The sequence below is a fragment of the Labeo rohita genome, chromosome 5 (assembly GCF_022985175.1).
Source record: "Labeo rohita strain BAU-BD-2019 chromosome 5, IGBB_LRoh.1.0, whole genome shotgun sequence".
Taxonomy (NCBI): Eukaryota; Metazoa; Chordata; class Actinopteri; order Cypriniformes; family Cyprinidae; genus Labeo; species Labeo rohita.
The window spans coordinates 39,891,203-40,031,650 of NC_066873.1; the positions used below are offsets into that span (position 1 = coordinate 39,891,203).

General features: G+C 34.1%; 4 protein-coding genes across 4 annotated transcripts; all 4 read left to right on the plus strand.

Annotated features, from left to right (window-relative positions):
• The first annotated feature begins 231 nt into the window (after positions 1-231).
• nos1 (nitric oxide synthase 1 (neuronal)) lies at positions 232-68,924 on the plus strand. Its single transcript, XM_051110562.1, has 29 exons — positions 232-444; positions 3,086-3,814; positions 11,561-11,687; positions 21,098-21,235; positions 27,506-27,654; positions 28,274-28,436; positions 28,605-28,696; positions 31,050-31,191; positions 31,563-31,702; positions 33,470-33,644; positions 34,382-34,483; positions 35,697-35,891; positions 37,359-37,444; positions 39,425-39,569; positions 43,138-43,242; positions 43,512-43,570; positions 43,815-43,931; positions 45,791-45,965; positions 46,887-47,025; positions 47,521-47,599; positions 48,534-48,727; positions 53,549-53,718; positions 56,650-56,860; positions 58,563-58,650; positions 58,741-58,862; positions 59,891-60,039; positions 60,330-60,524; positions 62,013-62,131; positions 64,264-68,924. The coding sequence occupies exons 2-29, from the start codon at positions 3,108-3,110 to the stop codon at positions 64,277-64,279; spliced, it is 4,299 nt and encodes a 1,432-aa protein (XP_050966519.1). The 5' UTR covers positions 232-444; positions 3,086-3,107; the 3' UTR covers positions 64,280-68,924.
• A 1,207-nt stretch (positions 68,925-70,131) lies between these two features.
• Positions 70,132-92,963, plus strand: lrrc74b (leucine rich repeat containing 74B). The gene is given in 11 exon segments (XM_051111311.1): positions 70,132-70,476; positions 71,885-72,022; positions 72,025-72,076; positions 72,854-72,996; positions 73,904-74,036; positions 79,700-79,906; positions 84,160-84,269; positions 85,716-85,831; positions 89,194-89,272; positions 89,402-89,497; positions 89,579-92,963. Coding segments are annotated over 11 exon segments (1,347 nt in total). The 5' UTR covers positions 70,132-70,317; the 3' UTR covers positions 89,693-92,963.
• Positions 92,964-95,939: 2,976 nt separating this feature from the next.
• nipsnap1 (nipsnap homolog 1 (C. elegans)) lies at positions 95,940-101,838 on the plus strand. Its single transcript, XM_051108758.1, has 10 exons — positions 95,940-96,162; positions 97,248-97,375; positions 97,812-97,857; positions 98,166-98,260; positions 98,749-98,819; positions 98,914-99,054; positions 99,818-99,849; positions 99,942-100,036; positions 100,126-100,209; positions 101,583-101,838. The coding sequence occupies exons 1-10, from the start codon at positions 96,083-96,085 to the stop codon at positions 101,645-101,647; spliced, it is 837 nt and encodes a 278-aa protein (XP_050964715.1). The 5' UTR covers positions 95,940-96,082; the 3' UTR covers positions 101,648-101,838.
• A 1,025-nt stretch (positions 101,839-102,863) lies between these two features.
• castor1 (cytosolic arginine sensor for mTORC1 subunit 1) lies at positions 102,864-130,771 on the plus strand. The gene is made up of 9 exons (XM_051110344.1): positions 102,864-103,194; positions 111,643-111,713; positions 115,930-116,123; positions 117,566-117,701; positions 119,362-119,485; positions 120,025-120,135; positions 120,232-120,314; positions 125,709-125,803; positions 127,361-130,771. Exons 1-9 carry the CDS (start codon positions 103,082-103,084, stop codon positions 127,427-127,429), a joined length of 996 nt encoding a protein of 331 aa, XP_050966301.1. The 5' UTR covers positions 102,864-103,081; the 3' UTR covers positions 127,430-130,771.
• Positions 130,772-140,448: the final 9,677 nt, after the last annotated feature.

The window sequence follows — 140,448 nt, forward strand, 5'->3', positions numbered from 1 at the left end:
AAAGTGATTTTTAGGTGAAACTGAAACTGATGGTTTTAAAATCCTCCCCGCTTCGAATATAGAAATGTTCATTTCTGCTTTTAATTTTAGATGTTTCTACGTCTAATCTTGTTTAATATGAAGATGTACAAATATTAGTGTGCAAATATCATTCATTCCCATAGATGCCAGAGCTCTGGGGTTGTAAAACCCTCCCATTGAGGGAGGCAGAGCGTCGGGAGGGATGGATGACAGAATGACAGCAGTGCGAGCAGAATAAATGCTCGCGTACCGGAGCGGCAGGAGAGCAGAGCTTCTCATGCGCTGCGTGTTTATACAGCTCAGACATGCCACGCGTCTTCTGAGTGGGACATCAGGAGAAAAGTCTGCACCTTCCATCGGAATATTGCCAAGGGGATAACCACAGTATTTGAGGCGATACTTACAGCCTTTCAAAGTGGAGACGTAAGTTGCGTTGCTTTTTTTTTTTTACTGTCAAAAGTATATTTTAGCATTGCTTTGGGAAATGCATACTGTATATATACGATGGGGGTTTTATGAAATGGGCATGTGGAGTTGCATAGCAGTCTCATGCTCAGGAGCAACTGGTGTGTCCTGTTGAACATGCGTGCATGGCTGCAGGTCAGTGCTTCTGATAACTCCTGCACAGTGTTGGGGAGTAGCTAGTTACATGTAACGGAATTACGTTATTTAATTACAAAATAAATGTAATTGTAATTAGTCACAGTTACTGAGAAAAAATATGTAATTAAATTACAGTTACTTTTGAAAAATGCCAGTGATTACAAAGGGGATAACATCTGAATTTTTTCACACCCCCACCCCCACTTACAGATTTAATTGACTTCTTTTAAATTGCATTGGCTGCTCTAAAATGAGACGCCAATGTTTCAGGAGTTTAGGACACATGCTTATTCGATAACTGTTTTATTTCCTATTTGGGTTTATGCATAAACTTTATTTTTTAAGATTGTTTTTTCCAAGGCATTGTTAGATGCTAGTGTTTTCTGTCATAACTATGCAAACATTTGATTTCAAACCCAGTATCATAGCTATTTCTTGTTATGATGTTATTTATATTATGATCTTGTTATGACATATAGCACAACTGTGCTCACGGTGACCCGAGTTCGATTCCCGTCTCAAGATCCTTTGCCGATCCCGCTCCCCTCTCTCCTCCCAGCTCTTTCCTGTCATCTCTCTACTGTCCTATCACAATAAAAGGCATAAAAAGCCCTAAAATGTCTAGTTTGAACTTGTCGTTTGCTAGCAACTGATTTCTTTATGGAAGCTTTGTGTAATTAAAAGTAATGTTACATTACTTTAATAAAGTAATTGAAAAGTTACACTACTTATTACATTTTAAATCAAGTAACTTGTAATCTGTAACCTATTACATTTCCAAAGTAACCTTTCCAACACTGCTCCTGCATACAGTAGTTAATGCACATGTTGGTTAGTTTGTTTTAAAAGCGGAATTTGCGTATGTGAAGTTTTTTGAGAACTGTCAACATGTGCTTTAATCTTTCTTCATTAAGAAAAGGCAACTTGCACTGGTTTGGAGCATGCACTCTGTGTAATATTTATTCACCCTTTTATTTTTTATTAGCATTATTATAATATAATATAAAATTACCACACAGTGTGTGTGCAAAGCATCTATATTTGATAAAGTGGAAGAAATGATTACATTAAATGTGGGAATATTATATTGGATGTTGACAGTATCACAAGATTCACAATACATGTCGTTTGGCAAAGCAAGATCTATTTCTACCTGATCTGACAGATAAATTGCTTTTATTGATGAAACATAATGAGGTCAGGTTGTTTTAGTCATGTGAAATAATATTTAAAAAGCACATTTTCACTGTCAGTATATCTATACTGAATGAGGAATGTTATGTGTTCCATAAGAGCTTTGACATGCATAGTGCATAATTTTATCTGTAACATGCAATTTTATTGTATCGTTCACAAGTAGTTGCTCAGTTATTGATTGCAAGCGTATTATAAACAAGAAGTTAATAGATCATGCTGGGAATACCATGCAGTGCAATTTAAAGTTATTAGCTTTGCCTTTGCTTATTCTTTAAAACAAAACAGTCTCTGCAGTTGCAGTGATTCTCTCTAAATCTGAATTAGTAATGCTGCATTTTGACAGAATTGGATAATAGTTGTTCACACGAGGCCATATGCGTTTCATGCTGCCAAGAAAGGCGAGATGCAGGAAATCTAGGAGGACTAGATTGTAAGTGTTTCTTACATGAACGTTCAGTTGAGACTGAGCGTGATGCACATGGAGGAAACGCTACTGGCTTGTCAACAGAAAGGAACGAGTGAATTGAAGTCTACGTTCACAGCTTGTACACTGTGATATGAGTCACCGCTCAATCACTGAAATTATAAAAAAAATATTGTGAAGATTTCAACTGAATCACTCTTTCTTACAAATAATGACATGCATTCAAAGTCGAGCAATAATTCATCAAAAAAAGAAAATTCGGTTATTGTTTACTCACCCTCATGTCATTACGTTTTCCCATACGCTTTTGTTATATTTCTGTGGCACATGACAACAGAATTTGGGAGAATCTTTACAACTCACATTGTGCTCTGTGTGATAGTTTTATGTGAGAAGTAAACTGAAATTTAATAGCAAATAATGAACTTTATGTTAGATAATCTTCTCCTCCAGTGAGCTTCGTTTTGTGAACGAATCATTCTGTTTGATTTGTGATCTAAATGAAGAGTTCATTGAAAAAACAACAACTGTTCATTCACAAATCAGACTTTAAATCTTTGAATATAGAGCATGAGACATATGGACTACTTTTATGCTATTTTTTTGTTCTATGCAAAAATGAGAGCATACACGTTTAAAATTAGAATTATTTTTGGTCAAACTATTCCTTTTTACTGGTTAGACTTAATTAATAGTTCCTTAAATGTCACAGGATGCATTAGTAGAAAGAAAAAGTGAATGTTCTATTCTGTATTGCCTTGCATTTCTTCATGTCTTCGCCTTCCGTAGTTGACACATTTGACATGTCGCTCTTCTTTGTCACATTTATCTCAATCACAGATCTGACGCACAGCAAGACACAATGCAGGAATCTGAGCCTAGCGTGTGTCAGCTGCAGCCCAACATCATCTCAGTGCGCCTCTTCAAACGAAAGATCGGTGGGCTGGGCTTTCTGGTCAAACAACGTGTGTGCAAGCCCCCCGTCATCGTTTCTGACCTCATCCGGGGCGGGGCGGCGGAGGAATGTGGGCTGGTCCAAGTCGGCGACATCGTCCTGGCCGTAAACAACAAGCCTTTGGTGGACCTGAGCTACGAACGTGCGCTTGAGACCCTGAAGAACGTGTCGCCTGAGAGCCACGCCGTCCTCATCCTCCGTGGGCCCGAGGGCTTCACAACTCACCTGGAGACCACGCTGAGCAGTGACGGGAAACCCAAAACGATTCGCGTCACCAGGCCCGTCAACCCCGCTCAGGGCAAGCCGTGCGAACGATGTTTGCCCGTCAGCCCCAACATGACCAAAGAGCTCAGGGCCATAGAGAACCTGTCCTCTTCTTCTACTACCAGGAAAGACCCACGGGAGAGCAAACCCCTGATTCCTCTGCTCACCCAGGACTCTTTGCTCAGAGAAGGAGGCCATTCGGGCCTTCTCCTCAACGGGGTGGAAGAGAACAACGACCTGCTGAAGGAGATCGAGCCAGTGCTGAAGCTCATCAAGAACAGCAAAAAAGAGATCAATGGAGAAGGTCAGAGAGTCGTGGAGAGGAAGGATGTCGAAGTGCAGGTGGATAGGTGAGTGAGTTTTTTTGCAAACATACACTCTTAAAAATAAAGGTGCTTCACGATGCCATAATAGAACCTTTTTTGTCTAAATGGTTCCATAAAGAACCTTTAACATCCAAAGAACCGTTCTGTTTCACTAAAGGTTCTTTGTGGTGAAAGGTTCTTCAGATTATAAAAAGGTAAGAAAGAGATGGTTCTTTAAAGAACCTTTGACTGAATGGTTCTTTGTGGAACTCAAAATGGTTCTTCTATGGCATTGCTGTGAAGAACCTTTTAAAGCACCTTTATTTTTTAAGAGCGTACCTTTAACATTGTCTTCAACAGTGTTTATTCATTTCACACAAATTATGATTGCAAATGCAAATGATCAGTTAATTAAGACGGCAACACTTTACAGTAAGGTTTCCAGGTAATGTTAATGTATTTACTAACATGAACAAACAATACATTTATTACAGTATTGATTAGTATTTATCTTTGTTAATGTTAGTTAATGAAAATACAGTCGTTCATTGATAGTTCATGTTAATTCACAGTGCATTAACTAATGTTAACAAACACAACATTGGATTTTAATAATGCATTAGTAAATGTTGACATTAACATTAACTAAGATTAATAAATGCAGTGGAAGTATTGTTCATTCTTAGTTCATGTTAACTAAAGTCATTAAAGTAGTAGTTCACTTCCAGAACAAAAAATTACAGAGATTTTATTCACCCCCTTGTCATCCAATATGTCTTTCTGTCTTCAGTCGATAAGAAATTGTTTCAGGATTTTTCTCCATATAGTAAACTTTTATGGTGACCCCAAGTTTGTACTTCCGAAACGCAGTTTAAATGCAGCGTCATATGGCTCTAAACAATCCCACCCAAGAAAGAAGGGTCTTATCTAGCAAAACGATCGGTCATTTTCAAAACAAATTGACAATTTATATACTTTTTAACCTCAAACGCTCATCTTGTCTAGGTCTGCGTGAACTCAACAGTCCTCCTGTTTTTTCCGGTTCAAGACAGTTAGGGTATGTCCAAAAACTCCCATCACGTTTTCTTCTTCAACTTTAAAATCATCCTACATCGTTGCAAAGGTCCCGACCCAGTGTTCACAAAGTGAACATCCAAAGAAGATCAAACACCCTTTACAAAAAAAGAGTAAAATAGTGATGTGGGATCATTTTTGAAGTTAAAGAAAAAAAACGATATGGGAGTTTTTGGACATACCCTTACTGTATTGAACCGGATTACGCAGACTACACATGCACATCGCTAGGACAAGACAAAATGAAAATTTGAGGTTAAAAAGTATATAAATTGTCAGTTTCGCTAGATAAGACCCTTCTTCCACGACTGGGATCGTTTAGAGCCCCTTGAAGCTGCATTGAAACTGCATTTTGGAAGTTCAAACTTTGGGGCACCATATCAGTCCATTATATGTAGAGAAATCCTGAAATGTTTTCCTCAAAAAACATAGTTTCTATTATTTGTTCTGGAACCTTTAACTAATGTTAACTAATCAATCTTATTGTAAAGTGTTACCATTAAGACTTATTTTTGCACAGTTCCTTCCACAATTTTATGTCATGTTTTTACCATAGTGCATGATTTGTAAACTAATACATTTTGACGTCTACATCACATGTTAGTAACTCGGTAGCTCACCTGGTACAGCATAGCACTTGCGATTTGGAGCATTCAGGTACAAGTACCTTAAAACACAAGTCACAATAAATAGCTAAAATCACATGGCTGTGTCAACAAATGCATTTTTATCCCATATTTGGTTTTCTTAAAACTAGTGCAGGGTAGCATGTTACTTTCAAAAGTGGCAGACCGTTAAACTTTTAGCTCCACTTATTGAAAATGTAGTTTCCAAACTCAATTTAAATTCAGAAGTCAGTTTTTCAAACTCCAGTATGAATTTTCTAAAAGGTTTTTTTCACACTAAGCTAGTATAGTCTCAGCACATATCTCATCCTGAGATGAATGGTGGCTCAAATGCGCTATTACCTTTTTTTAAACATTCAGACTTACGATTTTTGCTTGATGGATGATAAAATTTATTTAAAGGGGACATTGGATCCCCATTTGGATGCCAAGTTCTTCATGAAAATAAATGTCTGCAACACATCTTGGTTAAAATTCCTCAATGGTTGTGTAAAACAACACACTTTTTACCTTGTCAAAAACTATTCTGTTCAAACTATTCAACTAATCTATTCGAAGCGACCTGTTTCAGTGCATGGCTCTTTAAATGATAATGAGCTACGGCTCACCTCGCCTCTCTCATCCATGTTTTGTGTATTCGGTGGCGTTTTACCATCAAAACAAAACAAATCCACTACTTCCTCAGCTACGTAACACCTGCCTCGCCTATGAGACGTTGTTGCTACAGCTGGTGAAGCGCAGGGAAAATGGCTAACAGCATACAACTGGCTGAGGGCGGAAATATGCTAATAAGGGACAGGCCTGGGCAGTGTAATGTCATACTGCTCAGAAAATCAAAACCGCTTGAGACTGTTCAGGTTTTTTAGGGATTAAAAAAAGAAGTGAATGGATCTTTATGATTGTAGGGTGGTTGTGTCCACACACCACTATGACATTTTTATGCACCATGTAAAAAGTGAATTTTGCATCCGATGTTCCTTTTAAAAGACAGTAGATTAACACTTAAGTGTTATCTAGCCTAATTTAGCATTATGCAGTGTTTAATCTGTTATCTTTGCATTCAAAGAAAGCCCTTTTATGCATGAAATGAAAGAAACTTTCATGAAAAAAGTTCATTTGGTGCACAAAATTAAAATGCTGACTTTAAATTTCTGTTGACAAAATGCAACTGGTTGTCTATTTATGAAATGCAATAAAAGTGTACAAATATTGCATTTTGTCTCACAAAATACATGTACAATTACCCCATAAAACTGTTAATGTGGTATTTGCAAAAACTCTCTTAAATCAGTATTCACTTACAGTATTACATTAAAATAGGTTTAACATTCAAGAAACAAGATCTCAAGTTAGTCACTTCCCCTTTATGATCTCATTATCTGGTCCCTGTTGTGGGTTTAGTTAGTTTGATCATACAGTCTGCATATTGGAGTCTGATTTTGGTGTTTAACTCTATGTAATTGCCTTGTTGAAAGCATTAAAGTAAATTTGGTACAATATATATAGCATTCCAGGAAACCATTAAACTCCAAATCCACACTCTTTGTAGTTAAACAAACAAATGTGTAAATATACTGTAGGTTATGAATGCATTCTTGATTTTTGGATTGAAATTCACCACTGGCATTTAAAAAGCAATGATGAGTCGGCGCTGACTTATAGCACCATTGGTCTACGTGTGTCCCGAGTTCGAATCCCGGCTGCAGGACCTTTCCCGATCCTGCCGCCCTCTCTCGCTCCCACTTTTCTTCCTGTCAGCTCCACACTGTCCTATCATAATAATATCAAAAACAAAAAAGCAAAGAGGAGTCCACTGACATGACTTAACATTACTTGTTCCCAGAAAAATCATGTTCTAAAAGCTTCAAGTGCTACTGCATGAGTAATGACAACACTACAGCAAATTACATGAGCATTATTGACTCAAGGGAAGAGTTCTCTCAAAAACATTATTGGTTTAATGTTGTAAACAACAGAAGACATCCAGTTCTTAGAATCAATTTTACCTTTTAATATAAAAGAAACCTGTGTATGCACTCCAAGTGCAGTTATGATTTTAAGCATGATTAAAATAGTACAGTACGGTCCAGTTGTCTGGTGGTGGAAGATGGGGCTAGTTGTCACATTATTTATTCCAATGTTTAATCCAGTATTTCTCAGTGTAGATGAATGTATAGTCTATGAGTCTTACTATGAGACTGTGTGACAACTAGTGCCAGTCTGTTTTTCCTGATGTTTGCATGATATTCATGCTTCAATTTTTTTTCTATCTGAGAAAGGTCAGTTTTCTGAATGTATATTCTTTTTTGATGAGTGAATTTTGTTTATTTGTTTGAGCTGTCAGTGAGTGAATCTGTTCATAATGTATTTATTCCATTCAGTCTTTGAGATTACTCTTGCGTTGAATGTTCAGATTACGCTTTAGTGAACAGGAAATACTAACAGGCGGTGCGAGAAGCTTCCAGCAACATTAATAATAGAATGGATAATTATAGACATGAATATTATTGTCTTATTATTTTGTGATCACTCCCCAGTTTTCAGAGTACACCATTTGGTCTTATTAATTCTACCTAAATTATTTATTACAGCCCAACTACTGTAGTGTTGTCATAATAAATAAAAGGCAGCGACTAGAGGCTATTTACACTAAGTGCAATGTCAATAGATGCTATTTACACTAAGGCCACGTTCACACTGTCAGTTTTTGGGATTGACATTTGCATTTACTTACAGGTGTGAGTCTCGAAATGTCCTGTTCACACAGCAGCTTACAGTCGCTTTTCGAATACTGTCTGTATGAACATGCAACAGGAGTCAAGCCTGTATTCCTTACAAGTAACTATAGCAACACAGACCAAAGCAATATCAAAGATAGCGACGTCCATAAAATTGAAAGTTTTACCGGTTTCTGATACGACATAAATCCAATCTAGCTGCGAGTTCATCCATCAAATCATCATTAACTAACAGCAGCTTTTAAATTTGAGTGGAGAGCAGAGCATTTGAGCCGCGCGAAGAACGCAAAACTGACGGAAGGGAGCGGCTCTGGTAAAGGCTGGATATAAAACTTTCAGATGATACACAGCTCATTTCTCCGTCACTGTAAGTTACCAAAACCACAAATTAAAGGAGAAGTCCATTTCCAGAACAAAAATTTACAGATAATGTACTCACCCCCTGTCATCCAAGATGTTCATGTCTTTTTTTCCTTCAGCCGTAAAGAAATTATGTTTTTTGAGTTAAACATTTCAGCATTTTTCTCTATATAATGGACTGCTATGGTGCCCCGATTTTGAACTTCCTAAATGCAGTTTAAATGCGGCTTCAAATGATCACAAATGCAGCTGTAAACGATCCCAGCCGAGGAAGAAGGGTCTTATCTAGTGAAACGAACAGTTATTTTCACTGAAAAAATACAATTTTAATCTCTTTTAAACACTCATCTTGTCTTGCTCTGCCTAAACTCTGTGTATTCTGGCTCAAGACAGTTTAGGGTATGTCGAAAAACTCGTATTTTCTCCCTCAGCTTCAAAAATCATTTCAAAATCATCCTACATCACTGCAGTACCGACCCAGTCTTTGCAAAGTGAACATGCAAAGAAGATCAATCACCCTTAACAAAAAAGGAAATTTTTCACTTATCACTTCGCTAGATAAGACCCTTCTTCCTTGGCTGAGATCGTTTACAACTGCATTTAGGATTGTTTGAAGCTGCATTTAAACTGCATTTTGGAAGTTCAAACTCGGGGCACCATAGCAGTCCATTATATGGAGAAAAATCCTGAAATGTTTCCCTCAAAAAACAGCTGAAGAAAGAAAGACATGAACATCTTGGATGACAAGGGGTGAGTACATTATCTGTAAATTTATGTTCTGGAAGTGGAGTTCTCCTTTAAAGAATGCAGCACACGGTAGACACGTGTTTGTCTCTGTCGCATTGTATGACGTGATGGACGACTAGTTGTCCAGTCCTGTTCTGTTCACACAGTGCAAGTGTTCCGAGAATGCAGTTGTGAGTCCTGAAAACTTACGGGTGTGAGTTTGGTTATAGAATATGGTTCTATGTTGTATTGACAACCATATTCTGCTGCTGTGTGGACGTGGCCTAAGTGAAAATAGCAGGATTTCCTTAGAAATATGCTATTCACACTAAGTGCAAATAGCCATAAGTTCTATTTACACTGTTAAAATAGCAGGATTTCCTGCTGTTTATACTACTTATTGCAAATAGTGGCAATTATGCAGTAATAACATATTGAGTAAAACAGTATGCAGTAATAACATATTGAGTGCAAATTATAATTTTGATTCAAATGATTAAATAGATGTCAACCTATTGGGACAATAAAGCCCTCCCTACACCTATCCCGACCCTACTGATACTTTCTTTTCAGCTTTTTGATTATTTCCTTCAATTTTAATGAGAATAAATGCTTTTTCGACTTATATCAAATTTAAAAAGGGAGAAAAAAGTTTGGCAGATTTGAACTCGGATCGATCACATAAAAAAAAAACATCTTTACCATCTGTTCCACTAGAGCTGTTGTTTAACAATCATTTTTTGTAGTGTTGACTAGCCCAATAACAGGCGAGCTATTTGCACTTAGTGTCAATACTCCGTAAATGTGAACTACTATTGTCATATCGTTTAATGGAATGAGAGCTACTGTCTTCAGAATTGTGAAGATCAAATAAATGACCATTATGTAAAAGCCTCATTACACAAAGCTAATTAGTTGGATCCTTGTGGTTCATGAACAGCAGCAGTCTGCATTTTAGTGTGCTTAAACATTAACCCCCAGTATCACAGACAAGGTTTAAGACTAAAATGTAAGTCTGAGCTGTTTCAAAGGAAAGAATCTTGCACTGGTTGGTCTTAAAACATGCCAGTGCCTTTGTTTTATCTCAAGATGCACACCAGTAATGTTTTTTTCTAAGGCACGTTTATAAAAATGACTTAAATGTCCTAATTGAACTATGGCCTAATCCTGGCTTGGTCTAAGCCCTGTCTGTGAAACTAGGCCAAAGTATGTAAAAATATTGACTCAGATAGGTTTCCAGAACACTCCCCTCGTTTTTGCCATTGGCAAAAGAAATCATAAAGTAAATTCTGCTGGTAAAAATTACAAAATAAAATGTTGTATTCAGACTTGTATGATTTTAGTAATTTTGCGAACTGCACCATGCAGTTCACCGTAATAGTAATGAATTTTAATATTTCGTTATGAACCTTTTATTTAATTATTTTTTAATTTTGTACATTTAAAATCCCATTTCAAATCTGGATCCTAAAGCAAAACCAGCTGAGAACCACTGATTCTAACAACCCAGAGAGAAAATAGTTTCCAAATAGGTTTTACAGAACACTCCCCTCTTTTTGCCATTGGTCAGTTAAACACATAGCCCCGCCCCATACGTATGCCATTGGTTGACTACTTATTGCTGTTGTCTGGCAAGTCTGGATGCTCAGACAGAGCAATTGCCTCAGAGTGTTTTATCATTTGAAAAAGTTCACACCAGATACTTTTCTGTATTAGAAGAACTAAACAAATTATTAAATAATTAGGCTTGAAATATTAATCCGACTGGTGAGCAGATATGGCAGCGTTTCATCCAAAACAAATCAAGCTTCTCTCACACTTCTCACATTTGTGTTGAATGTGTTACTATGCGTCCCATAAACAAAATGTTCTGTAAGTGTTTGTTTACACTTTTTAATTATACTTTGAATAGCATAGTTTATTATTTGAGCATCTGGCCACTAGCTAAATATGATTATGGAATTACCTGAGTATGAATGGAGCTGACGCAATTTACTGTTTCATTTAAAAGACAAAGTGCATATTGGTAGCCTTGAGACATGAATGTTTTAAAGAAATTCAAGTTAAGCTCTATGGTTGGCATATGAGGCATGTTGTTAATTATGACAGATTTTTTTTTCCTTTTGACTAATTCCTTTACTAATCTCTACACGTACTGTAGACAAAATAATATAATTTAATGTGTTTTGAGTGGTTGTACATGCATCCAAACCTGTTTTCTTCTGACTGATGTTTGAGCTGTGCACTGCACTGTTTGTGACTTTCAGAGACCTTGGTGTGGGAAATGGACAGAATGCCCAGCTGGCGTCGGATAACGACAGAGTGTTTGATGACCTCTGGAGAAAGGACAACATGCCTACAGTGCTTAACAACCCCTACTCAGAGAGTGACAAGGTAAAATACAGTCTAAATGGCTTTATGTGTGGCTTTGAAGGACTGTGAGTGAGTCAGTAATCTAGCATTATTTCTTTTTTAAAGGTGCAAGTACAGAAATGTTGAAGCTGTACTTACAGTTAATATGGCCTGATCTGCTTGACCGCTGGCAGATATTCAATGTCCTACTCTTAAAAAGAATTACAAGACATAGCTCCACAAAAAAAGATTTACTTTTGAAGTACTGTACTATAACACATACTATAGACGATTTAAAGCATTGGTTCTCAACTCATGGTTCATGACAGGTCTATTCTGATGGGTTCATGATCAGCTGGAAAAAACGATGCAAATTATTTTTTTTGTATGTTTTTGGTATACTATACTATCATGTGAATAAATTATATTTTAAAATGAAATGAAATGAAATGAAATGAAATGAAATGAAATTATTTGAAATTATTATTATTATATTTTTACATTTTAAATGCAGCATTGGTGACCATAAGAGAGACAAAAAAAATATACCAACCCCAAACTTTTGAAGGAAAGTGAATTTTTTATTTTTATTTTCTACGTTTAAAATCCCATTTAAAATCTGGGTCCTAAAGCAAAACCAGTTGAGAACCACTGATTCTAACAACCCAGAAAAAATTAAATAAAATAAAAAAAATACTATCATGTGAATAAACTATATTTTAAAATACATTTTTTTTAAATCTTAAATGCACCATTGGTGAGCATAAGATACACAGAAACACACAACCCTAAACTTTTGAAGGGATGTGAATTTATCACAGGAAATCAAATTTCTGCTGTTAATAATTACACAATAAAATATCATATTTAGCCTTATGATTTTAGTAATTTTACAAACTGTACCATGCAGTTCATAGTTTAATGTTTGGTTATGAACTTTTTATTTATTTATTTATTTTGTACATTTAAAATCCTATTTAAAATCTGAGTCCTAAAGTAAAACCAGTTGAAAACCAGATTCTAACAACCAAGAAAAAATAAAATAAAATAAAAAATACTGACTGATCCAAAGAACCTATATTTTATCTGTACCATATTTTCCAAAGAACCATATACAGACATGAGATAAGAACCAGCAAGAACCTTATTAAAAAAATGAACAAAATGATCTACAAAATAAGATTTGAGTGGAGTCTGCATGTCAAGTAGTTCAGGCTGAATTAATTAAGTCTACTATTTCAAGTAGGGCTTACTTGCAAGTAACCATATGAAAGGCTCTCTCCGTCACATGGTCTTCTCTGTACCTGCCAGCTGAGTGCTGGTGTAGCATGTGTTTTTACAGTCCTAGTTGTGGGGGTAGCAGTGCTTGCATTTCACATCAGCACATGACTCTCTCATCTGGCCTCTTGTGACGCATTATCCTTCTGAAAGAAACCGGATGGATGGAGGCGATCCAAGAAAGCAGACGAATGAATGGATGCAGCTGTGTGGTCCAAGACGGAGTTGTTCTCTTTTCTCTCGCTGTGCTTAGCATAATACAGTGTCTGGTGGATGATTAATCGCCAGTGAGTAAGACGAGGAGGGGGAGAGTGAGAGAGTACAAGAAAAATAAAAAGACAAGAACACAGGACCAAGGCAGCATGTGATTGTTGTGCACGATGTCTGACACTATTAGTGTGATACAAAGATGCAATGACTGTTGAGATGAGATATGAATGAGATACAGCATGTCCTAACCAGGCAACAAGTTTCCACCATACGTCCTCTTTTTGGACCTAAATTTCTAAGATTTCTAAATCGGCCAAAATATCCGGGATTCCGCTTTTGCTTTCTACAGTCACCATTCATTGTGTGCGTTTTTGTATTAAAGCCCTACGTGGGACTGTTTTCTTGATCCCGCTCCTGCTGAATTTCAAGCCATTACCAACTGCTCACCCAATCATTCTAATAATGAATATAATTTTCCCGCATCAGGGAGCCACCATTGTATGTGTTGTTTTTAAATCTGTTTTGAATGAGTGGCTATTTACTTTCACTTTCAATTTCGCGATAACAGGCACTCTGTATAAAGGAAGCACATCTTGCAAGATTAGATATGAACACATTATCTGCTAAGCAGCAAATTCTCCAGCATGATTTGTCAGTCATGTCTTTATACTTTTGTCTTGACCCATGATCAGTCAAATCTGATTCCTTCAACTTGTGTTGGATGCAGGGTTGCCAAATCCACATTTTTTTTTTTTCACGGAATTGGGCTGATTTGTAACCTGTTGCGAAGGCTTGATTGTCTCCCGTTGGTTAAAAGTTTGAAATATTGCAGAAATTATGTTTGACTGAAATGCTTGTATTGAAACATTTTTTTATTCTACCTGTAATAAAAAATTGAAAATTTTGTGATGGCCACTAAAAGAAAGCCTTTTAGTTGCGTTAATGATCAATCTGCACAAGAATGGCTGTAAGATATACATTTTAGGTATGTAAATGAAATATGTTGATATGGGAAACGGTCATTGCGCTACTCTGGGGGCCTTTTAACCCCCCTAAACAACACCCAAACAACCTGTCCTCTTTTTTGCAAATTAAAATATTGTCACTCTAATCTAATGTGTAATGTAATTGTGGGTGGGGTTACATCGTGTAACATTTGTAATCACATTGTCAAGATTTACATCAAATATACATAGATTTTATTTTCTTACACACTACAGCTTTTGGAGTAGACTCGAGCCCTTGGATGTGCACCAGCAAACTACATCCAAGTCCACTTGAAAAGGTTTTTTTTTTTTTTTTTTAGGTAATTGTGTCTTTTTAAGTCACCATTCTGACTTTTTTTTTCTTACAATTCTGAGAAGAAAAATCAGAATGGTGAGATGTAAACTCAGACTAATTAGAAGTAAACTCGGAATTGCAAGAAAAAAGTCTGATTTCTGAGTTTATGGGCCAGATTTAGTAAACAGGGCAAATTAGTATTAGCGCGCAATTCCACAAAAGCGCCGATGCAAGGGGAAAATTCTGCATGTGATTTACTGACAAGGTGCACATTAAAGAACACAGACGCAACATCTCATTTCCATAATGACCAGCGCAATCTAACAAGAGCAGCACAAATTGTCGCCTGCTTTAAGACTTGCATTTTTTGGGCGTTAAAGGAGAAGTTCACTTCCACAACAAAAATGTACTGTACTCACCCCGTTGTCATCTAAGATGTTCATGCCTTTCTTTCTGCAGTCGTAAAGATATTATATTTTTTGAGGAAAACAATTTTTAGGAAAATAGTGGGATTCCAATGGTGCTCGCAAATTTAAACGTCCAAAATGCAGTTTTAATGCAGCTTTAAAGGGCTCTAAATGATCCCAGCCGAGGAATAAGGGTCTTATCTAGTGAAATGATCTGTCATTTTCTAAAAAAAATAAAAATGTGTATACTTTTTAACCTCAAATGCTTGTTTTGTGTAGCTCTGCGGTGTGCATGCATACTTTGTGTAAACTGGGTCAATACAGTTAGGGTATGTCGAAAATTCCCATCTCATTTTCTCCTCCAACTTTAAAATTGTCTTACATCGCTGTTTTACCTTTTTTGTAAAGGGTGTTTGACCTTCTCACTTTGTAAACACTGGGTCGGTACATCTGCAGTGACTTAGGATGATTTTGAAGTTGGAGGAGAAAATTAAATGGGAGTTTTGCAACATACTGTATTGACTGACCCAGATTACAAAATGTACGCATGTGCATCGCAGAGCTAGACAAGATGAGCATTTGGGGTTAAAAAGTATGTACTTTTTTTTTTTTTTTTTTTAAAGAAAATGACGATTGTTTCGCTAGATAAGACCCTTATTCCTCGGCTGGGATTGTTTAGAGCCCTTTGAAGCTGATGTTCAAACTTGTAGGCACCATTGAAGTCCACTATATGGAGATATTCCTGAGATGTTTTCCTCAAAAAACAACTTCTCTACGATTGAAGAAACAAAGGCATGAACATCTTGGATGACAGTGAGGTGAGAACATTATCTTTGTTCTGAAAGTGAACTTCTCCTTTAAATAATGGCACAAACACCAGTAATTTGATGAGTGCAAATGTTAGTAAATCACGTTGCGTGATTCCTTTTAATACTCTCCTCCCATAAATTTTGCATCTGAAAGGGAAACTCTTACAAATGCATATTCAATAAGGTCAGGCACAAAAATAACTGTGTCCATGCCTTTTCAGCGCTAATTCTTCACTGCGCGTCTTTAGTAAATCCTAAAGGTACTATTTTAATGCCAAAAGACTTGCACTGGCGCAAGATGTAAGTAAATCTGGCCCTAAATCTGACAGTTCTTTGGTTATATTTTTCATTTCTGAGAAAAAAGTCAGAATTGCGAAATAAAAAGTCACAGTTGCCTTTTTTATTTGTTATTTCATGGTGGAAATGGGCTTAGCTGGTCTCAAATGCTCAATTACTTTTTAGTTATTACCCTCAGCAAGTGTGAAAACAATAGGAAAGCCAAAACCCAGACATTTTAGGCAACTGAGAAATCCCGGCGAGGACATTTCAGGAAAAAACAAGATGTGCAGTCACCCTAGATTCAACTTGTAGGTGACTGGCTTGGTTCATCACTTTTAATGCCTTGAACTAAGACTTTTTGTAAAATCCCTATACGAAAAATTTCTGGAAAAATACTTTGCTGCTTAAAATTGGGTGGGCAGTAATGCACTATAGCTAAAAACAAAACATGCACAGATACACAGTTCTACTGTTTAGACATTGTGGACCACCCAGGCACTTTCATCATGCTTTTATGATGCATTAAATCTAATCTTGCACATCATTTAGGACAGATGAATTGCAACGCTGTATTTAAATGCGTAAGTGTTATTTCGATCACATTGACCTTAAATTGCCAGCCAGATATGACATTATCTGCAAAGGCTAAGGGGAAATAACACATTTTCTTGCACCATCAAATCTTCACTTCAGTCTGACAGTTTGAGACCTTGGCTACTCCATAATAACCTGTTATAACAGAAGTGTATGTTGACATTTTGCACTTTTAGCATATTCTCACTGACACACATTGGTGGTTAATGAATTTGCTGGAGCATGCCTAGAACATTTTCAAAATACTGTAAGAAACACAGAATTTTCCTGCTGAGATGTTGATAAGTAAGTGTTCTTATCAGCTTTCTTTAAACTTGTTTTACATTTCTATGTCGAGCTGTAAATGGAACAGCTTGTTTTTTTAAGAAGTGTCTGTACTTTGGAAAGCTAACCTTGCTGACACGAGATAGAATGCATGTTTCATTGCTTTGGTGATTGCAAACCTGCTAAAGCAACGCAGGTGCGATGATTTGAAATGTTTGAGATGATAATAACCTTTCGGTCTGCCTGATGGGGTTGAGGTTTTTTAGAAATGTGCTGAGTTTTCCAAGGCTAACAGCAGCAACCCTGCATAATTTAAGCTCTAATAAGGCTCGCTCACCCAGTGGAAGTGGTGGGAAGCAGTCGGACAGATGAGCTGCTAGCATCATTAAACAATGATGTTGCTGTCTTTGAAGCTCTGCATGAAAAACAAGCAATGCTATTTAACCATCTATATTTTTATTAATCTCATACCTTCATAAGTTCAATTATAAAACAGATAGTTTCTCTCATGGATGCTAATGTCAATACAGCATTCCACTAGTTCCAAAATATATTATTTAATAACTGTTATGATGGAGTTTAACATTTATGCATTTGTCAGATGCTTTCACCCAAAGTGACTTGTTACATTTCAAAATAGAAATTTGTCTTTATTATTTGATTAAAAATAGCCTGTATAAATGATTTAGAAATGCTATATTGTGATCACAACTTATGCTCACACTGTAAATATTGGTTAATATATTCAGATAGATAATCATTTATTTATGATTAGTGATGTAAACATTTTGCATGTATTTTAGTAGGAGGATAGATAGATAGATAGATAGATAGATAGATAGATAGATAGATAGATAGATAGATAGATAGACCCCTTGTCATCCAAGATGTTCATGTCTTTCTTCAGTCATAAAGGAATTATGTTTTTTGATAAAACATTTCTGCATTTTATTCCATATAATGGACTGATATGGTGCCCCAATTTTGAACTTCCAAAATGCGGTTTAAATGCGGCTTCAAACGATCCCAAATGCGGTTGTAAACGATCCCAGCCAAGGAAGAAAGGTCTTATCTAGCGAAACGATCGGTTATTTTCATTTAAAAAATACAATTTAAATACTTTTTAATCTCAAATGCTCATCTTGCCTTTCTCTCCATGAACTCTGTGTATTCTGACTCAAGACAGTTAGGGTATGTCGAATAACTTGCAACGTGAACATGCAAAGAAGATCAAACACCCTCAACAAAAATGGTAAAACAGCGATATAGGACGATTTCGAAGTTGAGAGAAAACATGACATGGGAGTTTTTTGACATACTCTAACTGTCACAAACTGGAACAAAAACAGTTCAAGCGGAGTAAGACAAGACGAGCGTTTGGCATTAAAAAGTATATAAACTGTGTTTTTTAAAATGAAAATAACCAATCGTTTCGATAGATAAGACCCTTCTTCCTCGGCTGGGATCGTTTATAACCGCATTTGGGATCGTTTGAAGCCGCATTTAAACTGCATTTTGGAAGTTCAAAATTGGGCACCATAGCAATTCATCATATGAAGAAAACTGCTTAATTGTTTCCTCAAAAAACATAATTTTTTTACGACTGAAGAAAGAAAGACATGAATATCTTTGATGACAAGGGGGTGAGTAAATTATTTGTAAATTGTTGCTCTCCCTGGTGAAAAAAACAGCATATGCTGGTAGGTATGTTTTGATGCTGGGATGCTGGTTAGGTAGGTTTTGGTGCTGGTTTAAGCTGGTCCTTTGCTGGTCTATGCTGGTCCTTGACCAGCAACATGACCAGCAAAAACCAGCAAAGGAACAGCTTAAACCAGCTAAGGACCAGCATAAACCAGCAAAGGACCAGCTTAAACCAGCATCAAAACCTACCTAACCAGCATTCCAGCATCAAAACATACCTACAAGCATATGCTGTTTTTTTCAGTGGTTTTTTAAGGTTTGGTAAAGTTTTGTTCAAGCATCAACTGAAAACAGTATAGACTAGCCTTAAAGATCGATTAACGTTATTTGGGTTGATTACCTTTGTCAGGGTAGCACCATATTTTTGACAGGAATGAAAATGAGGCTTATTGATTGTATTGTTGTTTAATAACATAACTATTATTAGTTCAGCTGATGAAATCCCTGCTGAAAAAACAATAAGAAACCATCAAAGAAGGTCTAATGGTTTCCTCTACAAATGCCATTACGCACCATCAACTTTAAACCATTAAAAAGGGTTTTCTACAGTGTGTTTTAGAATATATTTCATTAGGATTTAGTGGTTTTAACAAGCCACAAATAGGCGGCTTGTTAAAAGGCCAATTACCAGTAGAGATCAATAGCACCATTACAGTTTCTTTTAAAACCAGTACAATTACCAGTAAAACCATTAGAAATTTTCATAAAACGGTTTTGAGAGTTGAGAGCTGTCAAAATGACATGATCTATGATCTTCATACAGTACATTCCAGCGTAAAGACCAAAGTTTATCCATCACAACCTCGTTTTCATCCGTGTTAAATTCAATATGGCATCTAATCAAAGATCTATAGATAGATTTAGCAATGATAGAAATCCACTTCAACTCTGTAGGAACTCCCTGGCAACTGTAAAAACACAATGTTCATGCATCCATCTAGCCATATTAAGTAAATAAAGCCAGCATTAGGTATTTATGCAGACAATTTCCATGACATCCAAAGAAACACAGTCTTTTCAGCTTGTTAGTCATTCCGAAATGTTTAATTTATTAGCAGCTTGTGAAAATGAGTTTGTCAAATCAGCTCGTGTTACTCTTTTACATAATAAAGCTTGTGTTAATACAGCTGTGGTGAGAAGGATGAGACGTACAGTAGACAAAGCAGTTTCCCCCGCAGTGCCCGTTGTCGAGCACCAAGTTGAATAAAGAGGTGCAGCAGCGAAGGTGGCTTCTGGTGGGCTGTGAATGTTGCGTGAGTGTATCGAGTGCTTGTTTCTGAAGCGCTTCGATGTGGGTAAGTGGTCTCGAAGTGTCGATGATGTCGCCGATTATTCCACCCCGTTCGCACACGTGGTTGTGTGTGTCAGTTGTTGCCTGGGGCGACGCTGTCATGTACACAGAATCCTTACAAAACCCTTTCAGTTGAAGTTGCTTTTTCAATTTTACACCTTTTCTTTCACACAGCCTTTTTGCCACAGTGTACACTCGTATATGTAAGGGTGTATCATATCCGCTTTTTGTTCTCACATTTCATTTGTGACAAGATGGTTCTTCTCATCCGTTCTGCCTCAGATGTCTCACATGTGTAAACATGAGTGCAGCGTATTTCTTGCCAGCCGAGCGCAGCGTGGCAGCTTTGAGATAATAATCGTGTACGTTGCGCGTGTTGTGTAGCCAGAGACAGAGAAGGACTGATCTGTCTTCTGAGGAGAATCAAATCGATTGAGGAGAAGGACGCCCACTATTCTTCCAGGGGACAGCGAACATAATGGGCCCAAGACTGATATTGAAGTTTGCATTCATGCCATCAGAAACCACCACAATTATACGAGTGATGTGGTGTTGAAACCGTCGGCCTGTGAACTGGGGCTTCGTAAGGAATACAATGGCTGTTAGATTGATTTCTATCGGTTTAACGATGTCAGCTTCTGATACATTTGTACATGTAGCAAATGACAGTCATCTTTCGAATGCCAAGTCAATGAGAGTATGCTATTCTCTCTGAAAATCAAAGCTCAATTAGAACTTTGCTAAATAGTGCTGATTATCCCATTGATGCCTTTGAGTGGGTAATTTCATTCCTTTACCTTCTGGTTGTTAAAATAACTACATAAGAATAAAAGACTTTGCAAAGAAAGTTTATTGTTGTCAAATACAATTCATCTTCAAACAAATGTTGAGGATTCTTAGAAATGAGTTAAAGTCAAACATAAAAAAACAACTATTGTTTTGAGAAGTAAACGGCTGGTTTTGCATTTCCAAAAAATGCTCCTTATTGGAATGTAGAGTTCCTTGAAGAATATTTAAGATCTCTGGAGCCTTTCCAAGTATTCTTTAGATAATTAAAATGTTTCTTTTAAGAACTGTGTACTGAAAGGTTCTTTGGGGACCCAAAAATGTTTCTTCTATGTCATTACTGTGAGAAACCTCTTTTGGAACCTATATTGCTTAAGAGGTTAATTGTCTGTGCTGATAACCAAAATGTTCTTTTTAATTGTTCTTGAAAGTTGTTGTGAGAAGCGTTCCTGTTATTAGTGTACAGGGAGTCATTTTGGATAAAAGTGTTTGCTGACGGACTAATTAGAGGCACGTTGCTAATAATAAGATGTAATGTTTGTTCCTCCACAGCCGGAGTCCCATGGGAGAGTTTCCCCCACTAAGACTGTGCAGAATGGAAGTCCCACTAAATGTCCCAGATTCATGAAAGTGAAGAACTGGGAAACTGGAGCTTTATACAATGATACTCTACATCTTAGCTCCAGCAAGGTACGTTTGGTGTCAATCCCATTTAGTTGAGTATATAACAAAATATCATATTTGACATTACTGACACAGCAGACCCCATTCAAAAAAAGTATTGTAATGGTATCATGATAAAATGGTAATGCCATTTGGTATCAATCAAGAGTTTATTGTCATATGTACAGGAAACGCAGTTGCGCTCTACAATGAAGTTCTTACTCTGAATCCACAAGCAGCTAGAGACATAAGAATAAATACATGTCATAAAGTATATAAAGTGTGAGTACAATAAATTCTGCATGTATAGATATATTAAGATATACAGAGTGCATAATATAAATAACCAGTACTATTAAGGAATTTGCAGAATATAAGTATATAACCACATAAGCATCAAGTATATAAATGCACATAAAGTGTAAAGTGCAATGTAAACAGACAAATATGCCAGTACGAAGTCCAAATGAGGTAGGTTGGGGACAGACTATGCTGTGTGAATTATACTCAAAGTCCAATCTACTGTTATGGGGGAAGAGGCAATAACATAACATATTTATAACATATTTGTCATACCATTTGTCACACTGTACATTAAGTTTTCATTTCTTTATATTATATTTAAAAAAAAAAAAATTGAAAAGAAATTGACTAGCAATTTGAGTGCAGATTGTTTCAATCTGTAATGGTAGTAAATATGAACTAGCAGAAACTAATAGTCCAACAGTAGTCCAACTTATTAATCTTGTTTTATCTGTTTACGTTTGTTAATGCATCATTACCATGAACTGACAATGAGTGTGGCCATATGAAATCAGTTTTATTTTTTTCCAAATTCCGTGTCATTTTTTCCAAATTCCGCTTTTTCCATTTAAATTTGTCTGGATTTTATTTTAATTTTTCTAGACCCTGTTTTAATGGTTAAATTAACATATGTTAATCACAAAGCATGTCTAATTAATTGAAATCATACAACAATGAATGAAACATACACAATTTAACAGCAATTTATTAAAAGTTTAACAAAAAACAACATTTTAAGGCCGTATGAAATATGTTTTATTTTTTACCAATTGATGTGCTTTCCATTAATTTTCTCGATTCCATTTTAATGGTTCCATTAAATTCATACTACATTTATTTTGTAATTAAATTACGTAATTCCGTTACATGTAACTAGTTACTCCCCAACACTGGATATGACGATATCATTTCACAAAAGAAATGGCAAAATACTCATGAAGTGACAGTCAGAGCACTCTCATTTACTCGTATTTTGAGGCGGCAGAGGCTGAAAACACTGTGAGCGCCATGCGCGCTTCAGTATGCATGTAGTAAACGAAACCACGCATCTGCGCTATTCACTGACACAGAGACACGCATAACATGCGTGAATTTATATGTAAATAGTATTTTTGCTGGTAAAAATGTACAGACGAATCCATGTTGTGTTTTGAATTAAGTGTACTGACTGACTTTTAGTTTATCCATCCAAAATTTGGCAAATTCTGTGTTACACAGTAAATTCCATTTTTATGACTGGATTCTGTCCGTGTTTTCTGCATCAAGGAAATCATAGGGCCCTAAATGAGCAGTTGTATTTTTTTGACAGGCTTTAATGGAGATTAATAAATGCTTTAAATTAGGGCTGTCAAACGGTACCGGGTTCGGTACTTTCGGTACTGAAATTTTAAAAACGTCTATTTCCCGCTCACATTTGAGCACTGTTGAGCCGATTTTTAAACATCGCTGATTGGCCATAGTGTTCATGCGCTCAACAGACATGACTGTGATTGGCTACAATGAATAAGCGCTTTACGCTCGTCACCGAGCGCTCACAAATAAGCACAACGGGAGCGTTGGCCAATTAGCGATGTTTAAAAATCGGCTCAACAGTGCTCAAATGTGAGCGGGAAATGAATGTTTTTAAAATTTCAATACCGAAAGTACTGAACCCGGCCGGTACCGTTTGACAGCCCTACTTTAAATTATATATTGTTCTTTTCTAGTTCATGTTAGCTAATGAATTTGCTAATGTTAACTAAAGAGATCTTAATTGTAGTGTTAGTAAAGTGTTTTTTTCCTCCTGAATTTGAATGGTATTGAGGTAGCAGTTTGATTTGAATACAATTTGACTGTAAGAAAGTAGAAATTAATTTAGATTTTTTTTTAAATCATTAAAAACTTTGAATGATTGCTTGATGAAGTGGAACTTCCTCTTCATGTCATTTCATGTTTTAAAGTACTTTAAAAAGTACCATATTTTGATGTACAATTCCAAAATATATCATGGTTATAGCTACAGTGGTTGTTTTTCAGTTATTTTTTCCAGTACTTTTTTCAGTCTCTGTAACCAGTGAAGTAACTTAATACATTTTCTGTCATCAAAATCATTATTTCATTGCTTATTCAGGTGTTTTCGTAAGTAATATGATAACAACAAGGCGGAACAAATCAGGAATGGCTCTGTGTCAAAGATTCATGTGGCCTTCATGTTGTGCCGGAATTACCGTAATTACAAAATGACAACTCTGAGATTCTACTCCTGTTCACAGACACCAGAATAAATTGTTTCTATGGCAACACTCGTAACGCCAAAATGGATCCAAGTGCGGCTTTGTTGGTAATGACCGAAAAATGCTACCTTAATTCACTTCGTGCAAATGGACTGGCTATATTAAAATGCCATATCAAACAGAGGTTGCCAGCAAAATAGCTTTAGCTGCTGCCATCTTGGTTGTTTTTACATTATGCCACAACATTTTAGAGGGAAAACTCTGATCTAAAATGAATTCAAGAAAATATGAGCCATTTTACATGATAAAAAAATCATAAATATGTTCATTTTGACAATATTCAGAACTAGAGCTGATGTTTGCTGTTAGTATTTGCTTGTACTTTAGCTGCTCCTATAGATTCATATGTCATAAACCAACTGAGGTTTAAAATTAGCCTTCGTCTCCCGCTGTAGACATAAGTCTGTATGACAACATGTTTGCAGCACTCTCAACATCTCTCTAAATCTGAATCATCCTTCCAAGAGGGGGTTATGAAGTCCTGTGCACTTTTATGAGAGGCTGGCTTTGCATGCTAATTGATGCTAATTACAGATGGTATGATTTATAATATATCACATTCTGAAGGATTTTTGGGTTGCATCTCCAACTCTACAGAATGTGACAGCTGCAAGGCTGCATTCACAGTCCCTTATGGTGGGTGAATGTGAAGAATCTAATGAACGTCTTTATTTTATTTTTAACATTCTTGTGCTAAGCACCATTAGTATAAATGCTTGTTTGGTTAGTTAAGGTCACACAGGTGTCCCAGTACGTGCCACAGATGGTATACGTGGGTAAGTTATACTCTGGAAACAGATCACATTCAAAAAAATTATTGCAGTTTGAAATGTAGAATCTTCTATTATGGGTAGTGAATAGTGTTTATTTTTCATTTCAGTTCTGTATTTCAGTAAAGTTAAAAATAGATCAAGAGATCAGAATTGCAAGATATAAACTCACAGTTGCAAGAAAAAAGAATTGTAAGATTAAAAAAAAAAAATCACAATTACCTTTTTAATTTTGCAAAATATAAACTCAGAATTCTCAGGAAAAAAGTTAGAATTACTAGTTTATACCAGTTTATACCAAGTTTATACCATAATTAATTGTGAAATTTGCTAACAATTTCTCAATATAATTTTTTTTCTAAAATGCAATTATTTTTTTAGATAGCACATATTTTGATGTATGTTGTGGTTCAGCTACTTCTTTATTTTGTATATGACATGAACTCATAAGTAGAAGTATGAGGGTGTTACCAAGATGGCTGCTTAATGAACCATTACCCTAGAGGGACTTGGGTTATTTTTGGCTGAGCTACTCTGAAACTGTTGAGGGTTATGGGTCAGTCAAGGTTTAAATGCTTCCCCAGACTGAAAGGGCAATTTGGGATATTAAAATAAGCCAGTCCTTAATTAAGCAGCACTAGCTTAGACAGGCTTGTTGTTATTTTTCAGCTGTCTTTGCCATTCCACCCCTAATCCAGTAAAGATATTAGCAGCTACAGAAAGTGACAGTGCACTTCAAATCTAATCTTATTATAGTGACCATATGAGTATTTCCTGAAGGCGATGAACGACTTCCGTTTGTCTCTTTGCTTCTTCTTATCAGGCTCTGATGAAGCCTGCCACTTATCCAGCCATTGGATGTTCTCAACAACATGTTTTTCATTCGTTTTATGGAAATATGATACTGAAATGCATATACAATCAATTCTGAAGCACACTGAGTTTGTTTCACACGTCTGCAATAAGATTAGAATATGATAAACAACATTCCCAACTTAAGAGTCATATTGCATGACAATTAGGTTTTGCAGCACGTGAGCGAAACATTCACATTTTTCATTTTTGTAACCACTCTACACATTTAACACATTTGCCGAAATGATTTGTAAACTAGTGTTTTCATGTTTGCATCACAAAACCAACTCCAGTTTTATGGATTTTTTATGGATGTAAACTTGCTCTGTAGCTCACCTGGTACAGCATTGTACTCCTGTACAAGTAAAACATGAGTCACAGCAAAAGAGCTCATAGATTTAAGCGTTTTTATCTCGTGTTTGCTTTTGCTAACGCTGTCGGAGGGGTTTAGAGGTTTTTTCAAAAGTGACAGAGCATTAATCTTTTTGCGCTACTAGCCAAACATTTAAATTCCAAATTACTGCGATATGTAATGGCTTGTTTCCACCGAGCGGTATGGGTCAGTACAGGACGGTACGATTCGGGACCAAACACGTTGATCCAGCTTGCGTTTCCACCACCAACAGTACCCTTATGTAACTTAGCGATTAACATAAAATGCACAACTCTGCCTCTTTTTGTTAAATGTCAGTATTAATGAACAATAATAGTCATTTTAAAAGTATAAGTACAAAGTATAAGAAGCTTATATGGGAGGAAATAAAGACAAAAGCAAACAATTCAGTCAAACGTGTCCTACAAAGTCAGCATACATGAGCACTGAGCGTCCAGTGATTGCCTGGAGCTTGCGTCTCCGAATCGGCATAGCAAATTTTCAAATAAGGGCTATTTTTATAAAGAAACTGCAGATTTTAGTTTTAAACCGCTACATTCTCGCTTGAAAACTCTTAAAACTATGTTATATTTACACTGTTATATTTTTTGTCTTTGTGGACTGATGTAAATAAACCCAGCACGCATGAACCACATGGATGAACGAGTGAGGGAAAACGCCTTATCCTCTTGTACCACACACAAGTGATGATTCTAGTCAACCAATCAACGTTCTGCAGTGAGTTTAGCTCCAACCTTTTGGTACCGTTTGCTGTGCTAGGTTCCCCAACGGAAGGGTACCAAAAAAGTGTATTTTGGTACCATTCACAACTTTTGACAATGGAAACATAATTGCGTACCGTAACCAAATGTTGCCAGATTCACTTTTATCTGTTTTTTTTTTTTTTTTTTGAATGCACTGAATGCACATGTAGCACCACTCGTTGGGTTTTTCACTTTAAAAAGGTTGAGAAGTGTGCAGGAATCAGGATCATTTTGCAGAAATGTCACCGCTGGTGCATTTTTCCAGTTAGTCTGAGTTGGTAAGAATCATTGTGCAGTAGAAGTGTTGCAAGTAGAGCTGGAGTTGCACACTGAACAAAAGTCTTTTTAACTCAAGTCTGTTCACCCACCTGACAGCCATCTTGGTAACTTACCCAGGCAGGTATTGCCTTGGTACATAATGCATAAATATCTCCTCTCTATCTGAATGGGGACTGATAAAAAAAAAAAAAAAATCTCCAAAAATGGTGTCGGGAATTTTCTGAATCTTTGCTAAAATCACACTAAAATAAGTGGTCTGTTTAATGCATCGTATACTATGTCTGGATGAACTTTCCAGAAAATGATGTACAATGCATATAGGCTTTTATATAAGTAACCTAAAATTGTTAGGGAAAAGCACTTAAAACTACTGTTTAAATTTGTCGCCCATTCTTATTTAACTTAAATTTCATGACATTTTATAATTCATGGCGGTAATTAAAGGAAGTACTCAATGTGCTCACCCAGACATCACTTCATTTTTCTGTATAGACCTCCAGTTCTGTTACACAGCAGAAATGCTGTCTCAACTTGTGCCTGCTGTTGAAGTTGCACTCCTACGTACGCAATATGTGTGAGACGGGCACAATGCTATCTGTAGCACATTTCCGTGCGTGACGTAGCATGTTTGGATTTGCAGACTCAGTTTTCTTATTGTGCTAGTTTCTTTTTGTTTGCAGGTGCAACCGATCTGCACTGAGAGTGTTTGCATAGGCTCTGTTATGGTGCCAAACCAGCACAGTCGCAAACCAGATGAAGTCCAAAGTAAAGAGGAACTGCTGCCGCTTGCAACAGATTTTATTGACCAGTACTACACATCAATCAAAAGGCAGGAGAACACTTTAAATCTAATGCACACTTTATCATATTTAAACATCCTTCGCCACTGCAAAAAAAGTTTATAACTATTTTCTATTTACTATCTTTTAATATTATCTGAGAAGCAATTAAACAGAGAAGCATATGTAGAGAGATTTTTACTTTTTTTTTTTTAATAAAATTGTTTTTTCAACATCCTTCGCCACTGCAAAAAAAGATTAAAACTATATATATGTGTGTATATATATATATATTTTAAACATTTTAAGATCTTTTAATACTATCTGAGAAGCAGTTAAATAGAGAAGCATATGTAGAGAGATTTTTACTTTTTTTTTTATTTTGTAAAAAAAATTTTTTTTTAAGAGAATATATTTTGAATTTAGAATTTTTAAATTAATCATTCATCCACCATTGCCATTTTTTGTTCTTGTTTTAAACATAGACCTCAAAAAAATTTATTAGATGTTTGCTTTAAAACTTGGCATGTGATTCAAATAAATTTGAAAATAAATTAATAAATATTTTTTATTTTATTTTATTTATTTTTTTTGCATTACATATCTTTACTAATTGTAACAATTTTTGTCTAAATGCATCTTTTATATATTTGGCGTCTGTCTGAACAGATGTGGCTCAAAGGCCCATGTTGACCGGCTAGAAGAGGTTAAAAAAGAGATTGAAACTTCTGGAACATATCAGTTAAAGGACACAGAGCTGATCTATGGGGCCAAACATGCATGGAGAAATGCAGCTCGCTGTGTGGGACGAATCCAGTGGTCCAAACTACAGGTATTTTTATTTTTTTTTTCACAGGATCACAGGATTTTTCTTCCAAAATGCCATCCTTCATCAAACCATTCCCTTAATCTTTTCAAGAGCTACAAGAGTGTGATTCCTATTGAAATGCAGTGATAATGAAAAAGAATGTGTTCTAAAAAGGAATTTCTATCCTTTGAGGTGTTCGATGCTCGAGACTGCACAACCGCTCACGGAATGTTTAATTACATCTGCAACCATATCAAATACGCCACCAACAAAGGGAACCTCAGGTTAGTGTGGCCATTTTTCACTAGCTCCTTTTTCTTCCTGTCTTTTTTTCCTGCTTCTCCTTTTCTCTGCGACTTGCCTCCTACCCTGTCAAAGTGTGTGTTCCCATTCTCTCTTTGTCACCTTGTTCCACAGCCCTCAGTACAGCACCTGCCACAGCATTGCCGAGCGCTGGCACCGCTGCCACCTTACAAAGCTAATCATACACGACACTTACTCTCTGTTCTGTTTAATTAGCGTCAGTCTAACAGAATGATTAGAGCCTGAGAGAGTGAGAGAGGGGTGAGGAAAGGGAAAATTAAAACAAGAAGAGAGGAAATGCTTTTTATACAGTCAAAAGCCCCCGCGCTTGCTTCTTACATCATCAGGACCTGCCAGAATGAACGTCAGAGGTCTCCTACATTCTTTTTCTGCACATAAACAAATCAAGGCAACAAGAAAAGCTCCTCTATGCTTTTTCAAACAGGCTGGTGACCCAAATTTCATCCAGAGTTGTATTTCGAGAGTGACGGGACTTGTTATTTAGATTAGTCGGACTGACACTTTATGCTCTTAGCATATTGTTGAACGTCATTGTGATGTATTTTCAGCAATGAAGCACAATCATGTTCGCTTATGGAACAGACGGGGGTAGTTTTATATTAAAAGCACTTAAAATCAAACTGTACTATATAATTACCAATTTTAGGATGGTAATGCTATGTAATTAGCTTAACCCTCTTAAAAACACTGATTAAACAAGTTAAGATCAGCAAACAGAAGGGTAAGGCTTATTATATAACAATACCATGCTAGTTTAGCTAACCATATAATGCAGTTTAATATTAGGATGGTCTCTTAGCCTGGCCAAACTAGTGTAACTCTTGGCTTAAGGAAGCCTGACTAGGTTCTGTCACCACCCAGGACAAAAATAAATAAATAAATAAATACATTATTAAACCTAATGTGGTTACAACAATATGAAGGACCCAGCTGGTTCAAATCGATTAAAGACAGAGTCGTGACTTCCCAAAACAGTACAAATTTATTTCACAGCAATGATCTTTATTCTAAAAATGCACCTCTTCAACAGCTTACCAATTAAATACCCACAGTTAGTAGAAACCTGAATGAATGCAGCAGGGACAAATCACACAGCAAATCATCAGTGAATAGAATTTCTTATAGGATTAGTTCACTTCCAGAATAAACATTTCCTGATAATTTACTCACCCCTATGTCATCCAAATTGTTCATGTCTTTCTTTCTTCAGTCATAAAGAAATTAAGGTTTTTGAGGAAAGCATTTCAGGATTTTTCTCCATATAGTGAACTTAAATGGTGCCCAATGGGTTGAAGGTCATATCTACCACAACGATTGGTCATTTTCTTTAAAAAATGAAAATTTATATACTTTTTAAGCACAAAATGCTTGTCTTGCACTAGCTCTTATTGTGCAGTAGAAGTAGAAATCACGTTGGAAAAGTCACATGTGGTTAGTTCTTTGTCTGTGTACTTTGGTTTAAAAATGTAGGGTAGGGTGAAAAACTCCAGTTCATTTTCTCCTACAAATTTAAAATTGTCAGACATTGTTGTTTTATCTTTTTTTGTAAAGTGCGTTTGACTTTCTTTGCACCTTCGCTTTGTAAACTCTGGGTCGCAGGGTTACAACAGTGATATATTTAACACAGTGTCTATTTTACTTTTTTTCTCCCTTTTCAGATCTCACATAACTTAGGAAATGCATCTGTTTTCAGTAAAAATGAAGGAAATAATCGAAAAGTTGAAAAGAAAGAATCGGGTAGGGTTAGGGTAGGTGTAGGGAGGGATTTATTGTCCCAGTAAGGTGGCATCTATTTAATAAATTAAATTAAAAATATAATTTACACTTAATTTAAGTTAAGTTATTATTGCATACTGTTTAGACTGTACTGCAATACTGAGGTGCAGTTAATTACCACTAGTTGCAATTATTCGTATAAATATCAGAAAATACTGCAATTTTGTTTACTTAGTGTAAATAGAATCCATTTCTGTTTGTACTTAGTGTAAATAGCATCTGTCACTAAGAAAATGTAATTTGCACTTAGTGTAAATAGCCTCTATAGGTATTTACACTTACACTTGCACATAGTTGCTACCTATATTTAAATACTTGTATATAGTGCATCTAACTTTACCTACATACATAATAAATATCGGCTTTGTAATTGTTTATATCATTGCAAAATGTAAACAATATAATCACATGGTGAGTCATAATCACAAGTCACACAAGTTTGATTTCATGGAATCTGCAAAAGTGCCTGTATTAGAGGATCTGAAGTATAACTCCACCAGAGGAATCTCAGCATTACCCCTTGTCTCTAATGTGCAGATCGGCTATTACCATCTTCCCCCAGAGGACAGACGCGAAGCATGACTTCCGGGTGTGGAACAGCCAGTTGATCCGGTATGCAGGCTACAAGCAGCCTGATGGATCAATTCACGGAGATCCAGCTTCGGTGGAGCTTACAGAGGTAAGATGGGAAGCTACATTGTAATCGCTTGAATTGACAGAGTCACAGGCATTAAAAAAGCTTCCTACTGACATATTTATTGTAGCATGTTACCAGTACGTACAAGAATAAAGAGTCAAACTGATGATAAAAGACATCTTTTGTGACTTCATGGGTATTTCTTATCATCACCGGGTTGATGTTTGTTTAACTTAACATTGTTAATTGTGGTCGAGTTGTTTTAGGGCAATGCAAAATCCAGTTTAAGCAGTTTAAGTCTGTGTTTTGGAACATGGTAGCTGGTTTCTAGCTGGTCCAGCAATGGTAATTAGCTTTGTGACCAGCCAACATATTTCAAAAAACCATCTATAATGTTTGTTTTTGACTTGTAGATCTGTATACAGCAAGGATGGAAAGCTCCAAAAGGCCGTTTTGACGTTTTGCCCCTTCTTCTCCAAGCCAATGGGAATGATCCTGAGCTTTTTGAGATCCCTGATGATCTTGTACTTGAGGTTCCCATCATACATCCAAAGTAAGGAGAACCAAACATGTGGTAGAGTTTTATTGGGGTTCAGGCTGTTTGACGCTCAGTCGACACTACAGAATCACACCAGTGCTTAAAACACTTTGCACCTCAAATGTTCATCCTCCCAGAATCTGATAATAGTCTGCGTCATACAGTAAATACGAAAGGGAAATCGCGTATCAGTGAGGCTGTAATGTGCAGCGCTTCAGGATGCATAGCAACAGAGAACTCAAGCTGAGAGCTTGCCTCTTATGCACGTACATTCAGGAACGTGGGCTAATTTGGCATAAAACTTGCCCTTTTTCCAGATCCTGCCTCAGTTTGCTTGCTTAATGCTGTCAGATTGACACAATTTGAATTGTCCATCATGCATCTATATCTTTTTAATTAATCAGTGTTGAAAAAAGAATTTAGCATGAGCTGTCATTAAATTAAACATTGATGGCTACTGACCTCCTGTTTCAGAACTCAAAAGACATGCAGATAAACTTCTCATCAAAAGTGGACAAATGCAATTAAACTGAATGAAATCAATAAATAATATAAACAAAATCATTTTCACCTACTGTACCTGTTTTAGCATTTGAGTAAAGTAAAGCAGAACACTTTGCTCATACACTGGCCATGTGCAAAAATAAACAACTTTTTTAAACGTAAATGAAAATGACCACGGTGCTGCTCTTATTCAAGAAACCAGTAAATGCAGTAACACATATTGCGTACCACTCTGCGGTTAGGGTGTTCTTGAGGATTTTTGAGTAAACCTTAAATTCAGTGTTGAAGGCTGGCTAAAAAATATTTTTTTTATACACTCAGTGTTCCTGTGTTTTGAAAAAAGGTTTGTTTTTAATTTTTTTTATATAAGTGATGTTTTGACATTATGAAGTCAAATTGCACAAGTCAAACTTTCTGGCATCTCATGGCAATTTATAACTATTATACATTTTGGCCTATGGTGACTAATTTGTGCGAATTTTGATCTCATTTGCATGTTTTTGTACAATCTACTCAAGCATCAGTGAGGATTATGTTTAGAGGTGCACCTTAATGCTTACTGTTTTTCTAAAAATCGTACATTTTTGTTTCGTACATGTTGATATCAAATCATAAAATTGTTTTTCCTTGAGATTAGGTTCGAAATGTCCATATCCTTGAAACACTAATAGAAAAACAACCATTATAAGATGGTTAGCATAACAAAACAACAATCTTCAGCATTTAATTTTTATCTGAATTGACATAATGCCCATTGTTGAGAGTTTGCTTCAAACTGCTGAAGGAAATTGCTAGCCAAATAAACATGTAAATAGAGGAGATGCATTTACATATTGTTTCTTAGGGGGGAAAAATGCAGGCATTATGCTGTGACAATAATAGGCACCCTATTTAGTGCAATAATTGTGTGAATACTTCTGCGTGGATCAGCCATTCCACCAGAGTACTTGTGTTTTCAGTATTAATAACAGACACAGGCAGATTTGGCCTCTTAGCGCAACACCTGAGAAACCTGCAGGTGCCGGTTTAGAGATAATGACAGTTTTGGCGGTGCTCACTGTGTGTGCATTTACTTACAGAGAAATTATGATAGAAACTGTAAATGGAATACTCTAAAAGCTTAATGGTCTACATCTGCATATGCCAAGATATTCTAATGACTACATTATGTTATGCAAATAAACCTCAAGAACCTTTCACTGAAAAACATTTCCGCATGCAACTTTTCTCCCGCTGCTGGCTTCAATACTGACCATCCTCCTGTCTGTGTCTTTCTAGGTTCGATTGGTTTAAGGAGCTGAATCTAAAATGGTACGGCCTTCCTGCTGTGTCTAACATGCTGTTAGAGATCGGAGGACTTGAGTTCACCGCCTGCCCCTTCAGCGGCTGGTACATGGGGACCGAAATCGGTGTCAGAGATTTCTGCGACAGCTCTCGATACAACATACTTGAGGTAGCATACGAGACAGTCGTAAATCACCCCTGCACCATTGAGAATATCTCAGAAAAGCCGTACGTTTTACACTGCACAGTTTGAACCCAGACTGCATTACATTTGATCATTATAAATGTCATGCATATGTATTAGACACTGTACTCCAACAGGAAATTAGGAATGACACGTTTGTGTCTGATGAGCCGTTACAATGAATTAAGTCGATTATACGGTATATTACACATTGTTTATCCTGTTTTGAATTGCTCACTTTAATTTATGCAGATTTTAATTCATAAACATGCTGTTTTAATCATCATTATGCTTTTACTCATTCAGTATTACAGTCTCCCCTGCACATTTCTTTTGTACTCTGAAATAAATTCACTTACAGTATATAACCGTATGTAATCAGCTTGCTTTACCACATATAAAACATATACTGAAATATAATCATAATCTATAAAAACATTCACTCACCTTCATGTTATTCCAAACCCTTCTGATTTTAGATATTTGCAAAACTAATTTAAAAACATCATTTAAGATTTAACATTATGAGAAACACATTCCCGTCGTGTGTCCAAACTTTTGACTAGAAGTGTATTTTTAGAGAGTCTTATCGGTTGTTCCAGATTTTCCTGATCTATAGAGGCAGATCACAAGTGGCAGTTCTATTAACCTTGGTTCAGATCTGGAGAGACTACAGTATGAATAGTCTATCTGTACAGTATGATTAATTCCCTTCATTTCAGGAAGTAGCTACAATGATGGGCCTGGACACGAGGAAGACTTCGTCCCTGTGGAAAGACCAGGCACTGGTGGAGATCAACATCGCAGTGCTTTATAGTTACCAGGTAGGGTGAGCATACATCAGTGGGTTAATTTAATGGAAAAAAAAGGCAGAATTATGTTCAAAATCATAAAATACAGCCTTTTTTTGTTGCCATTTAGAGTTTGTGGCTCTATTTTAATGAAAATTAAGTGTGATACTTAAATTGTCAATAATGTCTGTAAATACTATCTCTTTAATTTTTGATAATTAGATGTGGAAATGTGCTGGTTTGAATATGAATAACATCAAAAACCATAAAGAAGCCCCTAAGAATAGGCTATATATATAATAGGCTTTATATAAAAAAAACACTTTATACAATATTTTTTTTTGTTGATTTTGTTGTCAAACACAACCCAGACATGTTTTTGACAGGCATTGTGAGGTTCTCCCATATGTAATCTTACATTCTTAGTCTTATTTTCAGTCACGTTTATTTATTTTTGCCAGTATCTCATTTTTTCAGTTCATCTCTTTGCACAGCTTCTCCTAGAGCCTAAAAGCAAATCCCTGCATTCACATTGATGCGGCATTCATAAAGACTCATGCAAGAGAACAAAGCGTAAACCGGCTTTCACAAATCAAAAGCCTGAATCCCTTCTGTTCTATTTATTAGAGTTAAGCACCTAGGACATTTAACCGAAAGCTCCCGTGACTGAAGAAACATTTTTATTGATATTTATTGCACAACCCCTGCAGTTTGTTTGTTTACCCACAAGACCTTGTTTCTTGCTAAAAGGCTTATACGGAAGCGTTTCAACACTGATAAACTAATTAGACGTTAGTAAGTAGCTGTGCTCAGTTTTCTTATCTTTCATAATTGCGGATGGAGTCAAAACAATGGCAGATAACAATTAAATCTACTTGGAAAACTAGACGTGCTGCAATACAAGCCAATCTGAGGATTTAATTGCTGGTTGTATTGACTTACACCAGCAACCTGTGTTAAGCATCATGAGCTATATAAATGCATTTGGAAATAAGAATGCACACTGTTATGAACATTGTTGCTGGATTTGTGTCAGATTAAAAAAAAACACACAATTTTGACATTTCCATTGTCATGCATTGACATTTTATTGCATTTAATACTTTGATTCTATTAAAGAACATGTGATAATTGTTAATTGTATTATAAATCAGAAAGACCATATTGGTCGATTAGCTTCACAAGCTGAATTTAATCTCACTTTTGGTCTGATCTGATCTCACTCTTTCCAATTTTTCCTTTGCAGATGTCAAAGGTTACCATAGTAGACCATCACTCAGCCACCGAGTCCTTCATGAAGCACATGGAGAATGAGTACAGAGTGAGGGGAGGCTGCCCAGGTGACTGGGTTTGGATAGTGCCGCCCATGTCAGGCAGCATTACACCTGTTTTCCATCAGGAAATGCTCAACTATCGCCTCACACCTTCGTTTGAGTACCAGGTGTGTCTTTTGTCAAGTTTACATTGAAGTAATATCAAGATTTTAATTTTCACTTATTAGTACAAACATATATACTAGGGCTGTTAGTTTAACGCATTAACTTAGTTAATCAGTTATGAAAAAATAATGTAATTAAAATATTTTAACGCAGTTAATGCACTGGCCCCACTCCCGGACCTGTACGTTATCTTACATTTCATATAGTTGACTGCTGACAAATATGATGCGGAGTGTGAATCGGGCGTTTAAACGAATCAAATGAATGAATGACTCATAAAGACATTTGCCGCCACCTTCTGGAAGATTTAGTTTCTTATTTAGTGTATCATTTAAAAAGAAATAATACAGGGAAAAACATTAAAGGGATAGTTCACCCAAAAAATTTAATTCTGACATCATTTACTCACCCTCATGTTGTTTCAAATCTTTATTTTGTGAAACATAAAAGAAGGCTTTTTGAAGACTGTTGGGAACAAAGTGGTTTTGGTTACCAGTGGCTTTCATTGTATGAACATTTGAATTTCTTTCTTAAGCTACAATTTGTAATGTCTACTGGATACTTTCTCATTTGCACAAAAATAACTTTAAATAATCTTTTATGGGTATTTTCACAGTCAAATTTATATTGCGATCAATTCGATTAATTAATAGACACATCATGTTAATTAATTAGATAAAACATTAACATTAATTAGATTAAAAAAATTTTAATCGACTGACAGCCCTAATATATATATACATTTTTGTGCCTAATTTACCATCTGTGTTTGAGTCAATTAAGCGTTCTGTTAATTTGTCAATAGATAAAAGCTCTTGTATGTGAACTTGTAATGGTGAAGTGACCCCAAAATATTTGAATTCTCAAACTTCTCGGACTTAAAGGAGTAGTTCACTCAAAAATTAAAATTTTGTCATTAATTACTCACCCTTTTGTAGTTTCACACCCGTAAGACCATCGTTCATCTTTGTAACACAAATTAAGATATTTTTGATGAAATTTGAGAGCAACTACCAAGTTCAAGGCCCAGAAATAGTCCATGTGACATCAGTGGTTCAGCCTTCATTTTATGAAGCTACGAGAATACTTTTTGTGCACAAAGAAAACTTCATTCAACAATTTCTTAATTTTTGGGTGAACTATCCCTTTAAAATGCATGGATGTAATTGTGTTAGGAAAGGTGGCATCTATTATAAAGAAAGAAGCACAAACACAGGGCAAGCAAATCGTTGACAAAAATAAATTGGTTTGGTTTTAAGTTGTAAAACAGTAAATATACCATTCAAAATGTTGAATATTAAGTATGCAATAATATAAAGTAAATGTACAATTCAGAATCGTTTCCAGATTTTAGGACTTTTTGCAGAACTCTATTACAATCACTTGATCACAATCAGCCTGTATAGTTCTTATAATTAAAAGTTTCTTTGCTACTTTCTTTCTCTCTCTCTATTTCTTTCACTGCCCAGGCTGACCCATGGAACACTCATGTGTGGAAAGGGGTGAATGGGACGCCCACAAAGAAAAGAGCGATTGGATTCAAGAAACTTGCCAAGTTAGTGGGTGAAAAGCTAGAGACCTTTTGCTGTTTGTTTTTGTCTCAAGCACAAAGTGTACATTGAGTTTAACCTGTATGGCACTTACAAAGTCTGGCCGTCTTTAGAGCTTCCACATCTTTCCAGCCTTTTCTTGTAATTATAACCCGTAGCCCAGAAACTTCAGCAGGCGGTTGTGTTAATGGCTGTTTAAGAGTGCTTTCCACCATTTTTTCCTTGTTATTATGGTGAGAATAGCGTAAGTCTTACTCACTGAATCACACTCAGGTGTAATCAGGTTCTTTCAGTGTCCCTTCAACGTTCAGCCTCTGAGCTATTACAGTAATTGCCCACAGGATATACTGTAAGTAGCTACGTTTATGTGATTGTGGTTTCGGAAATGAGGGAAAGTGTCTGTCAGAGTGTTGAACTCTCGCTGAGGGGTAATTTTCAGGAACGCTGATGCATTGCCATAATCGATGAGATTTTTAGTCAAGTTGCTTTTATTTTTATAGGGCTTTGTACAAAACACATTCTTTCAAAGCAGCTTTACAGTAATAAACAGCAAAAATAACAGAAATAATGCAAACTTTAGGAAAGAAAGAGACAAATTCAAATTCCGTTGTAAAGCATCTCTAAAAAGACAATGTTTCAGGATACCCTTGATTCTTAAAATGCCTTAAATTGATTTTGATCAAATTAATGGCCATAGGACTTGATTATCTTGCATGTTATTATAAAAATTTTAGTTATCATTTTTAAAGGTCATAAAGCAGTATTTGCCATACAACTTAAAGGGATAGCTCACCAAAAAATAAAACTGAAAAAAAAAGCGGGTGTATTTCAGAATAAGAGTCCCTGCATTTTCCTTGTTTATAATTAAAAGTGCTGCATTATAATTCTCATATTCAGTATATAGATTTTACTAATATCAACACAATAATCTGAAGTCCTTCTTTCTACACATTATGTAGAAATATATTGCTCCTTATATTGCTCAAACTCTAATTTGTGTGTATTGATATGTTAGTACATAATCCAATTTCAGTACATATATGTATATAATAAATATATACACTACCAGTCAAAGGATTTTTAATGTTTTTTTAAAGATGTCTCTTCTACTCACCAAGCCTGCATTTATTTGATCCAATGTACAGCAAAAACAGTAGAATTTTGAAATATTTGTATTATTTAAAATAGTTTTTCTATTTAAATATATATTAAAATGTAATTTATTCCTGGGATCAAAGCTGACATTTCAGTCATCAGTGTCACATGCTCCTTCAGAAATCATTCTGATATGCTTAACTGCTATTCAAGAAACATTATTATTAAAATTATCAATATTTAAAATGGTTGAGAACTTTTTTCAGGATTCTTTGATGAATAGAAGAAATAGTAGAAATTAATACTTTTATTTAGCAAGGATGATTTAAATTGATCAAAAGTGATGATAAAGACATTTATAAAAGTCATCTGACATTCTATTTCAGATAAACGCTGTTCATCTGAACTTTCTATTCATCAAAGAAACCTGAAAGAATTCTACTCTGTATATGTTTTCAAAATATTAAATGTTTTTTGAGATGCAAATCAGAATATTAGAATGATTTCTGAAGGATCATGTGACTAAAGTAATGATGTTTTGAAATTACAGGAATAAATTATAAGATATATTCAAGTAGAAAACAGTTATTTTAAATAATAAATATTTCTGAATTTTACTGTTTTGCCTGTGCTTTGAATCAAACAGATACAGGCTTGGTGAGCAGAAGAGACTTCTTCAAAAAACATTAAAAATCTTACTGTTCAAAACTGGTAGTGTTTTGACTGTTTGACTGGTAGTGTATGCCTGTTTTATTACGTATAATATTTCTAAGAAACTGCAACTGCTCAAGGCAGTTAAGTGTTGATTCAGTTCAGTTCAATAACTGTGTAAAAGTCATTAATTTGCAGCAATTCTTTTTGCAACTGACATGTTTGTGTGTAACTTGCAGGGCTGTGAAATTCTCCGCCAAACTCATGGGACAGGCCATGGCTAAGAGAGTCAAAGCCACCATCTTGTTCGCCACAGAAACCGGGAAGTCGCAGGAGTATGCAAAAACGCTCTGTGAGATTTTCAAGCATGCGTTTGATGCCAAGGTATGAACGACAGGCTTATTGAACTGCACAAAATCGTTTGACATCTGTGCGCGATTCTTAAAACCCTTCCCATCTCCCATTCATCCCGAATGAATGCCTCCAGTGGATTTGCACATAAACATTGATGTAAACAAAATGACAAAGAATATTGATGTAAGACACATGTATCCCTTTAGTTTCACAACCAAAATCTCCCTTTCAATTCAAGACTACAGATTGCGAAGTGAGAAAGCTATTTTTACACGCGACGGCTTACACAGATGCATCTTTTGCCACAATTTATTTTCCTTCAATACCATCAAATACCAAGAATCAAGTCACCCAGGCACTGAGCTGTAGGTTAAGATAAGATCCCCTTAGACTCAAAGCAATGTGATATAAAACAGTGTATAAAACAACTGTATTGAGTTGATCACGTATTTAGCCTTGGGATAGCAGTTAAATGCAAAGTTATTTTTATAACCTAGCAGAATAATCAATCTCGTTCATGTGCGCTTGTTATTACGTGATTTACATGCAGATGACGCCGATATACCACTTCTCTCTCTGCTCATGTCCTGAAGGCGTTTGCCCTGCCACACGCACTGATGCGTCTTTTTTGTTAATTGTATCATGGCGCATTAGCTGCTCGTTAGGCACCGTACGAACTGTTCATTACCTCTACACCCCTTTTGGCGGTACGTCAGGATCAAGAGATAACGTGCCTCCCATTCTTGATGCACATTGTGTGGTTTTTCACACCCGAAAACGTTGCCTAAAATCGAAACTTTTTCTCCTGTGCTAAAAATGAGACAGAAAAAACAATCACATCAAAATGGTCTAGTGGATGAAGCGTTGTATATGTTTTCACAAACAGTACAGATAAAGAGATTACATGTTTGCTGGTGCAAAAGTGGCCACTTGATCCTTAAGTGTTTTAGGTGGTTGCTTACTGGTCCAAGTCAAAAAAAAGTCCATTCACAAGTGCTATATTCTGAGTGATTGACAAGGCTAGGGTCTCCACTTCATTTTAAATTAGTGTCAGTTTAGTTGTCAGAGCTTAAAATGGTGAATGAAGTGTAAAGCTAAGGATTTGAAAGTATAAATGAAAGCCTTAGCCTGAAATGAAAAGTTCACTTCCAGAACAAAAATGAACAGATAATGTATTCACCCCCCTTGTCATCCAAGATGTTCCTGTCTTTCCCTGTCCAGTCGTAAAGAAATTGTTTTTTGTGGAAAACATTTCAGGATTTCTCTCCATATAATGGACCTATGGTGCCCCCGAGTTTGAACTTCCAAAATTCAGTTTAAATGCAGCTTCAAAAGGCTCTGAATGATCCCAGCTGAGGAACAAGGTTCTTATCTAGCGAAACAATTGGTTATTTTCTAAAAAAAAAAAAAACCTGTCTAGCTCTGTCTAGCTCTGTGTGGTTCAAGACAGTTAGGGTATGTCGAAAAACCTCCCATCTTGTTTTCCTCAAGTTCAAAATCATCCTACATCGATGTTTTACCTTTTTTTGTAAAGGGAGTTTGATCTTCCTTACATGTTCACTTTGTAAACACTGGTTTGGTACTTCTGCAGCGATGTAGGATGATTTCGAAGTTGGAGGAGAAAATGAGATGTTTTTCGACATGCCTGTGTTGAACTGGAATACACAGAGTTCACGCAGAGCTAGAGAAGATGAGCATTTAAGGTTAACAAGTATATAAATTGTCAATTTTTTTTTTTTTAGAAAATAACTGATCGTTTCACTAGATAAGACCCTTCTTCCTCGGCTGGGATCGTTTAGAGCCCTTTGAAGCTGCATTTAAACTGCTTTTTAGAAATTCAAACTCGGGGGCACCATAGAAGTCCACTGTATGGAGAGAAATCCTGAAATGTTTTCTTTAAAAAAAACATAATTTCTTTAAGACTAAAGAAAGACATGAACGTCTTGGATGACAAGGGGGTGAGTAAATCATCTGTGAATTTTTATTCTGGAAGTGAACTTCTCCTTTAAGTTATTAATTACTCACCCTCATGTTGTTTCAAACTCATAAGACCTTCATTCATCTTCAGAACAGAAATTACGATATTTTTTGATGAAATATGCATAGACAACAACTCAACTGAAATGTTCCCAGGCCCAGAAAGATCGGAAGAAAATTGTTAAAATAGTCCATGCGACATCAGTGGTTCAACCATAATGCCATGAAGCTACAAGAATGCTTTTTGTGTGTAAAGAAAACAAAACTAATGACTTTATTCAACTATTTCTTCTTATATGTCTAAATCAAAAGTGGCACAAAACATCAATAAACTAATAAACAACAAAAATATGACTAATACAACTGTTTAGATTCATGTATTTGGTACTGAGGTTATGATATCATGTACATGTACAGTGGTGGCCGGAATTATTAGAACACTAGTATTTTCACCAGCCAAAAAAGGTTTTAAGTCCGTTATTTCTATCTTTTGCTGTAGTGTGTCAGTAGGAAATATGAGTTTACATTTCCAAACATTCATTTTGCCATTAAGTGTAATAATCCAGTGAGTTTTGCACAAGGAGTCTGACAACAGCCAGTGCTCCACACAGAGATCTGATCTCATCATCATCCAGTCTGTCTGGAATGACATGAACAAGCTGAGACAGACTAAACCCAGAAGAATTGCCAATGTCTCCAAGATGCTTCAAGAAACCAACCTGCAAAGTTACCTGAAAAACTATGCAAGTGCACCTAGTACAAAATCTGCTTTAAACGCAAAGGATGGTCCGACCAAATGTTGATTTAATTTAGATAACAGAAGTTAATTGATAAAGAAAATCTTTCTTTCTAATCTAATTGATAAAGCATCCTCATTTTACAGCATTTTGACAAGTGCCTAAAACTTATAACAGTACTATAGCTTTTGAATCATTTGTGATCCAGCTTCACTTACAGCAGAATGAGTATAAGGGTTTTTTTTATGAATCTTTGCGATCGCATTTCTAATAACGTGCTAGCTAGCAAGTTTAGCGGCTAAATGCAGCTAAAGTAAACAGGCTCGTCACTCCACAAAGAGAAGAGAGGGGCGGGGTGAGCAGAGCTCATTAACATTTAAAGCAACCTCGACCAGAACAGGATGATTTTTGCAGAGCTGATTTTGGCAAGGTAAAAAAAGGTGTTATTTACACTACCATTGAGAAATTTAAACCAAAGCATGTTATAGACTTTTCATTAAGACCCTAAAAAATCATATCAACTTGTGGAAAATGGGCATCCGATGACCCCTTTAAGCATCTTGGAGACGTTGGCAATTCTTCTGGGTTTAGTCTGTCTCAGTTTATTCTGTTTCTTCATGTCATTCCAGACAGATTGGATGATGATGAGATCAGATCTCTGTGTGGAGCACTGGCTGTTGTCAGACTCCTTGTGCAAACAAAAATCTCACTGGATTATTACAGTTAATGGAAAAATTAGTGTTTGAAAATGTAAACTCATATTTCCTACTGACACACTACAGTAAACGATTTTTTAGCTGGTGAAAATATTAGTGTTCTAATAATTTTGGCCACTGCTGTAGCAGTACAAGATACGTATAATGCTATATTGTTTGACCCTGCAGGTGACATCCATGGATGAATATGACACGGTCGACTTGGAACACGAGACGCTTGTGTTAGTGGTGACAAGTACGTTCGGCAATGGGGACCCTCCTGAAAATGGAGAGGTGAGTTATTAAAGTCCAAGTTTGCTTTAACGCGCTGGTGTTTCAATAAGCACATCAATCATTTTGTTTTGCTTTGAATCAAATTGTCAACACTTCACAACACAACAAAATGTTCTCATCATGATGATAAAGGACTTCACACATATACTGTACGACGGAGAACCTGCATTATGCTGGCAGGTCCTGGTTGAATTTGTGATTGAGAACATGCGTGGGAAGGGCCAGTAACTTCTCTACTGTTTTTCTTTCTCCCTTTTTCCACTCTACAGAAATTTGGTGCCGCACTGATGGAGATGAGACATCCCACCACCAGCGTAGAGGACAGAAAGTGAGTGTGTGTGCGTGCGCGAGTGGAGACACAAGCGAGTGATTTTCTTCTCGTCCTCCCACCCATCTGCTTTCCCATAATTAATTTTTTTTCAGTGTTTCAGTTCACACACCTACACAGAGTCTAACATATATGCAACAGGCACACACATTAACACATAGAATGCATTTTTTCTCTCTTCTGTACACTGGAACTGTTCACATAAACACACACAAAGAAATTTCTTTCTCTTTCTGTCTCTCAGGACATACAAGGTGCGTTTTAACAGCGTCTCTTCATATTCTGACACCCGCAAATCCTCCAGTGACGAGCCTGAATCTAAAGCCAACTTTGAGAGCACCGGACCATTTGCTAATGTCAGGTACTGTACTGCCTGTATTTGGAAAAAATATTACAATTTTTAAAAACATGTCTGGGTTATTCCAACTGAAAATCAAAAGAAAGAAAATAAAGTTTGATAAATTGTCACAATGCAAAATTATATCTATGATATTATATTATATATAAATATTTTTTATAACATTATAATAGCATATTATATTATATATATTATTATAAATGTTATAAAAATATTTTCTTTATTTAAAAAGGAATTTATACTAAGTATAGTTCAAGTCTATTAGCTGCACAATGCACATTTCTTAATATTAAGTCTTAAAAATGTTTTAATGTCACTATTGATAAGGACAGTATGATCTTTAAATAATGTCGGCCTTTAAATGCTAAATATTTAAAGTATAACTTGCAATAGTTCCACTTAAGCACAACCAAATATACTTAAGTATATCTATTTAATTTTCTTCTCTTTGGTTTCTTCCAATGTGGCCCTCTGGCTTAAATTTATAGGCACTATAAAAAAAGTTGCTGCCTTAAATGTTTTTATGTATAATAACTTGGTTGTACAAGTCATTTCAACTTTACATTAAATAGGTTTTAAAAAATGTGCATTTTATATAAAAGTTGAGTTACATTTTGATTTGAGTTAAAAACATAAGATGCCATGATTTACTGATCATATTTTGGAATGTTTTGAAAATGCAATGTTTTGAAAATGTTGCAATGCACAAATTCTTAATTTTCCTAAAACTAACTAAACCTGTCCTAAAATTTCTTTATGCAAAATATATTTAGTTCACTCATTTCTTTTATTTATATATATATATTTATATATTAAATTTTCTCATTTGTATTTACTTTTCATATTTCTCGCTTTTTCTTTTTTTTTTTAATGGTGACTTGTACTTGTTTTTATAATTTTCTTTTCTTTGGCTTCTTTCAGTCTCTGTGAGGTCTCTCTGGCGTAAATTTAAGTTTAGTCAAAAATAAATTATTATTTTTTGGCCAATGTTGTGGTGATGTTTGATAAATTATGCTACAATGCAAACACTTTTTTAAATGCAAAAAAGGCTTTAATTGATATATGATTTCAATGACAAACAAACAATAAGTTTAATAAGTAAATAACAAATTATTTTGGTAATTCTGCACTATAAAGAATTTCCACCTATTTTAACTAAAAATCCAGCTGCTGCCTTAAATTTAAAGTGTAATAACTTTTTAAGTATTTCAGCTTACATTAAATCGGCTTAAAAATCAACTTGAATTTCATATAAAAAGTTGACGAGTTAAGTAAAAACATAAGCTGCCACGATTTACTGATCATATAATTTTTTACAGTGAGGAAAAATGTTGCAATGCACATACGATTAAAATAAAAATATGTTTGTTTTCTCATTTTTTTCTCTTGATTTTGTGGTTGGTCTTTTGTTTTTATGATATTCTCCTATATGTCTTTACGTATGTATTTGGTTTCTTCTGGTGTCTTTGTGGTCCCTCTGGCTTAAACTGAAGTTCATCAACTTCTTCAAAACTAAAAATACAAAGAGCAAAGGAACAGAGAGCAACCATCTAAAAGAAGTTTAGTTTGAAAAGAAATTCCATCCTAAAGCAATCAAAAGAAATTTCACACTTTTTGCAAATCAGCTTTGACTTGTGAGCCGTGCACGTACGCATGTGCGCACACTTGCGTAACATCCTCTCTGGCCTCGAATTTCATCCTTGTTTAGTTTTCTAAGTTTCAGGATCAAAGCTCACAGCCTCTGGCCTGATGTCCACAACCGTCCCACTATTATAATACGTTTCGTTTTGTATATACGGTACATCTATTTGTTTGTGTTGATGTGCTTCAAGTGTTCTCAATCCTCTGTTTCTCGCATGCAGATTCTCTGTGTTTGGCCTTGGCTCCCGGGCATACCCACACTTCTGTGCGTTTGCCCACGCAGTGGACACGCTGTTCGAAGAGCTTGGTGGGGAACGAATCCTGCGCATGGGAGAGGGAGATGAACTATGCGGCCAGGAGGAATCCTTTAGAACATGGGCCAAGAAGGTCTTCAAGGTAGTGCCATAAGCGTAGCAGTGGGCTACAGTCACTGCTTTGCATGTTTTGTTTTTTTTTGGGTAACATTTTATTTAAAGCCTTTATGTATAATGCATTATAAATGGTTGTTAAAGGGTATAATGCATTATATTATTATATTTATTCATTTGCTATTGAGAAAAAATGAGCTATATTGTAGAAACATTGGTCCTTTTTGGCCTTGTTTTGGCCTTTTTTGGGCTTAATAATCAGTGATTCTATATTTGAAAAAAAGTTTTTTTTTTTCCAGCATATGTTTTTGTAACTAAATAAGTAAATAATGGCAAAATTAATTTTTAGTTGGCTCAACTATTACGTTAAAGGGCCATTTATTTGGTGTAGTCAGGTGGATTCAGTTGTACAGTATTAATAATATTTTTTTTACCTAAATTAAAATATTTCATTTTAGATTTGATTATTTTTTTATTATGATTATTTAAATGTACATTTTATGCCTAAAATATTTCATGTATATTTATTGCACTGCACTTTTATTTATTTATTTATTTATTTTGATTTTAATTTAGACATTTTTAAGGTTAAAAAACATTTACATTGTTTAAACTGCACATATACTATATGTATGTTTATTTTCTTTTTAACATTTGAATGTCTATTTTTTTTTTTTATTTAGACATTCTTTAAGCCTAAAAAAATGATATTATAAATATAAATATTTATAGTTTCTAGTACTGCACATATACTTTTATTTATTTATTATTATTATAAGTATTTAAATGTTTTAATTTTAATAAAAACATTTACATCATATATTTATTCTATTATATTTATATATTTTTAAGTCTACAGAATATTTACTCTAAATATTTCTTGTACAGCACTTGTGATGTAGCATCATAAAATGTTGTCACGGATAAGCTTTTATCCTTTTTATCCCAGGCTGCATGTGACGTTTTCTGTGTCGGCGATGATGTTAATATTGAGAAAGCCAACGATTCCTTGATCAGCAATGATCGCAGTTGGAAGAAAAGCAAGTTCCGGATGACATACACGGCGGAGGCACCGACTCTAACGCAAGGTACATTGCTGCTGTACTACCTTCCATTCATCAAGGAATGACTCATCATTTCCGAAAGCCAATAAGCTTTTATCAAATTAAATGATACTTAAAGTCTCCCCTTGTGAACGGGGAAGTTTTTTTATCGCCTCAAAATTTATGACGCATGCCAATTGACTCTTGAAGGGACTGCCATTTTAGTGGCTCATTAGCTTGACACGGATTGTCTCAGCGCCGTGTTAGCATTACCCGGAGGATTGTAAACACTTCCTTATTCAATTGAGGAAAGTGTAAACAATGCATTTAGGGGCTGCCAAGCCTGATTTCCTATGTCACAGACTTTTTACCATTGCATCTAAAGTCCTCGAAATGATCTTGAAATAGGCGGCTCAGCTCCATTGTGAGTTTTATAGCAAATCAAGTTGTGGGGCCGCTAAATTGCCTTTTGATGTTTTATATGGTCTAATTTCACACAACATGTTTTAACTGTTGATTGGTTTCTGTGTCCACTCTCAGCGCTTTACAGCATCCATAAGAAGAAAGTTTACGGGGCCAAATTTCTGATGAGACAGAACCTACAAAGTGCCAGATCAAAGTATGTTTTTGCTAATATTCTGTCCAGTTTCTATTTTTCACAGATTTACATTCTTATTACAGTCGTTGACATTAAGGTCTGCCTTATAAACATTTGTGACCTATTCACCTTGGCAAACCGCCATCATTTTCTTATGTTTGTTTATAGAGGATTGGTGTGTTTGGATGGCTCTAAACTGAATTTTACAGAAATTTAAAAATATGTTTATGGTGAAATACTGTTTTAAACCCTGTGAAGTTAAGAAAATCTGTAACAGAAAATACATTTGATTTTAGCTAAATTAATGTCAATAACAGAAAGCTAATTTTGTATCTTGAGTTTATATAATGCTACTTTTAAATGTAACATTTGTGACCCAGGACCACAAAACCAGTCATAACCAGTCATCACTTTTTAAAAAAAACTGAATAGCTGAATAAATTGATAAAGCTTTCCATTGATGTGTGGTTTGTTAGGATAGGACAACATTTGGCCGAGATACAACTTTTTGAAAATCTGGAATCTGAGGGTGCAAAAAAATCTAAATAATAAGAAAATTGTCTTTAAAGTTGTCCAATTAAAGTTCTTAGTGATGCGTATTACTAAACAAAAATTAAGTTTTGATATATTTACAGTAGGAAATTTACAAAATATCTTCATGGAACATGATCTTTACTTTATATCCTAATGATTTTTGGCATAAAAGAAAAATTTGGAATTTTTGACCCATGCAGTGTATCGTTGGCTATTGCTACAAATATACCTGTGCTACTTAAGAATCTTTTTTGTGGTCCAGGGTCACATTTAACATTTACAAATAGCAAATAAAATCCTTTGTGATGTTACACTTCATTCCAGCTTATTGTAGCAAAAATACCCAAGGTGTGCAAAGATTATCAAAGGATCAGTTTCTCTTGTTTCATATTATCATGTTTTCTTACTTCCTGTCTACCAGCCGATTGACTATATTTGTGCGCCTTGATGCAAACAACCACGAGACCCTGAAATACTTGCCTGGTGACCATTTAGGCGTTTACCCTGGCAACAACGAACTTCTAGTTACGACTCTCATTGAGAAACTGGAGGACGCACCACCTGTCAATCAAATTGTGAAAGTGGAGTTTCTGGAAGAAAGAAACACAGCATTGGGTAACTATGCCTTTTTGCCTTCATAAAAATATGAAACTATCTGAAACTAATAACTATGATGTGCGTCTTAGAGGCTTAAATGGTTAGTCATTTCTTGTAAATGTCAACTAATGAAAAGCAACTTTGCAAAATAACTTGTCGCTCAATGATCTGCTTTGGTATATTATGGAAGGTGACAGCATATACATAAAATAATCTAAAATTACATACAGAGGACAAGAGTCAGAAGAGAGATGTGATACTTCTAGTGTTTCATCAATCGATGTCTGCCAGACCCACCAATCAAACATTATTTTGTGAACACAAAGGAAAGGCTTTCTTGGTATGCCTTTGTCTGCCGAACAGTCTGTTCATCAGGCATTCTAGTGTTCATGATGAGGCAAGGATCAGGGTGACCTGGTCCATAGTGCTGGTAATGTCACATTTACTGGAAAGTGAGCTTTCACTCGTAACACATAAAAAAAAAAAAATTGTAAAAAAAAAAAAATATATATATATAATATCATTATTATTATTATTATCATTATTATTATTTATTTATTTTTATTTATTTATTTTTTTTTAAGGCATGCACCAATAGGATTTTTTTGGCCAACAATTGGCTGATTTGTTCTATTGCATAAAACAGGACTTAAAAACAGAAAAAATAAAAATAAATAAATGATCGGTTCACTCCAAGCTGGTATTTAAACGGTTTTGTTCCTGCGTTCCTCTGTAATATTACCATTCCCGAAACTGGTCTGAGCAGAAAAAATACTGGTTAATAACGTTATTTTTTTTAAAACTTTTTCTTTGCCTAGTAATAATAATAAGAAGAATAAATTACAGCATTTTATTTACTTAAACTACCCCTATAAGCGTTTTGAGGTGAAAACCAGCATAAATTAGCAGGCTGTAGGTCACATTTTATTATTACATTTAGAAATAATAAGACTAAAATAAAACAAAATATTTACAAACATTACAAACACAATTAGGATATTTTAGTTCCCTTCTCTCCACAACAAATTCTCTAAAGTTGCATTTAGGCTAAATATAAACGTCAACCCAAAATGAATTAATTTAAAAGCGAAACTGAATCCTACCCCTCTCATTCTGCATGAATCCAGATATTTCTATAAACTATAGGCTTTGTACTGTGAAGCGCCGATGTGATCACTGCAACTGTTACTCTGTAATTTTATGGTCATACCAACGCTGTTGGTTCATCATTCAAAACTGTAAAGTTTTTGCAAAATAAAGAAAACGGCTTTCTGCCATCTCGGTTTCCTTTCTGTGAACTGTGGAGTGCACTAGAATGATCTCAGCACAATTTTTTCTTTTGCTTTGTTAATGATTTAAGTGAAATATAGTTTGTGTAAAGACCTATATATTCCTTTTATGTAGCCTATATAGTTTTACTCTGTTTTCTCTGTTCACAGACACGCTGCAGGTGCGTGATGTGAATCTGTGTTCTACTTTATCCTGCTGTTTTTGCTGGTTTCAAACACACAAACAGCTGCGTATTACCTGCCATTCATCTTCACGTAAATGTAGGCCTAATGCTTGCCGGTTCGTGACATATCCTCGGATATACTAACGCCGGGGCATTGCAATTGCGACCCACCTATGATGAATTTACAGCTAAGCTAGGGCATTTCACTCGTTTGCAAGGCTGTACTATGCCGTCTGACAAACGAATGTATATTTTGTAGAAATGTTATTTTGTTTCGGCAGGTTTTTAATGTTTAACAGAAACGTTGGACAGTTCATTGCCTTTGTGCAGCTGATTAATAAACCATCAGTATCGGCACTTTTCATGCTATATGCTGATGGCTTTTAAATAATAAAAAATCAACCGATAAATATCGTCGCCTGATACATCGGTGCATCCCTCACTTTTATTATTATTTTTTTAAAAAGATTAAAACGAGCTTCCACTAATTGTTCCCTACTCAAAGTGTATGCATTAACATTATTGAGAATATTTACATGCACAAACTCATATGTCATATGAATGCATTTAATGTTTATTTTTAAACAGTTTAAATTTATGAAAAAGGATTTTGCTTTAACCTTCTCAGCGTGCTGTCAGCTCATTCAATGTTTGCATTAAATAAATTCAAATCTCATGTAAATGCAATTCTTTTGCATTGTTAGGTTTTTATAATCTGCTGATCCTTGACAGTTATCAGTGCAGTCTGCGTGTAAACGCTCATTGCAACATTTGCATACTGAAATAAAATGATTATTCAGTTGTAAGACACACTATTTAAACCCACATGACAAGTTAATTGCTTCATATAATGTTAAAGGATGAATGCTGGATTTATCTGCTTTGGCTTCATTATGATCTATGACAGAGATATTTAGATTAAATAGACAATTTTGGCATCCAAAACTTCACCCGCAGGGACAGATTTTGATGCTGTCATGCTATTGTTTGAATCTGTTACAAATCTGACTGAATCAAAAACATTTGTGATGCTAAATGATGTGCTTTCAATCAGGGTTTCATCTTTTGTGCTTGAGGCACTGTTCCATTTTCCCATTTGAGCCGTTTTATTCTGTTTGTTCTCTTTTGTTGAAGTTTTTCATCATCATATAAGTAAACATAAAATTGTCTTGCACTGAAACTATTTTTGCTTTTTGTTTTCATATTGTCAGTACTAATAGAATAAGTATGAAACATGAACAGAACAAACGTTTTCAGAAATATCGCTCTGGATACTTAAAATAATATCATGGCAATTTTTGTCAGCGGTTTTGAAGGATGTCTCTTTTTGATATTTCTTTACAGTATTAAAGACGATGCATATCTTTTTGAAAGAGTTGTATAGCTTTGATGATACTGACAGGAAATCTACAGTCTATCAGTTTTAATGATAGAAGCTACTTGTCTTTTAAAAAGGTTAGCTCAAGTGAGATTTCTCACCCTACCTTGTTGAGAAATATGTCAGGATGACTGAAAACCAGGCAGTGACCTTTACAAAGGGAAAATGAGGTTGCTGCAACTCTTTCTGCTTTTTCTGACAATCATTACAGATGTGGTCTCATTGAAGCCTGCGTTATTGTGGACAAAAGAGGTATTTTAACAAAAGTATATGCCTTGTGTGCATTATGAGGGTACAGTTCACACAAAAATGAAAACTCATTATTTACTCATCCACATGATGACTTATACTGTATATTTGAGATCCTCTGAAGGCATATAATAGTTTAATATGAGAGGAAAAAGGTCAAATTAAAGTCACTGTTTGCTTAAATCTTCCCCTTCACCATAACTCTAAAATCTTATTTGCATTTGTGAATATCTGAATGTCACATGAAGTTAGATGGCAATAATAGCAAACCTCATGTTTTCTTAAAGTATGAAGGATTTTTATTTGAGAAAAACTACTGTCATAAACAAAACTCTTCACGACAAACCATCAAAATAAAAGTTTGGTGTAACTTGAAGAAATTGTGATGGAAACATTACTATTGTACAGTAGAATGTATATCTAACTGTTACGACAACTTCTACTATTACTACTAATAAAATGATTATTAAAACATTTTTTAATTAATAATTATACAAATTCCATTTTTTTTTTTATTTTAACAGTACACCTCTGTTGTGCAGCACTTTATTTGCCAAAAAAGAAAGCGTTTAATTAATTTTTCATTTGGTTAAAAGATAAATTAAATTAATGTTTTATGCCAGATTTTATTAATTTAATTACAACAAAAGTTAAACTACATTACAGTATTTAATGGGGCCCTATTATTGCCCTATTTATTATTAAAAAGGTTTTGATAATTAAAATTTCGTTAAACCATTAACATAGAATCACAGAATTTATTTTTACAAAAAAGAAAAGAAAATGACGAACTTGAGAAAAAAACAATGTATTTTATAAGGCTATAAATTTTTTTATTTTTGTTTAACTTTTAATAAATTGCTGTTAATTTGTATACATTTCATGATTTCAATTAGTTAGACATGCCTTTTAATAAATAAATTTTAATTTAACCATTAAAACAGAATCCAAAAAAATTAAGAAGGTTCTTTATACTGTTCTTTAGATTACAAAATGTTTTTCACACTAAGAAAAAAAGTTTATGCTATTATTTGATTACCAGAAAAACAGCATTAAAAATTATCAGGCCCTATTATTTTACAAAAATAATTGTATTTTGATTATTAAAATTTAATTAAAACGGAATCCAGAAAAATTACACAGAACACAGAATTTGTAAAAATAAAAGAGTAAAGTAAATAAATAAAACAATTTGAGAAAAAATAAAAACAGATTTTATAGGGTCTTAAAATGTGTTTTTTGTTTAACTCGTAATACATTTATGTGTAAGTTTGTATAAGTCATGATTTCAGTTAATTAGACATGCTTTTTGGTAAATTAATTTTAATTTAACCATTAAAACCATTAAAAGAGCCCAGAAAAATTAAAATGGAAAAAAAATGGAATCCAAAAAAATGTAAACCAAAAAATTGAAATTTGAGGAAAAAAATAAAACCGATTTCATGGGGCGCTAACTAAAAGTTTTGTTTTGCTATCTATGGTTAAATTACGAACCTTCAAAATCTACGGAAGAACAGAAGATTCTTTATACTGTTTTTTAGATTATAAAGAAATCCATTTATCTTTGGGGAACTCATTAGTTGGTTCGAGGTATCACTGCAAAAAAAAAAAAAAAAAAAAACTTTTGAACTTTATTTTCAAGGTTTTAATCTGCTGCTAGTCAAAACATGAGTAAATCACTGGTTAAATCAGGATCAAACTGAAAAATCTAGGTCATATCAGCACTCTTAACAAATCAGACCCTCTTTATCTTCTGCAGGTGTGATTAGCAACTGGACAGACGAGAGTCGTATCCCGCCCTGTACCATCTATCAGGCTTTCAAATACTTCCTGGACATAAGCACCCCTCCAAGTCCACTACTACTGCAACAGTTTGCTCCTCTCGCGACGAATGAGAAACAGAGAAAGAGACTAGAGGTCCTCAGCAAGGTAAGAAAACAACAAATAACTGCACACACTCATGCACTTCCCTAATTATCAAGTAAGACATTTATTTGCATCAATACAAGCCGTGCTAAAGCACAGTAATGATCTAAGACCCATTTTCACCCACTTCTTCCATATAAGACAAAAGGCGTCACGTCGCCACATGCGGCCCTGCCTTTTCCGCCTCAAATCGGCAGTAATTTTCTCAGTTTGATAACTTATTAGCTCTGAAAATCAACCCCCTCCTCCCTACTTCCTTTTTTCTCCCTCCCATGCCTGTTTTTGCTCTCTCACATGAGCTTCTCAGTGTCAACACCAAGGCATGGAAATATTTCTCTTTCATTGCCTCCCACTGAAACACTCTGTGCAATTTTTTGAAATGTTGCTAAAAATGGCTGCTTAGTTAGTGAGTCATCCTTTCTGGTTCAAATGATTCTGATGAAGGAATGGCGTGAACTAGAGGAGAGCGACAGAGGGACATTGACACATTCTTTGCAGACGTCCTTTCAGCTGAGTTCACATCAGTGAGGATGGCAACTCCCCGCAGTTTCTCTCTGCCTGTTTAAAAATTAGTAATTTTGTATATTTTAAGCATTTGTTTGGATTACACTACCAAAAGTTTAGAGTCAGTAAGATTTTTTTTTTTTTTTTTAAGAAGTCTCTTTAAAAAAATAAAGAGGCTGCATTTATGTATTCTGTAAAAACAGTAATATTGTAAAATATTATTACAGTTTAAAATAACTGTTTTCTATTTGAATATATTTTAAAATGTTATTTATTTTTGGATGGCAAAGCTGAATTTTCAGCAGCCATTGCTCCAGTCTTCAGTGTCACATGATCTATTATGCTATTATGCTGATTTGTTCTAAAGAATATTTTTTTATTATTATTATTGTCATCTCCAAAAGCAGGGGTAATACTAGAGGTGTCAATCGATTAAAAAAAAATAAAATAAAAAATTAATCACACTTTTTTTCTGAAATTAATTGCGATTAATCCTACCTGACATTACTTTTATATTGCAATAATTTCACGTTTAATCTTCAAATTAATGTAGAAACAACATAAAGTATATTTTTATTTAATTTATTTAATGCCATCATGATGTCTCTATGAATTGTTTCCTACTATTTAACCACTGACTATAGCCATTCAACATTACAGTATAATTGAGAGCTATCACTTTAACATTTATTAGCCTTTAAAAAATAACTTCTAATTTAAATGAATTTAAAACATTCTTCACATAAACCCATTATAATAAATGTCATATAGCTACCTGTGCTACCTTCAGCAAGAAAATATAGCCTAATTTAATAAAGTTATCAAACACTAAATTTTAAATTAAATAAAGATAAAGCTTAAAAATACAGACATTATTGATTTCATCTTTTTCATTTAATTATTTGATTAATAGACATCACAGCAGCTGGTTATTAGGATATTTTGGCTTCTATTACTTTAAAACTTGACGCGGATCTGATACTGCTTTAAATGTGACTCATAAATAATTGCACAGTTGCAACATGCAGTTTTAATGTAGCTTTAATTGCCTTTTTTGGAACTTCATGTCTTAACTGACGACATAACTATGACATTGCATACTCGTACTGTAGTTTCATTTGAATTTTGTTTGAATATGATACAGGTCTCTAATATAGCCTAATACAGTGTGTGCCGGCACGTTTGTGCAATTGAAGAGCACGCATTACGAGTGCAGTATAAAAGCTGACAGGACAGGAAGATTTGTTTTTACCAACATATGACCTGACAACATCTCATCTGACCACAGTTCGCTGATGTTCTACTGAAGCTCCTCATCACTGGTACCGTTTCTGCACTCGGGCCTGGTACTGAGGCGAAGTTGGAGCGTGACTGAAAAGTCTCGAGTTTAACGTGCTCGTAAAGACGTTCTGTGTCCAAATAAACGCAATTCTTTAGCAGTTGTGAGTGGGATGGACAAACCTAGCCCCGTCCCTGTGTTAATTGTGTCAAATATTTTTAACGCATTAATATTAAAAAAATCAACGCGCTAATTTTGACACCACTAGTTAATGCATTTATGGAAACTGTGATGCATTTTATTTCAGGATTCTTTGATGAATAGAATGGCATTTATTTGAAATGGAAATCTTTTCTAACGCTATAAATGTTCTTGCTGTCACTTTTGATCAATTTAGTGTCCTGAGTGCTGAATAAAAGTACTTATTTCTAAAAGTCAGCTTCATCAGCTTTTCAGATTTGCAACCATAAAGGTCCTTGCCATTAAGTTGTCTTTGTATCATTTAGTTATAATCACAGTGTTGAGTTTTTTCTACATCTAAAATTCATAAATGCATTGTCTTTTTATTTTATTTTATTTACTTATTTATTTACTTATTTATTTTTTGAAGTAAGTAGAGCAAATACTGTATATGCTGAAGAAATGGACAGAAAAAATAAATATGATTGACTGTATATGATTTGTGCATCACTATATTGTAGTCTTTTGAAGCCATATGATAGTCTAGTAGACATAACTTTTAGAAGTATACAGTCTGTATCTTTTTTTTATATATATATATAACTTGACAGCTCTAGTAAAGCTGTACTTTGTTGTGTGGGAAATAACAGTCTGGACATTGTGTCTAAATAACCTTTTATGTTTGAAAAAATGGAGTGCCATGATGGTGAGTCGACGGTGACAGATTTTTCTCTTTAAGGAGACATCTGAAAAGACCTTTCTGGCTCCGTTTTACGCTCATTTGACTAACACATTTACGCAAATTATAGTGTTGACAGGTTTTTTTTACCTCGCTTCTTACTGTCAGTTCACGGCACAAGGTGCTTGCAGAATGTTTTGAGCGATTGCCATTCATCCAGAGCTCATGTGCCAAACCAGAGCTACTGGAAATGTCACAATGATGTTATATGCTTCATTCTGTGTCTCCTCAGGGTTTGCAGGAGTATGAGGAGTGGAAGTGGTACAATAACCCCACCATAGTGGAGGTGTTGGAGGAGTTCCCATCCCTCCAGATCCCCTCCACCCTACTCTTGACCCAGCTACCCCTCTTACAGCCACGATACTACTCCATCAGCTCCTCTCCAGACCTCCATCCAGGAGAGATACACCTCACTGTGGCGGTGGTGTCCTATCGACCCAAAGGTAAAAAAACAAAACAAAAAAAAAACAAACAAGTGATTGCTAAAGCATTGCCTTTTCATAGCTCTTAATTGAACTCTTAGTTATGTTTCATTTAAATATGAGTTTTACATCAGGACAGTAAAAATGCTTAGAATTTTGCAGAAAGACTAAAGATGCTAAAGTAAAAACCTGTTAATTGGTACCTGTTAGTATATGGGGAAAATATGACCAAATATGGTGAAAAACTGTATATGTATGAATGTAAAAAGACATTCCCTGCATGACACATCATACGATGTAACTAACATGAAATGTCATTGCTTATACAGAAAAAAATAACATAAGTGGTAAATAAGTGGTAACAGCCTTTATGTATAATATACATATATGTGTTTATATAGTATATACATATTCATGTACATTATACATAAAGTCTTTAAGTAAAGTGTTACCAAAAATGTTTTTTTTTTTTTTTAAATTGAAGACATCTCACACTTTAACAAAGGACAGATTAACACTGACTCTTCAAATAGACAGAAAAACACATATTACAAAATACTTAAATTTTCCTTCATGAAAATTCTTGTTTTAAACTTTGTAAGAATCTAAGAAATTCATTTAAGAATCTTCAAAAATGTATCTCGGTTGCCACAATCAATTCAACTGTTTTCAAGAGTAAATAAACAATATAAAATGAATTTCAGAAGGATCATGTGACACTGCAGAGTAATAAATTTAGCAAAATAGTCTTTTTAAAAATATATTAAAATAGAAAACAGTGATTGTCATAAATACTGTTGTTACTGTAATTTGATCAAATGTAGCCTCAGTGAGCATAAGAGACAGACCAACAACAAACTTGTGAACAGTAGTATTTTTGCTTTATTTGCTTGATCAATATGCAGAGATTGATTGATTGTAGTAAGTGATGTAAGAAATCTTTAATTCAGAGACATTTTCTGATGAAATCTAGTCCCAGGTGTTGGTCACTGGATACATATTTGAGATGCTGTTTGTACCAGGTGTTAACGGTAATGCGTCTCTGCTCATCAGTTTAACACCAGATGTTCAAAGCAGGTGTAAACAGGACCTGATGTTCTGTTTAACCAATGCAATCCACTTCACAGTGTTAAAAATGTTTCCAGTGCTTCTCCATCACTCATCTCAAACTGTGAGAGTCACACTAAACAGCCTCTCACTTTTAACAGTTGCAGTGACATACGGCCTGAAAACCCAAATTTCCCCAACAGCGGTATGGTGTGAATAATTGGGTGCTTAATAAGAGACTATGAACTTAATTAGCAATTTGACTGAAGTGCCTAATGAATTGTGAATAATCTGTATTGTCTGAAGAGAAACCGGGCTGGCTGTCTGTGGTATTACTCTGATTCTGACTGTTCTTCTAATAACTGCTCATTTATTTTAAAGATAGGGACTACATGAAAATTAAATGATCAAATTAATTCTGCATCTGCTCATTTGCTGTTAAGTCTTTCTAGTTAACATGCGCGAAAGCGAAACTACGATCTAATCTCTCTTACACATTTTTAATGCATTGTAAACATGTAATTATGTGCATAATGGTGTAATTGGCGGCTGAAATATAGCAATTTCACTCCATTTGAAGCAAGTGATGTCAGCCCTGAGCAGTCCTAAATTGCTAGGCATTAGATCGGTGTCAGGGGGTGTCAGGTTAAAGGATTATGTGTTTTATTCCGGCTAGATGGAGAAGGTCCAGTGCACCATGGAGTGTGCTCCTCCTGGCTCAATAGCTTGGAAGAAGGCGATACGGTGCCCTGCTTTGTCAGAGGGTAAAGCATTTATAAACTTGTCAAATGTGTCCACTAACGGTAGTTTTCTTATGGATTTGATAAAACCAAAGGATGTGTTTTGTCTTTCAGGGCTCCAACATTCCGTATGCCAAAAGACAACCAGGTTCCATGTATTCTGATTGGTCCAGGAACTGGAATCGCTCCATTCAGAAGCTTCTGGCAACAGAGACTGTATGATATTGAAAACAAGGGTAGGCTTTTGGTTGCTTATGAATTTAAAATGTGCATTTAAATTTACAATTCTGAGAAAGCAATGCATATTTTAGATATATTTATAACATTTTTGCATTTTTGTAGAATAACACAAAAAATGATGTAGGTATCCAGCCATCTAAAGTTTTTATTTTATGTAAATTTATGTAAATTTTATGTTTTAATTACTTGAACTTATAAACTCAAATTAAAAAAAGTAATTCAAATTTTCAGTTCTGAGAAAGGTCTAGCATTGTTTGATTTATTTTTCAAATTCAGTGACATTTCATCACTTTTTGTAGAATAAAATTAATTTAAAAAAAAGTATTTATTTATTTTAGTTTTTTATTTGTATAGGTAATTTGCTGTAATTGCTTGAATTTACACATTCTAATTTAAATGGTACATTCAAATATATAGGTCTGAGAAAGGTTTAACATTGTTTGATTCATTTATATAATATGACATGGCAGAAAAAAAAAATAATTATTGTTGTTGTTGTTATTGTTATGATTATTATTAAAATGCAGTTTTATTAAACAGTTTTATATATTAATTTTAATACATTTTTCATTTGTAAATCATGTAAATCAGTGATATTTCAGCAATTTTTGATTAAAAAGTTTATTTATAATTGTAATATATTTGTTTTACATTTGTTTTACATTTTACATTTTTTTTTTTTTTTATATATTTGTATTTATTTGTTTTACACATTTTACAACTTTCTTACACACACACACATACATATATATATATATATATATATATATTAATACTATTGTATTTTTTATTGTATTTTTTGTATTGTATTTTATGATTTGTTTTACTATATATATATATATATATATATATATATATACAGTTAATTGAAAAAATAATAAAATTGTATTTTTACATTTTGTTATTGTATAATTAATTAATAATTTGTATATAATAAACATTACATGTACTTATACTTTCACAAATATACTTTGCCATTTATCATTGAGTTACATCTTAAATTTGCCATGTTTTATTTAATCAGGAATCAAGGCATGCCCCATGATCTTGGTTTTCGGTTGTCGGCAGTCACAGATTGACCACATTTACAAGGAAGAGACCATCCAGGCGAAGAACAAGGAAGTGTTTAAAGAGCTTTACACCGCATACTCGAGAGAGCCTGGGAGACCAAAGGTTAGAATATGATGCCTTGGCAAATATTAGTGAGGATATTTCAAATCCATTTATGCTCCAGCATTAGTGAGGGGTTTAGCTAGATGCTCATGTGAATCATAGGGATTAATGGGAAAATGAAAAATGGACTTTATTTGAAGAAAGTCTTTGATTTTCTCTGTTGTTTATTAAACTCAACGAGCACAGCAAAGTATTTCTGACTGATCAAATAACAGTGGAACAATGCCATGTTGCTCACAGACATACATTTCCTTATCTTACAATTTTTATTATTATTTTTTTCCTCTCAGAAATACGTCCAGGATGTGCTTCGCGAGCAGTTGTCTGAAACAGTGTACAAGTATCTGAGAGAAGAAGGAGGACACATTTACGTCTGTGGAGACGTCACCATGGCTGGAGACGTACTGAAAACAGTCCAGCAGATCTTTAAACTGCATGGAAACATGTCTCTGGAAGATGCCGGGTTCTATATCAGCAAACTAAGGGTTAGATCCCACTTTTTTTCAAACTTTGTCCTATAGATAGTGGTGCTGTTTGGCTGTTTATTTAAAATTGTCTTCTAGGGCTAGGTAAAAAATACTGATTTCTCGATTACGATCAATTCTCTTTTTTATGATTCCTCAATTCCAAGAATCAGGATTATTTTTTAATTATATTTTTACATTTATATTTATAATTTATGATCAATTGGTCATTTATCAGCAAAACTAAGGGCTGGGTCCCACTTTTTTTCAGACTTTATGCTATAGTTAGTGGTGTTATTTAAAACTGACCCTTCTTGTACAAAGGTAAAAAAGTACAAGGTCATTTGAGAAGTTATAGTTACTAGTTCTAACTAGTTCTCACATTTACAGTTGAAGTCAAAAGTTTACATACACCTTGCAGAATATGCAAAATGTTCATTATTTTACCAAAAATAAGAGGTATCATACAAAATGCATGTTATTTTTAATTTAGTACTGATCTGAATAAGATATTTCACATAAAATATGTTTACATATATTCCACAAGAGAAAATAATAGTTGAATTTATAAAAATGACCCTGTTCAAAAGTTTAAATACATTTGATTCTTGACAGTATGTGTTGTTACCTGAATGATCCACAGCTGTGTTTTTTGTTTAGTGATAGTTGTTCATGAATCCCTTGTTTGTCCTGAACAGTTAAACTGTCTGCGGTTCTCCAGAAAAATCCTTCAGCTCCCACAAATTCTTTGTTTTTTCAGCATTTTTGTGTCTTTTAACCCTTTCCAATAATAACTGTATGATTTTGAGATCCAACTTTTCATATTGAGGACATCTGAGGGACTCGTATGCAACTATTACAGAAGGTTAAAACGCTCACTGATGCTTCAGAAGGAAACACTATGCATTAAGAGCCAGGGGGTGAAAACATTTTAACAGAATGAAGATGTCTACATTTTTCTTATTTTGCCTAAATATCAAAATAAGTTAAATTTACCCTGATCTTCAAATTCAAAAGTTTCCACCCCCCTGCTTTTAATACATAATTTTTCCTTCTGAAGCATCAGTGAGCATCTGAACCTTCTGTAATAGTTGCATATTTGTCCATCAGTTGTCCTCAGTGTGAAAAGATGGATCTCAAAATCATACAGTATGTAGTCTTTTATGTAAAATATCTTATTCAGGTCAGTACTAAATAAAAAAATAAAACGCATTTTGTGCGATCCCTCTTATTTTGGTACAATAGTTAACATTTTGCAAGGTGTATGTAAACTTTTGACATTGAATTGTATTTTTACTCTTTTTTTCATAATTAACAGACAGTTTTTCAGGGTTACATCCTGCTTTTTTTTTTTTTTTTTTTTTTTCAAAACTTCATGCTGGATTTAGCAGCTCCGTTAGGTCATTTATTTAAAACTGATCCATTGTGTGTAAAGGTAAATCAAGTACAAGGTCATCTGAGAAGTTCTAGTTACTTTCTCAAACTGTTTTCTCCTCTTTCTTGTTGAAGGATGAGAATCGATACCACGAGGACATTTTCGGTGTTACCCTGCGCACTTACGAGGTCACCAACCGTCTAAGGTCGGAGTCTATTGCGTACATCGAAGAGAGCAAGAAAGACACGGATGAGTAAGTGCTGTTTACTTATTCTCCATCCGTCCTCCTCTCTACTCGAGTAGCCTTGGGTTATCCATGCTTGTAGGAGGACCTTGCGCTGTGTAGATTACTGTAGATACAGCCTCTGGACCAGCATCACTGAATGCCAACCGTAACCATAGAGACGGAGGCTGAGAAGAGGCTGCAGCGTAACAGGATTAGTGAGAAGAGAGTGGCTGTGCTATTCTCTGTTTGTGCTCTCACAGATAAGAGCTTGTTCATCGCATACTCGCTGTGAGAGCAGAGGGAGGGAGAAGTGCTTTAACCGTAGTGTGCGCTTAACTGGCCTTTTTGCCGGATGGCTACCGTAGTTCCTGTGAGAGGTGTCACTTATTTTGCTGTTTTATGATGAAAGTCCTTGTGTTGGAGGACGAGAGCTATCTCACGGTCCCTCGCCATGTGTCATTTGGTACTCTTTTGGATAGTGGGCAATATTGAATTAACAAATATATCACAAAATAATGAAATATCATTATGAAATGCAATGAAATGTGAGCATGAATACATGAATTAAGCATGAAAGAGCTGTCCATCGCTTACTGCTTTTAATTAAATTAGTTACATGATATGCAGAGTAATGAATCAAATGAATCGCAATTACAGCCCACAATTACTTATGCAAAATGAAAAACGTCATGAAATATGAAACATACACTACTGTTCAAAAGTTTGTGGATGGTGATTTTTTTTAAATTGAAAGACATCTCTTATGTTCACCATGATATGATAAAAAAAAAATTATGATTTAAAATAACTGTTTTCTATTAGAATATATTGTAAAATGTAATTTATTCCTGTGATGCAAAGCTGAATTGTCAGCATCATTACTTTAGTCTTCAGTGTCACATGATCCTTCAGAAATCATTTATATATTCTTATTTAGTGCTCAAGAAATATTTCATTTTATTCATGTTAAAAGCAGCTGTGCTGTTTATTTATTTTTTTTTTTTTGTAGAAACCATGATACATGATACAAAAAAATATTACTGGCGCCAAACCTTTAAACAGTAGTGTAAATCTTGAAAAAAAAATAAAAAATTAAAAAAATTAAAAAATTAAAAAAAAGTAATTTATGGCATGTATGTTGTGAAATATATTTATGAAAACAAATATTTGTTTATTCAAATATTTAAATAATTTCAGCATTTAAAGATTATTTAGTCTATATTTTATATATGCATTACCAGTCAAAAGTTTTTGAACAGTAAGACTTTTTTTTTTTTTTTATCTGCATTTATTTTATCCGAAATACAGCAAAGGAATTAATATTGTGAAATATTCTAGCTATAAATAGCTACATTTTCAGCATCATCATTCTAGTCTTCAGTGTCACATGTACCTTCAGATATGCTGATTTGCTTTTCAATAAATATTTATTATTATTATTATTATTATTATTATTATTATTATCAGTATTTAAAACAGTACTTTTTTTCAGGATTCTTTGATGAATAGAAAGATACAAGATCAGCATTTATCTGAAATAAATAGCTTTTGTAACATTATACACTGTACCATTCGAAAGATTTCTATTTATTTATTTTTATTTTTATTCTTTTCCGGGAAAAGAAATGATAGAAATTAATACTTTTATTTAGCAAGGATGCTTTAAATTCATAAACCGTGATGATGAAGATATTTAGAATGTTACAAAAGATTTCTATTTCAGATAAAATGCTGTTCTTCTGAACTTTCTATTCATCAAAGAAACCTGAAAAAAAAAAATTAAAAATTAAAAAAAAGTTTTTAACATGACAATAATAAATGTTTTTTGAGCAGCGAATCAGAATATTAGAATGATTTCTGAAGGATCGTGTTACTGGAGTGATGATGCTAAAAATCTTTGAAATCACAGGAATAAAATACATTTTAAAGTATATTCAAATAGAAAACAGTTATTTTAATTAGTAAAATATTTCAAAACTTTAGTTTTTGCTGTAGATTGGATCAAATAAATGCAGGCAAAAAACATTAACAAATTTTATTATTGTAGTCTATATATATCTTTTTAGTGATTGATAGAAATATGCTGTATGTATACCCTCTCTACCCCTCCCCCTTCTCTCTTTGTACCTCTTTTAATCTTTATTTTCTTCATTTCACAGGGTGTTTTGCTCATAGTCGCATTTTCCATCCATATCGCTGGTTTTTGCTCATGCATCAGCCAACCAGAAGCATGATGGGACACCAACCATGATTCGCGAAAACTGTGCCAAGTTTGTCTGTCAAAAAAATATTCTTTTCTTTTTTTAAAAATGGGATATTTCTTTTCTTTGCTGGGTCTTGTTTGATGTGCATCTCTATGATCAAAATCTGCATTAATACAAGTACCTTTCACTTGAATTTCTGAATGCACTTTTTTATGTGTCTTTATGCTTTGTCCTGACTAATGGGCTGCGTGCACTTAGACATGGCCTGCCTTTTTTAATGTGTAAGCAAGATCAGTGGCTTTCCTCATGTGCAACATACGTAGATAATTGACTTTAATATTAAGAGATGGGAAGGTTTTAGTTTGGTTAGTAAGTCTTGGGGTTATTTTGCACGTTTTGATGAAAGACCAAGTCTCTATTCGTATGCTAATATGTACAAAAGGTGAGTCAGTTTAAAAGAACCAAACATGGACCCCTTTAAGTGGACCAAGAAATAAACTGAGTGAAAAAGCACCTGGTTTTATTTGCCATTCACACTGTCCTTGGCCTTAAAAATGGGTCCAGGTCTCATTTTGGTCCATTTTAATTTTCAGTCTGGTTGTGAAAGTGTCACAACCAACCATTATATTAAATATACTGTTAACTATTCTTCTTCCTCTTTCTTTTCTCCTTCCTCACCTTCATAGTAATATCTTATATTCAGTTTATTCCAATAATAATAATAAAAATAATATTAATTATTATTATTATTATTATTATTGTTGTTGTTACTGATAAAATGATTAATAATAATAATAATTATTATTATTATTATTATTATTAAGTATTGTTATTATATAAAATAAAATGTCAAAAATAAAAACCCAAAATCAAACAAACTGTTAAAACCACTATGTTAGACATGAATTTGAAAAGATTATTTTATGGACGACTAAAAATGAATTGACAAGTGTCAGCATGTCTGGGTGGAAGACGAGTTAGACCTGTACAAAACCACGCTCTGTATATTATCGCTTCTAAATGAATCACGCTGCTAACTGACGGCACACTGTTACCATGCATCTGAACGTGCTGAAGAGTTGTAAAATGTGGTTAGATATACCCTGACGTAGTAAATATCTGTCTTGTTAACAACTAGCCCTCAATATAGAATGAATTATAATGGAATTTTAAAAAATAATTTGTTCTTTTTATTATTATTTTCTGAAAGACTATCTAAAAAAACATACTTTTGAAATTAATTTAGTGAATAAAAACATGATTGTGGATTTTAAAGCAACTGTATGTAAGTGTTTTTACCTTGAAATATCGGCTTCTAAATCATTCTGTTCATTCTCCCCCCCCCAACGACTGTTTTGTATGGAAACCAGTTTCTACTGTGTTTAATCTTATAATTCAGACTTTTTCTTGCAATTCTGGAAGAAAAAAAGGAGATATGAACTTAGTATTCAGGGTTTGTTTTTGTTTTGTTTTTTTATTCCAAGTGTACATCACAATTCTTAGTTTATATCTCGCAATTCTGCATTCGCAATTTTTTTCCTCAGAATTCTGTTGCTAGTTTACCTTATATATCACAATTTTGTGTTTTTTTTATGCATTTGCATTTTGATCAGTTTAATACATCCTTGCTGAATAAAATTCTTTCTTTCCCAAATTTTTTAAATAGTATTGTAATTCTTGAAAAAAAAAAAAATTAAGTGCATCAATTCAATAAATAAAAATAGTGAATTATGAACATAAGTTGTGGAATATGTTGTATTTTTTTAATTCCAAGTTTTCATCACAATTATTAGTTTATATCTCGCAATTCTGCACTTTTTTTTTAATTTTGAATTTTTCTCAATTCTAAGATTATATATCACAATTTTGCATTTTATCTCAGAATTCCGAGCTTACATGAGTTTATAATTTGTCATTCTGCCATTTTTTTCTCAGAATTCTGAGTTTACATGTTAAATTTCTAGATTTAAATTGATTTGGATTTAAAGAATAAAAATAAAAAAGGTTGTGACTTTTTATTATTTCACACTTTTTTTTTGGCCCCTGTGAGTTTATATCTCGAAATTGCAAATTATAAACTTGCAATTCTAAGAAAAAGAAAAAAAAAAAAATTGTGAGACACAAACTCAAAATTGAGATAAAGTCCTAGTTAGCAGTTTACATCACAATTCTTAGTTTATATCTCATATTTATGCAGATTATATTGCAATGTTGCATCTTATCATGCATTTGCATTTTTATCAGTTTTATACATCCTTGCTTAATAAAAGTATGTATTTCTTTCTTTCAGTGATTAAAAATATTACTAAACCCAAACTTTTACTAGTTACAGTATTGTAAATCTTGAAAAAGTTAAGTACATCAACTCAATAAATAAATATAGTGAATTATGAGCATATATAAGTTATGGGATATATCTTTTTTTTTTAAATTCCAAGTTAACATCACAAGTCTTAGTTATATCTCACAATGTTTTTTTCACATAATTCTGAGTTTACCCTTTACATTATTAGTTTAATACATTGTTGCTTCCTAATACATTCAGATCTTAAAAAAAAAAATAAAAAAAATTAAGTACATCAACTTAATAAATAAATCTCAGAATTCTGAGTTTACATGAGTTTTACTGAGTTTATTAGTAATTCTGGTTTTGTAATTCTTTCTTTTTTTATGCCATATAATAAAAATAAAAAAGATTGCAGCTTATTATTTTTGAGTTTATATCTCGCCAATTGCAAATTATAATCTTGCAGTTCTGAGGGGAAAAAGTGAATTGTGAGATATAAACTCAAAATAGAAATTTTGTTACATTTAACATCATAATTTGTAGTTAATATCTTGCAATTAGAGTAGACGTCTCACAGTTTTGACCTTTTCTCACAATTGTGAAATTATATATTACAACTTGGCGTTTTTATCAGTTTATTACATCCTTGCTAAATTAAATTATTTCTTTATTTCAGTGATAAAAATATTACTGAAACCAAACTTTTATTGTAAATCTTGAAAACTCAACTCAAGTACATCAACTCAATCTGTTTTTTTTAACATCAAGTTAACATCACAATTCTTAGTTTATATCTCGCAATTTGCTTTTTTTCTCAGAATTCTGAGTTCGTCTCACAATTTTGACTTTCTTACAATTCTGAGATTATATATTGCAAGTTTGCATTATATATCACAATTCTGAGTTTACATGATTTTACAGAGTTTATAATTTGTAATTCTGCCCTTTTTTCTCATAATTCTGAGCTTTCCCTTTTGCAGTTCTGTCTTTTTTTACTGCCACAGAATAAGAATAAAAAAGGTTTTGACTCTTTATTATTTCACACACTTTTTTTCCTCAGCATTGCGAGTTTATGTTCCGCAATTGCAAATTATAAACTTGCAATTCTGAATTTAAAAAAAAAACGAATTTTGAGATATAAACTTAAAATTGAGACCACATTTTACATCTGTAAGGAGCTCCAAAGCTGCAAAATTACACAAAACTACATACAGTGGCTTTAAGATTGATCAAACTAAGATGAGACCACCTTTTAATATCTTACAATATGCATTTATCTCAAGCTAACTATAAGAAAAGACTTTTCAGTAGAGAAAAATCTCTCTAGTCTGGTTCTTTTATGAAACATCCTTGAAATGCTGATGAAAATGGTAGAGGTGATGCACTTGCTTTGCTTTATTATATTTTCTCTATATCCCTTTTTCCCTGTTTCTCTGAGACATGGCTGTGATGACCCTTCTCTTTGACCCCAAACGGAGACCTGGATCTCTTCTTTAGATCGAAGATCAACCGTTGTAGTTGTTGTTTCGTATTAAAGGGTAAACGCGGCGCATAGTTCATTTTTGCATGCAATGCCTTTTCGATGGCTTTGAAAGGACAGTTTTCCGGCAACGAATCCTTTAAGAAAAGTCACTGTTTTGCTTTCTGAAATGTATGTTCGGTTAGATCCTAGCTTGCTTTGAAAACTTTTGAGTTATGAGCGGCCTCCGGCATGAAAAATATTACATGAGGTAATTTGATTTTGAGGGACTTTGCTTTCTGTTGTCTTTCTGTGGGAGAATATTCTTGTTCTATGTACGCTGTTAACACTGAATGTTTCCCTTCCCACATTTGGGTTTTGCACCGTTTAAACTCTGTGATTACAAAAAGTTGGGCAAAAAAGAATCACACACATGCATATATTCAAATCAGTAAATATATAATATGTATGAAAATTTTTTAAGAATGTATTTTGATTATGGGTATTGATTTGGTTTTGTCCCTCTGAGTTGCTTGTAATATATGACGTGACTATGATGTCTAATTAATTTGGAGGAAGCATTATTCTGAATGCATGATGTTACCGTCCTGTTTTTCTCTTAACCTGCACTGTGTCTGTTTAACTGTCGTGGTCGCGTCCTTCCTCTGTGACTGGACGGAGAAGAAGCTTACGGGGTTTTCTTTTCTCTTTTTGTGTTTGTTCTTTGCTGCTGCTAAAAGAAACTGTTCCAATCAATTTCCGCTGTGAATCTTCTCTTGTGGAACTTCGAACATTGAAACATTTGCCATTTTAATGCATATACTGCAAGAACTTTGCATCTACTTATTAATAAAAACATTTGTATGTCAAGACTCGAAGTTCTGTGCCGTTCTTTCTGAAGTGAGCAATTTGAAAATTTTAAGACATTTGTAATGCATGAAAGGATATGTGAATGGAAAATCTGAGCTCAGAGGTTGCACTTTCATGACTTTATAATTACACATCAATATCTGCGGAGAAACTGACGCAATGTAGAGAGTTATTTTTATTTAACGTATTAAATTATTTTATAATTTATTTTATTGATTTGCATTTTTTAAGTGTAAAAAAATTCATTAAAAAAAAAAAAAAAAGAAACACTTTTATTTGCAAAATTTTAGATTAAACATAAGTTATAAAGTTAGAAAAAATATATTGTATATTGTACATACACACACACAAATATATAAATATATATTTTTTTTAATATTGTATATACCGCTCAAAAGTTTGGGATCAGTTCATACACACAAATATATAAATATATATGTTTTTAATATATATATATATATATATATATTTATAATATATATAATTTTTTATTTTGATATACTTTAAAGTATAATTTATTCCTGTGATGCAAAGCTGAATTTTCATCAGTTGTTACTTTAGTCTTAAGTGTCACATGGTCCTTTTCTGAAAATATACTGATTTTAGTTTAATATTTTTTTGGAACCTGTGATACTTTTTTTCAGAATGCTCTGATGAATAAAAAGTTAAAACGAACATTTTTTAAAAATAGAAATCTTTTCTAACAAAATACACTACTGTTCAAAAGTTTGGGGTCAGTAAATTTTTATTCCTTCTTTTTTTGAAAGAATTAAATACTTTTATTCATCAAGGATGTGTTAAATTAATAAAAAGTGATAGCATATATTTACACTGTTCAAAAAGATTATATATATATATAGTATAAATATTTAGAAATAAATGTATATTTAGAAATAAATTCTATAAGAATTTTTATGACATTTTTATAAGATTTTTATAGAAATTATAGCATTTTATAGAAAGCAGCTGATTGTGTACTGAGAGATATATGTTCTTTGTTTTATACAATTGTTTCTCTCTCACCGCTGACTTCAGATTCAGATTGAGTGGAGAAATGACACCATGGCAACCAGTCAACAAAACAAATGAGCTGAACAATAGCCCACCCTCACTGTTCATTCTCCCCTGCTGATTGGATGATCTGTCTAAAAATGCAGCTCTGCAATTAGTCACAGTGATTGTCTATCAAATACGACCTTCCCACAGAGCAGGTTAGTCTGGGGCAACAGGAGACAGTACTGCACTGATTTGTTTTCTCAGATTTGATTTGATTTAAGGATATCGATCCTGTCTAGCTTGGGAAACCAGAGTAAATCGAATATGATTTAGTTTGATCAAAGCAATCTCAACATTAATTTTGCAAACAATCACAAACCCACACAAAGTACATAGAATGGTAGCAGGCAAAAAGGTGACAAAAGAAAGTATTCTTCCATCGGTGTGTGAAGATGAAGGAAATGAAGGTGGAAAAGAAGAGGATTTGGGTGGAATCGCAAGCAGGCCGGTCAGTAGACCCAGAAGTCTCTACAGCAGAGGAAGTGTGGATGGCCAAGTGAGTGTCCCACTCAGATTTTATGCCGTTTCATATGTGTTAGAAAAATGCATGATAAAGTTGAGTCAATGGGCTCAACAGCAGATTATTTTCCCACATCTGTTAAACCAATCAGATTTTAGGGGAAGCAACAGGGTTTGTCTTATGGTAGGCTGAACACCTGGTTGCTGACATCCCAAATTCCATGATACGTGTCCATTGATCGAATGCAGTGCGAATGTCTTCAGTGTGGTTGATGAAATATGCATGATTCTTGGTTACTCCAAGACACTTCTTTCAACAACATAAAAAATCCACCAGAAACCCTTGATCTAATGTTATATTTTGATCAAATGATTAAAATGTGATTGACCCCAACCTGTTCTTTCATCTCAGTGTATAAAGTTTAGGTTTTTTCAACTTCTTCATGCTCTCACCGCTTGCTTTCCTCCACTGTCGATCCCCCCGCATGAGGCTGTCGCTCAGCTCCCATAGAGAATGAATTGTAAACGCCTGCTCATCTCAGCACCAGTGGGCACATACAGTAACTTTGCAACCCCTCACCACATAACCATCTGGCTTCATTCTGCTATGTGACCAGTTTACAAAATCCAGTAATTTCCTGATGAATAACAAGTCCTGTCATGGCTTGTGAATGGTAAGGTGAATGGCTTGTGCCATTCAGACATGAAACAGAAAATCATGTCAGTGTATGTTTTAACTAGAGAAGTTTGCACAAAGAGACATGGAATGTTGGCATAACAAATTTCTGTTTTAAAGTTTTTAACAATGTTTAAAAAGCCTTGGAAGTTTGAAGGCTTATGGGACTGATAGATAGATAGATAGATAGATAGATAGATAGATAGATGGATAGATAGATAGATAGATAGATAGATACAGAACGATAGAAGGATAGATGGAGAGAGAGACAGAACAACAGAATGATAGAGAGAATGATAAATGCAGAACGATAGAAGGATAGTTGGAATGAGAGACAGAACAACAGAATGATAGATAGATGGATGGATGGATGGATGGATGGATGGGTAGAGAGACAGAACAACAGAATGATAGAGAACGATAGATAGATAGATAGATAGAACGATAGATAGATAGATAGATAGATAGATAGATAGATAGATGGATGGGTGGATGGATGGATGGGTACAGAGACAGAACAACAGAATGATAGAGAACGATAGATGGATGGATAGATGGAAAGAGAGGCAGAACAACAGAATGATAGATAGATACAGAAGGACAGAAGGATAGATGGAACAAGAGACAGAACAACAGAATGATAGAGAACGATAGATAGATGAATGGATGATGGATGGATGGATGGAAAGAGAGGCAGAACAACAGAATGATAGATAGATCTGATCTGATCTGATGAATTTTTATTTCTCCTCTACGTTCTTCCGCTCAGACAGTGTCTAGATCTCCCAGCCAGCATCAAATCACAAGAATGGCCCATCAGGATGAAGATCATACGAATGAAGAAGATGAAGTGGATGAAGGTGGAGATATCCAACCAGGTGATGGACAGCAGCAAGAGAGGAAGAGTGTGTCATCGGTGACGAAGATTTTGACACAGACCTGGAACTCGACAGATTTCACAGTGAGAGTTCTTATTAAAAATCAACGTGTGAATATGAGGAGAGAGAGAGAGAGAGAGAGAAAGAAAGAGAGAGAGTGGGCTGACGGGGGGGACGTGGGTGATGCACGTTCTGATAGAGGGTGTCAAAGAGCTAAGGGGCACAGAATATGATGTTGCCACTCAGCGGGGAATAAAACAGGCAAACGGCCGTGAGTCATGCTTGTAATTTCAGACAGGTCTCTCTCTCTCTCTTTCTCTCTCTCATTTTTCACCTGCTTGTTCTGCAGATACCGAAACACCTACACACTCCTCTACATATACATAAATCACGGCTCCATCCATCTCTCACTATCTCTCTGATGGCTGTTTATTCAGCTTATTAGAGATAGCCATCTGCTAGATTACTGCTGTGTGCCTCCGCATAGCTTAATGAATGGCTTGGGAATTTTCCACATTCATGATAATTGCGCATCTCAGTGAGAAACAATGATACATTGTCGTCGTATTTGCTTTATAAAGTCACACCAGTTCATCTTATTTAGGCTGTAAGGTTGCATGTGTGAGTAAGGCACATTGGTTATCTTCTGTATCGACCGCATTGTTTAACTGTGCTTGCTAAGGGAAGCGTCGCTATTTTTATAGAAAGTGTTGAGTGAAAGGGCTGACTAGACTATGTTAACTAGCTAAACTTGAACTCTTGCTTGGGCTAGTAAGCAACTACCCAAAACACTCTAAAAAACACCTAGCAATCATATAGCAATGTATATTCTGAGATTATACTATTTTGATCTGTTCCAGATGAAAGACGAGCATATGACCCTACAGGACAGTCCAGCTACAGAGAGGCTTGTAAGATGCTGAATGTAATTCCAGTATCCTACTTCCTTCGAAATATGAACCAGAGTGAACTCAACATGATGCATTATGGGCTGGGATCACAGGTAAGAGCAAAGAAACTAATTTAGGGGACATAAAATGCAAAACAAAAATGGCCGTTCACTCATGACCAGTGTTGGGGAAAGTTACTTTTTATGGAAAGTAATGCATTAATTTACTTATGCGTCACTTTTTAAATCTGGCCAGGGCTTGCCTGTTTGTTTTTAATATAAAAAGTTCTATTTTTGGCAAATGTAAAAGCCTTTTCACATCAAAAGCCTCAGGTTTAGAGAAAACTCATTCATAAATTCACGTCTGTACAGTAGACCTCAGAAGAAAAAATATAAACTCTTCAGCAATAAAAAAAGGAACACAAATGTTAGATTATCTTGAGTGATTTTTGCTCATTATTATGGTTGAATTGGATCATTGAAGGTCGGCAGCAAAGACATTGGTTAATAAAATGGGATTAAATGCATAAAGGATATTTGTATTATTTAACATATTTAATTATTGCAGGTTTACTTCATATTCTGAGTTGAATTTCACTGTTTTTATTCATTTTTAGGAATACTGAATCTGTTTTTTGGGAGTGAGATGAATTAATGCATGTTCACATTTATTCTAGAACTAACCTTAATCTTACACCAGATTTCTCTCAAGATGTGGACAGGAGAACTTTTAATCAATAAATGGGGTAAAAAGTACCTGGTGTTACTTATTTGAATAAGTAACTCTGATATTTTCTTGTCAATAAAAAAGTAATGCGTTACTTTACTAGTTACTTGGAAGAAGTAATAATATTACGTAACTCACGTTACTTGTAATGCGTTACCCCCAACACTGCTCATGACAGTGTTGTTGTCCCGAAAATGCAAACTTTAGTAAAATAGGTTTCGAAGTGCACATTTTTGACTTCTGTAATCTATACGAATAACATATGATAAACATTTTAAAAACTCTCCTCTGTAGGGAACAAAAGCTCTGGCGATTTCTTTGGTAACCAACACCTCCATCTTGAAGCTGAATCTGCGAGATAATTGGATGGAGGGAATAGGCGGGGCTGCCATTGCTGATATGCTCAAAGAGAATTGCTACATCACAGGTGACTTTCTGCAGTCCCAGGCACAACATCACAGTACTGCCTTGTTTTCTGTTGCTCTTTATTTGGGATTTACTAGTAGTGTGAACTTCAAGTCTGTTTGATCTCATCTTGTCATGTTTTTTATAGTGGAACATGGGGGCTGGACAAGTCTGGAATTTTTTAGAAACCAATGTCTTGTGAGGTGATTTGTTCACATAACAAAGCTAACATACTGATTCCTGTATCGGATTATCAAACAGGCCCAAATTCCCATAGACATGAGCTGAAAACATTTATGTTAAATCACGCTGAAAACATGCCAGTATCGTGTTAAATATGTTAGCAATGAGCTAAATCATGCTAGAAACATCCTAGTAACATTTTAAAATGCTAACAGTGTTAAAACATGTTAGAAACAACTTCTTAAATTATGCTAACAACAAGCCATACAATGCAGGTAATGTGTTAAATCATGCTAGAAACATGCTTGCTTGCAACTTGTTAAATTATGCTAGCAACACTGTTATGATAGCAATGCATTAAATTAAGCTAGGAACTATTAGCTATTAAAAATATTAACATGTTAGAAACATGCTATCAACTTGTTAAATTATGTTCACAACATGCTAAAAAATACTGGTATCTAATGTATTAAAACATGACAGCAACATGTTAAATCATGCTAACAATATGCAGAATCTTAGAAACATGCTTGCAACTTGTTAAACAATATTAGAAACATTCTAACAACATGCTAGTAATGTGTTAAATCATGCTAGAAACATGCTAGCAACTTCTTAAACTTAGCAACGTGTTAATATAGCAATGCATTAAATCATGAAACTATACTAGCAACAAGTCAAAAATATTAACAATGTTAAAAACATGCTATCAACTTGTAAAATTATGCTAGCAACCTTCTAAAAAATACTGGTTGTCAATGTATGAAATCATGTTAGCAACAAGTTAAAACATGCTAACAATGTGCTAAATCATTCTAGAAACATGCTAGCAACATTAAAAATGTTAGAAACATTCTAACAACTTTTTAAATTATACTAGTAACATGCTAAAAGATGCTAGTAATGTGTTAAATCAAGATAGAAACATCATGCTAGAAACATGTTAAATTCTGCTATCACCATGTTACGATAGCAATGCATTAAATTAGGCTAGAAACTAAATGATACTGCATGCTAAAAGATACTGATAGCTAATGTAAGAAATTATGCTAGCAACATGTTAAAATGTGTTAAATCATTAAATATGCTAGCAATGTGAAATACATTAACAAAGTTACATGCTATCAACTTAAATTATGCTAGCAACATGCTAAAAGATGCTAACAATGTGCTAAATCATTCTAGAAACATCTTACCAACATGTGTAAAATATTAACAATGTTAGAAACATGCTATCAACTTAAATTATGCTAAGCAAAATGCTAAAACATATTGGTAGGTAATGTAGGAAATCGTGCTAACAACATGTTAAAATGTGTTAAATCACTCTAGAAACATGCTAGCAACATGTGAAATACATTAACAATGTTAGTGTCACACCCCTGGACTATTTGTATTGGTTTTTCCCTCTTGTGCCCATATATGGTTTCCCTGATCCTGCCCTCATTATGGCATTATTAGCAGTGTTGGGAAGGTTACTTTGGAAATGTAATGGGTTACAGATTACAAGTTACTTGATTTAAAATGTAATAACTAGTGTAACTTTTCAATTACTTTATTAAAGTAATGTAACTTATTACTTTTAATTACTTTTTGATTACTTTTCTACATTTCTAATTTTTTTAACTGTTAATCATTTTGAAACATTTAAACCAGGCAGAGTTAGCCTTACAGTAGTACAGTATCACTTGAATTAAGATTATAATAAGTAAGGGATAATATACATCTTTATTTTGCGATAACAACTGGCTGAATGTACATTATCCCACTTATTCCACAGCTGCTTGATAGATTATTAGATGTTTCGTGTCAAAATTATTAGACACGAAACACTGATCTGAGTTGAAATATTTGAACGCAAAGCTTCCATGAAGAAATCAGTTGCTAGCAAACGACAAGTTCAAACTAGACATTTTAGGGATACAGTGCAGTCATACCAGTTTTCTTACACAACATTTCACCACATAAATAATTAAGTAGTAGTAGTTTGTTAATTATCTTATAATCCATTACAATGTACAAAAAAAAAAAAAAATGGCAGCAGCTGCATTTGTATGAAACAACAGAGCAAGTCCACGATACCAGGATGACAGAATTAAGAAATTGTACACATAATATTGAATTAAGCTTTAATATTTTATCAGCTAACCAAACGCAAAGCTTCCGCCAAGAAAAATTATCAAGCATATAGCACTGACTTTTTTTTTTTACTTATATTTTTGGGCTTTTTATGCCTTTTATTGTGATAGGACAGTAGAGAGATGACAGGAAAGAGCCGGGAGGAGAGAGGGGAGCGGGATCGGCAAAGGATCTCGAGACGGGAATCGAACTCGGGTCACCGTGAGCACAGTTGTGCTATATGTCATAACAAGATCATAATATAAATAACATCATAACAAGAAATAGCTATGATACTGGGTTTGAAATCAAATGTTTGCATAGTTATGACAGAAAACACTAGCATCTAACAATGCCTTGGAAAAAACAATCTTAAAAAATAAAGTTTATGCATAAACCCAAATAGGAAATAAAACAGTTATCGAATAAGCATGTGTCCTGTTCTGTGTCCTAAACTCCTGAAACATTGGCGTCTCATTTTAGAGCAGCCAATGCAATTTAAAAGAAGTCAATTAAATCTGTAAGTGGGGGTGGGGGTGTGAAAAAATTCAGATGTAATCCCCTTTGTAATCACTGGCATTTTTCAAAAGTAACTGTAATTTAATTACATATTTTTTTCTCAGTAACTGTAACTAATTACAATTACATTTATTTTGTAATTAAATTACGTAATTCCGTTACATGTAACTAGTTACTCCCCAACACTGATTATTAGTTAACCTTGTATCACCCGTGTCTTAATTAATTCATTGTCTTTATAAGTTGGTTTCAGTTCAGTGTTTGTCGTCCGGTCTTGTCTATGTGTACGTGTGTTGAACTTGTTAAATTATGTTAGCAACATACTAAAAGATACTGGTAGCTAATGTATGAAATTATGCTAACAACATGCTAACAATGCGCTAAACCATTCTAAAACCACTCTAGCAACTTGTTAAATGTATTAACAATGGTAGAAAATTTTAACAACTTGCTATGCTAGCAACATTCTAAAAGATGCTGGGAACATGCTAGCTACTCGTTAAATTCTGCACAACATACTAAAGCATGCCAACAATGTGCTAAATCATTCTAGAAACATGCTAATAACATGTTTAAAATATTAATTGTTGAGAATATGCTATCAACTTGTTCAATTATGTTAGCAACATCCAAAAAGATAATGTATGAATTCAAGTTAGCAACATGTTAAAACATGCTAACAATGTGCTAAGTCATTCTAGAAACATGCTAGCAACTTGTTAAAATATTAACAGTGCTAGAAACATTCTAACAACTTGTTAAATTATGTTAGCAACATGCTAAAAGATGCTAGTCATTTGTTAAATCATGCTAGAAACATGCTAGCAACTCGTTAAATTATGTTAGCAACATGGTAAAAGATACTGGTAGCTAATGTATGACATAATGTTAGCAACATGCTAAAACATGTTAACAATGTGCTAACCCATTATAGAAACATGCTAGCAACATGTTAAAACATGCTAACAATGTGCTAAACCATTCTAAAACCACTCTAGCAACTTGTTAAATGTTTTAACAATCGTAGAAAATTCTAACAACTTGCTATGCTAGCAACATTCTAAAAGATGCTAGTAATTTGTAAAATTATGCTAGAAACATGCTAGCTACTCGTAAAATTCTGCACAACATACTAAAGCAAGCCAACAATGTGCTAAATCATTCTAGAAACATACTAGCAACATGTTAAAAAATATTAACTTGTTCAAGTTAGCAACATGCAAAAGGATACTGTAGTTAATGTATGAATTCATGCTAACAATGTGCTAAGTCATTCTAGAAACATGCTATCAACTCGTTTAAACACTGGCAGCGCTAGAAACATGCTATCAACTTGTTAAATTATGATAGCAACATGCTAAAAGATGTTAGTAATTTGTTAAATCATGCTAGAAACATGGTAGCAACTTGTTAAAAGATACTGGTAGCTAATGTATGACATAATGTTAGCAACATGCTAAAACATGCTAACAATGTGCTAACTTATTCTAGAAACATGCTAACGACATGTTAAAACATGCTAAATCATTCTAAACATGCTAGCAACATGAAAAATATTACCAGTGTTAGAAACATTATAACAACTTGCTAAATTCTGCTAGCAACATGTTAAAAGATGATAGTAATGTGTTAAAGCATGCTAGAAACAGGCTAGAAACTCATTAAATCATGCTAGCAACTTAAATTATGCTGATAATATGCTAGCAACATGCTAATGCCAGCAAGCCAAGCCACCTTTGTTTATGTAGTGCTTTACAATACAGATTGTTTCAAAGTACCTTTATAGTGACAAATGAGAAAAAATATTTAAAGATGCAAACAGAGATCAATTCTGGCTTAAAGTAGCTCTAAAAAAAAAAAAAAAACAACAACAACAACAACAACAACAACAACAACAACAACAAAATAGTGCCATTGTTCAGCTGTGGTCAGTTCAGTCATGATTTAGTTCAGTATAATGACTGCATAAAGATCATCAAATATGAAATGAGTTTAATTCAGCTTTAAATCAGCCCTATAGAAAACAGTGATGTCATTACCCTGGTGAAAAAACCAGCATATACTGGTAGTTATGTTTTGATGCTGGGATGCTGGTTAGGTATGTTTTGATGCTGGTCCTTTGCCGGTCTATGCTGGTCCTTTGCTGGTTTATGCTGGTCCTTGACCAGCAACATGACCTGCATGAATCAACAAAGGACCAGCATAAACCAGCAAAGGACCAGCTTAAACCAGCATCAAAACATACCTAACCAGCATCCCAGCATGAAAACATAGCTACCAGCATATGTTTTTTTTCACCAGGGCATCCAGCTAAATTTAGTTCTAATCCAATAGTCTTTTTACAATCAGTTCAGTGATATTGCTAAACATTAAGTGTCCACAACTAAGCATGCCAGAAGCGACAGTGGCGAGGAGCCCAAACTTCATCAGAGACAGAAAAAGAGAAAAACAAACCTGGGAAGAAACCAGTCGGCAGTTCTTCTCTGGCCAGACGACCCAACATGGTGTGGTTTAATTCCAGGCTGCATCACAAGTCAGACTATGCATTGTCTGACATAATAACATTCAGAATATTCATCCAGTTGCTTCCGCCTGCATCAAAGTTTGATGTCAAACTTAGTCTGTTGTCTAGTGTCTAGTTGTTGTAGACCTACATTGTGATATCTGAGCACATACAATGGGGTTCAAATGTCTAGAAACCGCATATATCCAATTCAAATACAACTGTTTCACAAGTAATGTCAAGTTATTAAACACACATTGTAGCCATCATTCACTGCATCTCAAAACTTTTATGATTGTGTGGTTGATTTTGTAGCACTCCCTCAAGATATTACCTGTCAAACCTATGTTTTTTCTTACTAGAAATTGATTTGTCTGAAAACCGGATGGGTGAATACGGAGCCAGGGCTTTGTCCAGCATGCTGTTGGAAAACTCTACCCTATTCTCTCTCAACCTCTCCGGGAACCATCTGGACGAGCGAGCGGCCAGACACCTGTCCTCAGCTCTGAACGGCAACCAGAAACTTCAGCACCTCGACCTGAGTCACAACAGATTCGGAGATATAGCAGGTGTGAGATGATGTGAAAAGCTGCTGATGAAAGGTTCACCGCTTGATTACTGCAGACCTCCAAATAACTTTGCTTTTAGAGCGGCATTTAGTGGCTTTGGGGCATTTGGCTGCCACATGTTGAATGGGTACATGTAACAGCTGGACTGGAAGACTACAATTTCATGGCTACTTAATAAGACAAGTACTAGAAAAAACAGCTTGGGATTTGACCTAACACACGCATAACAAAAAGAGCATTAACCTTCACTGCACTATTGCACAATGGGAATGAAATTAAAATGCGTCCGTTTCACTTACTTTGAGCAGTTCATTATACTGATGATTTTATCATACTACAGAGTATAATAAAAATGTCTAGACACAAATTTGGATAATTTACTTTCAGTTCACCAAGCAAAAGATAAGTTGCCCAGTGCAGTGACTCTCAATTGGCAGGGTACTTAGACAGGAACCACTGGAGAGTTTCATTGCTTTATTAAATCTACGAAACTAAAAAAATATCAGGGCAAACTGTGATGCTTTTTAATGAAGTAAAAAATATAAATGTGCAGCAAAACTCATTAATTCAGTGGCGATGGTGCCTTGCAAGGATGGAGAGCTGCTATTTCACTTTTGATTATGCAACTTATTCTTTATTTTATTTTAAGAGAAATAATAGGCTTTTTTTCACTTTGTTTTGAAGTTTCATAAATTAAATCTGAGATCTGTCTATATAAGCTATGTCTATAGCAGATTGCTAATCATTTGATTCAGATCGGGACTTTGGTTCAGGTGTGTGAATCTTTTGATTCAGATTGGGACTTCGAAGCAGGTTTGTAAGTTTTTTGATTCAGATCAGAACTTTGGAGTTGGTTCACTAATCATTTCACAAATTGAATGATTTGCAATCCAGGTTTGTGAATCTTTTGATTCAGATTTGAAATAATGGGTTTGTGAATCATTTTGATTCAGATCAGGACTGGAGTTGGTTCACTAATCATTTCAAAATTGAATTTTGAATTATGATCAAGGGACTTGAAATAATGGTTTGTGAATCATTTGATTCATATCAGAACTGCAGAGCGCAGATCGTTAATCTTTTGATTCAGATCTAGACTTTGTGCAGGTTTGTGAATCTTTTGATTCAGATTGGGACTTTGTAGGTGTTTGAACTCATTTGATTGGTTCACTAATCATTTCAAAAATGAATGATTTGCAGATGCTTAATCTTTTGATTCAGATCAAGACTTTGTGCAGGTTTGTGAATCTTTTGATTCAGATTGGGACTTTGTAGCGGGTTTGGAACTCAGATTGGAACTTTGGAGTTGGTTCACTAATCATTTCAAAATCTTTTGATTCAATGATTTCATAGCGGGTTCGTGAGTCTTTTGATTCAGATCAGAACTTTGGAGCAGGTTCGCAAATCATTTGTTTTAGATCAGAACTTCAGCGCGGATTCGAGAATCTTTTCATTCAGATTAGAACTGCGGAGCAGATCGAAGATTGTGACTTTGGGTTTGTGAATCTTTTGATTCAGATTGGGACTTCGGATCGCATATCACAAATCTTTTTTATTTATTAAACAGTACAAAACATTAAACCATTTAGGCGGTAGAGTTATAAAAACAAAACGAAGAAAGAAAGAAAGTATGCACAAATAAAATCCCTAAAGAAAAATTAACCATGGTTTTACTATAGTAAAAGTGTAGAAACCATTTTTTTGTATAACCTGCTACTATGTTTAGTGTAGCAAAACTCCAAAAGCGTACATTCAGAATTTAATAGGATGCCCTATTAATATCCAGTGACTACTAAATTGTCCCTATAAATAATTAGATGTCTGTAGTCTGCCGTTATGTCCCCATTAATTGCAAATCAAACACTGATATAAAAACAAGTACATTTAGACCACTTAAGTTAGTGATTGCCTTCGGGATGTGAAGAGACTTTCAACCAGCATAACAAAAAAAGCTTTTGTCAAAGTTTTTTTTTCAAACCAAGAAAATGTTTATAAAGGAGAGAATTTCTGCAAAAAAAAAAAAAAATGCCAAATGTATTTTAATATCACCAAAATAGCTCCTTGTCGCAAAACAGTGATAAAAGTTGCAGCAACAATGAGAAAGTCACTAAATTTGGTGACTAAATCCCAAAATTGGAAACAGTGAGTAACGGGTGTTGATAAATTAATCATATCTAAACTAATCGATTAAATGAATGTTTCAGTGGTTTTAAATAAATGATTCAGTGGATTAAATAAATGGCTCGTTTTGTTCATGAATAAATGAGCGATTCGTCCGTCTGTCTGGAACGCCGCAAATACAGACAAAACAGAAAAGTTTGCCACACCCAAAACAGGAACTGTTGTTTAATGTCCAGTGTAACAGAAGTTAATATGAACATATTTCTTTTTCTGCTGTCACTGAAAAGTGGCTTGAGGTGTATTGAGGAGGCTATGTGGACACAGATACTGGTCTAGTGTGGTAGGCTATGTCTAATGAGAGGTAATGAATTTGCTTTTAAACAAACCTTTATCAACAATGTTATTTTTAATACTCTGATAAATGGATAATATGTCAGTGGTGAAACCTGCTGATAAAAACCTTCAAATCCGCTATTTTCAAACACATCTGGCTAACCAGAGATTATTCATATCTTTCTGTGGGAACATATGGAAATGCAATTCTTCAAAATAATGTTGTTTTTTTTATAGCTAAGTGCTCTCTTCTTAACTGCAATGCAAATTGGAAATGATATCCACCATCAACACAAGCACAATATCTTCATATTTGCAATATCCAGAGGGCTGGATCTGAAATGATCAGAAACTCTTGTATGATGATGAGGGGTATAGAATACAGTCCTAAAGCCCCATCGCTGTCAACATGAATGACAGAGTGTGAAGATAGAGAAATTGCCTCAATAAAATATTATATTGCATATAATCATCAAGAGGAACTCCTCCATGACCTGCCATGATTCATACATCCTTAACAGATTCCACTGGCACATCTCTGTTCATATTACATATGGTGATGGCTTCCTTTTTATAATCATACACTGCTTGCTTATTCTTGGCAGCCTACCCTGGTGATCATTGCAAACGCGGTCAATAAGGCCTGATATAGTTATGTATATTAAATATGGTATTCGCTGAGTTTGTTATTTCTTTAAGAGCTTTGAAAATGGGAACAGTTTGGGGAAATGCTATTTATTAGCTACAGTATGCATAATACTATTCAAAAGCCTGGGTTCAGTGGGATGTTTTAATATTTTTGAAAGAGATGCTCACCAAGGCTGCATTTATATGATTAAAAACACAGAAAAAACAGTAATATTATAAAATATTATTTAAATTTAAAATAAGCATTTTCTATGTGAATATATTTTAAATTGTAATTTATTCCTGTGATGCAAAGCTGAATTTCAGTGTCACATGATCCTTCAGAAATCATTCAAATATGCTGATTTGCTGCTCCAAAAAAGCATTACTTATTATTATCAATGCTTAAAACTGTTGATTTGATGTATAGAAAGTTTAAAAGAGGATCAAAATCTTTTATAACATTATAAATGTTTTACTGTCACTTTTTATTGAATTGAACCGCATACGTTTCTTTTGAATATCAGTGAGCATCTCTCAAGTTTCTCAAGTTAATTGCCATGACAAATGAGTGTCCATTTATATTTTAAGGGAGTTAGACAGGGTGGCATGCTAAGTAAAGCTCAGAACTGGACGTTTGCAAGTTCAATCCCCGCAAGGAGTAGAATATGAATTATCACCATTGCATGCTTGAGCAAGACATTTCACCTCAGGCTACTCCAGAGGGATTCTCCTTCTAATAAGTTCCTCTGGATAAAAGTCTCAACTAAATCTGTGGCTCTCAAATGGTTTTAGATCAAGGACATCAAGTCGTGACCCAGTACACAGAATAGTTTATAGAAAAATAGTGTATGAAGTCAGGCATAATTATTTTGCTGTCTAAAGAAACAATGAGATTCATCACAAAAACACAGTGTCAAATTATTAAAAATACAACCTTTTCCATATTATTTTTATGCATAATTCTGCATATATTATATTATAATATATTATATTATATCATACTTTTCTTTTAGGAAGAGTTGCTCAGACATATTTTGGGCTTAAATTGCTAGTTAATAGCCAGTTAGATCACACAGAAATTAAATTATAAGTGGAAGACACAATAATACACTGAATTAATAACAGTAACTCCCCCATGTTGCTCTTCTCTATCTTTCTCCTTCCCTCAGGGGAAATCCTGGGTGCTGCTATTGCCGAGAACGCGGGAATGAAGTCACTCAATCTGGCTTGGAACTGCATTCGAGGAAAAGGAGCCATTGCATTTGCTAAAGGCCTGGAGGTAAGAGGAAAATAAAGTCCATCCTCTGCCAGAGTCACTCACTCATGCTAAGAGCTTATTTTGGACTAACATCCATTGATCAAGTCAGGATTTAACAACTCTGAGATAGTAAAATGCTGTTTAAATTAGCATCCTATGTAGTAAAAGGGGTCTTATCAAAAGGATTTACTTAATATTTTGCGATAAAACAGTTGAACTGTGAAAACATACTGTAACTCTAAGCATTTAATAAAATAAAGTTAGACAAAAAACAGAATATTCAAACCAGAAGAGTCAAAAAGAGAGTGCAAAATCAAATTAAAAATAAATAAACACATTTTAATTAAACAACAATAATAACTGTAATAATTATTATTATTATCACATCATTATTATTGATTTAAATCATGTGTATTTATTTATTTTTATTTAACAACAACAATAATATTGTTAAAAAATAATGATGATTTAAATCAGTAATATTTATTTATTTATTTATTTATTATTATTTAAAATAAATTCCAGTGCAATCCATTTTAAGTGGGCCTCAGCTGGGAGAAAAACACACAGAAAAAATGTGTATATAAAAAACAAAACAAACAAACAAAAAACAAACAAACAAACAAACTTTCATTTATTAATGAGCTTTTATTGAAATAAAGTTGCACAAAAGCAGCCTATTTAATTCTAATGGTCAAAAAAGGTGCAAAATAAAATTTAAATAACTAAATATATCTTAAACTAATGATAATAATAATATTAATAATAATAATAATTATTATTATTATTATTATTATTATTATTATTATTATTACTGAAATAAATTCAGGTGCAAACAAATTAAAACTGGGCCTCAGCAGAGGGGGAAATTAAAATAAAATAATAAAACTTTAATTCTAAGGTTTAAAAAGAGGGTGCATAAAATAAATAATAATAATAATAATAATAATAATAAAAATTGATTTAAAATACTACTACTACTACTACTACTACTAATTATTATTATTATTATTAAAAATGAATTCTGGTGCAAACAAATTATAAGTGGGCCTTAGCAGGGAGAAAAACATACTCAAAATATATATTATATTTATAAAAGAATCAAACTTCCTCTTGTTTATAAAAGAGCTTTTTTAAATAAAGTTGCACAAAAGCAGCCTATTTAATTCTAAGGGTCAAAAAAGGGTGCTCAATAAAATAAAAAAAAATAACTAAATATATCTTAAAATAACTAGAAGATGTAGAATTATTATTATTATTATTTAAAATAAATTCTGATGCAAACAAATTATAAGTGGACCTTAGCAGGGGAAAAATTAAAATAAAATAATCACACTTTACCTCTAAGGGTTAAAAAGAGGGTGCAAAATTTAAATGATGAAATACAAACAAATACATATATTTTAAAATACTACTACTACCATCACTAGCTATTATTATGTATAATAATTAATTCAATTTTTTAAGGGAAATATCTTCTTGCGGACCCTGGATTTGTCGTACAACGGTCTGGGTAAAGAAGGAGCTGTGGCTCTAGAGGAAGCACTCAAACACAACAATACACTGGAGGATCTGAACATCAGGTACTGTTGTCACAGTGTGATTGTATATTGTACTGTAACTGTATTTATGGAATGCAGGACATGTTTTGAAGGCCCACCTCACCTATCCTTTTCTGCGTGTACACAGCCCGTGATTTATTGCTGTAATTATGAGATGGTAGACAGTTGAAATTGTTCAGTGCTTGCTTGCTACTGTAAATGAGTTCTCACTAAAAAATGTTGGGTTAAAAATAACCCAACTAGTAACCCAACTATGGGTTGGTATAGCACCTTCCCATCTATGGGTTATTTTAACCCAATGAATTGGGTTAAAATCCAGTTGGGTTAAAAGTAACCCAACAGTTGAGTTAATTATTTAGATTCATTTATATCAGTTTTTATTTATTTATTTATTTATTTATTTATTTTTTATAAAAATACACTATAACACTACTTTGTTTTCAAATAAATATTTTATTTAAATATGCAAATATTTTTTTTTACAAATATATTTTTAAATGTAAAACAGTCATACTGCAAATGTTTACAAAATAAGTGTACAAGAATGTGAAAATATAATAGATTCAAAACACAAATATGCACACACAACTGACATATTTTCAAGATGTACACTGAATTCAAAACCAACAAATGTGATTCTGGTCCACAAAACCTGTCATAAGGGTCAAGTTTTTTTGTATTTAAATATAAACATCATGTGAAAGCTCAATAAATAAGCTTTCTATTAATATGTGGTTTGATAGGACAGAACAACTATTTGAAAATCTGGAATCTGAGGGTGCAAAAAAATCTAAATATTGAAAAAATTGCCTTTAAAGTTGTCCAAATGAAGTTATTAGCAATACATATTACTAATAAGAAATTCAGTTTCAATATACTTATGGTAGGAGATTTACAAAATATCTCCATGGAACATGATCTTTACTTAATATTCTAATGATTTTTGGCATGAAAGAAAATTTGATAATTTTGACCCATACAATGCAATTTTGCCTATTTCTACAAATGTACCCATGATACTTATGACCGGTTTTGTTGTCCAGGGTCATAAATGTGTATCAATTCATATTTATTTATATCAACACATACACAAATGTGCACAAATAAAACAAACATAACATACAAACTTTTATCAATAAAACAAAAATAAAAAATCATAAACACAAGTAATAATAATAAAAATAATAATAATAAAACAAAGTAAATCTGCTGGCTGCTGGACTTGCTGATAATCAGCAACATAAAAAGTTTTTATGGATCAATAAATACAAAGTTTCTAAGGAAGAGGTAATGTGTTGAAAGAACTCATGGGATATTAAAGACTGTGTGCTGCAAATGGGTGCAGAGGAGCTTTGGGTAGTAGATGTCATAAATGTAGAAATGTCTGAAACACAGATCCACTGCTTGTAGTAAGGTCTTCTGTTCCACTGTTTCACCGTTGAAAATGCTAAAAACTTCTTCTCTTGGAGTTAGTGCAGCAATGCTGGTGTCATCCGGTCGCATAAAACTTCCTTCATTGACTCCTTCCTCTGTGATAAGATGAAGCAGAAGAAGAAACATTTTACAGATAAACTAGAAACATTTTTTCATAATTGTTGGAAAACCTACACTACTAATCAGAAGTTTTTGAACAGTAAGATTTTTAAAGTTTTTTAAAGAATTCTTTTCTACTCACTAAGCCTGTATTTATTTGATCCAAAATACAGTAAAAGCAGTAATCTTGTGAAATATTTTTACTATTTTAAATAACTGCTTTCTATTTTAAAAGCTTTGAAAAGACTGGACAATTACATTTTAAATATATTCAAATAGAAAGCGGTTATTTTAAATGCTGTATTTTGGATGAAATAAATGCAGGCTTAGACAGAAGGGAATTCTTTAAAAACATTAAAAATCTTGCTGTCCAAAAACTTTTGACTGGTAATGTATATGGATCACTAATATAAATAGTTTACTTACCTTGAAATATTTCAGTTAATTGGCATGTGGATGTTTAATGTATGAGATTCCACTGTTGTAGTTTTTCCTTCACTGAAGAACGCAATGTCTAAAAATAAGTATAAACACATTTAGTACACATTTAAAAAAAAACATGCAAATCTGTCATAGCTTTATAAGAGAAATGGCTGTAATTAGAGGCGATTCTAATATATGCATAACAATATTCAATATAAATAAACCATAAAAACACATTTAGTGTTATTCCAATTAGTGCTCGCTTTCCAAACAACTGACGCCTGCCCTGTTTTGACCAGCAGGCGTCGCCGTTGTGTCACGAACGATTGGAAGCAGTGAATCATTTTGCGAAGCGATTCGTTTAATTGATTCGAAACTTTGAAAAGCTTCGTTTCTCCCATCACGTCTTGCTTTTGGGAAATGTGATTATTTTTAGACTTTTCTAAACAGAGAATTAACTGAATTTGAGCGCATCTCTCTGAGCTGCCGCTGAGCTAACGTTACATATACTGGACCAAAGTTGAAAGGTTCCTGCGGCGCGGTTTAAATCAACAATGTCTCATTTAACATTAGCCATTTCCCATATAAAGTTAAATGTGATAACCATTAATGCGACCAAACAAACTGTATTCAGAAACCGTATGTCTACAACCCTTCATCAGCTGTAAAATAATACTAAACCTGTAGTAATGGTAGACGGTGATTTCAGTAACATAAGTAGTCCTATATACATTCCACCATACATTATTAACTTTAGGTTACTGTAATACATCTCTTAACAGTTTTACAACTTTCTGCTAATGTTTATTTAATTTATTACTGCTAGCGACCTAACTGGGACAGCTAAGTTAACGTGAAGTTATTCGTTTACAATGGAGCTCATTCTCCGCAGTAACGTTACAATACACTGACTAAAGGAAACTACAACTTCGTTAAAAAAACAAACATACAACAACAAAAGTTCAATTTTGAAGTGCATTTCACGTTCTTCGTATAAGTATAATGTTATAAGAGTTATTAAAACCCTGTTACTCACCTCATACTGATGCAGCAGCAGCTTCTTCTGTCGTCAGTCACTGTCGACCGTTAAAATTTGAACTGTCGCCGCGGGAACCAATTAAACCCAACGCTGGGTTATTATTAAAAACAACCCAACGATGTTTAAAAAAATAACCCAACGTTTTAGAAAATAACCCAACACAGTGACCCAATATGTGTAACCCATCTATTGGGTTAAAAAAATAGCCCATCTATTTTTACTGTGTTTGAATGCTCACAATGCACATGATTATTCATGATTTATTTGCAGTGGTGAAATCAACAAACACCAGACTTAGCAAACAGTCAATAAACTGACAACTAGAATAAAAGTACCCCAAATACTTGCCTAAAATACTTCAGTATTGTCTTTTTTTCTTTGTCTGCAGCAATAACCGCATACCGCTTGAAGGAGCCATCCATTTTGCTCTGGGCCTCAAAGTGAACACGACATTACGAATTCTCAAAGTACGAAAGATTAAAATAGTAGCAGCACGTATGGCTTTTAGGCTTAGACTTTCAACTCTGCGTCAGAAGAGATTTATGGGATTTCTATCTTCGTTATGACTAATCTTGTTGGTTTTCGGTATGATCCAGATGTCTAGGAACCCAATGCAGTCAGCGGGATGCTTCGCCATTTTAAAATCAGTTCAGGCAAACCCAGAAACTGCAGTTGAGTTCTTAGAGTTCTCTGTGAGTGAATCTTTCCCATTCATTTCTCATATTTCCTTTTTCCTTATTGGTTTTCCGTGTCACTAACATCAGTTTCTCTAGGATATTTGCGTGGATCAGGAATTTGAAGACTTACTCGAAAGCACTAAAGGAACACTTCCAAACCTTCAAGTGAAACATGGTGGAAAAATTAATGCTGTGCTTAAAAAGAGCTGAAAACGCATTCTGGACAATCCAATTGTAATCGTGTAGGCTTGTAGAACTGCAAATATATTTCTGAACTCTAAACTAATTTGAATCTTATTCCACACTCCTCCACATAGTAAATTGGATCAAGTCATAGTTGATGGATCATGGTTTCCGGCATTAAGGGAATGACGCTTCAGTAGAAAAATGTTTAGAAGAAGATTTGATTACATTAGTGACCATAGACTTTAAAACATTACTTAGAAAATGGTTAGTTTTGATGATGTGTGGAGCAAGCTAGACTTGCTAGACTAGAACTTTTACTTTTACAACTCCACCGTTCAAAAGTTTTGTTTTCCGACACGCGCTGTACGTGGTAGACCAATCATAAAGGACTGCGCCATCTGACCAATCACAGCAGTGAGGGCTCACGGAAAGGAGGGGTTTAGAGAGACTGATTCTTCGAACTGCTTCGCACGAGTCGTTTACAAATCATTAAGAAATGAGGTCAAATTAAATCTATTTTTGGAAAAAACTAAAGTGTTTTTTGACCCTGCATACATGTAAACCTTTTTTAGTAGACTCATAAAACAATATTAGCAACCTTTAAAATGGCATAATAGGAGCTCTTTAAAAGATTATTTGTTTCACATTTGTGTCAAAACCATGATATACATTTTTTCAGGAATCAACATTTGAACAGCATTTGTTTGAGATGGAAATCTATTAGTTTAATATTAATACATGTATTTATTTCAGTCACTTTTAAAATGTCGTGTATGAACGCAGTTCCACTGCCTCATTAAATGTCAGACTACATGAAATAGTTGCATTTCTAAAACTTATTTCTCACACTGCAAGACTATTCAAGTGAATGGTGTCATATTGGTGTCACACACATGAAATCATCTTTACAAATGATTATCATTGTAATCATAGTTTTGGACAACTTACACCATGTTTTTTTATTAGTAAAAACGCAATTTTAGGTTTTTCTATATAGGCCTATACCCTACCAAGAAAACCAGCTATGGCCAACAAACCAGCTTATGTTTTAATTTATTAAATTTTCACCGGACTAGTATAAAAAGCTTTCAGATTCTGTTATTTTAATTTGTACCCAGATAGCATACGCATGTCTGCAAGATGTCTGTTAAAGATCTCTTGATCTGGAAAGCATCTGCTGTGTACAAACGTCTGGCAGACGTCTGTAAGATGTCAGTTTTACCAAAGTAAAAGCACCTCTCGGGAAGGCAAGTGCAGCTCCTATCTCTTTGAATGGGGAAACATCAAATTCTCCAAAACTGTTCACCAAGCTTACAATTAAATTTCATATTTGAAATCCTCAATGAAATTTGACAAAAACTGCCTCATAAATATTGTTCCTTATGCTCCAATAGCATTAAAAAAAAGCTTATTTTTTTAGGCTAGATCAGTACTGAGCGCATGTCTTAGAACGATGACTGTATCTAATAGCAACCGGGATTTCTAACGGCAGCTGCAGTGACGCGCTGACTTTACTAATCAACGATTGGCTCTTTCATTAAGAAGGCGGGGCTTTGCGGCCATAATGAGCATTGCATCTTTCCCCATTCAAAATTATACGAGTGACAAGTCTTGGGTATTCTATAGTCTTTGGTTTTACATACACTAATCATAAACATTTTAAAGACATCTAATAAACGTCTATTTGACATCTGATAGGAAACATTTAATAGACATATTGCAGATGAGCAAACTATGTCTTGCAGATGTAAATGCAGACGTCAAATAAATATCTCCAAGATGTACGTGTGCTATCAGGTGTATTCATCCATTTTAGGCAGCAAACATGGTTTGTTAACCTGATGCGTAGCCATATTGGTGATACTCAAATGTAAATAACATGGATTGCATTGTTAATGTACTACTGAATTTCTGGTCCGAACAAATATTACAACCCAAAACATGACAATAACTGACCATTTTCAGCAGCAATAATCAGCAAAGTATGTGAGTTTCCTTCAGTTCAGTGCGTGGGCGTAGCCACGGGTGTGGCGGTGCCACCCAGAGTGGCAGCTGGCACACCTAAAAATAGATGCAGAAATATTTTTTTATAATCTTATAAACATGGGCGGCGCTAAAGAGGGACTAGCAGCTGCTTCAGCACCCACACACATAAAAAATTAAATAAAACAAAAACATTTGACTCATCATGCAAGCTTAACTCCTGCATTGCAATATAACGTGACGTGATTAGCAGGTGCACTTTTCGAAATGTCACAGAATTTTATTCTAAAAACAAAGTGACAAGCCTGCTCCTACTAAAAACAAGCCTGCTCCTACTAAAGATTTTTCTAGTCAACTACATGTTTATATTGAATAATAATAACATACTAACCATCCTTTAATGTATAGGCGTATAGCTTATTCTGCATAAACCCAGCAGGCACACAACGTCATAAGACGCTTATATGTGGTTAAATTTCGGATGCGACATCGGCTGACCAAAATTCAATGTAAATTCAACGTTTAATGTCAACTTAACATTAAATTGATGTCCAATACCAATGTCAGCTGACGTTGATATTTTGTTGTTTTTAGGTTGTGTAACCAAAATCCAACATTAAGTCAGCGTCAAATTGATGTCAAATACTGACGTCAACACGATTTTCATTCTCAACCAAAATGCAACGTCTGTCTGACATCATGTCCAACGTCAACCTGACGTTATATAGACATCCAGTGCCTGCTGGGAAGCTTGCACCGCAAAAGTAATGATTATGAATGTGTTGGGGGGGAAAAGAAAACATTTTAATTATTTGTTAATAAACTTTCTCCTCAGTCAGTGTCGGCTGAAAAGATGCCGCCGCTGCACTCGCCCTCTCCACATGAACGTCTTTAATAGAGTAATGTACCTTTTCATTCCGACTGCACAATAAGTGTTTATTTTTTTTAAATTGGTTTGTTTAATATATAGGCTACATTTTGAGCGTTCTATGGATTTCTTTGTGAGGCAAGTAGCCGGTTCATTGCTGTGATGCGCTCCATTTCACGGAGACAGCAGAAAGCACAACCTCTCTGTTTTACAAAAGCACAACCTTTTGGTGTTATCGTGAGTATACATAAATCAGAAAAAGTTTTTGCGGGGGAAAAGAAATGCAAGGGATTGCGTGGGCACAAGCACATTTACAGAATTGCCTTTATTTTCGTTAATATACAGTTCTTAAAACAACATATTTTACCATTTAAACATCAAGCGTATGTGAACTTTTAAATTGCTTAATTTGTGTGTAAACGCCTATTATGTGAAAAAGCTTATTCTGGCCAGTTTATATTTTTCTTTCTTTCTTTCTTTCTTTCTTTCTTTTTTTTGTCGGCTAATAATATCTTGCAGATTGTGCAAATTGTATGTAAATTCACGACTTAAAAATTTGCGGAGCGTGTTGCGAATAAGGTGAAAAATAAATGAAAAGTCACATGACTGTTGCGGCATTCCATTTTTTGATTGTCGGTGGCCATCTTGAGGAGCGTGAAAGCTTCGGAAAATGGCTCATAAAAAGACAAGGACGTGAATACTTTTTACAAGTCAGAATCTAAAATAACGGTAGGCATGAACATTTCACATGAAGTTTTGTCAGTGAGGAGGGAGTTGTAGGGACACGCGCCGCGCAAGAAAAATAGGCTACAACTGCATCTCTGGTCATGTTAATATTAATGGTGTCATCGGATACCCATTTTCCACAAATTGATATGATTCTTTAGGGTCTTAATGAAAAGTCTATAATATACTTTGGTTAAAAATTCTCAATGGTAGTATAAAACACCCTTTTTACCTTGTCAAAATGAGCTCTGCAAAAATCATCTCATTCTGGTCAAGGCTGCTTTAAATGCAAATGAACTCTGCTCTCCCCACCCCTCTCTTCTCTCTGTGGAGTGACGAGCCTGTTTACTTTAGCCGCATTTAGACGCTAAACTTGCTAACTAGCATATTATTAGGAAAGGCCATGGCAAAGATTCATAAAAAAACCTTACTCACTTCTGCTGTAAGTGAAGCTGGATCACCAACAGTGTTGGGGAGTAACTAGTTACATGTAACGGAATTACGTAATTTAGTTACAAAATAAATGTAATTGTAATTAGTTACAGTTACTGAGAAAAAATATGTAATTAAATTACAGTTACTTTTGAAAAATGCCAGTGATTACAAAGGGGATAACATCTGAATTTTTTCACACCCCCACCCCCACTTACAGATTTAATTGACTTCTTTTAAATTGCATTGGCTGCTCTGAAATGAGACGCCAATGTTTCAGGAGTTTAGGACACATGCTTATTCGATAACTGTTTTATTTCCTATTTGGGTTTATGCATAAACTTTATTTTTTAAGATTGTTTTTTCCAAGGCATTGTTAGATGCTAGTGTTTTCTGTCATAACTATGCAAACATTTGATTTCAAACCCAGTATCATAGCTATTTCTTGTTATGATGTTATTTATATTATGATCTTGTTATGACATATAGCACAACTGTGCTCACGGTGACCCGAGTTCGATTCCCGTCTCGAGATCCTTTGCCGATCCCGCTCCCCTCTCTCCTCCCAGCTCTTTCCTGTCATCTCTCTACTGTCCTATCACAATAAAAGGTATAAAAAGCCCAAAAATATAAGTAAAAAAAAAAAGTCAGTGCTATGTGCTTGATAATTTTTCTTGGCGGAAGCTTTGTGTTTTGTTAGCTAATAAAATATTAAAGCTTAATTCAATATTATGTGTACAATTTCTTAATTCTGTCATCCTGGTATCGTGGACTTGCTCTGTTGTTTCATACAAATGCAGCTGCTGCCATTTTTTTTTTTTTTTGTACATTGTAATGGATTATAAGATAAGTAACAAACTAGTACTATACTTAATTATTTATGTAGTGAAATGTTGTGTAAGAAAACTGGTATGACTGCACTGTATCCCTAGAATGTCTAGTTTGAACTTGTCGTTTGCTAGCAACTGATTTCTTCATGGAAGATTTGCGTTCATATATTTTGACTCAGATCAGTGTTTCGTGTCTAATAATTTTGACACGAAACATCTAATAATCTATCAAGCAGCTGTGGAATAAGTGGGATAATGTACATTCAGCCAGTTGTTATCGCAAAATAAAGATGTATATTATCCCTTACTTATTATAATCTTAATTCAAGTGATACTGTACTACTGTAAGGCTAACTCTGCCTGGTTTAAATGTTTCAAAATGATTAACAGTTGAAAAAATGTAGAAATGTAGAAAAGTAATCAAAAAGTAGTTAAAAGTAATAAGTTACATTACTTTAATAAAGTAATTGAAAAGTTACACTAGTTATTACATTTTAAATCAAGTAACTTGTAATCTGTAACCTATTACATTTCCAAAGTAACCTTCCCAACACTGATCACCAATGATTTGTGCGAACATAGACCAATATGTGTAGATCAGGAGGCGCATTCCCTTCACAAACAAAGTAGTCCACTGCATCTTCAGTAGCTCAGATGTCAGGAGTAAATGACCACCACTACGTTCATTAGTGCATCCAGCAACACAACACCTCAATCGCTCAATTCTTGTCTAACTTACATCCCTGCTCCGGCATCAAAACATGGAGGCTGGACCGTTACAACTGATCTGAGGTAAGACGCTCATGTCAATCAACTATTGTGGGAGTGGCCTCTGTTGGTGTGATGCAACAACGACAGGCATCTGAGAATGGCTTGATTTGAAAAGGGATATTATTTTTACAGGTTAATTAAAAACCAATGCATGGATTTTTATCATTATAGAGTAGATTTGTACATACACTGCCAACACAGATTAATGTTCAAACAGCATGTAAAAGTGAACTTAGCATCCGATGACCCCTTTAATAAAACTATCTGTAATGTTAGTAATACGACTCGGATTTTTTTGCACATCAGTTTGACAATAAATGTGGCACACCCAGTTTTTCTGATGCACACTGGTTCTGGCTGTGCTACTGGTTTAGTGGCATTGTTTGCATTTAGTGCTGCCAATGTGGTCGTTTGATGACGCGTCGTGCAAACACTATTGCATTTGGTCGGATTTTTACTATTATTAATATTATTATTATTATTATTAATAATAATAATAATAATAATAATAATAATAATATTATTATTATTCACTTTCCCCCCTCAAAATCCTCTAAAACTAGTATCTCTAAACCAGCTTAGTCTTGTTTGAAAAGTTTTGGTTTCCTTTGACTGGATTTTAATTACATCAGCGCCCAGATCAACAGGTCAATCATCTTGATTAAATGGGTTTCTAAACGTCAACGAATCAAAGGCGCACATGAAGCTGAAGTCCAACAGTTCACGGGCGTCAAACATTAACTCGTGTGTTGCAACTCCTGCAACTTCATATAGACGCGAATCCACAAACAACACGAGAGAATAATGGCGACAACTCGGTCTTTACATATCCTCAACAGACAGCAGCATTTCCTCAACAAGGTGCATTCAACATGGCTGTCCAGGTAATGTGCATTTGTCGTCGAGAGATGCGTGTAGCACGATATAACTGCTAGGTAAAGCAAGTAAAAGTCCAGATCTAGAGCCTGCTCAGTCATATATTCAATATGTGGGCTGTTGATAATTAATACGGACGTAGTCTTGCTTTTTTTTTAACATCGGGGCTTTATGTTAAAATATATGTGAATGTATTAAGGTAAAGTGTAGGCTTAATGTGTTGCATGAAAGCGTTCTGTACTCTGACAAGGGAATTTTTAAAGTGCATAAATTCAATTCCTCGAATTATCGCCCACAATGCACAGGTAATATTGCTAGATTTTTCACATAAAAATAATCTTTTCCTCTGACATTCTAATAATGCCTCTGTTTCTTTGGGCACTTCGTTTTAACTTGCAATACGGTTTGTTTTTATAAATCTAGTTTATAATTATTTTTGTAAATAAATTTAATAAAAGTTTTTTTTTTTTGCATATTTAGAGTTAAAAAAAAAAACATTATTTGATGTTATTTATGAATCATTATTATTATCATTGATTACTATTATTATATTTTAGCCAATGCTCTTAACAAATGCAATTTCCAGTATACTTATTAAAGTAATTGCCCCCCCGACTGCCACTGCCTGTAAATAAAGCTGATAATAATAACTACAGGCTTATTTTAGTAAAGAAAGCCTTTGGCGTATTAAAAATTTTTTTTTTAATTTATTTATGAATCAGTGGTCTCTACAGGGAGGAAATTTGTCCCTAAATTACAGTAAGCTCTCCACATAAACTATGCAAATTATCATTAGAATGTAGTTTTATTGAAAATATGAAGTGTTATGTGACAACATTCATCTTATTTTGCACTAGGGTGGCTTTTAAGCTATAAAAGTTAATATTAAGTCACTAAAACTGTATGCATAATAATTTTTTAAGATGGAATTTAGCATGTCACACTGGTGTCCCTTGCTGTCACCGTTTGAAATATCACATCAACTACCCATGTGCGTACTAGCTTTTGATAATATTGTGCATTGCAGCTTGCGATGCATGACTTATATATTTATTAAACACTTGCTGAAACAGTTTTGCTTGTGAATCTTTAGAGGTTTTGCGAATAAAAGTGATGAAGGCTGGTTGAGTTCCATGTTTGCACACAAAGTGGATGCCAGGAAAGATGCCCACTCCAATCTGCTCTCCAAGAAAGAAACCAGCAACCTCTACAAGATTCAGTGTGAGCCAATCCATCTAAAACCTTCAAGCATGCGCTCAAATCTTTAGGCCCTGAGAGAAATTGTGCATGCAATATAGTTGATAGGAATTGCTAAAAATATCCGCTTGCATGAATGATGTGCTCGCTCATCGTTTTCCTCCAGAAAACAGCCTAAACTGTTTGTTTTATACTAATTGCTTTAATAAATCAGGCTCCAAAGTGTTTATTTGAAGAACTCTTTTGTTTTCAAGAGACCAGCTGTATGGTGAATGGTGATGAAAATTGGGTTTAGAAAAATGAGGCTGATATTTCATTAAACGGTTGAATTGAGGGATAAAATCACAAGGGATTGCACTAAATTCGAAAAGGTTTACATCAACTACAGTAGAATGTCTAGACCTAGTTACAAGATGCCAGTCCATTTGTTGTTCCTGACAAATCCTGTTTTTTCTTTCAGTTCACAATGTCAAGCCAGAGTGCATGGAGGCATACAATAAAATGTCGTAAGCACCTTTTGCAATTGCAGTATATAATGCTGATAAAGTATGCAGTCTTGATTTCAATATGACACTTGCAGGCCTGCCGTGCCTAGATGCGATGTACTTTGCTTCCTTGATTGTCTTATGTGACCGTGATGTGTTATCATTAATATAGTACCAATATGTCTTGGCCCAGCTTCCTGTTTCAATAGCAAATCAACACAGGATTGTAAATGAGTTTTTTAGTCTATTGACTATATGATTTTATTGTGGTTCAAGTTCATACTGTCTAAACGATTCATTTCTAAACTACTTCCACTGTCTATTTTGAGGGATGAGGTGCAGAAAGAACTTCATCGTGATGCAGATTATCCATGTGAAGTCATTGGAAGCTGGAACACCTGGTACGGTGAACAGGATCAGGCAGGTGAGATGGAAAAAACAACAAATCTTTTGTATTATATTTTTAATGTTTTTGAAAGAAGTCTCTTATGCTCATCTAGTCTGCATTTATTTGCTCAGAAATATAGTCATGTTGTGAAATATTATTCAAATAACTATGTTTTGTATTTGAATAGAATTTAAGATGTAATTTATTCCTGTGATCCAAAGCTGATTTTTCAGCATCATTACTCCAGTCTTCAGTGTCACATGATCCTTCAGAAATCATTCTAATATGCGGATTTGCTGCTCAAGAAACTTAACAGTTGTCCTCCCGAGAACAGCATTTTTAACATCATAAATATCTTCACTGTCACTTTTGATCAATATATGCATTCTTGCAGAATATAAGTATTAATTTCCACAAACATTTGAAAAGTAGTGAAGTTTGAAAAACACCAGATTTGGTTTGTTTTAAATATCTGTTAGATGTTTTACAGTACTATAGTGACACATGCTGTTTTATGTTTGTAGTGCATCTCTGGAGGTATTCTGGTGGATATCCTGCCCTTACAGAGTGTTTGCGTAAACTCAAACGCAATACGGTATTAAACATGTTTCTGGGCTCTTTAAATTTGGATGGAAGCATGTCAGAATCCATATATTGTGTGTCCTTTATCAAAATGTTTTTTTGTGCAGGCGTATCTTGCATTTCGAAAAGAGAGGAGTAAAATGTTGATCTCCCGACGCAGCCAGCTTCTTTTGGAGTTTAGTTTCTGGAACGAGCCTGTGCCCAGAAGTGGCCCCAACATTTATGAACTGAGAACATATCAACTACTAGTAAATACCGTTTTGTTGTTCTGTTTTAAATAAACACATTTATATTCTACAGCTTAAAGGAAAATGTATGAATTTCAGGCCATCCAAGATGAGCCTTTTCAGCATTGGAATAGATTTGGAGAAATTTACCATCATTTGCACACCCACATCCTCTGGAGTGAATGGGTGCCGTCAGAATTAAAGTCTAAACAGCTGATAAAACAGTCCGTAATAACACTTCCTTAGTTGTCCTCTCACATCAAAATCCACCAACACTTTTTTTTTTTTTTCTTGTAAACAGTGCTTGACCTGTGTATATTTCTCTCCTAATTCGGATGAAACAACTTTTTCACAGGAGATATCAGTTATTATGGATAAAAACAACTTGTTTTGAATTTTAGATCAAAGTAACAGTTTGAAGTCAAAAACATCTTAATGATGGAGGTTTCCTACAAACAGGCAGATTTTCGCTTAACAAGACTATTTATTAATACTAGTCCTAATACTAGTCCTAATACTAGTAAAACTAGTCCATTTATTAATGGTGTGGTGAGTTTGGACTCTTATTCTGACGGCACCCATTCACTGCAGAGGATCCATTGGTGAGCAAGTGATGTAATGCTAAATTTCTCCAAACCTGTTTTGATAAAGAAACAACTCATCTACATCTTGGATGAGGTTCCTGAGGTTGAACACATCTACAGCAAATTTTAATTTTATGACCTTTTCCTGTAACTTGTTCTTTTTTCTGTTTCGCTTATCCGGAATTTTTTTTTTAATCAAGCCCGGTACAATGATCGAATGGGGAAATCATTGGTAAGTTTGTGTGTGAATTGTACAGTTTAATTCAAGTTAATGTTATGTTATGTCACCATGTTGCATATTTAATCTATTTTATCATGTTCTAGGGCTCGAGCAATCAAATATAGACAGGAAAACAATGAAGCAGTGGGCGGCTTCTTCACACAGATCGGTGAATTGTATGTAGTTCATCATTTATGGGGTAAGAACATCCGTCACTGAGCTCATACCTTCTTCTGATCATTGCATATTATTAAGTGCTTTAAAATATATATTTTAAATGTGTTTTAGCCTATAAAGACCTGCAGTCCAGAAAAGAGACCAGAAATGCTGCTTGGTTAAAAGAAGGCTGGGAAGTCAATGTGCACTATACAAGTGAGTAAGAACAAAGACACAGAGTGTTTGAAATACAATACTGGTGTAGTGATTATTGCATACTGTAGAATATAATGTATACTGACTGTTTAAAAAGTGCACATATCATTTTAAAGTAGTTTTACAGTGTTATACACTACCGTTCAAATGTTTGTTTACAGTAACAATGAAGACATTTATAATGTTGCAAAAGATGCAAATATGTCAAATATATTCTATTTTTAAATAATATGCTGTTCTTTTGAACTCCATGAAGTAAAAAATGCTATTTGCTGTTTTAAATTATGTAAATATGTCGTCACTTTTGTGAATCCAATAAAATAATGACTTTAAAGGGAGATTTGGGAATTTTAGAGTATTCTGGATACAGAAAATGTGCATACTTAACAGAGTATGCTAGTGTACTGCACAAATACAGTTGAGGTTGGAAATGTACATACACCTTGCAGAATATGCAAAATGTTAATTATTTTACCAAAATAAAAGGGATCATAAAAAATGCATGTTGTTTTTTTATTTAGTACTGACCTGAATAAGATATTTCATATAAAAGACATTTAAAAATATTTAAATATGACCATGTTCAAAAGTTTACATACACTTGATTCGTAATACTGTGTTGTTACCTGAATGATCCACAGCTGTTTTTTTTTTGTTTAGTGATGAGTTCATGAATGATTTTAGTTCATGAGTCCTTTGTTTGTCCTGAACAGTTAAACTGCCCGCTGTTCTTCAGAAAAATCCTTCAGGTCCCACAAATCATTTGGTTTTCCAGCATTTTTGTGTATTTGAACCCTTTCCAACAATGACTGTATGATTTTGAGATCCATCTTTTTACACTGAGGGCAACTGAGGGACTCCGTTTCAAACATTCACTGATGATTCAGAAGGAATCATGATGCATTAAGAGCCAGGGGGTGAAAACTTTTGAACAGAATGAAGATGTCTACATTTTTCTTATTTTGCCTAAATATCATATTTTTTCATTTAGTACTGTCCTTCAAAAGCTACTTACATGTTTTCCAGAAGACAAAATAAGTTAAATTTACATTGATCTTAAAATTCAAAAAGTGTTCACCCCGTGGCTCTTAATGGATTTGTGTTATGCATTGCTATATATATGTAAATGTCTTTTATGTGAAATATCTTATTCAGGTCAGTACTAAATAAAAAATAACATGCATTTTGTATGATCCCTCTTATTTTGGTCAAATAATTAACATTTTGCAAGGTGTATGTAAACTTATGACCTCAACTGTAGTAAGCAGGTCAAAGCACAAAGAGTTTTCTTTGTAAACTGCGCCATCTGGTGAATCTCAGTAGAACTGCTCACATACCGAAATATTCAACTTGTTTATTTGTGTTTTTGACAGTGCCTCTTATCCAAAAGATGGAATCGAGAATTATGATTCCCATGGAACACTCACCTCTTCAGTAAAATCAACAGTGTGATGACACTAAATGCACAATCTACCAGGGGATCTACTGTTGTTAAGTTCTAAGTTTACTCGAACACATCTGAAGCAGATGATTACGGACCTAAACTCTGCAAAACTGCAAAACTGTGCCAGTGTTGAAGGCAATCTGACAGACCTCAATGACTTGTATGAGACTTCTGAAGTATATATATAATTCAAAAAAATACAGTCTCATAGTCATTATTCTCCATTCTGATGCATCATTTGGCATGTTTGGCCTGTTGAGGAAACTGCCTGTCAAAACAGCTTTTTTTTAATCTACAAGAGAATTAAAAGAAATTGTTAAATTGAATGCATTTATCAGAATACTTAATTTTAATGTAGTAAACTTTAAAACTCCATTTTAGAAAAATAAATGAACAAATAACTTATGTCAACTTGTAGTCTCTTTTTACACTATATTCAATTATGATTTTGTTTTATTTTAATTTTAATGTTACCAAACTTACCAGCATAGCTGGTTGCCTATTAAACAATTTTATGTTAATAATATTGGATAAAAGCCAAAAGCATTATTTGGACAATTTTATATAATTAAGCCCTTATTTTAATTAATATTTGTTAAATACAGTGATATTTTCAATGTCTTCAAATATCTGTGAAATGACTTATCTTAGATGCTGCTGTCCCTTTAAGAGGAAAGGGGCGTGTGACACAACTACTGTGCGAACCATACAAGTAGAATGAAATGAGCTGGTAGAATGGCAGTAATCTTGAAACGACGTTCCCAGAGTGGGCGGGGCTTCTCGATGCGTATGTTTTCAGATTCGGTGAATTTAAATAATAATTCTTTGAATTACAATCAATGTTTTTGTAAGTTTTTCCGTGTGATTTTCAGGTGTTAATTACGGCTTTTAATATCGGCTGGGAAGAAATATAAGCAGCGTGGTTGTCACGTGATTCCTGTTACTTTACTCAGCGCGGATCAGATTCACCTTATCACGATCACTTGTGATGAATTGATGACTGATGTTTTTTATATATAAATATATATTACACATAACATTATTTTAATATACCATAATCTTAATTGATGTACGTAACAGATTAAAAAAACCACTCGTTTTAATCTACAAACATCTTAAATAAGACAGATAACATACGAATTCAAATAAGCTTTTGCGGCTTCACACGCCCCCCTGGTGGAAGACAACTGTATGTCCCATTGTAAACAGCATTTTAGATGCACTTTCCATTAAGTTCTCGAATCGAATTACATCGAACGACTCTCATCAGCCATCCACCAGCGTGTCCAATGCACGAGGATGAAGCGTTTTGGTAGCGCAGGCGTATGTAACATCACATAGGCGGATCTCGCGTTGCGCTATTTAACGCGGCCACCTGCACTGCAAAGAAAGCATTTTCTCGGTGTCTTCCTGGAGGAGTCGCAAGCGATGGACCTGCACATCTTGGACCATAAACTGAGGGTGACGTCTATTAGCAAAACGGGACTTGAACAGTACACACACCCCCTAATCAAACTGATATTTCTCAGGAACAGGACGAGGTAAGAACAGTCAGCGAGTGTATGAGTTTGCAATCATGTTTTTACGCCTTTGATGGTGCAATGTTTTTTATTAGACACCAGTTCAAGCACATAGCGAGCTTGTTTGCAATGTGCTCAGCTGCAAAGTCAGAGCCTCACCCTATTTTGTTTAGTTTGGTGAGATGATAAATGACCGAAGAATGTCAGATCATACGCATGCACTTGGGGCTTTTAACTTAATATTACTATTAGACACTGAAGCAGCTACAAAAGGAAGCTGTTTTTCATAAAGTGAGCAATTGCTTGTTGACTTAATTGCCGTATTTTGAAACCTAGTGAGCCGTCTACCTGGCTAGACAACATTTTTTTTGGGCATGCAGGTTTTGACATCCATCATAAGTTTTTATCCCAACTTCAAACTTTGCGTTAGAAAAATAGCTCATGGTTGACATTCACTGCCTGTACGTTAACATGGGACAAAATGAAAACAATAAAAACACCTTTTTTCATTGCATACACTACAGTGGCCCCAAAAAGTGTCTGCAAACTTAATGTATGGATCTCATTTCGTTAGACAACCAATAAATATAAGCAAGTTGCTTTTTTTGGTAAATATTATGTGAAAGTATTCAAGTCATTTTATGTATGTCTCATCATTGCATTTGCTGATATAAAACTCTTAATTTTGGCAGTATATATAGTTTATTGGCCACTTTTCACCTTAGATATAATTGGTTGTTGACTTAGTACCCAATAATTTTTTGTTTAATACCAAGACCCTAATTGAGATCCCCCATTGTAATACTATTAAAAGCATTATTATTGTTGCTATTATTGTTATTATTATTATTTAGTCCTATTTACACTACCGTTCAAAAGTTTGGGGTCAGTAAGACTTGTAATAGTCTTTAAAGAAGTCTCTTATGCTCATCAAGGCTGCATTTATTTGATTAAAAATATAGAAAAAAAACAGTAATATTGCAAAATGTTTTTACAATATAAAATAATGTTTTTTTTATTTTAACATACTTTAAAATAGAATTTATTTCTGTGATGAAATGCTGAACTTTTATCAGCTTTTACTCCAGTCTTAAGTGTCACATGATCCTTCAGAAATCATTCTAATATGCAGATTTATTATTAGAATGATCAATGTTGGATAATATCAACAGTTGTGCTGCCAAATATTTTTTGGAACCTGTGATTTTTTTTTTTTTTTTTTTTTTTTTTTTTTTTTTTTTTTTTTTTTTTTTCTCAGGATTCTTTCATGAGTAACAAGTTAAAAAAAAAGTACAGTGTTTATTCAAAATATAAATATTTTATAACAATGTAAATTATTTATTATTAACTTTTAATAAACTTTTATTTATTAACTTAATACATCCTTGGTGAATAAAAGTATTAATTTCTTAAAAAAAAAAAAAAGAAAGAAAAAAGAAACAATAAAAATGTACTGACCCCAAACTTTTGAACGGTAGTGTATATATAATCTTAAAATATTGGCCAAGTTGTGCAAACAAGCATAGCAAAGCGAGAATTTTTAAAATCACATAAATATACTTTACAAAACTGTACAACATTTGTGCAAAATTATGCAAAATTTTGTCCAAATTGTGCAAGAAAACAGGGCAAAGCTAGATAAAAAAAAAATCACATATATATATATATATATATATATATATATATATACACAAAATTTTACAAAATTCTATAAAATATTGGCCAAATAAGCATATTTTAAGCATGCTTTTTTTTTAACTATATAATTGTACAAAATGTTTACAAAATTCTACAAAATTTTGGCCAAATTGTACAAATAAGCATGGCAAAGCTAGATTTTTTTTTAAATCATATAAATATAGTTTTTTATGTATATCTCATCATTGCATTTGCTGATATAAAACTCTTAATTTTGGCAGTATATAGTTTATTGGCCACTCTTCGCCTTAGATATAATTGGTTGTTGACTTAGTACCCAATCATTTTTTGTTTAATACCAAGACCCAGATTGCCAGGCATTTTGTGCCAGGCAAGTTTTAATTACAACATATGTGACCCTGGACCACAAAACCAGTCATAAGGGTCCATTTTTTAAAATTGAGATTTGTACATCATCTGAAAGCTGAATAAAAAGCTTTCCATTTGTTAGGATATGACAATATTTGGCTGAGATACAGCTATTTAAAAATCTATAATCTAAAAAAAACCTAAATATTGAGAAAATCACCTTTAAAGTTGTTTAAACAAAGTTCTTAGCAATGCATATTACTAATCAAATTTAGAAAATATCTTAATGGAGCATGATCTTTACTTAATATCCTCCTAATGATTTTTGGCATAAAAGGAAAATTAATTTTGACCCATGCGATGTATTGTTGGCTATTGTGACAAATATATCACCCGTATAACTGGTTTTGTGGTCCAGGGTCACATATATCAATCCTCTATTTGAAATGATATTGCTGAGTAAATGGTTAATACACAATTTCCGAAGTAACCTAATGGTGGTATATAAACTCTGATTTGTGCAATAAAATCTTAGCTGTAAAATGTCACTGATTCAAGTATTTTGTGGGGCACCATGTGACTTCAGTTCAGTTTATGATCTGCGTAATGCTGGTAAAATGGGTTTTTTCTCATGTCTGCGAGTACGAGAGGATGGCGACAGACCTTTCAGGAGGATTGCATTCCCACAGAGCTTAGAAAAGGATTGATGTTTGTGTATTTAATATGCCTTTTCTGATTCGTTCAGGCATATCTTGTTGAACTTTCCAGAACCTTGAATGCTACAGACTGATTATGTTAATGTTGAGCATATCTTTCAAATCCTTAAATGAACTCAAATAATCATTTACTCGCCTTCATTTTGTTCCAAATATAATAGTAGTTCTTACAACTCATGCACTGTATTCAAAGTTGTCTGAAACCATAGCTTTGAGTGAAGGGCAGACTGAAAAACGTGGTGTTTTTCGCTGAAAATCGTGTTTTTTGCTTCAGCTCTCAAATACTTCATGCATGAGTATATTCAAACTTACCATATCAGTTTTGACATTACTGACACCAGGCAGCTCTTGAAATGTTTTGCATCTCAATGTGGCATGTTAAGATTGTAAGTGGTGACAAATTTCAGTTTTGAATGAACTTTGCTTTTAAAGGTCAGAAGAGGCATGCTCACACAAACACAAGATCTCATCTGGGAATGTTATCTTCTCCATGTACAGCTCTGTGCACAGAACAGGCCTTCTGTGAATGGTTGAGTTGCGCAAAAAATGAAAATTCAGTCACCGTTTGCTCTGTAAGACTTTTTTTGTTGAACTCGAAAGGAGATATTTTGAATAATGGTCTTACAAGATTCAAAAAAAGTGTCAGTACCAGTACAGTTTGTGAATGATTCATTCATGGTTTTGTGAACTGGGTCAACTGATTTATTTGAAAGATCTGCCTCAGAAGAATGATTTGTTCACAAATCAGAAATTGGGTCTCATTCACTAACTGTGTGTACATGCAAATTCTGAAATCTGCTTTCAAACATTTTTACCAACAAATCATCAGTCTTCAATAACTTTGGTACTAAAATGTATTGTAAATTTATGAAACGTGTAATGTTTAAACGCTTGACAAGAAATTAGGATAGCCATAATCATTAGTATTATAATTTTACAGTTGCAAAGTGTGTGTGTGTGTAGTAATGTATTTCTTATACTTAATTTTATTTTACAGTGAAATATTAAAATAATGTTTTTTTTTAGTCATTTTTAAGTAATAGTAATACTATTAAAAGCATTATTGTTGTTGCTATTATTATTATTATTATTATTATTATTATTATTTAGTCCTATTTATATATAATCTCAAAATATTGGCCAAGTTGTGCAAACAAGCATGACTAAGCTATATTTTTATCATATAAATATTTTATTTTATTTATTTTTTACAAATTATATAAAATGTTTGCCAAATTGTGCAAACAAGCATAGCAAAGCTAGAATTTTTAAAATTGCATAAATATACTTTACAAAATTGTACAACATTTGTGCAAAATTATGCAAAATTTTGTCCAAATTGTGCAAACAAACATGGCAAAGCTAGATTAAAAAAAAAAATCATATATATATATATATATATATATATATATTCACAAAATTTTACAAAATTCTTCAAAATTTTGACCAAATTGTACAAATAAGCATGGCAAAGCTAGATTTTTTTTAATCATATAAATATGCTTTCTTTAACTAAATAATTGTACAAAATTTTTACAAAATTATACAAAGTTTTGGGCAGATTGTGCAAACAAGCATAGCAAAGGTAGATTTTTTTTTTTTTTTTTTTTTTTTTTTTTTTTTTTTTTTTTTTGAATCATATAAATATAGTTTTTTAAACGTACATGTATATTCTCTTGTGCGTATAATCAAGTGCATAGGATAGTTAAGGTCCTTGCACACTAAATCCAAAATTTTCATATGTGTTTTCATATTTTCAAAATTCGTCATGCACAAAACGTCACGTTGGCTCAGAATTGTCCAAACACCAAAATGCTTGCTACGGCTGTGAAAACCCCCCAAAAATTAAACCCCTCCTGAATTTTTTTTAATAAGTTTCTGGGGCAGTGTGTAAATGTGATTGAAACAATGCAAGGTCTTATTTATTTTTTAAACATGCAGAAATTTTGGACGAGAACTTCTGAGAACATAATGATTTATCGGTAAATAACGACTTAAAAGTCTTAATTTTTTTTTTTCCCTCAAATTTCTGTTCTGAAATGGAGTGCTCTACTATAGTGAACCTAGTTCTCTCCCATTTCTCACCGTTCTGGAGGATGTTGGTTTAACACCACTCCTATATTTCTCTATTTTCCAGAAGGCTTTGGAGCGCTTACAGGAAGTTGAACCCTGGGAGCTCTAGATGTTGTTAGGAAGTGTGAGACTAGCTGACACAATGCTGCTGTGCTGAGTTAGCCCTGAGGGTGGGGATGTATTATTTCCCTTCTGTTCGGGCTTTGGATTGATGTGCCCGGTGGATTGTATTGCGCTGAGTTGCAGACAGCACAGGAATCAGCTGTGTGAATGAAGTCCCGTGGGTGGCTGCCAGTACAGTATCGCAGCTCTTCCTTCAGATAACACCTAGTGCAGTACTGCATTACTTCGTCTGAAAGTTAGAAAGTGCTTGTTGTTTGCAGACTTCTGCAAAGAGAAGTAGTGAAGTCAATGTCTGATTGAGTTTTTAGTGGTTTCTATTCCACAGCAAATAGACAAACAAATGACAAACCTATGTAATTGCAATCTAAGCCATTTTCCATTTGGATTTGATGCATGATTTTATAATTTGTAGTATAAAGGTTTACTGCTTCGCCTTTGTCAAATTACGTTGTGTAGGAACCTCACTCAAATTGTTTTACACTTAAGTTTTACACGGTCAGAAAAGTGTCTAGCACAAAACCTTCCTTCTTCCTTATTCTTCTGCGAATATGTATATATATTTTGTTAGTTGTCAAATATATCATGTATAAAACAAAAACCACATGACACAAAATGTACATATAGCAAAGGTTAAAATTTTTTTTCGTAGAGTAATAAAAGGGCATTACTGCTATCATGGAAAACATGATAGCAGTAATATGATCAAATTTGGCAATAATAATAATTATCATTAGCCTAACTGTTGGATTTTGTTTGTTTGTTTGTTTGTTTGTTTGTTTACAAAGTAAACACATTCATAAAAAATACACAGTACTGTGCAAAAGTCTTAGGCCACTAGTATTTTCACCAGCTAAAAAATGGTTTAAAGTAAGTTATTTCTATCGTTTGCTGTAGTGTGTCAGTAGAAAATATCGGTTTACATTTCCAAACATTCTGTTTGCCATTAATTGTAATAATCTAGTGAGATTTTTGTTTGCACAAGGAGTCTGACAACAGCCAGTGCTCCACACAGAGATCTGATCTCACCATCATCCAGTCTCTGGATGACATGAAGAAACAGAATAAACTGAGGCAACGTCTCCAAGATGCTTCAAGAGACCTACCTGCAAAGCTACCTGAAAAATTTTGCGCAAGTGCACCTAGGGCAAAAGCTGCTGTAAACGCAAAGAATGGTTGCACCAAATGTTGATTTCGTTTAGTTAATAGAAGGTAATTGATAAAGAAAATCTATTTATGACAGCATCCTCATTTTACAGCATTTTTACACAAGTGCCTACAACTTTTAACAGTGCTGCAGCTTTGCAGGTAGGTTTCTTGAAGCATCCTGGAGACTTTGTCACAGTTCTTCTGGATTTAGTCTGTCTGAGTTTGTTCTGTTTCTTCATGTCATTCCAGACAGACTGGATGATGATGAGATCAGATCTCTGTGCAGAGCACTCGCTGTTGTCAGACTCCTTGTGCAAACAAAAATCTCACTGGATTATTACGATTAGTGGCAAAATGAATGTTTGGAAATGTAATCTGATATTTCCTACTGACACACTACAGCAAAAGACAGACTTCAACTGACTGTAAACCATTTTTTAGCTGATGAAAATACTAGTGGCCTAAGACTTTTGCACAGTACTGTATATTAAAAAATGTTTTTGAATTTGAAAGCTCTGTTCTTTTAAAAAAGTACTTTTTGAGTGTTAATGTATTTGCAAATGTCCACAACCCTTTAAATTTGGGGTCAGTATGTTTTGTTTTATTTTATTTATTTGTTGTTTGTGTGCGTGTGTTTTTGTTTTGTTTTATTTTTATTTATTTATTTATTTATTTATGGAAAGAAATCAATAATTTTATTCAGCAAGGAGGCATTTAGTTTGTTTAGAAGTGTCAGCAAAATCATTTATAATATTAAAAAAATACTTCTATTTGAAATAGAAGTCAGATGTTAAAATTATTTTTTTGTTTTTTATAGAGTAATAAAAAAGGCAATACTGCTATCATGGAAAACATGGTGGTAGCAGCAGTATGATCAAATTTGTCAATAATATAAATTGTCATTAGCCAGTATTGGATTTATATATATATATATATATATATATATGTATGTGTGTGTGTATATATATATATGTGTGTATATATATATATATATATGTGTATATATATATATATATATATATATATACATATACATATACATATACATATACATATACATTTATTTATTTATTTATTTATTTATTTTCTTTTGTTTTTTATTTATTTATTTATTTATTTATTTTCTTTTGTTTTTAATTTATTTATATATAACTCCTTAAAGTACTTTTTGAGTGTTAGTGTATTTGTAAATGTCCACAACCCTTCAAAATGTAAAAGTTTTATTTTATTTATTTTTTGTTTTGTTTTTTAATTTAATTTTAATTCATTTTTATTCTATTTCTATTCTGTTGTATTCTATATTCTATTTTAGTCTATATAATTTTATTTTATTGTTCTATTTATTTTTGAAAAAAAAAAAAATCAGCAAGGATGCATTTAATTTGTTTAAAAGTGACAGCAAAATCATTTATATTACAAAATACTTCTATTTCAAATAAATGCTGTTCTTTTGAACTTTTCTAGTATAAGTGAATAAATTGCAGAAAGAAAAAAATATATATATATATATATATAATATTAAACTTTCAACATTGATAATAGTAGAAAATGTTTCTTGAACATCAAATCATCATATTAGAATAATTTCTGAAGGATCATGTGACACCAAGACTGGAGTAATGATGCTGAAAAATCAGCTTTCCATTGCAGGAATAAGTTACATTTTTAAAATGTATTCAAATAAAAAAATAGTTATTTTAAGTTGAAATAATATTTTGCAATATTACTGTATTTTTGATAAAATAAATGCACCCTTGATGAGCAGGAGACTGCAAAAACATTAAAAATAATAATAATAATTAATGTAATTAGACTACACGATCAATGTACATAACTAATCACTCTTACTGTTTCATCTTTTTAAGTCGTTTTGGTGCTGGTAGATGAAATTCAGTCTGGACTTCATTTGCACAAACATCTCAACAGTTATTTTCCCATGATTCTCATTTGCTGCTGCTTCTCAGCTCTGTGGCACTTAGACAATAGATCAGACTGAATGAAGTGGAGCATGTTGTTCTGGGTTCCTGGACCGGTTCCTAAAGAATTTGGGTCAAACCCTGTTGTGAAGCAACCAATTCACACAAACTGTTTTTCCTTTTTAACATGCACATCGAGCACCTCAAATTTATCAGTCACAACAAACCAGAATGTAGAACCATAGGAATGGATTTTACATGTTGGCTCCAAGCTCAATTGAAAGGGAAAACGACATTCACTTTTCTGCAGAGGGGTTTGATGTGGTTTGTGTCTCCATCCCACGCCTCCCTGCTGGAACACTCTTTACAACAATCTGCCATTGTTTTTGTCCATTATGCAATGTCTGATCTGTCTGTTTGGTTTTGTTTCTTTCTCTCTCCCTCTGTTTATTTTCCCTCTCTCCTGTGCCTTTCTCTTTCTCTCACAGATGCAAATTTTTCAGTCTCACAGAGACTCCGGAAAATTACACAGTTGTCCTCGATGAGGAGGGATTTAAAGGTAAAACATGCACACACACACATGAACTGCTGTCCTAAAAGTCTTGTGTTCAGTTGAAAAGTTTTTTACATTTTTATTGTTTCTTTTTTTTTTTTTTTTTTTTTTTAAGAAATTAATACTTTTATTCACCAAGGATGTATTAAGTTAATAATTAAAAGTTTATTAAAAGTTAATAAAAAATAATTTACATTGTTATAAAATATTTATATTTTGAATAAACACTGTACTTTTTAAACTTGTTATTCATGAAAGAATCCTGAAAAAAAAAAAAAAAAATTACAGGTTCCAAAAAATATTTGGCAGCACAACTGTTGATATTATCCAACATTGATCATTCTTATAATAAATCTGCATATTAGAATGATTTCTGAAGGATCATGTGACAGTGACACTTAAGACTGGAGTAATAGCTGATAAAAATTCAGCTTTTCATCACAGGAATAAATTCTATTTTAAAGTATGTTAAAATAAAAAACATTATTTTATATTGCAAAAACATTTTATTGCAATATTTAATGCAATACATATATTTTTTTTTTTAATCAAATAAATGCAGCCTTGATGAGCATAAGAGACTACTTTAAAGACTATTACAAGTCTTACTGACCCCAAACTTTTGAACGGGAGTGTGTGTGTGTATATATATATATATATTTTATTTGATCCTGGGGATTAATAATCTGATGTTTCACATTATCAATTTCCAAAACCTAGGTTAACATTCTTTTTTTGCATGATTGGGTAAAAAAATGTAAATTACTCCTCATTTAACTGATTCATTACTTGAAACCACACTGAAATATGAATATGGAAATGGATTTGTGACATGTTTGAACAAGACATGATACATAAAGTTTTATTTTTAAATATTATGCTGTATGTATTTGAAGCAATGCAGTTTTTAATATTTTAAATATGTTAATAGAAGATTTTTGTTTTTTAGGGAAGACCTTATGAGCGCCAAATAATCAGTCATTTAATTAAATATTTATAGAAAATATTTAATAAAATTATGAATGTATTTAATTATAAATATATATTATATAATATTCTATAGTTGGGAGTCTGTAAGGTTTTTTTTTTGAATGTTTAATGTTTTTTACAAAAACATTATTATTAACAGCAATTACTGTGATTATTAAATAAAAATAAAAATAAAATAAAATATATAATATATATTTTATATATATAATTTTCCATTTAAAGCAGAATTTTCAACAGCAATTTCTCCAGTTTTTAGTGTCACAATTTTTTTTAAGAGATAATTCTGAAATGCTCATTTGGCCACAGTTGAAAACTGTCGTGCTGCTATAATATTTTTGTGAAATATTTCATAATCATGTTTTTACATGTCTTTACTCTCACTTTTGATCAAATAATGAACAAATACAAACATGAAAAGTATATATTAATATATTAATTAATTAATTTATTTATTTTATTTCTTTCAAAAGAAAATCTTACTGAACCCAAGCTTTTGAAAATGACTTAAAATAAAAAAAAAAAAAAAAAAAAAAAAAAAAAAAAAAAACGACAAAAAAACTTAACCTAAACCTGACTATATAAATTAGGGATGCACAATACTAGATTTTTACAGATATTTGATATTTTTCGATAATAGTACATTGAAAGCTTTGAAAATAACTATTATACAATCAATCCCGGCTGTGTTTGTTTTTTTTTTATTTATTTATTTTGTTTTTTTCAGACAGATGCAAAAGAGCTGTAAAAATTCTTAAAATCATTTAGAGCTTCTTGTATTTAAGTTTTCATAATTCTTTTGTAAAAATATTGTACAGGGTCGTAAAATTCCGTCATTATAATTTTCATATTTTAATTATAATAACACATTTAATTGCTTTTATTTTTGTTCACATTTTCATTCTTAATCATGAACCTACATGATGACAGCGCAGTGTTTAGCAAAATATGCTAGGGCTGGGTAAACAAAACAAAACAAACAAACAAACAAAAAAAAAGATTTTTCGACTAATAGATTTTAATTTTGATGAACCAATATCGATTTTTAAATCCTAATCGATCTTTTGGTCTGTGCTGTTTTCGGCTGATGAATGAACAGTACACAGTGCGGCTTTCTTGCAATAAATAGGAATAGGCTAAGCTTTGTGCTACTTTTGGCATGAAACAAAGTCTCAGATTTCAAATTCTGTCCATTTCATTAGGACATTCAAGCAATAAATACCATTTTGGCGCTCTTGAATGTGGCGTGATGGATCGTTGTATCTTCTGTAGCTTCTGGGCTATCGGGATATTATATATGAATAAAATACATTGTCAGATTTTAATTGAAAGGATTATTGCCGCTTTCCTTACACAGTGCTGTAACAAACTCACAAATATCAGTGTGTATTTAACAAATGTATTTTTTGGCTAGTAATTAATTTAAATGTCTGAAACATTATTTTTATGTGGCTGAAAACAATAAATCGCTGTGATATGGGCTAAAAGCACTGAGCGCGTCTATTTGGCGCAAAGGCACGTTGGAATTTAGCGGTTAAAGTTTAAATACACCTGTGATTGTCCGCATTGAATGGTTAAAATCAACAAGTTTTTGGGGGCTGGAGTGGGTCAAATAAAATCTGAGGTGGTACAAATCAAATCGGAGAGGTACCCCTCGGTTAAAGTCGCATTCAATTTAGCTTGTCGCGTTTAAAATCGTATTCCAGAGGTGAAGGGGTCGGTCCTTCAGATCATTGCAGGGGGGCTTCAGGACGTCAAGCCCCCCCTTGACGCCGGGCCTGCAATAGATCACCCTCAGTGTAATCTGTCAAAGTGATTGACGGCCTTCAGATTTTTCCGTCACTGATTAAAAAATTCCGTCATTGACGGACAATTTTCATTTAACACGGCCTCTGATATTTATAATACATTTGAAATACATTTTTTTTATTTATTTCATTGAAAATATTGGCAGGGCAAATACAAATTGAAACTACTGTCCAAAACCGAGCATCAGGGAGGAAAAAAAAAACAAAGTTGTTGATCCCTAAAAAGACTAGTCCACAAAATCATTACAGTGGGAAATGTCAAGCTCTATTGACTGTGGAGCATTGATTAGTGGACAGGTGGGACGGTACATCGAGTTCAGGGCTGTTATTGTAGAGCCTCTCCATAGCCCTGTCCTCAGCCTCTGACCCAAACAGCTGTTTCCTCTGTGCTGACAAACCCCTGCGACTCTACAGCAAAAACCGCTTTCCTCTTCCCATAATCCACAGGAAGGTAAAAACAGCTATGTAGAAACAACGTTTTGGATGCAGTGTACGTTGGCAGGTGTTCTGATATGAGAACAAGATGTTTTGTCTCATTTTAAGAGGTGAACATGTCCAAAGTGTATGATTTGAGTATTTTTCAGTGCTCTCAGCTAAACGAATGCCAGGTGTTAATGGATTATAGAATGGCCCTGTTAACTTCTAAACTCTTATACTCTCAAAGCGACAAGCCTGCCTACGAAGACATTTGCAACTTCCGGTGTAATTCTGTAAATAATTATTGATTCTGGATTTGTTGGAGTGTTAACAGAATCAGCTTTTAGAGACAACTTTCTGTTTTGCTTTGTGATTTGTCCTGTAAGCCTAATAGGTGTTTCATTGCATCGTGTAATGCAATTATTTTTGCATTATCTGAAGAAAATGTTTGGGTAAGATTTATTTATTTATAAATGTTTTGGAAAAAAGTCTTTTGTGCTCACCACGACTAGATTTTTTTTTTTTTTTTTTTTTTTTTGTGAAATATTTTAACAATTTTTAAATAAATGTTTTCTGTTTGAGTACATTTTAAAATGTAATTTATTTCTGTGATCAACGCTGAATTTTCAGCACCATTACTCCAGTCTGTCACATGGTCCTTCAGAAATAATTCTAATATGCTGATTTGCTGCTTAAAAAAACATTTCAGTTTTCTTATCATCAAAGTTGAAAACAGTCTGGCTACTTATTTTTGCTACTTTTTTTCAGGATCCTTTTGTTAATTAGAAAATTCGAAAGAACAGCATTTATTTGAAATACACTATTTTGTAATATTATAATTGTCTACTGTCAGTTTTTATCAGTTTAATGCATCCTTTCTGAATAAAAGTTTTCTTTTTTTTCCAAAACTAAAAGTTGTTTCTATGTTGTAGAATGTGATAGGAAACTGGTATATTTGTATACTAACATGGTCTTCTGTATGTCCTCTTCTTCACATCCTCTTCCTCCAGAGCTCCAGCCGTCTGAGCACTTACAGGTGGAGGGCTCCACTTGGCTCCCGCTCAATGTCGTCTCCAATGGCAACGCCTCCAGCAGCTCACAGGCTGTGGGCGTCACCAAGATTGCCAAATCCGTTATCGCTCCATTGGCTGAGCAGCATGTGTCCGTCTTCATGCTCTCCACTTATCAAACTGACTTTATTCTGGTAAGCAAGTCTGGTGTACCTCTCCTCTGAACATTGAAACACGTATGTCTATTTCTAGAAATACAGTTGAGGTCAAAAGTTTACATACACCTTGCAGAATCTGCAAAATGTTAATTATTTGACCAAAATAAGAGGGATCATACAAAATGCCTGTATACTGTACTGACCTGAATAAGATATTTCTCATTAAAGATGTTTACATATAGTCCACAAGAGAAAATAATAGTTTTCAGCATTTTTGTGTATTTGAACCTTTTCCAGCAATGACTGTATGATTGTGAGATCCATCTTTTCACACTGAGGACAACTGATGGAATCATATGCAACTATTAGAGAAGGTTCAAACATTCACTGATGCTTCAGGAAGAAACACAATGCATTAAGAGCCGGGGGGGGGTGTAAACTTTTTGAATTTGAAGATCAGTGTACATTTACCTTATTGTTTTTTTGGGAAACATGTAAGTATCTTCTGTAGCTTCTGAAGGGCAATATTAAATGAAAAACATGATGTCCCTCAGTTGTCCTCGGTGTGAAAAGATGAATCTCAAAATCATACAGTCATTGTTGGAAAGGGTTCAAATACACAAAAATGCTGAAAATGAATGCATGCATGAATTTTTTTTTTAATAGCTTTGTGTTTTGTTTAAGCGAAGAAAGCAACAAAAAGATGTGGATCTGGCAGACATTTGGCTGAACCCAGAGACACAGAACAGTGTTAATAAATAAAGTATTAAGGAAACTGCAGCATAAACATGCGCTAACATCAAACACACCTGCCTGGTGTAAATGTTTTACAATTTTATGAGCCTCTTGTTTTTAATAAGTCGGTAGATGTGTAATGAAAGTTGTGTAATGTTGATTGCCCTTTATGCATTAAAATTTCAAGGGCAGCGATGCTTTTGTAATAAGCTAGTTTACAGTTCTGCTAATAAATCTGGAGCTATTTTTTTTATCCTTGTTTAAAAACTTGCTTTTATTTATTTTAATTTAAAATGTTGTTGTTGTTGTTGTTGTTGTTGTTTCAACCAGCTCACATGCAATTTTGTTTGTAAAAAAAAAACTGATTTGATTATTTTATTATTTTTTTCCCCCTATTCCATTGATTTAAAATGAAAAACCAGTTAAAGTGTGCAATGAACCTGTGACCCAATCTTGACTAACTGACTAATATTTCTTGAATGCAAAGTCCAAACTTGACACAACTTTGTTTAAAGAAACCACACTTTGAAGGTGCACCCCAAATAGTCACCCACAGGGGGTGCTACAACAACAACAACAACAACAACAACATCCAGAACTGTTTGATTGACGTTTTACCTGATGATGATGATGATGTTGTTTGGGAACAAGTGCTGCTAACAATGCAATAATAGGCTGTTAGGTTGTTTATATAGAAATGCATGTATGTTATTAACATACTAAAAGGGATGTTTGTGTTGTAGGTGCGAGAGAAAGACCTGTCGGTTGTGGTGGAGACTCTAGTGGAGGAGTTTAATATTTTCCGAGAGGAGGGAGGAGAATCAGTACCTGTCCACAGTCAGGACTCCTGCAACGGCCTTCAGCGAAATGGCAGAGAGGGTGAGACAGCGGTGAAAGAAAGGCCTCTCCAAGGCTGCATATATTTGATTAAAAACACAGTAAAAACAGTAATACTGTGTTATATTATTCCAATTAAAAATAGCTGTTTTCCAGTTGAATGTATTTTAAAACGTAATTTATTTATGTGATGCACTTTATGTGAAGCTAAATTTTCAGCATCATTACTCCAGTCTTCAATGTCAGGTGATCCATTAGAAATCATTTTAATATAATATTGCTGCTGAAGAAACTTTATTAGTATCAATGTTGAAACCATATTTTTTTTTTTCCATGATTCTTTAATTACTAGAAAGTTCATTAACAAAGCATTTATTTGAAACTTTTGTAACAATATAGAAGTCTGTCACTTTTGATTAGTTTAATGCATCCTTGCTGAACATTTTTTTAATACTGACCCCCAAGATTTAAACTAATGTATTGGCTTTTTGGAAAGGTCATATTATGAGAAATGACAAAATTGATCTTTAAAGGAGAAGTCCACTTCCAGAACAATAATTTACAGATAACATACTCACCCCCTTGTCATCCAAGATTTTCTTGATTAATCAAGAAGTTATGGTTTTTGAGGAAAACATTACATGATTTTTCACCATATAATGGACTGATATGGTGCCCCGATTTTGAACTTCCAAAATGCAGTTTAAATGCAGCTTTAAATGATCCCAAATGTGGTTGTAAACATTCCCAGCCGAGGAAGAAGGGTGTTATCTAGTGAAATGATCGGTTATTTTCATGTAAAAAAAATACAATTCAAATACTTTTTAATCTCAAATGCTCGTCTTGTCTTGCTCTGCCTGAACTCTGTATTCTGGGTCAAGACAGTTAGGGTATGTCGAAAAACTCCAATCATATTTTCTCCCTCAACTTCAGAAATCATTTCAAAATCATCCTGCATCACTGCAGAAGTACCGACCCAGTCTTTGCAAAGTGAACATGCAAAAAAGATCAAACACACTTAACAAAAAGGTAAAACGGCGATATAAGATGATTTCAAAGTTAAGGGAGAACATGAGATGTGAGTTTTTCGACATACCCTAACTGTCATGAACTGGGAAAAAACAGAGTTCGGGAAGAGCGAGACGAGACAAGACAAGCGTTTGACAAAGTATATATTGTATTATTTTTATGAAAATAACCGATCGTTACGATAGGTAAGACCCTTCCGCCACTTTGTTTACAACCACATTTGGGATCGTTTGAAGCCGCATTTAAACTGCATTTTGGAAGTTCAGTCTCGGGGCACCATGTCAGTCCATTATATGGAGAAAAATACTGAAATGTTTCCCTCAAAAAGCATTTCTTTACGACTGAAGAAAGACAGACATGAACATCTTGGATGACAAGGGGGTGAGTACATTATCTGTAAATTGTTGTTCTGTAAGTGGACTTACAACAACAACAATCGCTCCATTGTACTATGACTACACCTGTAGCTTTAAGATTTCAAAACTTCCTTGCTGGTACAAGGCCATTTATTAAAATGGTTTCAGTGAATATTATTTTTCCAGTGTTTTGCAATGACACATTGTTAACTTTCCAACGTGTTTCAGTACCAGCTTATGCAATAAACAAGTGTTAGCAGTCCAAGTGGTAGTGTTGTTTCTCCCATTTTAAAGTGTTATTTTGTATGTGTGTTCAGTTCCACATGCAACAGTTCATCCGGTGCTGATTCCAGAGAATCAATTTTGTGTAATGAGCTTGGATCCAGACACACTGCCAGCGATCGCCACCACCCTCATAGATGTTCTGTTTTATTCTAATAGGTATGAAATGTGCTGCAGCATCTCATTTTTCACTGCTTTGAGTTTTGTGTTTCCTTTTCAACACCAACCTTAGCTGAGCTCTATTGTTTTACTTTAGAGGCATCTTGAACCAAATTGCAGTTTATCACACATAGCACTATAAGGGAAAGATGGGGTAAACTATGTTGCTTTCAAAAGGTTACTTCACCCCAAAATGAGTTGTTGTTGTTGTTGTTGTTGTTGTTGTTGTTGTTTTTTTGTTTTGTTTTTTGTTTTTTTCAGCAGGAAGAAATAAGGGTTAAAACTGGTACTCCTAATTGTAATTCAGAGTGTCTCTTAAAAACGGAAATTATTATTATTATTATTATTATTATTATTATTATTATTATTATTTATTCATTTGTCTGTCTATCTATTTCTCTGTTCATTTATTTATTTATTTTATTTTATTTGTGTGGCTATGTATGTGTGTGTGCAGTTATTTACCTAGACATATTCAAGTATAACAAGTAGTATGTTCATTTTAATTAATTTATTTTTAATGCATGTTGCTCCTGCAGTCCTAAAGAGGGCGCCAATGCTGATCAGGACATGGAATGTATCAAGTTCTTCTCCTTCTCTCTGATTGATGGATATGTCTCTTTGGTGATGGACACAGAAGCACAGAGACAGTAAGACTTTCACTGAGTCATTAACAGGTCATCATATCAAAGCTTTGCAAGTTGCATATTTCAGTATGAAAATATATTTGTGCTTGTTTGTGTCAGATTCCCCGCTGATCTTCTCTTCACCAGCTCCTCTGGTGAGCTCTGGAGGATGGTGAGAATAGGAGGGCAGCCACTCGGCTTTGGTGAGCTTCCTACACTATCATGATAGCATCTTTTGGTCATCATATGATTTGATTGGGTAATTAAAATTTAATTTAAGGTTATGTAGTTACTTTATGTATACTTACCAAATTACAGTAACAGTGAATTATGCCTAATTAAAAGATGCTTACCCTAAACTTAACCCTATATTATGTTAATGTAGTTCATTAAAATTACTCTGCTTAATGTAATAGTAGATTGTAATAATGTCACCTTAAAATAAAGTGTAACCAAAAATTATATTTAAATTCATTTTAATTTATTTGGTTCTAATTCTAATAATTTTATTCTAATGATTGCATTTATTTTTAATAGAAAATTAAATGTAATTTAATTTAATTCAAATAAAATCATTTAATAACCAATATATGACCCTGGACCACAAAACCTTAATAAAAAGTCTCGAATATACTTTGATTAAAAATTCTCAATGGTTTTGTAAAACAACACCCTTTTTACCTTGTCAAAATCAGCTCTGCAAAAATCATCTCATTCTAAGGGGTTGTTCCTTTAAATGCAAATGAGCTCTGCTCACCCCGCCCCTCTCTTCTCTCTGTGGAATGACAATGTTGTTTACTTTACTTTTTGGATGACACACCTTTGTCATCCAAGATGTTCATGTCTTTCTGTCTTCAGCTGTAAAGAAATTATGGTTTTTGAGGAAAACATTTCAGGATTTTTCTTCATATAATGGACTTGATTGGTGCCCCGATTTTGAACTTCCAAAATGTAGTTTAAATGCAGCTTCAAAGGGCTCTAAATGATCCCAGCTGAGAAAGAAGTACTTATCTAACAAAACGATCTGTCTTTTTTTTTTTTTTTTTTTTTTTTTTTTTAATAAAAAAATTTGTATGCATTTTAAGCACAAAAGCTTGTGTAGCACAGGCTCTGGGATGCGCGTTCACGATGCTACGAATTAGTGATGGGTCGTTCTTGAGCGATTCGTTCATTTTGTCACATGATGAACGAACGACTCAAACCCGAAAAAACTTGCCAGATAAGAGGGGAGGTGAGCTAATCATAGACTAAAGTCCCAGGTAAACAATGAATTAATCTTTTCTGTTTCTTATAGCGTTATAGTTTTGTCTTGTTTGTAGTGTGATTAACGTTTGTGTGTTAGGGAAGTAACACGTAACATTTTAATTATATTTTGCTAAAACGAATGAAATGACTCGAAAAAACGATTCGTTCATTTTGCTGAACGAGACTCAAAGGTCCGAGTCGGTAAAATGATCTGAACCTCCTATCACTACTACGAATCACGTCTAAGTTCACTGTCTGTGTACTCCGGCTAAGAAAGGTAGAGTATGGCGAAAAACTCCATCTTATTTTCTCCTACAACTTCAGAATCGTCCGACATCGTTGTAGCTTTTTGTCTGTAAACAGCGTTTGACTTACTTGCACTTTCTTAGTCTTTGCATGTTCGCTTTGTAAACACTGGTCTGTAGTTCTGCCTACATTCGGCATGGCCTTTCGACATGATTCAATAGTACATGAACGTGCATCTCAGGAGTTTTTGTGCTTAAGAAGTATACAAATTATACAAATCGACCGATCATTTCACTAGATAAGATCCTTCTTCCTCGGCTGGGATCGTTTAGAGCCTTTTGAAGCTGCATTTAAACTACATTTTGAAAGTTCAAAATTGGGGCACCAATCAAGTCCATTATATGAAGAAAAATCCTGAAATGCTTTCCTTAAAAAACAATTTCGTTACGACTGAAGACAGAAAGACATAAGCATCTTTGATGACAAGGGGGTGAGTAAATTATTTGTGATTTGTTGTTCTGTAAGGGGAATTTTCCTATAAGTCTTGTTTGTGAAACCGGGGGAATCGTGGTAATGGGAAGACTAATTTCAAAAATAAGTAAATCACTCACACACGTAGATAAACACTTTGTTACGTCAAAATAAGACTTAAAAGGGCATGAGAACATGATTTGTGGGAGTGTTTACTATTTACTGAGTAATCATCTTTAAAGTAATTTTACTTTAAATTTAAAATTTAAAGTAATTTTTTGTCTGTGACCATTATTTACGCAGTTTTGATGACTGATGACCCAAAAAATTCAAAAGTAGTTAAAAGTTAACTTTTTAAAGTTAAAGAATAGCTGTGCATAAGTTTAAATTGTTACTGGGTATTTTGGAATAAATGTAAAATGCTTAAAAACATCAACTTGAGATTTGCTTTAAAATATAGAATATTGATTACATTCTTAATGTAAAGATATAAAATAGATTTTTTTTTTTTTTTTTTTTTTTTTTTTTTTTTTTTTTTTTTTTTTGGGATAGTGTAAGTGGATGTTTATTTAAAGCTGCAGTCTGGAGCTTTTTTTTGTGTTCATAATTTACAAAAAGTATATAATAAGTGAGAACATCATGAATCTATTTTCCAAACCATGCTTTTGGTTTATCCTGAATCACTACAATCATTAAAAAAGTAATTTATAGTTACTAGTTACTTCTCACAAATAGTAACATCATTATAAAAGTAACCAATTACCAAGGAAAGTAACTACTGTGTTACTTTAAAAAAAAATAAATAAAAATCAAATGTGTCAAAAAACTTGGATGCCCCCAATATTAAATATGTTAAATTTTATATTAAATTAAATTAATGAAATGTTTTAGTTTATGCAACAGATATATAAAGCTTAATGGCACTGTTTTTTAAATATCCGAATGTACACTTAGCATCAGTCAGTCAAGCATTATATGACTTTGATAATTTAGCATTAAACTTTAGAATAACAAACCATGAATGCATATTTGTCATATGGACTGAACTTATGACTGGTGGTGGCATTTACAATATGTAATTTAGTGTTTTCCATTAAAAATGGGGGGAAAAAACTAAAAACACTAACTAAAATAACAAAACTACCACAAATTTTATTTGTAACAACAATATAAAATGCACTAAGGATTAATGAGCTGCTGGGTTTATGAATTTTAATCAAGCTGATTTGCTGAAATCAAAACGGGGGCGATAATAGATGAGCACCAGCCAATGAGATTGCTGTTTGTGCATTAGTTCTGCCTACTAGAGAAAAAAACGGTACCTCTTACAAGCTGAAGAATTCCAAAGAAAGTCATTTATTTTGACAGGAAAATACAGCAAAGAATATCGTTTAGTTGTAGCGTGTCAATTCTGCATGGTATGTAAATCTCTCTCTAGCTCTGTATTTTTTTTATGCGTGTGTGTGAGACAAAGCGATGGCTATTCGTGTGCCTTCACTCTAGAGTTTATATACTTTATAGTAAGTTTTTATATTAAGACTATTTTAGACTGGTTCTGGTAGGAACCGCTGCGGAGTATCCCAGTACCTGCGTGACTCGTCATAGACATAAACAGAGAAGTAGCTCTGGCTATAGTGCTCTTCTGCAAGTTACATGCAGTTCTGTTTATTAACCGCTAGAGTGCCAAAAGTTGCAGACAGCGGATTTAATCAAGAAAATGTGACGGAGACATGAATTTACATTTCATTAAAAAAAAGAAAAGAAAATCTACTTCAGAACACCACTGCTATGTACAGGTGCATCTCAATAAATTACAATGTTGTGGAAAAGTTAATTTATTTCAGTAATTCAACTTGTGCACACAGACCGAAGTAGTTTAAGTCTTTGGTTCTTTTAATTGTGATGATTTTGGCAGACTGTTGACTGTTGATCTGTCCAGAAGACAATCACTGACACCCTTCACAAGGAGGGTAAGCCACAAACATTCATTGCCAGAGAAGCTGGCTGTTCACAGAGTGCTGTATCCAAGCATGTTAACAGAAAGTTGAGTGGAACGAAAAAGTGTGGAAGAAAAAGAAACACAACCACCCGAGAGAACCGCAGCCTTGAGAGGCTTGTCAATCAAAATCGATTCAAGAATTTGGGTGAACTTCACAAGGAATGGAGTGAGGCTGGGGTCAAGGCATCAAGAGCCACCACAAACAGACGTATCAAGGAATTTGGCTACAGTTGTCATATTCCTCTTGTTAAGCCACTCCTGAACCACAGACAATATCAGAGGCACTGAGCACTTCAGGCTTCCTTCTGCTGACCAGCTTTTTAAAGATGCTGATTTCATTTTCCAGCAGGATTTGGCATCTGTCCACACTCCCAAAAGCACCAAAAGTTGATTAAATGACCATGGTGTTGGTGTGCTTGACTGGCCAGCAAACTCAGCAGACCTGAACCCCTGAATCTATGGGGTATTGTCAAGAGGAAAATGAGAAACAAGAGACCAAAAAATGCAGATGAGCTGAAGGCCACTGTCAAAGAAACCTGGGCTTCTATACCACCTCAGCAGTGCCACAGACAGACTGATCACCTCCATGCCACACCGAATTGAGGCAGTAATTAAAGCAAAAGCCCCTACCAACTAATGAGTACATATACAGTACATGAACACTTTCCAGAAGGCCAACAGTTCACTAAAAATATTTTATTTTTTTTTAATTGGTCTTATGAAGTATTCTAATTTGTTGAGATGTTAAGCCAGGATTAGGCCATAGTTCAATTAGGACATTTTAAGTCGTTTTAATAGACTTATGTTTTAGTCTGGGACTAGGCTTAAGTGTTGTTTGTGAACCTGGGGGAATGATGTTAATGAGAAGACTAATTTCAAAAGTAAGATACACGCAGATAAACACTTTGTTACATCACAGTAAGACTTAAAATGGCATGAGACCATGATCTGTGGGAGTGTTTACTGTTTAGTGAGTAATCATCTTGGTGAAATTTATTGGTCTTATGAAGTATTCTAATTTATTGAGATGTTAAGACAGGATTAGGCCATAGTTCAATTAGGACATTTTAAGTCGTTTTAATAGACTTATGTTTTAGTCTGGGACTAGGCTTAAGTGTTGTTTGTGAACCCGGGGGAATGATGTTAATGAGAAGACTAATTTCAAAAGTAAGATACACGTAGATAAACACTTTGTTACATCACAATAAGACTTAAAATGGCATGAGACCATGATCTGTGGGAGTGTTTACTGTTTAGTGAGTAATCATTTTGGTGAAATGTATTGGTCTTATGAAGTATTCTAATTTGTTGAGATAGTGAATTGGTGGGTTTGTTAAATGTCAGTCAAAATCATCACAATTAAAAGAACCAAAGACTTAAACTACTTTAGTCTGTGTGCATTGAATTTATTTAATACATGAGTTTCACAATTTGAGTTGAATTACTGAAATAAATGAACTTTTCCACTACATTCTAATTTATTGAGATGCACCTGTACATATAAATGGCTCCCAAAACACTAGTCCACACAACCGCAGAATTAACTGCAGTTTAGCTGAGTGACCGATGAACACAACAGACTGAATCAGAAAGTCACAGATATTTATTATCTCACTTTCTCTGTCTCTGTTTTCAGATGAATGTGGGATAGTCGCTCAGATTTCTCAGCCTCTTGCAGACAGTGATATATCAGCTTATTACATTAGCACCTTCAGCTTTGATCATGCTCTGGTAAGTCCTTTCACACTTTTTTTTTTTTTTTTTTTTTTTTTTTCTTCCACACAAAGCATTTTAGCTCTGTGTAGTAGTTTACGGATGTGGTTTTTGCATTATTTATTCATCAGGTTGTGTGTGTTTTTATTTTGCGATAACAATCTGCTGATATTCTGTCTGTAGAGGATATTCATTTAGTCTACAGCATTTATATTTAGTATATTTGAATAATTTGTGATATTTGTGTGACACTAAGCAACAGGAGGGTGGGCGGATGGTTGCATAATAATCAGGAAACAGACAAATTTCAGTATGTGATCTGATTGGATGATTTCGCAACACCGCCTCTGTTTATTTCCATGATTTAATGCCATTGCTTCTTATTCCTTTCCTTTTTTCCTGGAAACCATCAAGTTTTTCTTTTTAGCAGAAACTGTCTGGTTCCCTATTGGTCAGGGGATCATTCTTACTCATCATTAGATCATCGTTATCATTTAATATTAAAATGTGCTGTCTGACTTGCGAATACTTGCTTCTGATTGGTGGTGAATTACAACATTGTGCATGGCGTGTCAAATATTTTTGTAGTTTTATGGTATCATAGTTCAAATTGCAACAATCGCAACATATGACAAAATAATTACTTTTTTTGGCCAAGTCGTGCAGCCTACCCTACCAGTCAAAAGTTTTTGAACAGTAAGATTTTTAATGTTTTTTTTGTTTTTTTAAAGAGGTCTCTTCTGCTCACCAAGCCTGCATTTAGTTGTTCCAAAGCACAGCAAAAACTAAATTTTGAAATGTTTTTACTATTTAGAAGCTTTCTATTTAAATATATATTTTAAAATGTAATTTATTCCTGTGATCAAAGCTGCATTTTCAGCATAGGCTAGTCAAATTACATGGCAACAACTGTAGTTAGTAAACTAATCCATTAGCTTAAAATCTGCTTATTTTTTTCAGCTGACATGCAGGTTTTGGGAACCCTTCCTTACAGTAGAATATAGGAGAAAAAGAAGCATTCTTCATGATTCATTCAAATCAGAGAGATATGATTCAGTCAATGTTTTTCCACACAAGCTCTAAGAAACCATATGCACAGTAGCTATATATGGACCATGTTAATGATGTAACACTTCAGTGTAAGCCAGTGAAGTCCCTGCCACCAGAATCGTGCGTTCACATGACCTTCCAGTAAAAGAGGAAGTATGAGGAATGGTTCATACCTGTTGGTATCTAAACTTGGGCTACTTGGTCATGACCTTCATCTGTTTCTGTTTATCTAGTTTTTTTCTACCCCTGCTCTTTTGCCATTGTGTCATAAAGACTTACTGCCGTAAATACCTCTGTACATCCATCCATGCATCCATCTTGAATACATGCATCGTTATCGGTCTGACCTGACCCGTGTGAGAATGCGATGATGCATGAGTTTACACCCATCCTACAAAACTCTTCATACCAGTGTGTTGTTCAGCTGACAGCATGTGACATCTCTAACAAATGCTGCATATTTGGATGAGACATAATCATCCTTGTGTTTTTAAGTCAACTGAACCTATATCTCTCTTGTGTCAGGTTCCGGAAGAAGACATCGTGAGCGTGACCGAGATGCTTCAATCTCAGAGGAAGGACATATCCAGTTGAGGCTGCACTTGAATGCATCTCATCTCGAGAAGGGTAGAAAAAGGGCATTTGAGCCACTAACACACAGTATTACTCCACAAGACTGTCTTACCAGAACCAGAGGTGCTTCATTCACAGTATTTGAGAGCTGAGGCTTAAAACAGGCCTAAACTCAGAAAATCGTGGCATTTTTGCTTTTGCAGAAACAGCAGTGCTGACTGTACACCATTACTGAGAATCAAAGTATTTACATGATTTAAAAAGGACATGTTAATGCTTGATTATTTGAAGCACTTTTTTCTTAATTGAATTAGAAGATGAGAGGACCTTATTGATTTATTTCTTCATTTTAGGGGTGATGATACAATAATGTCCTGTAATGCAAAACAGGAAATTCCCTGTTTGGTTTACCTGCTGCCATTATGTTCTGCAAAAATCATTATTACTTTGAGTATTGCATACAGACGTCTTCCAGTATTGTCAGAATCAGGTTTTTTTCTTAAGTAACCCTTTTTGGGGTCATGCAAAAGAATTTTTATTATTGTAGCAACTTTTGGTGTCTCTGAAACATTGCACTTAGAAAAGCAGTTACTGACAGTGAATATTTTGATCAGATTAGAATAAGCATTTCAAGCATATCTCGCAAAAACCTGTTATTAATGATTGTTTCAAATCACATTTACATCCAGTTGGGTGAATCTCTCAAGAACATACCCAGCTCATATTTCACCCCAAAAGCAGCAAACAACAACAACAGCAACAACAAAAAATGAATCATATTTTGGTTTAAGGAATAGTTCATCCAAAAAATTAAAATTTGCTGAGTATTTATTCACCCTCAGGTCATCCAAGATGTAGATGAGTTATTTCTTCATCAGAAAAGATTTGGAGAAATGTAGCACTACATCACTTGCTCACCAATGGATCCTCTGCAGTGAATGGGTGCCGTCAGAATGAGAGTCCAAACACCTGATTTAAAAACATCATAATAATCCACATGTAATTCACACCACTTCAGTCCATCAGTTAATAACTTGTGAAGCAAAAAGCTGCATAGTTATAAGAAAAAAGGCGTTTTAACTTTAAATCGCTGCTTCTGGCCAAAATACTAGTCTATAATCCAAAATAATGATTCCTCCATTGAAAAAGTTCATCTTCTGTTGTCCTCTCACATCAAAAAACATATTGGTTTAGAACTATTTTAGACTTTTGTCGCTTGTAAAGGGCGCTAGATCTGTGCATATTTCTCTCTTGATTCAGATGTGACAACTTTCACTGGAGAAAGTGAACTTGATTTGAAGTTAAAATAGTCTTGATAGATTTGTTTCTTACAAACATGCAACTTTTCAATTCATAACATTTTAACTGATTTACTGGAGTCATGTGGATTACTTGAGGTTTTTAATCAGCTGTTTGGACTCATTCTGACGGCACCCATTCACTGCGAAGGACCTACATTGCAGTGCTACATTTTTCCAAATCTGTTCAGATGAAGAGACAAAGTCATCTACATCTTGCATGGCCTGAGGTGAAAACTTTTTCAGCAAAATTTGCATTTTTGGGTGAACTATTCTTTTAAAGGGAATGAAATTCATATTTATAACAATTGAGATTATTTGCATTTTCATAGAAATGAAGTATACACACTGTAAAAAAAAAAAAAAAAAAAAAAAACATTTGTTGAGTTAACTTAAAAAAAAATCTGTTACCCTGCTGCCTTAAAATCTTACGTTTGGTCAACTTGAAATGTTAAGTTGTACTAAGTGACAACTTGTATTTGATATTTGAGTTGACTTAACAAAAATTTAGTTTGTTAAACTTAAAAGCTGGGTAAATTACCCAGCTGCCTTAATTTTAAGTTGAATCAACTCACTTAACTTAACATTTCAAGCTGACTAAACTTTTGAGTTGACTGAATTTAAAAGTTTAAGGCAGCCGGGTAACAGATTATTTTAAGTTCACCTCCCTTTAATTCTTATCAGTACGTAGGAAAGTATCTATACGTCCTGTTGTACTTCCTTTACTGCTCATTTGAAATTAAGTAATTGCATATCAGTGTTTGTTTTTACAGTACAAAATTACTGTATTACAGCAGTGAGAATCAAAAGAGAGAAGAATTCTCACCCAAATTTCAAAGCAAACTCCAAGGAAAATGGACACATAACAGTAATGGGAATTTGAGAGGAAATGTGTAATTGTTTTTGTGAGGTTCACCCGTTATTGAGAAATCGCATGTTTTGAGAAAGTTTTGACACACATGCAACGTTTGAGTCACACATCATGAGAAGGTTTGAGTAAATAAGTATGTTATGTAAAGTTTACTAGGATCTTTTGATTTGGCCCACAAATTGATAAGAATTTCGAGGTTTAGTGAGTTCAGGTTCTACCATTGCTTTGTCAACTGATCTGCAATGTGATTAAGGAAATGCCTCTTGCACAACCGTCTGCTTAATGACATTGTTAGGTGTGACGACTCTTGTGACATTTCCGCCTTTGTTAACGCTCAAAAATGCCCAGCTCCGGTGTGGCCTTACACTCACTCTTGATATTTGTTTAATGCTAGAACAGGCTGCTGTTTTGTGACCTGTATTTGATAGTGAACCAAGCACAAATATTTTCATGAGTTGTAATCAAAGTTTTAAAACAATCATTCACCTAATCTCAGCTGCTTTTGATTATTGAGGACCCCAAAAATGACTTTACATGGGAAATCTTTTTCCAGCAAATTTTTGACGCAAGGAGAAATGCACTTATTGATTTGTATTTTGTTGGCACAATCACTAATAAATCCAGAAATCAAAACTGGTAAATGGATTAAACTCTTTGAGAGAGAAATATATCTTTGTTACAAATAAGCTCAATGCTTTTTTGAAGAGCTGCTGAAACAGAAACACTAGCATCAACATATAGAATAGTAGATTAATAATTAGTTACTTTGTGTGTGTGTGACTTTCTGCATTCGCTAACTTTTTTTTTTTATTATTATTATTATAAATATTAACACTTTTTTTTTTTCTTTATATAGTCAACTAACTTTTCAGGGCACCTGTGCAGCAGAAGAATAATTAATCATGATATCAAAAATTGTGTATTAAAAAATGTGTTAATGCAATTCCAGTGCCATTAAGGAGCTATTTTCTTATGTTTATCTCATTTTTATCAATATCAACAAAGACCAAGGTTACTGGTGTGCATAAAATGTATGTAAAGGTCAGTAATGATTCTGAGCATTTGTTATTCTTGCTTTTTGTAGACTAGGTGCATTTATCTGAAGTCATTTTGGTACATTTTATACAGTGTCAAAGGAATTACATACCTTGTTTGTAACTGTGCTGCTTGTTCAATAAACAGCTATATAAATACTGTTTTCTGGCATTTATTAAAACGTTTTTAAATACTTGTGCATGCAGATACAACACTTGAAAAAAAAAAAATGCTTTACATAAAAGAAAAGCATAATTTTAGTATTCCTGTTTAGTAGGACTTTAATATAGTTCCTCTCCTTGGTTAGATGATTGTAACCTTAAATGTATAAAACTAATTTGATTTTTCATTATCATAAAAAATGATAAAGCATGAAGTGATTTTTTTTTTTTTTTTTCTTTTTCTAGCTACTGAAAAATAAACAATTATTTAAAAAGTTAAGAAGTAACATTTTTGAAACCAGTATATTTAACACATTTATAGTACACAGCAGAAGTTAGTTATTAAACCTTCACTTTATTATTGCTATTTAGTGTAATGAAATAATAATAATAATACAGTGTAACGCAAATATGTGATGTACTTGTCAAATTTCCAACCATCCATTTGTTTTGTAAGAGAAATTCACACATGCATGCATTTCCCTACAAAATATGCATGGATATGTGTAAATAAAACTAATGGTTCATGTATACAGTAAAATTTTAAAAAATCAGCAATTACTCTTTACTTAGAAGACATGTTAGGGTTCTTTGGAGAAATAATGGTCCAAAAAGCCTCCTTGATCAATTGCAAAAATGTGTACACCCTCCTGAAAGTTACTAAATAAAACTTAAAAAAAAAAAAAAAAAAAAAAAGTAGGTTTAAGGGTATTTTTGATCAACAGGTAAGTATATTGAACCAAAACTTTTAAAGACAAGTAATTTCCTGACAGTTAAAAGTGTTTTATGGCCTACTGAATCATACTCAGACTTGATGCTGGCAGCACTGAAACCACTTGGGAAAGAAATGCCAGGTGACTTATTTCTTAGATGAATACCAAATTAGTGTTTTAAGTGTGAAAATATAGCATAAGTAGCACTGACATTCAAAAACAATGGACTTGTGACAAGGCTCCTGAAATCATCAGGTCTTCACTTTAAGTTTTAATTTAGTGATGAGTGAATTTTTGATAGAAAAAGAGCAGGATAAATACCATTCAAGTGTCTCAGAGATAGCAAAGGCTATCATAAGAGTGACACTTTATCTCACAGAGTACGACGCAGTCTGCAGAAGTGACATGCACTGTTGCTTTTCCACACCAGAACTGCCTACTGCAGCCAAAGCACAATAAACTCATTTAGCTTTTTTCAAAGCCCATATTTACAAAATATCTGGGAATCCATACTCTGGTCTCAAGAGGCCAAGTCAATCATTTCGGATCCAAAAGAATCCAAAATGTTCTGGTGTTGCTAGAGGAGGAGTACAGTGAGAAGTACCTGGATCCCACGGTGATGTTCAGTGGTAGTAAAGCTCTTCTATAGGGATGTGTGAGTGCTAAAGGTGTGAGGAAGTTGTGCTTTATCAACGCTGTCATGAATGGAATACAAAAACTGGAAACTAAAGATGCTACCCTCTCCTCATTCCCTGCATTGTTGGGCATCTTTTCAACATGATAATGAAGATATTTATTCTCCAAAGGTGAAAATCTTGGACATGTATTTCACCCAATCTTAATGCTCTTGAGCAACTTTGGGGGATTCTGTAGAGACGAGCTAAGCAACACTACCCATTAAAGACTAGGGCATTTAAAGACGTCGTCCTTCAGGCGTTAAACAGGACAGATGAGAAAATTTGTCATGAACTTGTACACTCAGTGCCAAGAAGGGTCAGAGCAATATAAGTAAGTTCTGGAGGACATATTAAGTACTACAATATTATACATTTGCAGAATTGAATCTAGGGTGTACTCATTTCTGCAGTCCTTCATTTGAACAAAATTGGGTAGTTTACTCATTTTACAGAAAACATTGGCATATATATATATATATTTTTTTTTGTTGTTGTTGTTGTATTTATGAAGTATATGTTTAATACATTTCAAATTTTGCCAATTTCCATGAATTATATTAGTGATCATACTGCTTATTTAATGTGTACTGTAAGTCATTTCAAAGTAAATACGTTGCATTTTAAATTTAGTTATTGCAGGTGGTTGTGAAGGGACATTCTTTTTATTCCATACAGCAATAATGGGAAATAAATAGTGTAGTGCATAAGTCATAAATATTTTTGGTCTGTTTTCCTGTAAGAGAAACGCTGTGAAAAAAAATGTGGGAGTGAATCTAGAAGACAATAGATGCTGACATGAGTGACACCCTGATAACGAAAAAATGTGACGTCTTAAAATCATAATTTTCCAACTCCCATCCCTTCTGGTTCCGTAGGCAGTGTTATTAATTTGAGTCAGATTTTTATTAAAATCAACAGACATTATTTTTATAAGCAGCGTGCGACATTAGATGAGCTCATCGAGAGGGCAAAGCATCTCATGTACAATCATCTCACTTTCCCCAGAAGCTACAGTCAAACCAAAAATTACTCAGACACCAGATATAATTTTTGATATATTTTTACTAGCAGGTACAGGACACTGCAGTTCATTTGTAAGACAGGATAGCAAAATAAAGTATACTGTGACATATTATACCCCAAAAAATGTTCATACAGCAGACTACCAGTAAAATTGCTACAAATTTGGGACCAAAAATTATTCAGACACTTTGACCTGACCATGTTTTGCTTGTGTTTTTCTTTAATTGCTAATGCAACCTCTTTACACCACAGACTGAACAAAATTAAGCGTCGCTTGGTAATTATCTGAGTTTTTGGTTGATTGTGATCCGTTACTATCAAAGTTATCTGACATTATCAAGGTAAATTTGTTCTGACACAGTTTAACTCTGAGTTCTTGTCATATTTTATCACCATTTTCTAAACTATAGCGAATAAACTGTGATAATGTGAAAAATATTCAAGGTGTCTGAATACATTTTGGTTTGACTGTAAATAATATTTATGTGAATTGCATGTGCATTTAAAAACTTGCATAAAAAACTCTAAACAGATTCACATCATATGTTCATGTAGAAAGCACTACCTTTTCACATTTATCATTTTTGCAATTATTATTATGCATATTTCTCTCCCGATTCAGATGAGATGACTTTTTCACTGGAGAAAGCAATATTATGGATAAAGGACTCATATATCATTACAGGATGTTAATTAATGGACTAGAGTGGTTTGGAGTACTTTTATAGATTATTGTGGTGGTTTAATCTGCTGTTTGGTCACTCATTCTGACAGCACCCATTCAGAGGGAAAGCGGTGAACATTTAAATAAATAAATATATATATATATATATATATTATTTATTTATTTTTTTTTTTTTCAACTAAAAATGTAAAGCAAAACAGCTCTTTCTTTTATTTTCTTTTATTATATATCTATCCAGTTAAAGATGAAGGTGCACGTAGACAATCAAAAAGTTTATGATGCACAGGGAAAAATTTTTGTACTGGTCATTGAAAAGTACCCATCTCCAGCTAACCGCTTTGTCAGTCAATTTTCATCATACTTTGTACGTGTCACAAAGCCATACATCTCCATCTGACAGAGTTGCATAGAAAACGTCTGCAGTGTGTGCGCGTGAAGCGGTTGTGGGCAGGATATGACAGTTAGACAACGTGAAAAAAAAAATGAATAATAACCTTGTGGGCAGTTTCACCCTTTCCTGTGCCTTGATTAGCGCTGCCAATTTCATCGAAGGGAAGGGATGCTGTGCAGTAATGATGCCACTGCGTTATTATATGTATCCGCAGATATTGGGTTGTGAATTACCTGTTCCTACCACACAAGGGAGTACTTACTCAAAATGTTCCTAATGCAGAAAGAAATAGGTTATCTCGATTACTCAAAAGTTTCCTGAACTAAGACCACTGTGGAGGAAGGAAAACAACCTTTCACCCATTCTTAGTAACAGGAATATCAGAATATTAGGTGAATTATAGCAGATTTTTAGATTTTTCTTGCAGAACTTCTGCACGTCTGCCTTGTAACTTTTGATACAGTATCTGTGGGAATAACTATGCTATTATACAGTAAGAAGGACTGAAATTAATACTGTTGGAAACTCAGAAGCGAAGACCAGGAGACTCTTGGGTATCTTCAGCAGCGTTCTTTATTGAGAACGCAATGCGTGGCGCTGCAATCATCAAAAGTCTAACTAAGGCAGTGATACATTGTAGTTTATATACAGTACTGTGCAAAAGTCTTAGGCCACTCGTATTTTTACCAGCTAAAAAATAGTTTAAAGTAAGTTATTTCTATCTTTTGCTGTAGTGTGTCAGTGGGAAACATTCTGTTTGTCATTAATTGTAATAATCTAGTGAGATTTTTGTTTGCACAGGCAGTCTGACAACAGCCAGAGCTCCACACAGAGATCTGATCTCACCATCATCCAGTCTCTGGATGACATGAAGAAACAGAATAACTGAAACAGACTAAATCTAAAAAGAACTGTAGCAACATCTCCCAGATGTTTCAAGTAACCTACCTGCAAAGCTACCTGAAAAACTATGCACAAGTGCACATAGGGCAAAAGCTGCTTTAAACGCAAAGGATGGTCACATCAAATGCTGATTTATTTTAGTTAATAGAAGTTCATTGATAAAGAAAATCTATTTATGACATTGTTTTTGACAGCATCCTCGTCTAATGTGCCTAACTGCCTAAAAAATTGAACAGTACTGTAGCTTTGTAGGTATAGGACTCTTAAAGCATCTTGGAAATGTTGCCACAGTTCTTCTGGATTTAGTCTGTCTCCATTTTTTTCTGTTTCTTAAGACAGACTGGATTGAATGATGGAGAGATCACATCTCTGTTTGCACAAGGAGTCTGACAACAGCCTGTGCTCCACACAAAAATCTCACTGGATTATTATAGTAAATGACAAAATGAAGGTTTAGAAATGTAAACTGATATTTCCTACTGATACACTACAGCAAAAGACTGAGCTTAACTGACTTTAAACCATTTTTTAGCTGATGAACATACTAGTGGCCTAAGACTTTTGCACAGTACTGTACGTTTAGAGGGCAGTGCTTAGAAATGGAGACAAGGCACCTGGGTGACAACTCCAAACAAAGCATGCAAATGAAGTATTCAGGTATAGCAACCTGCACCATTTACACCAGTCCTAATCCAATCATCATAAATACTCGAAGACTGGGCAGAGGTACCAAGAGCCACTACAAACAAAAGGTGAACATCTCAGTAATCTGGCTCATTGGACTTACAATAAGAGAACAGGAACTGGCAGGAACCTCTTGCTACAAACTTTGTTGGAGAGAATCGTTTATCTCATATCATATTTACCTTAAATGCTAAATACAATGTACTTTACCTTAGTTTTTATTGTGATGCTGTGTCAGAACATAGGATCAGCATATTTTAAACAGATTCTTAAATTTGTAATCCCACAGTCCCCCCCTTTGAGAGTTCTAATAACTCTCACATAATACAAATTTAACCCTTCATAAATCCATTCTATAGACTATGTTTGTTAACATTAAGCCCCATCTTCCATTAATGTAACTTGAAAAAGTTACAGGCACATATTCCGTGTCTTGTCCTAGATTTAATTAGGTGTAATAGTTCTTTTCAGAACCGTAACTGTTGGCACATATGACATGGTTGGTAACAAGTTACATGTTGTTGTACAAGCTACATGATGACACAGAAAACCATGTAGCATAAGAGTGGAAGTCCTCAAGTCCATGGCGCCTGAATAGCTGTGAAGTCTGTTTTCTGTAGTCCATTTCCCACGTAGATTCACTCAGATGACTCTTTGTCCACATGAAGCTTGTTCATGGATGGATGTGATGCTTTACACCAGGGTGCCGCTTATGAAGGTGACATGGCATGTACACATACCTGCAGCACAAGAAAACAAAGAAACAGCAGACCAGCAGTATTCATGCATAGACATTTTTAGACTTCTGTTGATCGTATAGTGGTTTTAAGTCTAGTGATCGTATAGTGGATTTGTTGACCTAGTCTTAAGTCATTTGACGCCTATGGACCAGGAAGGGTGGGGATAAACTACTGATAGAGGAAACCTGTGAGGAAGTCTTCACCACAGGGTTGGCCCCCGAGGCCTCACTGGTCTTTGTGTGTCCTAGTCTGTCCCTGTAATTGATTTGCAAACTTTATTGCGCGACATCTTCGTCCTTCAACGACACATCAGTCATAGCAAACATCATTAATGCATAAAGGATGTAGTATAGCTTTGAAGGCTCTTAGTATACTTAACTGGCGTTCTCTCAATGGAAGGGAGTGGCAGTCATCTTCCTGTAGTTTTATTTACAAAGAATATTTCATCTTGTACAGTACTGGGGAAATTAAGCACCTTAGCAAGCTGCTCCAACAGTCCGGCGAAGTGGGGAGGAGCTGCTTCAGAGTGTTAAGTAGACTTAGTGAGAGCTGAGTGAAACTGTTCACTTCTCCAAATGTCTTTTTGCTTTTCCTACACTCTTTCATCCAGTGTCTAGGTTTACCACAGTAATGAAAACTACCCTCTGTAGGATTACAAATTTAAGAATCTGTTTAATCATAGCATCACATAATAAACTAAGATGAAATATATTGTATTTAGCATTTAAGGTAAATATGATGTTATCAGACAAATGATTCTCTCAAGCAAAGTTTGTAGCAAGAGGTTCCTGCCAGTTCCTGTTCTCTTATTGTAAGTCAAATGAGCCAGATTATTGAGATGTTCACCTTTTGTTTGTAATGGCTCTTGGTACCTCTGCCCAGTCTTCAAGTAGTTATGATGATTGGATTAGGACTGGTGTAAATGGCGCAGGCTGCTATACCTGAATACTTAATTTGCATGCTTTATCTAATTTACCTGTCACCCAGGTGCTTTGTCTCCAGATCTAAGCACTGCCCCCTAAATGTATATAAACTACAATGTATAACTGCCTTAGTAAGACTTTTGATGACTGCAGCGCCACACAGCGCGTTCTCAATAAAGAACTCTGCTGAAGATACCCAAGAGTCTCCTGGTCTTCGAGTTTCCAACACCTCCCTCTGAGGACATTTACGTTTCTGTTGGTTCCTTGTGTTGACCTGAAAGGACGGTGCCGCAATCTTTACTTTGGTTTTAACATCAGAGTCTCTTTCCCAAGTAGCTAAGCAGTCTAGGTTACTTCTGAGAGTTCTGTTAGACCAAGCTAGATCTAGACATGGCAATGCTTTTCTTTATTCGGCTACAAGGCCATCTGTCCAGATGCGGACTAGGGGTCCCTTGTCATCTAGCACACTTTTAGGATCATCAACTATTCCACTGTAAGTTACAGCTGTCTGACAAAACCTTTCAGTGTATTCATTCACAGTTTCTTCTTTCCTTTGTACACAGTTAGTGATTCTGGACCAGTCTAGTTTGGGCTCTATGATATTCTTTAGAGTTTTCAAAACACCCTCTCTCAAATGTTGTAGTTCAGAAGTAACAGCAGACTCAAAACGGTTGAATTCAGATTCAGTTAGAATTTGTGACATCAGCTGTGTGACTTCTGCTAACGACATGCCATAAATTCAGAAAAATTTGTGCGTGCTGAGGGTAAGCTCTGGGATAGTCTCTCTATATCTTTAGGTCCTAGCGCTTTGGCAACAGTTTGTACTTGGACAACAGAAGAGTTTGGAGGAACACTAGCACCACATACCTTCACTGAATCTATAGGCACATCAGTTACTGATTAGATGGTTATGTTTGTTTCATAAAAAGTTTGTAAGTCAGGATAATTGTTATCAGGCTGACTAACTTCTTCCACATCAGTTTTGATGCAGTTCAATTTCCTAGTCAAAGAGGATACTCTAGCACAGAGTTCTTTGTTCTGTTCCTCTAGCTCGGAGTTACGCTGAGACTGTTGTGTACGCTGAGACTTGTGTCAGTTTTTATATATATAATTTTTTTTAAGTGTCATTATTGTACAAATGTAAAGTGCTAAAGAAATGTCAACAATTCAATTGTAAATATCCAATGGTAGACAAAGCCCCAGTAAAAGAGATTTATTTAGCAGGTAAATTTATTCTGTGACAGGCGTATGAATATTTACATATTTGCCCATATTTTTATTAAAATTATGTCACAATAGCAACATTATAAATTCAAATTAAATGATTTCACTCAGTTATTCTAAAGGTTTTAATGAATATCAAAAATGTTTGAAATGCACATTCTAATTTATGGAAATATTGAATAATAACTGAATTAACTACAATACGTATTAAAAAAGTTGGCTAACTTACTATGAATTGTATAATTTTAAAACTATAATTTTTACTCCACAAATCTAAACAACAAGTCCAACAAGTCCACAAGTCCCTCATTGACAAACAGACACAAACTATGATTTTCATTATACAATGTCATAAATCACAAAAAAATGAGATTAACCTCAAAACTGAATAAATCAAACAAATGTTGATATTTAGATGAAATGACGACATTAAAAATAGAGTAACTATTCATCAGAAGTGCTGAGGTTAGATTTTGTGCCATCTGTGGTTAAAAGTAAATCATTCAGGGTGGATCACCTCAAGTTTGTTTGCAAAGTTATTGCACAAATGTCTCATCAAACTGAAGTTAGTTCTTAAGAAAGGTCTGATATCATTTCCAAAGTCACTTGCTTTGATGTTAAGCTTCCTGATTATTTAATGTGTTGCTTGAGAGTCAAACTTCTTGGCACCAAAACAGAGAAACTGATTTGGCAGAATTGAAACTGATCTGGCAATAACGCTTCGTTCAAATCTTGAGTGTGGGTTGGAGATGCCGATTCGCTTCGAGCAAATATCAGATATCGATATCACATTAAAGATCTGTGTGCAGTGTCACCTCGATTACTTTCCATGTTCTTATGGAACACAGAAGAGGGGAAGTGGTCAGACAGACTTTGTAACACATGCATTTGCATTTCCTCACAGCGTTTTTGATTTTCCCTCGCAAAATGGTGACATGCAGTTTCATATAGATGGAGGAATCTAACATCACTTGAATACATTTGTGAAATTAAATCTACTTTATGCCTTGCCTGTTATTGTTGCAGTTTTGCAATAATAGTTAGCTGTGTAGCACTTTTATCCGAAGTGTAGCACCATATTTAATTGTTTTTCATTTTAACTTGGCTAACATGCTCATGACAATTTATTCTTTCCGGTTTTAAAAAGTGCAGTGCTTCCAGGCTGGGTCGTAACATATCATGAGAATGTCTGCACTTGTGTCATGACAACACATACACACATGAACATCACATGAACCCACATCAGTGAGATGTGGAAGTGAAGAAATTTTTGAAAAAAAATGATTTTTTGTTTTGTTTTGTTTTGTTTTTTTATCTACTTTAAATGATGACTTGATTAGTTTTCTGGGCCTTTGCAGGTGGTAGATGCGTGTAAGGAGGGACAGAAACCTTTCGGATTTCATTACAAATATCTTAATTTGTGTTCACAAGATGAAGTCTTCGGGGTTTGGAACAATATGAGGGTGAGTAATAATGACAGAGTTTTCTTTTTTGGGTGGACTATCACTTTAAGATTTTGGCGAAGTGGTGGCGATTAGGTATAATCTCGTTGCAAACGGTCAGGGTTGCCAGGTTTTCACAAAAAACCCACCCAATTGCTATTCAAAACTAGCCCAATTGCATTTCGAGGGGGTCCCCTGTTAAAAATCCTGTTCAGAGGTATAAAACACATGCTTTTTTGTCGGGCTAAGTCCGTGGTTTTCCCGTCGGGC

Excerpts from the sequence above, each read along its gene's own strand:
- nos1 (XM_051110562.1), top strand. The coding sequence starts at position 3,108 with ATGCAGGAATCTGAGCCTAGCGTGTGTCAGCTGCAGCCCAACATCATC. Across the intron at positions 35,892-37,358 it reads CACCTTCGTTTGAGTACCAG|GCTGACCCATGGAACACTCA; the intron begins GTGTGTCTTTTG and ends TTCACTGCCCAG. Across the intron at positions 43,571-43,814 it reads ACCAGCGTAGAGGACAGAAA|GACATACAAGGTGCGTTTTA; the intron begins GTGAGTGTGTGT and ends TCTGTCTCTCAG.
- nipsnap1 (XM_051108758.1), top strand. The coding sequence starts at position 96,083 with ATGGCGACAACTCGGTCTTTACATATCCTCAACAGACAGCAGCATTTC. Across the intron at positions 96,163-97,247 it reads CATTCAACATGGCTGTCCAG|AGGTTTTGCGAATAAAAGTG; the intron begins GTAATGTGCATT and ends GTGAATCTTTAG. Across the intron at positions 99,055-99,817 it reads TGAGAACATATCAACTACTA|CCCGGTACAATGATCGAATG; the intron begins GTAAATACCGTT and ends TTTTTAATCAAG.
- castor1 (XM_051110344.1), top strand. The coding sequence starts at position 103,082 with ATGGACCTGCACATCTTGGACCATAAACTGAGGGTGACGTCTATTAGC. Across the intron at positions 103,195-111,642 it reads TTTCTCAGGAACAGGACGAG|ATGCAAATTTTTCAGTCTCA; the intron begins GTAAGAACAGTC and ends TTTCTCTCACAG. Across the intron at positions 120,136-120,231 it reads GACACAGAAGCACAGAGACA|ATTCCCCGCTGATCTTCTCT; the intron begins GTAAGACTTTCA and ends TGTTTGTGTCAG.